The sequence below is a fragment of the Malania oleifera genome, chromosome 4 (assembly GCF_029873635.1).
Source record: "Malania oleifera isolate guangnan ecotype guangnan chromosome 4, ASM2987363v1, whole genome shotgun sequence".
Taxonomy (NCBI): Eukaryota; Viridiplantae; Streptophyta; class Magnoliopsida; order Santalales; family Ximeniaceae; genus Malania; species Malania oleifera.
In genome coordinates, this window is record NC_080420.1 from 30,692,534 (window position 1) to 30,836,712 (window position 144,179).

The 144,179-nt window shown below is 36.4% G+C and overlaps 1 protein-coding gene and 1 long non-coding RNA gene across 3 annotated transcripts; one reads left to right on the plus strand and one right to left on the minus strand.

The window, feature by feature from the left end:
• Positions 1-12,642: 12,642 nt before the first annotated feature.
• On the minus strand, positions 12,643-59,160 carry LOC131153590 (uncharacterized). 2 transcript variants are annotated; one of them, XM_058106003.1, is made up of 8 exons: positions 58,637-59,160; positions 48,939-49,063; positions 18,694-18,731; positions 16,216-16,326; positions 16,046-16,125; positions 15,675-15,711; positions 13,176-13,217; positions 12,643-13,048 (listed from the first exon to the last, which is right to left on the minus strand). In XM_058106003.1, exons 1-8 carry the CDS (start codon positions 58,985-58,987, stop codon positions 12,963-12,965), a joined length of 870 nt encoding a protein of 289 aa, XP_057961986.1. In that variant the 5' UTR covers positions 58,988-59,160; the 3' UTR covers positions 12,643-12,962. The 2 variants fall into 2 exon arrangements, 1 of the variants encoding a protein (XP_057961986.1); XR_009136267.1 differs by having other exon boundaries at positions 12,885-13,048; positions 15,646-15,711; positions 58,637-59,093.
• A 68,996-nt stretch (positions 59,161-128,156) lies between these two features.
• Positions 128,157-129,339, plus strand: LOC131154329 (uncharacterized). The gene is made up of 2 exons (XR_009136423.1): positions 128,157-128,654; positions 129,021-129,339. It is a non-coding gene; the product is annotated as an uncharacterized LOC131154329 (long non-coding RNA).
• The last annotated feature ends 14,840 nt before the right edge of the window (positions 129,340-144,179 follow it).

The window sequence follows — 144,179 nt, forward strand, 5'->3', positions numbered from 1 at the left end:
ACAGTTTGACCATACTTCGGGCGACCGAACACATTTTGACCATATCTTCCCCGAGCGACCGAATCCCTTACTTGACATCTTTCCACCAACCTGGGCGCCCAAACATTACGTTCAAATATGCCTCAGGCGGCCGAATTGGCAAGTTTGGGCTACCGAACTTAGCTTCGGGCACCCGAACCGTGGATAGAAACATTCTGTCTTTTGTTTAGCCAACCGATTCCAGACTCGGGCACCCGAACTTTGAAAAAGCACTTTTTTGGTTGAGTTTGTTCGAGCGATCGAACCTTGAGTCAGGCACCCGAATCACGCGGGTTAAATTAATTTTTATTGAAATTAAAAATCGTTAAACAAGATTAATTTTGCCAAATTTTTTTAACAAATTTAAGAATGCCCTATGTGTCCCCCAACAGTTATGATTTTGTCATTCTCTATATATTGGGGCTCACTTGCAAAATTAAGAGGTGATTAGCAAAAAATCATTAGTGAAATATCCTCTATTTTTCAAAAACTCATATTGCCCAAAATTCTCTTAAATACTTATTCCCTTAATACATTTTAGCATTGTGAGAGCTTATTAAGTGGGCTAGTGCTTATTAGAGGTTGTTTATACTCCCATTGTTTTTCTTGATTGATTGTCATTGTTTTTGGGGAGTCAAGTAAGAGTTTTCCCACTGATTTTTATTTGATGAATCTAGTGTTGGGAAAAACTCATTAGCTTAAGGATCTTTGCATTGTCATTGTGAAGATTCCTATAGCTTGATTTTGTAATGCAAAAATATTTTTTTACAAGTTATATTATTCTTTCAAACAACTCTTGAGCATATTACATTGAAGAAAATATTTGAGTTATTTTGAATATTTGCAGCATCTTTGAAACCCTGATTTATTATTGAGATTTGATATATAATGTTTCAAAGAAATAGCTTGATTAGAACACTCTTAATCATATTAGTGATAATACATTGTTGAGTGTTGCTTGCACAAAATCACATCACTAAAGCTTACATTTCCTATATTATTGATGTGTTGTTGATTGAGTATTGTGCGTATTGTAGAACATACCTGCTTAGTTGAGAAGCACATTTTCATGTAAAAAAATTTTATACCATTTGTTGTATTTCAGGCGTGGCCTGAAAAGGGAGACTAGTCCTATTGAATAGTCTTGAACTGGCTTAAACTTGATTAGGAAAGTTAGGTGCGCCATCTTGGTAAGGCGTGTTAGTTGAGGTCAGCCCCTTGAATTGACCTAGTTGTAACTGGTGCCGCTCCACCCGTTAAGTGAGTTTTAGTGGACTCCTTAGGCTTGCGAGCTAGAGGTAGGGACCTAGGCACAGTTGGCCGAACCTCGATAACATATCCGATATTGATTTTATTTTTTGCAATTTACCTTCTGCACCTATATGTTTATGTTTATCATTTAAATATTTGATTGGGGATTGTGAATGCATAGAAAGACCCTAGGTTTGTGAAATACTGCTTGCTAGATTAGTTAAACCTAAGGGATTAATTTTTAAATACCCAATTCATCCCTCCCCCCCTTAGGAATACACCAAAGCTAACAACATGGTTTCCCATTTCTCCTTCTCTAGCGAGAAAATCAATCACACTTTGTGCGGTTCAAGCTTTATTTTCCATCAACAATAGGTTTCTAACATGTCCTCTATCATCACCCAATGGGTTTAGACAAAGTAAAATTGAGTGGAGTGTTTCGTGCGCCCCCAAAGACCTTGTCTCATGGGAGCTAACAGTTTTACACCCCTATATCTAAAGGGTAAAGCCCGGGTAGGAGGCTTGTAAAAATGTGTGTGCTCATATAAATTTTTAAAGTCTATCCTCAAATCCCAACATATCATTAGACCCTGCACATGCTTATCCATTTATTCACAACATGCATATAAGAGTTATCTATACACTATTCACAAATATGCAACAATTATTCATATTTACAAATAACATATCATGGAATAATAAAAAAAGACCATTAAATTCACATCTGGGATAATTCATGATTAATTAATGGCTTGACTCTTTAGGTACCTAGAGGAGTCGCCAAGCTATTGCAATATCTTGAAGACGGATTCAGAATGACGAGAAATAATAATATTATAAGTTGGATGAAGTCGTCACTAACGTGTTATTTACCTCGGTGCGGTTATTTCACCTAATTACCACTTGTTAATTGGTCTCTAGAGTAATCCTAAGTCAAGAAACTAGTAGTCTCAGTCTACATAATCATAGTTGGGATCGAGAGTTCAGTTATGTAAGGGGAAGTTACTAACATCCCCTACACACCCGTTCTACGAACGGTGCCTAACTAATTGTGAATTATCCCTAAACTGAATCTAATAATCTTTAATTAACTCCTTTAAAAAGATAATTAAAATTAAAAAATATATAAAATAAGGTGCGATTTAAGAGTGTCAAATAAGACATCCAAAGGAATGGATCTTGTTAGATAAACCCACCTTAGAACTAATATATGTGAGGTCTAAAATATTTCTTTACCCTTTATTTAATCATTGGGATGCACAAAAAAAAAAAAAGAATATACATAGATAATAATAAAAAAATCATCAAATTTGAGCAAAATATTCTTTAAAATATTCCTAGACTTTTTCAAAATTTTATAGAAATTTTCTAAACATTTTCTAGCATTTTTCTAAAATTGTTTGGGATTTTTAAAGAATTTTCTTTAGTTTTTGGTATTTTATTTTTTTTATTATCTAAGTCAATATGACTCAATTATTTTTTTTATTTTCTCAAATTTTTTTCATATTTGTTTTGTTCTTTTCAAAAATTAAAAAGTAATTTTAAAAATAAAATAAATAAACATGTGGTTCAAAAGTCAGACTGAATCAACCGATCTAAATTGAGTTGACCTGGTTGGGATAGGTGGGCCACGTGTCTACCAGAAGTGGAGACGCATGACTCTAATTTATTTATTTTTTTTGAATTTACTATAGTAAGATGATGTCAGCATGATGTCACCTGCCACGTGACATTTTTTTTCTTATTTTTTTCCCCCAAATTTCATACGAGAGGGTGACATTAGTATAACTTAACCCGCCGCATAGCAATTTCTGGTTGACTCTAGGTATTTCACACAGATTGCTGATGTGGCAGTAAGGTCAGGTTGACCATTTAAGATACGGGTCGTGTTGACACAGGTCCAAATTTGGGTAATCAAATTTGGGTATGGATATGGAATAATCAGATATGGATCAAAATTTTAAATCTGGATAAATAATCAACTTGAACTCAAAACACAAAACTTTGAATTTCATTTTTCACAATTTAAACCAAAATTAAACGAAATTCAAAACAAAACCAATCTTTATCTTCAAACTCCTCCTATCTTAAGCTTGATGCCAATCCTTTAATGCTTCTCAGATTTTGGCTCTCTGTAGTCTCCAAGCCTCAAGTTCTACAACTTCTCTGACTCTTAACCTTGTAGCCTTTATCTAGAATTCTTTGAATTCTACCCTTTCTTCACAAATTCTCTTCCAGAATTACAATTCTCTCAAACTCTCACTCTTCTATCTCTATGCCTGTGCCTCTCACTCTCAGAAGTCCACTATTTATAGGCTTATGGAATCAATTCAATCAATTCTAATTTGATCAATTAGCACCTAATTTGATCCACCAAAATTGAATTGAATTGATTAATTTGTGCTCACATTAAACCATAATTTCACCACATGTTTCTTGTGTAAATTCCCATATGTTTAATTTATTTTCTCTTTTTGTGTTTCCAGGTTTAAAGATGAAGATGCTGATCCACATTATTTCATTTTATGTTTTTTTTTAATATATTCAATATATATATATCCCAGGTATTCAATTTTTTTTTTTTTGGTATTTTTTTCATTTTATTACATTAATAAATTCTACCCATTTGTGTTATATAAGTCCCAAACAAAATGGGGTGTCTATAACTGAAATAGAGACATTCAAAGGAGGTCCACCTAAAATCTAAAAATACAAAAAAAAGTTTTTCGCATGAAAAGTGAGAGGCTCGTTACGTGATATAATATGAGTTAGAATGAAAAAGTGTGCATACTAAGTTATATATATAGTGGAGATTTTGTTGATGCTCTTTATTAAAAATATATTTAGACCAAGTAAAATTATTGTGCTCACTATATTTTATTATATTTTTGTTATGCTATGCGTGCATAATCGTAAAAATTGGATTCACATCAGCTAGATATTTATTAGAATCAATTAATTTAAGTTTGAAAACAAATAAAAGAACATATGGGTCATGTATCCCATTTTCAAGATGAGGAATATTGCAGCCTATTAATTCAGCTTATCATGAATTTAAAAGTCAATTGCTGAATCCTATGCTGATTTTCAAATGAAGGATAAGATTCTGCAAGACCCTTGATAGAGTAAGACCACCCTAAATAGACTCTTCAACATTTTAATAAAGTCTCTTCTGATTTTATTTGGTAAAAGGTTTTTTCTTTTTACCTAAACCATTTGAACATAACAATAATCAAATAAATAAAGTGTGTTCAAAGTTAGACGCTAAATCTTGAAAAACTGAAAATATCATTTTTATAGTTTTTTTTTTTTTTAAATAAAATAAAATTCACAAATAAAAATTATTTTTCACAATTAAACTGCTTTTTCTTTTGATTTCTCATTTTTTTCTGCTTGCTTTTGCTTCTTTTTTTACTGCACCTTTTTATTTCTTTGAATTAATTAATTAACATGAAGAAATTTAGAGGTGGGATTGACTCAACCTTTGTTTTATTTGACTTATCTTTGTTCACTAAAATCAACAGGTCCAACTCAATTTGTTTTAGTCTAATGCGGCTTGGACCATACTTCCAACCATTTATGTTCTTTTGACTTTTCTAATTTTGTTAGCTTAACTTGATTAACCATATTTTTGACCAAACTTAATTGAGCATTTATTACGTTAATCCATCTTGTCTCAAATTAGTTCCATCACCAAGTTTACTATACAGTTTACCCTTTTTTTTTTTTCATAATTATAATTAATTTTAGTAAATTTAAAAGTAGAACTTTTTTTTTTTCCAATTATCTCATGTAGAGAACCGTAGTTATGGTTGACTATTTGGTCGGTATGATCAGTTCGGTATATTAATCAAATTAATCAAAAATTTTTTATTAACAAATTCTTCCATTAAACAAAAATAAAGTGATGCTAAAGCTAAAGTAGACCAGGTACCCCGGGGGTTGCTCAAGTAGTAAGGCAGTATGCTTTCTCCTGACAAGTTTGCTATGGATGGATGTGGCTCTCGTTGCGCAAGACATGGTGGACCCATATTAGATGGCTACTACTGAGTTATGCGGGATTAAACCCCGACTTTACCTAGCGAAGAGGACTAGGGGTTTCCTCTAGTTTCCAGAGTTGGTGCCACTAAAAAAGATCCAAAAGATCGGCTTGAGGCCGGAGTCTTTGAGTTATATAAATAAATAAATAAATAAAGTAGACCAGGTAGAGAGAGAGAGAGAGAGAGAGTAGCGAGTACGCACTTTGATGTAGGGGTGAGCATAATTCGGTGAAAACCGAATTAACCGAATTAATCGGCCGAAATTGGTCGGTTCGGTTCAGGTATAAAACTTGGTTTGGTTGGTTCAGTTGGGATTTTACAAAAATTCGATTAATCGGTTTCGGTTCGATTAACAATCAAAAATAATTCGGTTAACCGATTAACCGAATTATTAATTAATTAAATTTTAAGTATAAATAATGAATATAATTGTTTTTTATTATGAACATGGATATACCTTATGGAAATTAATGTTGTCGTCGAAGGGGATGACGACGCCGACAATAAATTTTTTCAGCGAAATTTTTTTCATTTTTTTTATTTTCAATGTTTCAATAATAACAAAAACATCGCTTTTTTTTTTTTTATTTCCACTTGATTTGCGAAGACCTAGAATAAATAAATAAATAAAATTTATTGCACCTCAAAATAAATAAGTCTATGTGATAGAGTAAATGCATTAACACAATTATTAAAATAAATTAGTTATGAAATTTTTATTTAATGTATAATTGAATGAATTCGGTTCAAATCGATTAACCGAATTACCCGAATTGGTAATTCAGTCGGGTTCGGTTCGGTGTGATTCAGTAATTCGGTCAGTTCAGTTAACAGCATTCTTTAATCAAATTTTTCGATTAATTCGGTTAATTACTCAAATTTGGTCAAACCGACCATTTGCTTACCCCTACTTTGATGGCGTTGATAAAGAAAGGCGATGATGATAGAAGACTTTGGCGTGAGAACGGAAAAGAAACAAATATTGAAGGGGTGGTGGGTGGACGTATTTAAGAGACGCGGAAGGAAGTGGAAGCATTTTTCATCGTCCAACGCAAGGCCCTTTGAATATGTCAATTCCCAAACCCCACGCTCCAATTCACAAAAATATGATATAAAGGGTTTTTTTTTTTTCTTTGAGGAAAGACAAAAGAGTTTTTTCCCATATTATTTTTATTTTATAATAAAATATTTAATAATACTCTGTTTGAGAAAATTTTTTTCAATTTAATACTTACGTAATCTCACAACTTTGTGCTGCGAGATTTACCACGCGCCAACAATCTAATAGCCTCGGTCAATCAAATTTTGTAACTTAGTCCTGCGAGTTTTACTATACGTCAAAAACCTAATAGTCCTGGTCAATCAAATCTTGCAGCTTGGTGTTGCGAGATTTGTCACGCGTAATTTTAAATTAAAAATGCATTTATTTAATTGTGAGCGAATTTTTTGTCCTTGAATTAATTAAAAATTGATAACTATGATTATAATTATGAGAATACAAATTGTCATAAATCAAAAGATGTTCTAGTAAAGAATAAAATTAATTCTAATTATTTTTTTGTTATTGTATTTTAAATTTTTAATTGTTTCTAAAACAGCCTATTAGTAATTTATTATGAATTATGAAGGTTGAAAATTGGGAAAAATTTTCTAAATTATTTTATTAATTTTTTCAAAATTTTGAAAATTTTAAGGGTATCTTAATTACAATAATAAAAAACGAAACATCTATTTGCTTTAAGTAGTTACTGAGAAAAAAATCTAAAAACTAGGAAAGTAAATAGATGTATTTTGCTTAATCACAGTATTATCTTCAATCTTCCACATTAATTAATATAGAAGGTAGTCTTATCTGTTTTAATTTTTCACATTAATTATTAATTGGCGTAGAAGTTAGCTTTGTGTACTTTGCTTCTTAATAAAATTAAGATAAAAAAGTTATTTTTTTTCCTTTTATGAAAGTGAAAAGTACTTATATTAGTTTATAAATAAACTATTGTTTACTTGAATCTTATCATATTTCGTTTAGCAAACCAAATATAAAACAAGTAATAGATATTTGATAAGTGCACAACTTTCATTCACATATACACGTTGAGGAAAATAAATAAATATTCCCAATTATACATAAATAATACAACAATGCTATATAAATGAAATGAAAATAATCAATGTTATACAAATGAAATGAAAGTAATCAATGCTATACAAATGAAATGAAAATAACGTTATACTACTCGGTGCCGCAGCGAGATCGTCTTCGGGGTCATGGTGGCTGCTGTCTGCGTCTGCCCTCTCCCTACTGGTCATCTGCATCAGTTGTCCTATCTCATTGTCGTCCTATCTACGGATCATCTCCGCCAAGAGGTACTGTGTAATCATCATCCATGCCAAGCGTACGGAGAGAGAACTGATATGATGTCTCTGGACGATAACGTGGCGGCATAGCAGGTGCATCGACCTCCTCCCCACCGAAAATATCGTCTAATAAAAATGACATCGATGGGGTGGCAGCAAAGTCAGAAGGGGTGTCAGCCTGTCTATTGGACGGTCCCGCAATATCAGCTGTTGACGAAGTTGCATACGGTGCTGATGGACCAAACACATGCTCCGCCTATACAACCGGTGGCGAGGAGATGGGACTCACTAGACGACTGGAGGAGGCATGTCGGGTACTCTGCCTATACAACCGGTGGCGAGGAGATGGGACTCACTGGACGACTGGAGGAGGCATGTTGTCCTCCTACTCGAGCTGCTCGACCTTCTCGTATTGGAGCTGGTCGACCTCCTCATGCAGGTGCATCAGGTTGAGCAGTTGGGACTCGTCTGCCGTCCCCGTGGATAAGGTCTAATGCAGCACTCATCAATCAGTGGATTGCAGGATCTGGCGAGATCTAATCTGCCTCATGTAGTATGTTAGTCTGCAGAGTACGAAAAAAATTGGTTAACATATGCAGATCGTAATGTACACATAACAAAATGAAGTGTGGGTTAAAGTCTTCTTACGAGACTTAGATATACAACAACAGTCCTGTTGACGAAGCGTCGCGTGATGGACCTATACCAGGTAAAGTATGGGTCATCCGGATGCATCAGACCGTCCTCTGCCACTCCTAGTACGATGTACTCTCGCCAATGCTCCCACGTAGTCACAAATATTGCATGCGTAGTCGCTCAACCCGTGACCCCTCGACCGCGTCCATCCATGCCATAGAGGTCATCCTCAACTATATCTACCCCTGACGTCAAGAAGCGGTTGGGAATGCCCTGTCAATAGCCGAACTGCAGCATGACTCGGTCGGGGAGATACCACTCGATAATATGAAAGCATATAAGTGGCACTCAAGCTACCCATAGGTCACTTTTGACTGCATAATTGGGAGGTAGGTCGGCTAGAATATCAACCGTATAAGGGCCTCCATAGGAACAACACTTAAACACAAGTAAAATGTAATCAAACTATACGTATTTGGAAGAAAAAGACTATTATGTGCTACACTTTAATCGGACTATACCTCATGCTCTTAGTGCATGTCCAACTCGAACCTGTACTAGGGTAATGTGTATTGTACAATTGACGACACCTTCAAGTCGTCCCTCCATCTGTATAAGATGAAACATAAGTTTACGAATGTAACAACTAGTAAGTACTACAAATTAGTATTCGTAGTACTTATAGAATGAATAAGGAGGGATAAATGATGTTAGTACTAACCGGTATGTGAGTGGGAGTGGGTCAACTGGACGACCGTCCTGGCCCCTCTGAATCTGCAAGAAACCTCGTTGTGTAGGAGCTAAAGATGGAAATCTCTCTCAGGTCCAAACATCTAGTAAGCGGAGTGGGCCAGCAATCTGCACCTTCGACAGGTGAGTGGCGCGGCACAAGGATAAAGTCACGCCAAAGTCATGGAACCCTAACTATATAAGGGAATCGCTCACAGGTCCGCAAGGAGTGAAAGGAACATCATATGTGCGTAACTCCCTAAAACGTCATAAAATAGCACCCCACATATCAAGCACAACAGGTGGGCTTGTGTGTGACATGCTATTGTTTGCGCATCTGCATCTGTCGGGAGCTGATGAAACATATCCCCCTCGAAGAACCACATACGAATGCGTGCACCAACCAACTCGTTGTCAGGCGGCAAGACTCCTAACAAACGCTCGCATAAAGTACGCAGGGCAAGTCATCTCTGACGGTATGTAGGTCCTTCTACTGGTCTAGAAGTATGACCAATGGTGGGGCTCTCATTAATAGGTAGCCCGAACAAAACGATGACGTTTTGGAGTGACGGTCGCCTCCCCGTGCGGTAGGTGGAACGTGTGCGTCTCGAGTGAAGAACAAGTCTTTCGTACGTCGACGACTCGAACGACGATCCTGGACATTCGTTGAAATCCACAATAGGCATCCCACTAACATGCGCACTAGTGTATAGTTCAATACCTTCTTCCGCAGTCATATCATAAGGACGTTTCTATTGGGTGTCTTCCCCCGCTTCAACCACATGCTTGGCAAACGACCCTGTCTGCCTATTCGCAATGACTCCCATGTGAGGAATGATTTCGACATATAACTGCACAGTTAAATATGTCGTACCTATGCAGTGTGCATCCAACACAATACGCAGACCGTAATCATTAGTTACGGGAACCGTCAATGCATATTGATTTGGATAAATATGTAAATATTAATATATTTTCGAGTACAATTTATTTAATTTACACACATGGTCAATTCGAATTGGTCGAACCGACGTAATACTATACCTAACACCCTCTACTCCTGTGATAATTTCTCCCTTATATACAACAATATTGTCACTGGAACAATGCTCAAACTTCCTACCATTTAGATCGACCTTAGGAAATAGTAAAAACATACAAAAAACAAAATTGTATAAGCGCATGATATGAGGGTCTTTTTGCGAAAAGAAAGGAATTGTTTTGGGGACAAAAATCTTAATAATACCACTGTTTTTTTACCCAAAAAAAAAAAAAAAAAGATTGAAGAACATAAATTGACATGTGATTACTTCTAATAAAAAATTTATAATCATTTAAATTTATTTACTGAAAAGAGATGGTATTTTAACAATTGGATAGTTAAGTGAATATTATAGAAATTATTTACACATGAATTAAATTACTAAAATGACTCATCTGTTCATTATTATATTGATGATTCATCGAACACCATTTTTTTTTTTTGTGCGTATATTAAGATTATTTTCTTATTTCTAAAATATCAGTTTTTTTTATTCATCATATATTACAAAAATATATTTATAAAAAAAATTACTGTTTGATTTTAGGGGTTGGAACAGAGGCCAGTATCAAAAGGCAGCAGCAAAATCAAAATTTCACTCCTCCTAGTTAGAATCTCATATCTAAAAACAAATAAATAAACAAATTGTGGAAAGAGATGAGACGCACTACGGTTTTATTAAAAATGCCTGGATTTCTTTTCCCCAAATTTCATTTTCACTATTACCGGCATCATATGGAAGAAACATCTTTCTTTTTTAAACATGTAGTGTATTATTAAATACCAAATTTAAAACACTATATTAGAGCATATCAATTACATTACGCATAACAAATGAAATGAAGTAAAATATTAATTGAAAAAAAACCCTAACCTCAAATTTGGGCTTTTCGAAATGATGCCTTCAATTGGTCCAACTAATTTATTAGCTACACTAACGATCTTATTAATCAAACAACTTCTTCAATCAAAAATAAAAATTTGAATTCAAGAACTAATTGACAAGTTTTAAAATAACGTTACCCCATCTGTTTCTTTTATATGTTTCTCCTCAACGTTCACAAGCAACGTTCACCTACCATTTGTTCGGTCCCTTCTTTGCTATGCAACCTCTTTGGTCTCTCTGTTCTGTGTGTAGAAAATTGAAGGAGAAAGGCCATTTGAAGGGCCGAAGCAAATCTCACAAGACTAAGTTGCGAGATTTACCAGGTGTCACCTCATGATTAATTTCCGCTGCAAATCTCGTAGCTTCGTTCTCCAAAATTAATTAACCAGCTTGCCACGCGTCAGCTGCCGGTTGATTTTCCCTTACAAATCTCGCAACTTGATCCTGCAAGATTTGTTTCTCAGCATGCCACGCGTCTCTATGAGAAGACCTAACCTTTTAAATCTCGCAGCACCAAGCTGCAAGATTACACAAACATTAAACTGAGAAAATTTTTCCTAAACAGAATATTATTTTATATTTTATTATAAAATAATAATAAAATCGGGAAAAAAATCTCAATGCTGATTGGCCCTCTAGCTGCACGTTCAAGCCAGCCCTTAGATCCAAGCATTTCCACTTTTCAAAGCTTCCCACTTTCCCTTTCCATTTTTTTTTTTTTTCAAAGGAAAGACTTTGCTACAGCATACAGGAATTCTTCCGCCCCAAAGCAGTCGTTGTTTAACCAAGATCCAAATGCCACCTTATCTAAGGTAGTGTTTGGTTGGTTCATGATCCCAAAATATTTGATACCCACAGTTTATATTCTCATATATGGTACCGTAGGTAGATCAAATAAAAATATTCTCCCCAAACAAACGTCTTATTCTCAATGATAAAATTCCTAAAATATACCATTTCAAAGAATATCTTCAATTTCACAAATCAAATGACATCTTACACTTGACAGCTGACAGTATATATTTTCAGTTATGTAAATTTAAGATATACTATTTCACTGTTATTTTCATTCTTCATGATTAGCGTGCATGAGCTTGCCCAACACACCTGAGCAAACATTAAGGCTCCATTTGGAATTTTTAGAGACATTAAAGATTTTAAAATTACTTTTTATATTTAATTATCAAGCAAATATATATATATATATATATATATATATATATGCATACATATCAAATCAATGAATGAAAACTTAATTTTACATATTAAATTTTCATTTTTCTTAATTCTTAAATCATATTATAACAAATTTCCATTTTAAAAAATATCTTGTGCAAAGAGAAAATATAATAAAAAATAAATTTCCTCCTAATTTTTCTTTCCTTTCCTTTTCCCAAACAAAATCCTTAATCCAAACAAATCCTAAAACAATGCTTAGTCATAGAAAACATTTTTATTATACATCATTAATATTCTTAGTAATTACCAAAAAAAAAAACCAACTTATTTTTTTTTAATTTTTAGCATTTGTATAGGAAATCTAAAAATAATAATAATAAGTAGAACCTAATGAGACATTCTTTTCTATTATTTGAAAATTTATAACTACAAAATGAAACTACTTTTCACAACCAAACACACCCTAAAATATTTCATCAGAAAATTATGTTATGAAAAAAAGATGAGTTCAAAATGGAAGTAATTTCCTACTTCCAATACTTAGGTACTCTGATTTGGCAGTACACTGCAAATTGCAAAATAAATTAGCCCTCTGGGCTGGAATCCGGCACTCTAAACAGCTTCCTGCGCTGAAAAAGCCCCCCCGGTAATTCACCAGGGAATTAAAATTTAGGTTCAGTTGCTTCAAAATACAAATACAACTACTTGCCCTTCCCTATTCCGCAGCAAAAATTGGTAAAGAGAATGTGGCTGGGTAAGGGCACCTTCCATTCATTATTTTGGACAACTGTGAAATATGTTAAATCCTAATTCAGCCAAACCGTCATTTAATCCTATTTGCCAATCTCAAATTTCTCCTAGAGGTGATCTCGGCGGCCCAACTCTTCCCGATATCAGTCTGAAATTTTCCTGCACGCTCAAGGGGAATATGCAAGCCATGAGCAATGAATTTAAGTCGCAAATAGCAGTAAATAGCCTTTCTATTTTCAAGAAAAAAGATTGTTCTGCTTGAAATCATAAAGTTAGTTTATTTTACCTGCTGTTGAGAGGAAAAATTCATCCAACACTTTTCCATGCTCTGCCGCATTGATTATCAAAAAGGAAAAGATCAGATAGCTCAGCGTGACAAGAAGATTAAACAAAGAAACGCACAATACTCTCACAATATAGAACAATTTGATAAGAAAAAGAATTATGACATGGTCAAAATATGAGATAATTCTTGCAAAGCAGGCTAAGTTTAATAGAAGATGTCATGAATAGGCACTAAAGAGTGTTGAGAACTAAAAATTCTCTAAAAAGGCAATATAAATGTCTCAAGAGGAAGAAACCATATGTCCTGAGTAAGGTGCCAATATCAAACCAAAGCACGTAGTATATAAATGTGTTTACGAACCTTCGTATAATAAAAAAACATGATGTCATCCTAAAAATGTTTGACAACAATTATAAATTATGTATCTTACAGGATGAACTCAACATAGGGAACTTTATTCGAGTCATTTCCTCTTTATAACATATGTCAGTTAAGAAATTGATAGAAAACTTCTGAAGTTGTACTGGCAAAATCAACGGAAAAGAGAGCAGCTGTGGGAGTTGGGAGATAGAAGGAATATTATAATAGTTCTAATGATAAAATTACAAAGAAAGAGAAGCTCATGTGGCAGTATATATTAGAGTTGGATACAGGTGTGATATTTTAAAAGCCTTCATGACCAAATAGGAAAAAGAAAAACAGAATCATCCTACTTTATGGTTGTCATAAAAAGTGTAGCTGAGTGGAGAAGAATTGAGAACCTGGAAAGGCAGTACTTATTTTGTGTCATGGGGCTTAAGACGAAATAATGCATAATAGAGCCATGGCAAAATCAGGTAAAAATAAAAACAAAGAATAAAAAAAAAAGGTGCATGGAAGTGGGAAACAAAAGCACTTGGAAAAAGGAATAAGGGCAAATATGAAAATGAAGGGAGAATCTGGAATTCAAATCGATGGCCATATTTCATATTTCATGTGCAAGGAACCAGGATCTGCACCATGAACTCTACCATATTTATATGAAATTATGAATCTAAAAAGTAGAATCATAATATTTGAGTAAATTAAATAGCTAGTCCATGAAGTTTTTCCTAATTGCACTTCAGTTCCTAATGTAATTTTTTAGTATTCCATTTGAACCTGCAACCAAATTGCAAATGCAATCCTTGACTTCCAAAATTGATTAGCACACTTGACAAACCCATGACCAGAATCTTGTAAGTTTACCTCTTTTTTTTTCTTTTTTATTGTTTTTCTTCATTTAATTTTTTTTAATAATTCCTCTAAGCTGCATAATGGCCCTAATTGAAGTCTAGCTCAAGCAACAAGACTTGCTCCGAGGTGGCTAAATTGAAGCTGGTGACAGTCACAGGTGGAGGGCAGCTCGATTTGGAGATGTGATTGTTCCGCAACTTAAAGAGGGGTAAAAATGTTATTTCAAAGGTCCTGGTCATCACTTTGAAAAGTAGGCAAACGTCTCCTAGCCAATTTTGACCATCAAAGAGGACACAGGAACTTGGCTGCAAGTTTTATGAGTTCAATGCAAAAAATTAGATCAGTGATTGTAGTGCAATCAAGAAAACTTTAAGGATTAACTGCGCAACTTACCCTTTCTAATTTGGAGCTTTCTCAACATTAAAAAGTTCTCGGGAAACATAAGTAGCACAAATCCCAGTAGAATACGATTAAGCATTGGATTGCAAACAATTATTTGGATATTTAATGACCATGATAACCAACGAAAAAATCATTTAGGCCATGCATTCCACACGCCATAGAAAAGGCATGGCTAATATACTAAATTCAGTGTGTGTGCAGGTGTGCATAACTGAACCAACATGTTAAAAGCCAACCTTGTAAAGGCATTGATGTAGGAATATGTTGGGGATGTGGCTCATACTTTGAGTGAAAGGCATGCACCGGTAAAGCATCATGCAGCGAGGAACAAAAGAGAAGGCTGCAGGAAGAGGGATAACCACCGACAGTTTGCATTGTAACTGTCGACGGTTTCAGGAAGAATACAAGGAGTTGTTCTCGGCTTCAAACCATCGACGGTTTGGCCTAAACCGTCGACGGTTTCATTCGGCACAAGATTATGATTTTTGAATTTGGAGATCAATAGATTGGGGGAATCAGAGGATTTTCCTCTGGGGATTGCTACAAGGATGGTTTAAATAGGATTGAAGGTTCATGTACACATAGGATTCATATATAATCATACTTTATAATCCTAATTGTAAGCTTGACATTGTTCATAGTGGAAAATTCAGTTGCTGCTCCCGTGGACGTAGGCACATTGCCGAACCATGTAAATCTTGTGTTTTTTATTTGTTGCTTTCTTTGATTCTCTTTGAGAGTGATTGCTTATTCCGTATAGTTCATCATTGAGTGACTGGGAATTTCTAAAATTACTTAAAATGCTTCTGCTACATAATTTCAAACATATTCATCACAAGGTGAAAATGCAAACCTCTAATTATTTTCATGACCAGAAGTTACCTATTTCATATTCCAATGCTTGCAAAATCATTTCAACCTGGTTCAATATGAGAACTGGTTAGAAGATGCTTGAAATGAACAGAGACATTCAGCAAATAAAATGAACACTCATCCAACAGAAGAATGAATTCTGAAAATATGAAAAAGAGTTCAATGATTTGCACAAGTAATAATTATAGCAGGTGAGATTTTTTTTTTCTTCCATTTATTTTATAAAAAAAAGGCATTTGTTATGAAGATAAAAACAAAAGAATACAAGACACAAAAGGGGGAAGAATTCTTCCTTTGGATTGAAATGGGAGAACACCCAAAAACTAAAGCTAACAAGATAGTAATTTGAATATTTCAGGGGAATGCTACAAGATGCATACTTTGTCAAAATCCTTCACAAGATTCGCCTCCAAGGAAGAATTGTTTTCATACTCTGCCCAAAGTTCTTTAATCTCTTCAGCTGCAGATAGCAGACAATTCATTCCCATGCGATTTGACAGTAAGAAAAAGAAAATACAGATAATCAAAGATAACAAGAACTAGTGACTACCCCTTGTCCCTCCACCAAGAACTTTGCACATTTCATTCAAAGCTGCCTGCTCTCGTCTGCTCTTTTCTTCTTTAGGAACACCATCAGATGGTGTTATATCTCCAACAATAGCTATCAAAATTCAAAATGTATATCAGACTCCAAAACCAAAGAAAAAGAAGAGTACGATGCTATATTATTGAAACAATGATCGAAAAACACACTAAAAAACACAAATAATCGATTAAAAAAGAATATATATATATATATATATATATATATATGTATGTATGTATGTATGTAACCTCACTGATCCATACTCCACTTAAAAAGTTTTATGATCAAAAACTAGAGGCTGGAAGCCAATCTTACATGCACACATCCATGCATGCAAGCACACAAACACCAACACACATACATGCACGCATAAATCTATTTGCTCCCACCATCCTCCTCAACCATTCTAGTGTAGCATCCATTTCCCAACAGCAGGAGAGCTATTCACTAATATTCATATTCTAATTTCCACTCTTACCTTCTGTTCTTATGAACAACATATTTCCCCATCTTCATTTCCTCAAAAACATTAAACCAGCACAACAGCACATTTAGTGTGAGCTTGTTTTGCAGGCTACGACTTTTTAGGGATGCACAGGCTGAATTGTGAGTGGACTGGACAGGACAATCCTATCTGGTTTGGTCTGCCATTTTTAAGGGAAAGGAAAGGAAATAGGTAGTTTTATTTTTAAAATTTTTAGGTTTCATGCTATTTTATCTACCTTAGCTTGAGCTGGGCAGGGAGCTAGTAAGCCTCCACCTAGCCAGTCTTATCCTGTAGCTGTGCTGCACCATACGTAGGCCAAGAGTGCTTAGGTCTAGTTATCCCCTGTGGCTGACAAAAAGTAACTATTATAAAGGAACTGAAAAAAAAGGAGCTGATTCAGGTTGTTGTAAATATTGTATGCCCCCCTGTGAAAAAGCTTTAAGAAAAAGTTAATCCTCGTTTTGAAAAAAAAAAAAAAAACTGTAAAAAAATGTCAGTTTAAGAAATATAATTAATGTGTAGACAAATTTGTAATATTTACAAAAAACTAAGGATATTATGGAATAAAAGATTTGCTTTTAGCTTTTGAAAGATCCAAATCTGCAATTTTAAGGTCCCACAAAAAGCTAAAAGTTAGCTTTTAGAAGCTGGAAAAACTATTTACCAAATGCATTATACCCAACTTTTACTTTTCAAAAGAAAATATTTCATCCAAGAATCCGTAACTTTTACTTTTCCTTGTACAGAGTACGTATCATTGTGGAGGTAATCATTAATGTACACAAAGTGCATGCTTGCATTTATATGTGCCTGAATGAAGGGCATCAAAGGTATCTAACACAAAGCATGAGTTGAGCACTATGTTATCTGAGTTCCTATATATGTGCTTTACTTTAATTGCTCAGAATCTGCTCCGCATCATTTCTTGCATTGTAATTTTGCAAGGAAGGTTTGGAACAAGGTATTCAATTATTTTGGAGAAAGTTGGGTTTGTCTAGCGACAATGGAGGAGTTGGTAATATCTTTTCTTGGTTTTGGTAGGAAGAAGGAAGCAAAAGTTCTACAAAATTGTGCTTTATTTGCAGTATTTAGGGTTTGTGGAAAGAACAAAACTCACGTATATTTTCAGGGAAGAAGTTATCATTCTTGCTGGTCTGGGAGAAGATTCATTTTCTGGCTTCTCTATGGTCTGTGGGTAATGGTAACTTCAAGGGGACATCCTTTTCAGATATTCAGCAATTGGCATTCTCTGTTGACTTGGGGGGCATGCTGGTTTCCTTGTGCTTTACACTTTTTTGTTTTCTTCTAGTGTTTTCTTTTGGGTTTCCCAGATTTGTTAAGGAGATGTCTCTTCTCCAGATTGTACATTATTACCCTATCTAATGAATTTCTATCGCTATCAAAGAATTACTGGGTGTTGGACAATAACAACATGCCAAATACACACCCTGCATGCAGCCAAGTCCCAAAGCAGCTGCATAAAAAGCAGCAGATACATTGTTTACGTATCACACTTAAATTTTCAAAAAAAAAAAAAAAAAACGCAAATGCCATCACACAATGCTTTGGAGACAGCATGATGTGCACAACCTAACCTCCACACTTGCAGAGGCTATTTCCTTAACTTGAACCTGTGAGGCTGTGACCTTCATGTTTGAGTCATTGGGTATAACACCCTTGCCATTGGATCAAGGCACACCTCACTCCTAAAAATTTTTATAATTGTAAATATTATCTTGACCATGAAAGAATTGTTTATATCAACAATGTTTTTTTTTTTTCATATAATCATAATTATGTAGCTAGCAAACCAAAGGAAAATTAAAATTTCCATATTAATGTTAAAGAACCATTCAGTGCATATAAAAAATTACAAATGTTTCCATCTCAAAAATTACAATCATAAAAATATGATGCAAAATGCATTAAATTTATTCAAAAAAAAAAAATGGTACCTTCTGCAATATCATGCACTATTGCAATCTTAATACACCTGGTTATTAAAAAAAGCAAAAGTTCAATGAGCATCTAAACTTGAAAAATCAGGTTAAATAAAGATAGTGCATAGCAGTTGCAAATATAATCAAGAAACGACACTGATTATTACAACAATTAAGCACAAGACAAATATATAAAAAGAATCAGTGATGTTAAAGTAACGTCGACTGAAGACTAACACGTACTCTGCTCTAGATCTCACTTAGAATTAGCAAGTTCCTAGATTGAGGCATTCCCTTATTATCAGAAATCACCCAGGATAATAATTTCCACATGCTAGCTTACATGAAAGATACAGTCTTTTCAAAAATTTAATAATCATCCAACACAGTACAACAATGAAAGTTGCACATTGAGTCTGACTTAACATTTACAACTTATCACATCCTTTGTAGTTCTCAATCCTCGTTATTTCATTTAAGTGTTCTGTTTTGCAGTGACATTTAAGTGTTCTTTATCACTTTGTGCACACGTGCGTGCAACTACTCTCTGCACTTACCAAGTTTCAATTGCACACCTTTTTTTCTGTACACTCCTGAATTTAGATCTATATATGTAACTATTAGTTATGGTACATTGTTTTAATGAAGAGAACAATAATAGATATATACATGCCCTTCATAAATTTTTGGAACAATCTTCAGCAACAACCTTGTTTTTATAAATTTTTTATTCATAAAAAACCAAAACAATATCCGTGCATTTCATAAATCTCTTTCTCACTAATCACTGCTGAATTCATAATCTCATGGGGTACAATGTAAGGGGATAGCAGGGGAGAGATACTAACCCCATATGTTGCTCCCCATGGATTTATGACCCTATTTGAAATTCTCCATGGATTTGTATTGTACACTCGAACTCTTCGAGTAAAAGCTTGTGTTATTGCCTTGTTCGTAATAATATAAATAGATCCTTAATACAAGTGAGTTGTGATGCTTTTTTATTGTTTGTGCTGCTGCTTGAAGAATACTAGTTATGTTGATGACTCTTACCGACATAAATTCATGGTTGCATATAATTTTACTCTCATTGTTACTGCTTTAGTTCAGGTGTCTTATGTGATGCTCATGCCTATATGCTTCTAAGAGTGAACGTTGGTTGGGGAGAGCTCTTGACAAGTGCCACACCACCTTTCCTAGTGTCAAGACACTCAGGTCCATGACACAGCCTCAAGTTGTTGCTCTACTGTAACCAATGCACATTATTCCACTCCTAATATAACAGCATATAAACCTGTTTTTCCATCCCCACCATGGAATAATTTAACCAGTGTTAAATACTGTAACACTAGAAATATTTTTTGTTTTCCTTTTCAAAAAGGCATTCTCAGCAACAAAGATGTTGTGGTTGAGGATTCACATTTTAGGGTTTCATGTTAAGCACAAAGGGAGAATACTTTAGCTTATTATGAAAAATATTCATGAAATTAATCTGCAATAAACATTCAACTATAGAATAATATATGATTAACAAAAATTGTTAGCATTTGAATAATAAAAATATTCATAAAATATCCCTTGCCATATTTTGTCCTATATTTTTCATGAACCACTAGATTGCCATATGCCAATTTCATATTAACCTGACTGAGGAAATTTAGTTGGTATAATCCACTAAATGCACATTTTACTTCCATCAGATTCAGTAAAATGTAAAGTCATGAACCACTGGATTGCCATATGCCAATTTCATATTAGCCTGACTGAGGAAATTTAGTTGGTATAATCCACTAAATGCACATTTTACTTCCATCAGATTCAGTAAAATGTAAAGGTCCATTTAGGTTCAATGTCAGTTCTGATATGCAGCTATGAGTATCCAAGAAATACCAGATGCACATTGAAAATTTGAAATTAGAAACATATCCAATGTATCAGATACAGATACAATATGAAGATATGATTGCTTCCAGAAGTATCGGTGGTTTATAGCTAACAGCTGAATGTTACTAATTTTGAATTATATATATATATATATATATATATATATATATATATCTGATATTCAATACAAATATAATATGGATGTGACCACCTGTAGAAGTATATCCGTGCTACAAACCTTAATTCCTGTCGCCACTAAGATCATGAGGACTAATGCCAAATGTTACCAACAGGTTTCTTCAAAACTAGGGAGATTAATGCCAAATAAACTTCTCAAAATTTCCAGAAATAACAATTGAGATAAGAATGACAACTAGTAAAGCAAGTTGCAAATGATTGGGCATTGGTGATCTGTGTATTCAAAGCACAGAGCGTTTTGAGTTGGTATTGCCTCCATTGTTGCTAGATGTTGTCATTTACTTAGGCACTCCTAGTGTTAAAAGGAATAAAAATAGAATAAAATAACCACTCACACACCCAGTGGTGTTGATTGTTCAATCCACAAACATGGCACACCAGCAAACATTTTTTTTTTTAATAAACATTATATGGTGTAAGCAGAAGCTATAAATCTTTTCTTTTTATTAATTTGTTCATATGTACATCCCAACATATAATACGATTACCTATTCTAAACAAGGAAACAATTCCCTTACTGAATAATATCAAATCCCTCATATTTACCCACTTTCCTAATTTGATACTTGGGATTGGGATTTTAACACTCCCCCTCAAGTTGGATCATAAATATTAATCATCTCCAACTTGCTAATAAGATCATCAAAGCTCTGTCGTCTCAACCTTTTAGAAAAAATATCTACAGTTTGTTCCTTGGTAGGTACATAAGTCATACAGATAATTCCTTCTTCAATTGTCTCTTTGATGAAGTGTCTTTCTACTTCACATGTTTAGTCCTGTCGTGTTGAACTGGATTGAGAGAGATGTTGATAGCTGCCTTATTGTCACTATAAAGTTTGATAGGAAAGTTCACCGGGACTTGTAATTCTTCCAAGAGTTTCCGTAACCATAATCATTCACATATCCCTTGAGCGACTGCCCTGAATTCAGCTTCAGCACTACTACGAGCCACCACATTCTGTTTTTGCTTCTCCAAGCTACCAGATTTCCCCAAACGAATGTACAATAACCTGTGGTGGACCTTCTATCTTCCACTGATCCTGCCCAATCTGCATCTGTAAAGATCTCTACTTCCTTGCTTTCACATTTCTTAAAGAAGAGTCCTCTTCCCGGAGATCCCTTGAGATATCTAAGGATCTTGTACACAGCATCTAAGTGGGCTTCTTTTGGTGAATGCATGTGTTGACTTACTACACTGCCTGCAAATGCAATATCTGGTCTAGTATGTGATAGGTAGATTAGCTTGCCAACCAATCTCTAATACCTCTCCTTTTCTACTGGTTTTCCACAATCTTCAACCTCTTTACTGCTTCCATCAAGGTTTCGCTGGGTTTGCATCCCAGCATGCCAGTTTCAATTAGGAGGTCAGTAACATACTTTCGCTGAGAAACACTAATTCACTTTTTTGTTCTCGCCACTTTCATGCCTAAAAAATACCGCATTTGTCCCAAGTCTTTTAACTTCAAATTCAGCAGCCAGAACTTTCTTCAATCTCTCCATCTCTATAGTATCATCACCAGTAAGGATTATATAATCAACATACACTATTAGAATTGTTCTCTTACCTCTTTCAGACAGTTGGAAGAACAGTGTATGGTCTGATTGCCCTTGTCGATAACCTTGATTTTTTAGTACTTTTGCGAATCTGTCAAACCATACTCTGGGAGATTGTTTGAGGCCATACAAAGATTTCTTGAGTTTACACACTCTGTTTTCTTCACCTGTTTCACTGAATCCTGGTGGTATAGTCATGTATTGTAACAACCCGGGATTCTTACACAGGGCTTCGTCGACAAACACAGGGGATTTGTCAACGAGCGCATAAGGGGACCTCATCGACGAAGACACGAGAAGATACCGAGAGAGGGTTTTAAGCAGACTGAAACTCGTCGACGAGGGTATAGGTTCGTCGATGAAATTTCTACAGGACGCATCGACAAGGTGACGTGTCTCGTCGATGAATCCAATCCTATAAATACCTGAAACTCGGATTTTTAACCAAAATTTTAGCACAGAACCCTCCTCTCTCTCTCTCCTACGACTCCCTCCCTTTCTCTCTTCGATCTTGGCCCCATTTCTCACTGGATTGAATATCCGAGGCCACCACGACACTCCTGGCGAAGTTCTCTGCAAGTCTTCCGGAGCAAATCGTGTTGACTTATTAATTTGTTCATATGTACATCCCAATATATAATACGATTACCTATTCTAAACAAGGAAACAATTCCCTTACTGAATAATATCAAATCCTCCATATTTACCCACTTTCCTAATTTGTGTATTATTTACAATGATACTTGGGATTGGGATTTTAACATATGGCTATGCAAGCATTTTGTGCTTGTATGAAATCTGATTATTCTACATTTGATGTCTCTATATTTAAGATTTCTTACATTATATTCTAACTATAGCCACAAAGTATTGTAAAGTAGCAAAAATAGGACTTTTTCATCAATAGCAACTAAAGAAACAAAGACAACATTCAATATTTTTTTCTATATTATAGGCATCCTTGGGTAAAATTAAGTGCTTTTGTGAACAAATGAACCAAAATCAGAATTACTTTGAAACCACTAACATTGAATGGTTTACATTTTTTGACAACAATCTTGTTCAAACATCTGAATATGAGTATTTTCCAACTTTATTACAAATTTAAATTAAAAATCACAATTTCCATTGCAATTGAAGAACATAAACTCAAGTTTTATTTTCCTATCTTAATTTTTCTTTTCTTTGATTCAAAATTCTTAGCAATCAAACACTTATCCAAATCAAAGAAAATTAATTAAAAAAATAAAACAGAAGAAGAAAGCCATTTTTCTTATCTCTTCTTCAAGTTTCTCGGCAATCAAATAACAACTCTGAATTGAAGAATTTTTTTGAAAGAGAGAAAAAAGAGGGGTTGTTTTCTTTTATTTTCTTCAAGTTTCTTGGCAATCAAAAAGTGATTTCCAATTGAAGGAAATTAAGAATTATAATAAAAAAATGACATTATATAGCGGACACATTGTTTCTCTACAAAACCCAACACGACCGCTTTCTCTGCCTGCATCTCGCACCTGCAACTGAACCCAGACTCAGCCCTAGCACCCTCGCACTATTTACCTGCAGCACACACATGCTTTCTCTTCTTCAACAAAGATCTGCAATGAAAATTATTGTAAACAAATACAGAACACGGTATAGATCTGCATCTTCTTTAAATCCCAAACAATCCAATTGCAAAAAAAATACAGATATGCTTTATGTAGTGCTTTAAGAGGCAGTTGGATGGAAAAATGTTTTCTAGTGGTGAAATAGGGAGGCTCCAAGAGGGTCCGATGGGGGAGAGGGGAGCATCCACCAACTGTGAATTTTGTTAAGAGAGAAATACACATCTTCCTATTTAGATGTTTTCCCAAGCAATCTGGAGTCTAACCAGTTCCAGTTCACTGAATTGATTCCTATTCAGAATTAACCTCTATTTAGAGGCAAATAAGTGAAAACAAAAAGCCCCGTAGATTGAATAACTTTTACTAGAAGTCTAGCTTTTACTAAAAGTCACTTAGAACATTGTACATAGGTTTCTAGGATCAAAACATGTGAATCTATATGTTTTTAACAAGTTTGTCAATGAAAACAATGCATCCACGGATGCAGTATCCATTATCCTTCCACAACATTTGCTACAGGAATTAGGTCCTCTTATTGCCTCCAACCTGGGAATCAGCACATATGCCAGTCTTGAGCATTATTATGGTTTATGGCACTGGACTCGAAGAATCAACAGCAGAATCTCTGAAATAAAAAACAAACCCTATTACCAGCTTAATCCTTGCGATCAAGACTCACTTATCTCGTCTCTCACCCCTTCCGGAACCTTCTCAATAGCTTCTGCTTGGTATTTTATCAGAGAAAATTTTCATGCTGCCACCAGGTGTCCCGCACTCTGGTTTAACTCCTACATTCCTTGCCATGTGTGTGCTTGTGGGTTGGCTGCCCTCAACAGATTGACAACCCTTACAGAATTCAAATTTGGAAAAGGATTGTTTCCTATACCTCTTTGTTATGCTCCAATTAATTTAAGACCAGAGACCACCTATTCTTAGACTGCCATGTCTACATCAATGTTACAGTGATGCTCAAAGTCTCTAGACTTCCTAAACAATGGCTGGGAGGAAATTGATTGAATCAGCCCCCTTGGGAAGAGCCCCTTCCATCTAATATCAGCAAGCTCTCCTGAAGCTACTTACCTCTGGAGAGCAAGAAACAAAACCATTTTCAAGAACTCTATTATCAACCCTGAAGAAATCCAAAAAAGTATTTCATTTGACATAAAAGGAAATGGTCTGATATTAGCAAATTTCATCCTTTTACTGGCTCAGTTTTCTGCTTACCCCTTCTACTCTTTTTTATTGTACTAATAAAGCCTTTCTTACATTGCCCCCCCCCCCCCCCCCCCAAAAAAAAAAAAATCAATCCACTATTGTCGCGTAATCAAAGAAAGTTATAGGCAGTTAATCTTGAGGCAAAAGAAGAGTGATCCAATTTGGGCCAAAAGAAGGTTAGAGTTGAATGGGCCTCATTTTCAGGCCCAAACTTCCAACCCATGGTCAAGGTAATCAGCCCAAGACAAGTTTCAGGATGGACTCAGGTAGGCAATTTTCCAGCCAACTATCACTTAGAGGAGGAACCAATGGCTTTTTCCTTATCACAGAACAGGGTACACACCACATCCATATTGCACAAAAGGGGAAACTAAACTTACACATTGCAGCACAGAGTGAATCATGTAGGACATTCCATCAAGGATCAGGAACAATTCAGTTAGTCTTAGGATTTCGGTTGATGCACTTGTGTGTTTGATATGAGAGGGCAGCTGTCAGGATGAGAGCTTGATCAGGAAGTTGCCGTTGGCAACAGTTGGAGTGGGTGGGGGGGGGGGGGTGTTCATAAAAGCCCATGAAGGGTGTATGGATGATATCCAAAGGAAAGTGGACGATGCAGGGGATAAACCTACCAATAAGTGCAGTAAATATGAGGTAATTTATGCACCCAGGGTCGAAGCAACGTAATTCTGCTTGGACAGTGAAAAAAGTTCATAGAAATAATGCCGGAAGTACCCCATGTCACAATCTTCGAATATTAAGAAAGGAGATACAGATGTGAGCATAGCAAGGATGAGGAGAAGGAAAAAAGGGGTGATATATTAAATAATGATAGTGATGACGTTAACGATTTTTCAAATGAGGGCTGTTTGCTTTTTGGATGAGATTCAGGAACAATGTGGCTATGTCTCTGAATCATCTGATTTATTTGGGATGTATACCATAATTGCCACCACCTCCGATGGAAGGTTTAGAGGGCATTTCAATATCTGAGGATGGGCTGGTAACGAGCAGAAGTGCCAGGATGGGATATTGCCCACCGCTTGTAGATAAGATTAATTGGAAGGGGTTAGAAGCTCAACATTGACGGACAAGATGGCCCTGCAGCTATGTGGTTCTGGAGGTAATTGGAAGGAGTTGGAAGCTCAACAACGTCGGATGAGATGGGTTTGCGGCTATGTGGTTCTATTTGCTTGAATGGGGTTAAAGGAAGTTGAAGAAGGGACAGCGTGAAATAGAAATTCTGAAGTGCTCGGTTAACTACTATTGAAAGGGTTTTAAAGAGGAGGTTTCTGAGTTGAATTGTTAGGTTTTATTGTTTATATATTCTTGTTATTTTCTTGTCATATTTTCTCTAAAGGATTGTTTGTCCTCTTTTAGGTTGCAGTTTCTTTTTACTCTCCTAATATACTGAATTACCAACAAAAAAAAACACATCCGCTATGGCCACAGTTGTTTTTTTTTTTCCTAGATAATATTAAGAGAAAAAAAATAATAATACAAGCAAGAGAGAACAATGTCACAACGTCCCGGAGGGCCAACCCCACAAAACTAGTGGGATCGAAATTCCAAATCGCCTCAACTGAGTGGCGAACTCGATATGATATGATATGAAGCCAAGTGTAATATATTCGACTGAGAAATGAGTTTCTTTATGTATATAAAAAAAAAATGGAGTCACTACTAATCTATTTATTCTAGGTGCGGTTAGAACACCTATTAACATACTACTAGTTCATTGGTTACCTAGGTCCAAGGAAGCCGGTAGTCAATGGTTTGCATCACCAGGTTTGGATTCAGAAGTACGAATATGCAAAGATGAGATGGGTCTGCAGCTATGTGGTTCTGGAGGTAATTGGAAGGAGTTGGAAGCTCAACATTGTCGGATGAGATGGGTTTGCGGTGGTTCTATTTGCTTGAATGGTGTTAAAGGAAATTGAAGAAGGGACAGCGTGAATTAGAAATTATGAAGTACTCGGTTAACTACTATTGAAATGGTTTAAAGAGGAGGTTTCTGAGTTGAATTGTTAGGTTTTGTTGTTTATATATTCTTGTTATTTTCTTGTCACATTTTCTCTAGAGGATTGTTTTTCCCCTTTTAGGTTGTAGTTTCTTTTTGCTCTCCTAATATACTGAATTACCAACAAATAAAAAAAACACATCCGCTATGGCCACAATTGCTTCTTTTTTTTTCCTAGATAATAAAATAATATATATTAAGAGAAAAAAAATAATACAAGCAAGAGAGAACAATGTCGCAAAGGGCCAACCCCACGAAACTAGTGGGATCGAAATTCCATATCGCCTCAACCGAGTGGCGAACTCGATATGATATGATATGAAGCCAAGTGTAATATATTCGACTGAGAAATGAGTTTCTTCATAAAAATAAAAATAAAAACAATGGAGTCGCCACTAATCTATTTATTCTAGGTGCGGTTAGAACACCTATTAACATACTACTAGTTCATTGGTCACCTAGGTCCAAGGAAGTCAGTAGTCAATGGTTTGCATCATCAGGTTTGGATTCGGAAGTACGAATATGCAAAGAGAAGGTATCAGCACCCCTTTGCACCCGTCCTGCAAACGGTATCTGATTAGCCTAAAGATTACTTTCAAAATTGACCAATCAAGACTTCAATTCTTTTGCTTATTTATTTACCTGACCTTTAAATATTGGTTAGCCCTACGAAGGAAAGAGATTATCCTCACCTTACGACTCCTATAAGTGTGCTAAGAACACAACTCTCGATTATCCTTTCAAAGATTATTACTTAAAATTTTCCTTTATTTTTATAGTGCTTATGACCTGACCTTTAGATGCCAAGAGGATTTGCATAAGACAAAAACCTCCTGCCTTCAAACAGGCATGCAGAGACATAGTCTTTGAGGTTTAAAGGGAAATTTTTTAAAGTTTTCATTCAATAGCACATCGTATATGCAAGGAAAATAATACAATTAAGCATATTCACCACATGCAACTAAAGTCACAACTCGTGCAAAAATCACCTACAAGGTGTGCACCATAATTCAAAGATTATAAAAGAACCACCAAAGACAAGGTGATTCGATTAGAATCTCTACTCTTTAGGAGATAATTTAGGATCAAAGAACCCTGCTTTTTTTTTAAATATTTCTCATAGGGGTGTTGCACACATGCACACAAGCATGCAGGCACATGCACGCATAAAAGGAAGAGACAAAGTATGCACTCTTGCATTAAACAGGGCACGCAATAAGAAAACACATAAGAGAAACTATTGGAAAACAATCAAAACAGAGACAAAAGGGTCCCAAAATTTTTGTAAGAATTTTTCCCTAATTTTTTAGAATTTATTTTGGCATTTTTCAAGATTTTAAAATATTTTTCTCCATTTTTCTTTATTTTTGGGATTGTCATTTTTTTTTTGTGACTAAAAGAATTTTTATTTATTTTTTATTTTTTATTTTTTATTTTGCTATTTTCCCCAACTTTTTTGAATAAATTAAAAATAAATTACTATTAATTTTTAAAAAAATGGGGCGGTCCAAGAAGCTAAACCAAGTCAAATCGGTTCAATCAACTTGAACCAAGTCAGCGGGTCAGGGCCAAGTTGACCTGAGTCAAATAGTTGACCCAGTTCAAGGGAAAAATAGGCAGTAAAACTCGAGGGCTACCACGTGCCAGCCGTCTGTGGTGACGTGGTAAAAGATGGTAGCTCCGATTTTTTTTTCTTTGAAAATCATAGGGGACACGTGGCAAGGTGTCACGAGCTAAGCTTGTTCAGGGCATTATGCTTGCCTGTGACCGCTTATCTCATGTGCTTGGGATGGGTTTCCATCATGTAAATACTAGTGTAGGGTTATTTTCTGCTAGTAGTGTCTTTGTATGCCAAATAAGGCAGTATGACTCCTCGGTCACTTTGATGTTTCCTAGTGCTAGAGTGGGAATGGCCTAGAAAGCTCTTTAGGGGAGGGTGAGTGTTCATCAGTCATTGTAAAACTCACTAACTATTGTCAACGTGTTTAGCCTACTTGCCTCCCTTACTAAACACTTGATGTCAACGGAGGTGTTGTTAATGAATTACGTTTGCTTCAATGTATACTGCTTGCTTGCCACGGCTTTCATGAATTGATTGTTGTTTCTGCCGCCATTTGATTGAATGCTAATGAAAGTGTTTCGTGGATGAATGTTGGTAAACGATAAGCTGGCTAGTTAAATAAAAGTGCTTAGTTAGCGCAGCACGACGCTTCATAAGGGTGTGAAAATAGTCGGACAGTGACACTTGGTATCAGAGCCCAAGGGTGAGTTACTACGTGAATTCGATTGCCTTCGTTGTGGGATTTGGAAAGCTTTGGCAAGTGACCATGGCACCAAACAATGCTGAGAGGATCAGCATGCTGGAAGCACAGGTTGAGACAACAACCAATACTATGGCTACGGAGGTGGCCCAGATGAGAGAACTTGTTGATGAAGTGATGGGATCACAAAAACATCAAGCAGGTTTGATAGGCGACATGTCAGAGGACTTTCGCCATACAGTTGAAACTTTGCAGTCGCGGATGGCTGATTTGGATGCAAAGGTGAATCTGATGGTTCTTGCTATAGGGAACTCCAACACTCCGAGAGTTAGCAAGACGAAGGTACTAGAACCCAGGACGTATGGGGGTGCCCGAGATGCCAAGGAGTTAGAGAACTTCTTGTTTGATGTGGAGCAGTACTTTCGAGCTGTGAGGATGACCTCAAAACAGGCAAAGGTGAATACTGCGACCATGTACTTGGTTGGTGATGCCAAACTATGGTGGCGTACCAAGTACCAAGAGATTGAAACTGGACGCTGTGTAATCGATAGTTGGGCAGACTTGAAAAGAGAGCTCAAGGCCCAATTCTTTCCTAAGAATGTTGAGTATAATGCAAGGAAAAAAACTGAGAGATCTCAAGCATACGGGGTCAATCAGGGAATATGTGAAACAATTTTTTGCTTTGATGTTGCATATTCGAGATATGTCGGAGAAGGACAAGTTGTTCTATTTTCTAAAAGGGATGAAACCGTAGGCAAAAACTGAACTTCATAAGCAAAGAGTTCAAGACTTATCAATTGCACAAGCTACTGCAGAACGCTTGACTGACTATGCTGGTGAGGATACCGCTTTGTCCAAACGGTTTGGTGGAGAGGGAAACAGTGGAAAGTCTTTCAAGAAAGGCAAACCCAAGAGTGGGGGAGCTAACTCTAAATCATCAACCTCAAAGGAAGCTTCGTCGTCTCAAGGGTTCAATACACCTAATGGAAAGGGGAAGAGTAAAATTTCGTGCTACTTGTGTGGTGGACCTCATAGAGTAAGTGAGTGTCAACACAAGGGATTACTCAATGCCTTACAAGCTTCCACATCGGGAAAAGAGTTGGAAAGCGAGGAGAAAGAGAATAATGCCCCAAGGGTGGGTTCAGTGCGGCTGGTGAGCACATTGGAAAAGCAGGCAAAAATACTAAAAGTTACACGAGCAAAAGGGTTAATGTTTGTGGACTTGAGGATCAATGGTAAGAGTACCCGCGCTATGGTGGATGCGGGGGCTACTCATAATTTTGTTTCGCAGTTGGAAGCATGGAGATTCAACTTATCCTTAGAGAAGGATATAGGACGCATGAAAGCGGTTAACTCTGTAGCCCAGCCTACTCTGGGAGTAGTCAAGCAAGTGACTGCGAAGCTTGGACAGTGGGAAAGTCATGCGAACTTCACAGCGATGCCATTGGATGACTTTCCAGACATTTTAGGAATGAAGTTCCTATGGGGGACGAGGGTAGTGCAGATGCCTTCGGCTGGTTCCTTGTGTCTGATGGAAGATCACTCGTGCATGGTGCAAGTCGTTGCAACGAAAGGAGACAACGGGAAGTCCCTTTCAGCCATACAACTCAATGAGGGATTGGGTCAGGGTGAGCAAACACATCTAGCCACAGTGGTGGTAGAAAAAGAAGTAGGCCAAGAGCTGGAGCCTACGACCATCCAAGCGGTGTTGGATGAGTACAAGGAGGTGTTGCCGGATAAGCTGCCTCACAATTTGCCTTCATGACGGACTGTGGAGCATGAGATCGAGTTGTTATCAGGAGTGAAACCACCTGCTAAAGGGCCATGTCAGATTGTGCCTCCAGAGATAGTAGAGTTGGGAAAACAGCTTGATGAATTGGAAGCGGAATGTGTTCGCCCTTCCAAAACACCATTGGGAGCATCGGTGTTGTTTCAGAGGAAACATGAAGGACATCTACGAAAGGTGTTCGACAGGCTGAGGGGAAACAATCTGGATGTGAAGAAAGAGAAGTGCTCTTTCGCTCAGTGGAGCAACAAATTCCTTGATCAAGTGGTTGAACAAGGTCGTATTCGGAGGGATATGGAGAAGGTAAGGATGATTCAAGAATGGAAGATCCCCACGAAAGTGAAGGAGTTACATTCCTTTCTTGGCCTTACTAGATATTGTCAGAAGTTCATTGAGGGGCATTCGCGGAGAATGACTCCAATGACAGGACAATTAGGGAGGTATTGTTGGCCGCACACGCGGGATGATGTGGTTGATTATACCAAAATTTGTCTCACTTTCCAACAAGACAAGGGGGAGCGGAAGAAGTATGGTACTTTCATGGCCGCACCAAGGTACTGTTCGGCAGAGGAGACGACACAATTGTTCCTTGTAACCATTGTGAAACATTAGGGTGTTCCCCAAGTTATTATTTGTGACCGAGACTTAATGTTCACTGACAACTTCTTGACAGAATTTTTCAGGATATTCAGGTCACATATTGACATCTCTTCAAGTTCTCACCGACAGACAAACGAACAGATGAAGAGATTTAGAGAGCTGTTAGATGAGTACTTGTGCCATTTTGTCAATGACAACCAGAAGAATGGCGTGCAACTACTTGATGTGGCTCCGTTCTGTGACAATGCCCAAAGGAGCTCAACAACCAACAAGAGCACTTTTGAACTTGTTACAGGCCAACTGCCGCTATTACCTCACACAGTGGGCGAGCCGTACAAACGAAAGAGTCCCAAGGCGTACATCTTCACCAGAGGATGGAGACAAAATGCAAAGTTTGCCCGAGCCTATCTGGAGAAAGCTTCTAAGAAGATGAAGAAGTGGGCAGATAAGGGGAGAAGATCGCAGTTTCATGTCAGCTACCTCAAGCTGTTCAACGCCAACACCAATGACTTGAGCAGAAGTCAATTCAACAGAACAAAGTTGAAGACAGTGCAACCTGACAGACGTGAAGTTGAAGAGATCCTTGCAGACATAAAGTTCATATCCTCAAGGAAAAAGCAACAGAAGTTCCTAGTGAAGTGGAAATGCCTTGATAGCAAAGAAATCAACTGGATTTCTGTGGAAGATAATCAACCGTTCGTGGACAAACTTGAATTGTACCTAATGCCAAAGTCTACGAGGACGTCAACCACATAAGTGGTGGAGAATGTCACGAGCTAAGCTTGTTCAGGGCATTATGCTTGCTTGTGACCGCTTATCTCGTGTGCTTGGGATGAGTTTCCATCATGTAAATACTAGTGTAGCGTTATTTTTTGCTAGTAGTGTTTTTGTATGCCAATGAAGGCAGTATGACTCCTCGGTCACTTTGATGTTTCCTAGTGCTAGAGTGGGAATGGCCTAAAAAAGCTCTTTAGGGGAGGGTAAGTGTTCATCAGTCATTATAAAACTCACTAGCTATTGTCAACGTGTTTAGCCTACTTGCCTCCCTCGTTGAACACTTGATGTCAACGGAGGCGTTGTTAATGAATTACGTTTGCTTCAATGTTTTGCTTGCTTGTCACGGCTTTCATGAATTGATTACTATTTCCGCTGCCATTTGATTGAATGTTAATGAAAGTGTTTCGTGCATGAATGTTGGTAAACGATAGGTTGGCTAGTTAAACAAGAGTGCTTTAGCTAGCGCCGCATGACCCTTCACAAGAGTGTGAAAATAGTCAGACTGTGACACAAGTTGATGCCATGATGACGTCACCTACCACGTGGCAGCACGACATTGGCTTGGATGAAAGGGGAGGATTTCTTAAGTGGCAACGATCCAGCCGTCTAGAGAAAACACAAAAAGGGCGGCTAGGATTGCGCTATCGCCTTCCAAACATGTAGTCTTGGTTATGCCATGTGTCACAATCCGAATGCCGCTGCCCAAGGCAGAGCTAGGGTAAGTCTCTCTCATCTTTGTCTCTCTTTCTTCTCTAACTCTCTCTCTTCTCATCTCTCTTCACTCACTCTGTCTCTTCTCTCCATCTCTCTTCTTTGATCCCTTCTCTCCAACTCTCTCTTTCTCTCTCATCTCTTTAACTCTCACTTTCTCTCTCATCTCTTTGCAGATCTAAAGAACTCGATGCTCTTTGCCCTTCTATCTATTCAAGCCTCACAAAGGTAAAACACCCTCCCCTCAAATTTGAATTTTTTTATTTTTTATATTTTTTTGTTCTTGTTTGATTTTTCTTGGGCTTTCTCGCGGTTTCCAACAAGACAAACAAGATTGGGGTTTGGTTGACTAACTTGAGGTCAAACTCAAGTTGGGTTAGGGCTAGGTCTAGGGTTTTTGTTTGGTTAGGTCAAGCCTTGGGTCAAAATTGGGTTTGGTTTAGGCATATGGGCCGAGGATTTAATTAGGTTAAGGCTTGGGCTTTGATTGGCTTTTGGGTTGGGGCCTAGGATAATTAGGCTAGGTAGTTGGAGTTAGGATTGGGCTAGGTTTGGTTTAAATGGGCCGAGGGACCTTGGATTTAGTGAGCTTTGGGTTTAAATTTAAATGGGATTGTGTTAGGGTCCAAGTTAGGTTAGGAAGGTCATTTGACCCAGATCAAAGTTGATCTAGGTCAGTGTTGTAATATGTGGCTCATATGATTGAGTAGAAGGCATGTACAAAGAGAAAACATGAAGAAAATAGGAATGCTTACTTGCAGGCGGAAACCGATGACGGTTTGGTCCAGTTTAGTGAAACAGTCGACGGTTCTGAACTTGTTGCTTTGATTGTTTGCTCTCGATATTTAACCATCGACGGTATCTCTGCAAACCATCGACAGTTTCGCTCAAGAACTCGGCGTTTGTTTTCAAATTTTGAATTTGGACATTGGAAAGGTTGGGTTTTGGAGGGAAAGCCTCCAAGAAACTTATATATACATGATTTATGTTATAACTATGTAATGTTCATGTCTTTTGGACACAAAATAGTGAAAATACATTGCCGATTGCTTCCGTGGAAGTAAGAATTGCCGAACTACGTAATTCTTTGTATCATTGACACATTGTTATTGCTTTCATTATAATTTGCTGTAAGAAAAATATGAGGAAATGCTGTAGAACAGAAATTTGCTTCAAGGCACGTTACAATGTCGTTTTCCATGAAACGTTATTTGCCCCCACTAGATTGGTGTGTATTGGGTCAGCAAATACGTTTCCAAGATACAATGAAGTCCAGAATATGATCTAATATCAGTTTGCATTATACACAAATGAAAACTAATCACAAACACCTTTAGAGTAATCTGAATAAATTTTCTGGAATTCTATCTTTGCAGAAAATAGAATCCAAATTTGAAAAAGATATAATTTGTGGAAGGTTTATGCAAGAAAGAGAATGAGAGAATGATGATTTTTCTTGTGTATTTCATGGAGTTAACCCTGTCTATTTATAGACAAAATTATGCCTTTTTCGAAAGGTTGTATCTGTTCAAATCAAGAAGCAGATTCTACCTGGTCGCACCCCTGGTCGAGACTCTCGGGATTTCAAGTTCAGTCAATGGTATCGTTGACCAGGTCACACCTGGTCTCCTGGTCGCACCATTTGGTCGCGCCACTTAATCTTTATAAATATGAGATTAATTTTTAACCATCTGATCATGATCAACGGTCACGATCTTACAACGATGCAAGCGTGCAAAGTGTCAAGTGCTTGTGCACTAACTAAATGCGCCACTAGCGCCCTACACCCCACGCCACGTGCACGCGCGTGTGCGGACGATGCGCGCACTAGAGTACACACTAGAACTTTCTCTTAACCAATTTTAAGAGATTATTCCACCTTGTCATTTATTAATGACCTTTCCTTTTCCACTTTTTCCAAAGTGGGACAAACACACATAACATTAAATGCTTTAGAAAATTCATCAAAGGAAGACTTTGAAAAACCCCATAAAATCGTATATTTTAGAAAATATTTCAACATTCCCCCACCATTTTCAAAATATAGATGAAAAACAATTTATTCAAATAAGAGATAATTTATGCATAAATGAAGGTATTTTAGAACTTGAACCTTCATTTAGTGAATACATATCAAAGTTAATCAGGATTACATAGTAGACGAACTTTGAACTAGCAATCCTCTTTTGATTAACCGAATACATATCACACAAATTATCAGATCTTTGGGTGTTACCAAAAGCCTACGCGTGGATTGGCCTCGTGTCTATATCCTAGTTTGATGAGTGCTTTAGAGATAAATCCATTCCTCATAGGAAGCGGCACCACTTCCGACACTCATATAGGTAGGTTTATCAAAGGTACCCCTGTAACTAAAGTACCTCACAGAACCTGTTATAAACCTAGTAAAAGCTTAAGCTCAACCTTCACCTTTTTAACATTACAGGTACAAAACACTATTTTCCTTGGGATGGATTATGTGACACACATACATTTTAGTGCTTTTAGTGACTACATATGATGTACCATGTCTCTTGTAAGTCCTTTTGTTAATGGGTCAGCCAAATTTTGGCTTGATCTCACAAAAACTATGGTAATTACCCCATCAGTAATTAATTGCCTCACATAGCTATGTCTTAGGCCAATATGTCTGGATTTACCATTATATATATTACTATATGCCCGTGACAAAGTTGCCTCACTGTCACAATGCAAAGATATAGGAGGCATAGGCTTTGGCCAAATTGGAATTTCTAATAGCAAATTCCTAAGCCAGTCTGCCTCTTTGCTACAAGAAGCTCAAACCGCAAATTTTGATACCATAATGGAGTTTGTTATAAGCCTTCGCTTCTTAGCTCCTCCACCAAGGGTGAATATCCACCCACTGGTTGATGTATGATCATTATGATCAATGATCCAACTGGCATCTGTGAATCCTTCCAAAACAGTAGGATATCATTCATAATGTATGTCATAATCCATAGTATTCTTCAAATACCTTAACACTCTATATATAGCAGGCCAATGAATATCACTAGGATTACTAGTATATCTACTAAGTTCACCTATAGCAAATGCAATATGAGGTCTAGTAGAAGTCATAGCATACATCAAGCAACCAATAACTCTAGCATATTCTAACTGATTTATTGTTCTACCGGTGTTAGGATATAATTTCAAATTTGCATCAAAAGGTGTGCTAACAGGTTTGCAGACATAATGATTAAACTTTTTCAGTTTCTTTTCAATATAGTGTGATTGGGTGAGAATCAATTTATCATTGTTTCTAATAATTCTAATACCCAGAATCATATCTGCATTACCCATATCTTTCATATCAAAATTAGATGACAACAATTTCTTAGCACTTTCAATACTTTCAATATCAGCACCAAAAATTAACATTTCATCAACATATAAGTAAATAATTACACCTTTATTTCTATTGAACTTACTATATACACATATATTAGATTCATGTATTCTAAAGCCATTAGAAAGAATAACTTGGTCAAATTTTTCATGCCACTGTTTTGGGACTTGTTTAAGTCCATAAAGAGACTTAACCAATTTACATACTTTAGATTCATTTCCTGGCATAATAAAGCCTTCAAGTTGCTCCATGTAGATTTCTTCATCCAATTTTCCATTCAAGAATGCAGTTTTTACACCCATTAGATGGATTCCGTACTTGTAGATGGAAGCTAAGGCAAGCAAGACTCTTATAGTTGCAATCCTAGCAACTGGAGCATAAGTATCAAAGTATTCTATGCCTTCCTTTTGTGTAAAGCCTTTAGCTACTAACCTTGCTTTGAATTTGTCAATTGTTCCATCTACCTTCATTTTCTTTTTGAAGATCCATTTACAACCTATTGGTTTTGAACCAAGAGGTAAATCGGCCAATTTCCAAGTTTTATTACCCATGATAGAATCCATTTCATCATTTATAGCTTTTTTCCAAAATGTAGAATCTGGAGACTTCATTGCCTCTTCATAAGTAAGAGGATCTGATTCCACACTTGGTGAAATTATAGTTTTTCTAGAGTGTGATTCTCCAGTACCTTCTACTAGGTAGATTATGAAGTCTGATCCAAAAGACTTTGTTGTTCTCCTCCTCTTGCTCCTCCTAGGTTCAAAAGGTTCACCACTAGTACAAAGTGGTTTCAAAGTCTCCACTGATTTAATTTGATCACTAACCTTTTGTATGGAAGTGAACTTATTTTCAAAGAATTATGCATCTCTGGATTCTATTACTGAATCAACTCCTATAGAATCATTTGGTTAAATTACCAAAAATCTATAAGCTTTGCTATGTTCAGCATAGCCAAGGAATACACATTCTATTCCTCGCTCACCTAATTTCCTTATCTTAGGTTCAGGAAGCCTTACAATTGCTCTACAACCCTAAATCTTACGATATTTTAAATTAGACTTTCTTTTCTTCCATAACTCAAATGGAGAAGTCTTAGTCCTTTTAAAAGGAACTCAGTTTAATATATGATAGGCAGTTAGTAAGACTTCACCCCAAATCCCCAATAACCATGACTTAGTCTTGAAGTTGACATCATAACATTGACCATTTCAACTAATGTTCGGTTTTTCCTTTCTACCACTCCATTTTGTTGTGGAGTATATGCTGCAAAAGTTTCATGTATCACACCTATTGATTCACAATAGGCGGGGAAGTGATATTCACCTCCTCTATCTGATCTAAGACACTTTATCTTAGTGTCACATTGGTTTTCAACTTCTGCCTTATAAACCTTAAATTTATCAATTACTTCATCTTTAGTATGCAGAAGATAAACATAACAAAATCTAGAAAAATCATCTACAAATGTTACAAAATATTTTTTGCCTCCTAAGGTAGGTGTACCATGCAAGTCGCATACATCATTATGCACTAATTAAGTAAAGAAGAAATTCTAGTAGTTTTGTTAGGAAACGGTTTTCTAGTTATTTTGGTTTTAATACATACACTGCACTTATCATCCATGTCATTTACATATCTAGGAATTAATTCCATATTAGCCATATCATGCAATTTTGAAATATTGATGTCCTAACCGATTATGCCATAAAGAAAGTGAATCAACAATATAAACAGAAATATTCACTTTATTGATATTAAGCTTAAACATACCCTCATACATATAGCCTTTTCCCACAAAGACTCCACCCTTGGAGAGTACAAATTTGTCAGATTTAAACACTAACTTAAAGCCAAACTTATTAAGTAGGCTTCCAGAAACTAGATTCTTCCTAATTTCTGGTACATGGTATACATTAGTGAGAGTCAAACTTTTTCCAGAAGTAATTCAAAAGTGACATCTCGTTTGCCTTTGACTACAACAGTGGACAAATTTCACATGTAGAGAACATTGCCATCTTCCACCGGTTCATACATTGAGAATGAACTCTTGTCTTTGCAAACATGTCTTGTTGCACAAGAGTCAATCCACCATGCACAGTCATCTCCAACTGCATTGATTTCAGAAATCATTGCCACAAACTTGTTAGAGTTTGTTTCATCTTGCGTTTTTTTGAGAAGACGACATTCACTTTTGCAGTGTCTAGGTTTGCCACAATGGAAGCATAAACCTTTCTTTTTCTTATTTTGATTCTTGACAGAATTGTACTTCCTCTTCAAATTCCCTTTCTTGGGATGTTGGGGTTGTTTAGAACTGCCTCCTTCTTCCATCATATGCACTTTGGAAGTATGCTCTTCTGCACCTTTTTGGTTCTACCTGAACACTTCCTCAACTTGGAAATGTTGGCCCAATTGTTCAAAAGACATATCATCCTTCCTGTGCTTCAAAGATTTTCTAACATCTTTCCAAGATGGAGGTAACTTATTAATAATAAATGAAACAGAAATGCATTCATCCATTTTCATATTATGCTGATTAAACTGGTTAAGGATATGCATAATTTCATGAAACTGCTCTACAATAGACCTATTATCAACCATGGTATATTTGAAAATTTTTCCAATCAGAAATTTCTTACTAGTTGCATCATTTTTTAGATACTTAGCTTCAAGCGCATCCCACAACTCTTTTGCAATAGCCATATTCTAATAGAGATCGAACAGATTGTCTGATATTGAATTGCAAATGTGGCCTTTGCAAATATAATCATCTTGTTTCCATTTTAGTCTTGCACGTCCTTCGGCCAAAGTCTCATTCTCGTTCACAGCAGGTTTGGGAGTGGTTAGAAGATACATCACTTTGAGACCAACAAGAAGAAAGTTCATCTTTTTCTGCCAGTGCCTGAAATTACTTCCATCAAATCGTTCAAGTTTGACAAAATCCGCATCGAATTCCCTCAAGGTTGAAGAACCAGCCATTTCGCAAAATAACGTTTTAAGATTGTAAGAAAAATATGAGGAAATGCTACAGAACAAAATTTTTTTTCAAGGCACATTACAATGTCGTTTTCCTTAAAACGTTATTTGCCCCCACCAAATTGGTGCGTGTTGGGTCAGCAAATACGTTTCCAAGATACAATGAAGCCCAAAATATGATCTAGTATCAGTTGGCGTTATACACATACGAAAACTGATCACAACACCCTTAAAGTAATCTAAATAAATTTTCTGGAATTCTATCTCTGCAGAAAATAAAATCCATATTTGAAATAGATACAATTTGTGGAAGGTTTATGTAAGAAAGAGAAGGAGAGAATGATGAAATTTCTTGTGTATTTCATGAAGTTAACTCTGTCTATTTATAGACAAAATTATGTCTTTTCTGAAAGGTTGCATCTGTTCAAATCGTGAAGCAGATTCGACCTGGTCGCGCCAAAGGTCGACCTAGTCGCACTAGGCATTGACCTGGTCGTGCCCCTGGTCAAGACTCTCAAGATTTTAGGTTCAGTTGATGGTATCGTCGACCAGGTCGCACCTGGTCTCCTAATTGCACCACTTTGTCGCGCCACATAATCTTAAAAAATATAAGATTAATTTTTAATCATCCGATAATGATAACTGGTCACGATCTCGCAACGATGCAAGCGTACAAAGTGCTAAGTGCTTGTGCACTAACTAAATGTGCCACTAACGCCTTACAACCCACGCCGCGCGCACGCGAGCACGTGTGCGTGTGCAGATGGTACGATACTAGAGTACACACTAGCACTTTCTCTTAACCAATTTTAAGAGATTTTTCCACTTTATCATTTATTTATGACCTTTCCCTTTCCACTTTTTCTAATGTGGGACAAACACACATAACATTAAATGCTTTAGAAAATTCATCAAAGGAAGACTTTGAAAAACCCCATAAAATCGTATATTTTAGAAAATATTTCAACATCTACGTGATTGTGTTTTCTATATATTTCACCATTAAGTGCTGCGTTGTATGATCATTTATTTCCACTGTGCATTCAATTTTCACAACAAATTGGTATCAAAGCATTGTTGTAATGGCATCCGGAACTTCTTCTACAAATTTCGATGTTGTCAAGTTCAATGGAACGGGAAACTTCAGTTCATGGTAGAGAAGGGTTAAAGATCTATTAGTGCAGCAAGGTATGGTGAAGGCTTTATACGTAGTTCAACCAGAAAGCATGGATGAAACAAGTTGGAATGAATTGGAAGCAAAGGTTGTGTCGACTATCCGACTTTATTTGGCCGATGACATGCTGTATCACATCGTGGATGAGGATTCTCCGGCAACAGCTTGATAGAAACTGAAAAGCCGATATATTTCTAAGTCTTTATTGAACAAGTTATTTGTAAGCAAAGATTGTATTGGCTTAAGATGGTGGAGGGTTTAAATTTGAACCAACATATCAACGCATTCAATCAAATTGTAAGTGATTTGATGCGGGTTTATGTGAACTTCGAGGAGGAAGACAAGGCGCTGATGCTATTGAATTCCCTACCTACATCTCACATGTAAGAGAATTTGGTTACTACTCTAACATGGGGTGAAGAAACTCTGAATTTGGAAGAGGTAACAAGCACATTGCTAGATTTTCATCAAAGAAAGATGGTCAGTGATGAGATTTCACAAGGTGAAGAGCTTTTGGTAAAAAGTAACTAGGAACGTGGGAGAAGCAAGTTCCGGAGTGGATTGAGGGGTAATAAATCTTGGTTGCAGTCCGGGAAGAAGGGCATAAGGTGTTTTAAGTGTGGAAAAATTGGGCACATAAAACCAGAGTGTCCGAAGTGGAAGAAGGGGAATGCTGAAAATTAAGAGGGTTCGTAAAAATCAGCGAATGTAGTTGAAGAAGGAGACTCAGGGAGCAGTGATGGTGATATGCTTTTTGTTTCATCAGGTTCAGAATGCCTCACGGATTCTTGGATCCTAGATTCGGGATGTTCTCATCACATGGCACCAAATAGAAATTGGTTCAGCACCTACAGGTTAGTTACTTCTAGTTCTGTTCTAATGGGAAATGATGTTTCATGCAAAATTATTAGAATAGCAAATGTTAGAATTAAAAATGTATGATGGTGTTGTGAGAACTTTATGTGATGTAAGGCATGTACTGGATCTACGGAAGAAAGTGATTTCATTGGACACTTTAGATTGTAAAGAGAATAGTTACAAGTTTGAAAGTGGGATAATGAAGGTGTGTGAAGGCGATTTGATGGTGACAAAGGGACAGAAGTTAACAGAAAATATCTATGCACTGCAGGGTACCACAGTTGTAGGTGGAGCTACAACTGTAGATTCTGAGTCAGGTAATACTATTTTGTGTAAAACAACCACACACAAGACGGAGGGTATTCATAACTACATTTATTCAAATGTTTGGGGACCAATGAGGATAGCATCACGGGGTGGATATATGTACTTCATGAGTTTATCAAGAAAGGTCTTGGTGTACTTCATGCAGTACAAGTCAGAGATATTTGTCATGTTTAACTTGTGGCTGAGGTGGAAAACCAGACCAGGAGAGAGATCCTTGGGTCAAACATTGGAACTGAGTACGCTGGTTCTATTCAAGGAGTTTTGTGAGTAGCATCGTGGGTTGTATGCAGGGCTTGCAAGGAACTTCTTGGTAGAGTTAGTGAGTATGACGTGTTTCTTGATTAACCGATCGCCAAGGGTATCACTAGATGGAAAAGTTGCAGGAAAGGCTTGGACAGGTTATGCGGTAGACTACTCTAAGTTGAGAGAGATTGGAAGTCCAACCATGCACGTTTCTAGTAAGGTGAGATCTAAGCTTGGTGAAATGTGTAGGCGGTACACCTTTCTGGAGCATAAGAAAGTGGGTTCGAGTTGTGTGATCCAATAGCAAACAAGGTGGTAACCAATGGAGACATGGTTTTTGGTGAGAAAACCATGGTGCAGCATATTCAAGTAAATGAAGAGAAACAGGTGTCAGAAAACTGTAGCAGCAATGAGCATGCGATGCAAGTAGAGTTACAGACTCAGGGCAAAGATGACATTGCTCGTAATGCAAGGAGTTTTAACTCAAAAGACCAGCAAGTTCACAGTGGGCCCAGATGCACTATCAGGCCACCACTCAGGTATGAATTTGATGATCTAGTGTCTTATGCATTCATTACTACCAACAAAGTTCCTATTACTTTTCAAGATGCGGTGCACAGTAAAGGTAAAAATATATAGATAGGTGCTATAGTGGAGGAGATGGAGTCATTGTATATGAACCAGGTGTGGAAGTTGGTGGATCTTCTAGAAGGAAGAGGGTGATAGGATGCAAGTGGGTGATGAATCTGTTTTTTTATGTGAATAACATGTTATTTGTTGGGAAGGCTTTGACTGAGGCTAATCAGTTGGGAACTATGTTGAGAAAAGGTTTTGACATGAAGGTTTTGGGTACAACCAAGAAGAGTCTTGGTTTGGAGATTCACAAGGACGGAGCTGCAGGGAGATTGGGGTTTATCTTAGGGTGGCTTTGTGGACAGAACTGTAGGGAGATCGTGGTTGTATTAGGGTGATTTTGTGGAGAGTCAATGTAAATTTTCTACCGCACGGTACCCAAGGACGGACGGTGATGTTCAGGACATGTCAAAGGTCCCCTATTCCAGCACAGTGGGGTGTTTCAGCAGACAACAGAGTGATTCATTAGTTGTGAGATTTGTGAATGCAGACTATACAGGGGACTTTGATGACAGAAGATCTACAACAGGGTATATGTTTATTGTTGTGGGAAGGCCCATTTCTTGGGAGTCCAAGGTACAATCTCTGGTTGTTATATCTACAACTGAGTCAGGGTTTTTGGCAGAAGCCAAAGCTACCACGGACAAGTTCAAGCTTTGCTAGGACTTGATTTTTGTCTCCAGTTGTTAGAAGGGAGGCGGTCCCAACTTAATGTCCCAAGGTCAAGGTAGAGCAGTGGGTTTATGTTTTCAGTTTTCTCTTAAAGGGCGTATATTCGCCAACGTGGAGATTGTTGTAATCTGTGGCTCATATGATTGAGTGGAAGGCATGTACAAAGAGAAAATATGAAGAAAACAGGAATGCTGACTTGCATGAGGAAACCATCGACGGTTTGGTCCAGTTCAGTGAAACAATTGATGGTTTTGAACTTGTTGCTTCGACTGTTTGCTCTTGGTATTTAACCATCGACAATATCTCCACAAACCGTTGGCACTTTGGCTCGGGAATTAGGCGTTTGTTTTCAAGTTTTGAATTGGGACGTTGGAAAGGTTGAGTTTTCAAGGGAAAGCCTCCAAGAAACTTATATATACATGGTTTATGTTGTAGCTATGTAATGTTCAAGTCTTTTGGACACAAGATAGTGAAAATACATTGCCGATCGCTCCCGTGGATGTAGGCATTGCCGAACCACGTAATTCTTTGTGTCATTGTTATTGTTTTCATTATAATCTGTATGATTGTGTTTTCTGTATATTTCACCGTTAAGTGCTGCGTTTTATGATCGTTTATTTCCGTTGTGCATTCAATTTTCACAACAATCAAATTGCTGGGTCAGGCCCGGCTCCAAGGTTCTTGGACCCAGGTTGGGTTGACTTGAATCCAAGTCAAGTTGACACAGGTCCTCGGGTTGGGTCTAGGTCCTCGGATTCGGGTACTTGGGCCTGTTTTTTTGGATCCAGGTCAAAAACCCGTGTTTGTTTTGGGGATTTGTGAACTTTTACAAGGTTTTTTATTTCAAAATTTGGGGCATTTGTCTTGGGGTTAGTAGGTTCTGTTTTTTAGGGTTATTAGTGTTGTGATTGGGCTCTGCCTGGGTCTTTAAATTCTGAATTTTGGAGCTTTATTGGTTCTGTTTCGCGGATTTCTTGGAACTAATTTCAAACTTGTGTAATCAGCCCAATAATTCAGAAACTTAACAAAAAGGTTCAGTGGGGGGGGAGGGGGTACTAACCTCTTGGTTTCTGCCAATTAGCTCCTTCAAAGCTTTCTTAAGCTGGTCTTAGAACTTCTGCTCTACTCCTCTTTCTTCAGCTTGTTTTTCCTGCTCTTTCTTCTTCTTTCTGAATTTTCTCTTCTTCAGCCTCCTCTCTCTGTCAATCTCCAGCCCCTATACTCTGAAATCCCTCCTTTTCTGTTTCAACTCTCTGCCATTTCTCTGTTTATCCTCCGCCTTCCAAAATCTCCCATCCCTTTCTATCTTAATTCCCCAGCTACTTCTCTTGTTCCCCCTAAATTTTGAATCTCTTCCCCTATTTATAGGTAAGCTGGTCATGGGAACCAACTCATAGGAAATGGGAGATGGTGGTTGGCCATGGGAACCAGCCACTTTGAAAAATGCTTTACGGGAAAGGGGAGAGACATGCATGCCTTTGCCCTGGGAAACAGCTGTGTGAGGCTGCTGGGTTGGGCTTCAAATTGGGCCCCCTTGCTGTCCGCAGCCCATAATTGGGCTGACATTTCAATAATCAGGCCCAGATTGGCCTTTTAAACAAATAAAACAAACCCAAGGGCTGCCAATTTCAAAAACGGGCCCAAGGTGGCCCACATTATCATTTAATTACAAAATGGGCTCAATTGGCTTATCTTGTGAACTAACATTGAAATTTTCTGCATGCAGGTGATGAAGAAGGCCCAACAGCAGCAGCCCAAGGGTGAAGAACAATTTTTTTTGTCATTTTTGTATTTTCTTTGCACTTGACACACAAGAATGAATGACAATTTGTACCACAAATCCTATGAATGAAATTATAAATCAAGGGGGTGAGGCTGAGAAAATCAAAATGAGAGAACTGCTAGGCAAAGACCTTAGATGGCAACTAATGGCTAAAAAGAGCTAAAATTAAAGAAAAACCCCAACGTTTTGCTATATAATAGCTGGACAAAATGGGGTGTCTACAAACAAGATAGACTCAAAATAGAAAATAAAACAAAGAAAGAGAAGATGAAAAAGACTTACCCCACCATAACTGCCCTCCAGACAGAACTTAAACAAACCCACGCCATAACTGCCCGCAACCCAAACAAAATGCTGCCTAAGAAAACCTCAATTCAAACCCTTCCCATCGTAGTTGATAGAGCACTACAAATTAGCTATTTCCCATCGTCCCTTCCTATCCTTGATTTTTCTGTCATCCAAACAGAGTCCCTTTCCCTCCAAATCAACAAACTGCATACCCTTCTTATCCATCACATGTTGAAAATGAGACATAAAAGTAAGAGAAACCAATCTCATCCTGCTCATTCTTATCTTCCCCTTCCTTTTCTTTTATCATTCCCCGAACCAAGATCTCCCTCTAAGTCATCCTCCAGCGATGGAGACGGCAAAATAAGGCACACCCAATAAAGTCGGACTAAACTGATAAGCCTCCATGTTTGCGAACCTCATCTATCATAATCAAATAATCAAAATCACTATCCAAATCACCCTCCTCGCCTGACTCACACTTCAATTGTTTCCTTCCCCCATCTCTCAGCCCTCTGGAAAAAGGTTAATGTAGTTCTTTCATGTTGACCACCCCAGTAGGATAAGAGGTCCCACAATGCTGTTTTTCTACCCCCTGCTCATTTTGAGCAAGGCTGATTCTGCGGCGTTCAATTGTTTCAACACCCACTGCCACTCAATTCTCTCCCATGTTTCTAGTCTTCTAAAGGAAGAATTGAGTTTGAGGAGGGTTCATTTGTATGCCCTCTTCAAAAGTACTGTGGAGCCCTGACGTTGGATGGGCATGGGCCTGGGAAGAAGAGGCTGTCGCATTCAGCCCAAAAAATCCCCTAGTGTATTAGAAAGCCCACAGGCCCATAAGACTTCCCTAGAAAGCCCATCGACAACTCGACCTCTATTGCTAAAATCATTTTACAAGTGGGCCGCTCTCCCCTGGCAAGCCCATGACTTGTTTTCCAGCAGCTGGGCCAAATTAATAGTGGCATTAATTATCCCCAGCCCAATCCATTTGAGGCCCATTCCTCTTTATGCCTTATGGAAGTTCATCCTCTTCCTAGAGCCTCGTGAACCGCCAGTAGGGGTGCACAAAAATTACCGAAAAACCAAAAACCGGACCGAAACCGGACTGAAATCATAAACGGTTCGGTTTTCGGTTTTCGGTTTCGGTTTCGGTTTACAAAAATAAAAAAATTCGGTTTCGGTGTCGGTTTCGGTTTTTATGTAGAACCGAACCGAAAAACCGAATAATATAAGATATATATATATATATATAGGGTTTTAACTTTTAAGTTTTAACTTTTTTATTATTTATTTTCACTTTTCACAATTTAACTTTTCAATGAATTTTACGCCGCCTTCGGGCTTCACCCTTCCCAGTTCCCAATTCCTAGTTCCCAAAGGCCAAATCCCAATTCCCAAGTTTCCCCTCCTGCCTCCTCCTCTTCCTTCTTCCACAAGCCTCGGTTCCTCTACTCTGTTCGGCCGTTCCTCACGAGTCATCTCTCTACACTCTACACTCTGTTTGGCCATGCGTGCGCAGCGGCCAGCGACCAGCGTGCCTCCCGCCTCTGCCTCCTCCTCCTCCTCCTCCTTCCTCATTTTTCTTCCTCTCTTCTCAGCTCTCTGTGACTCAGTTCTGTCGTGCATCTGTCGTCACTCCGGCCAAGTCTCACTCGTCCGGCTCTGCCTCCCTCTTGGCTCCCGTGGTCCCGTCCGGCTGTCCCTAGTCTTCACTCCCGGCCGTCCCTCGTCCGGCTCTGCCTCACTTTCAGAGTTCAGAGCTGAGAAATAAAGGTTATTTTTTTTTGTAAAAACAATCGGTTTAAAACCGAAAAACCACAACCGAACCGCCACATTTTCGGTTTTCAATTGGAGCATATTTTCGGTTCGGTTTCGGTTTCGGTTCGAAAATCCCAAAACCGACAAATTCGGTTCGGTTTTCGGTTTTGGCCAAAACCAAACCGTGTACAGCCCTAACCGCCGGCCACCACCGCTCCAAAACTTGCTGATTGGTAACTTCCAAAACTCGCACAATGCAATCTAAAGCCCTTCACTGACTATGAGGCACTGGAAAGAACTTCCCTCCAACTCTGGTGACATTGATTCCCCAAAGGTTGAGACTCAATTTTGCTAGTCTCCTCCAACCCTAAAAGCTCCTGCAAATCTTGCAGCGTCATCCTTCCCCTTCCATGCCACCAGGAATGATGACCTATTGATCCTAGTCTTTCGATCATAGACCCAGTTCCAGGAAAGAACCATAATTATTTTGATTTAATTGCCACACAACATTGAATTTTTCTGAACTTCCTGGAGCACATAACCTTATCCAACTTCAAAACAATTGTTGGCAAACATTCACCAACCCATCTTGCAGAAGATAAGGTAATCCTTATCCACTGACTGCATAACTGAAATTTCTCCTACAATCGAACAAAACCTCCAACCCCCACCTTTTCCAAGCACAGACTAACAGTTTTCCTTTCAATCTGCACTAACTTGAAGTATTTGTCTCCCACCAATTTGTGGAAGTTTTCTTCCATACCCAACTTTGAGTGAATCCATCAAGATCTAGAATAAAGAGCAAGAATGAGAATCATGTTCGTACACACCAAGTACCATGGCCACAATACACTGCGAGTCTGAAACCATTATATTTTTTAAAATCATGACTGCAACATGGATAATTAAGTGCTGAGCATGTTTTGGCCAGGCCATTTATAATCAGGCAGGCTCCAAAGCCAGGTGGAGTGCCCAAACTTATAACTGGACTCCCTATATTTGCTTACTTTTCACTGCTTTGTCAAACATAAATGGAATCTAAAGTAAAAAATCTGAAAAACAGGAAACATAAGATCCAGAATGTTCAAATTTCGTACAAACATGAAATGCATTATGCATAGCCATAGTCAAGATTGCAAATTTCTTATGATTTTCATGAAGGCATGAGTAACATGACCAAGATCGATTAATCAGCCAATAAGGTTAATTATATTGAAAGATAACATGACAGACATGAACACACCAAATTTAAAATAGATCAACCAGATCAACAGCTAGCTCTATTACTCGTTAAATATTATTTAAAAGTTGCACAGGTGCTTGGAAGGTTACATTATTATAGCACATCATAATTAAATAGTTGCATATTTGTGTTCACCCATCTCCTAAAAATAAAGAATGCTACCCCTCCTCATCTGTCTCCATTTATTCACTAGTCATAATCATGAAACAAGAAAATATCTGATCGATGACCCATACTTTGTTAGTTAACATAAAAAAACACACATAGTGAGCAGCTTGAGAATCCAGTAAGGAACAAATCTTTATATGATTGGCCTAAGTCTAACCTTTCCCTGTTCACACCAGGAAGGCCACCAGCAATCAAAGACATCAATGCCATGCGGTACATATGGTCAGCAATAGACTCAGGACCATTTATTCCATGATTGATCCATCCCTTTCTTTTTGTTGTCTGTAAGAAAGATTGTGTAAGCATCTAAATAATGCCAATAAACCATCCAACAGAATACCGTGTTTCTGAAGGAACAACAGATGCTTAATTCCATACAATAACATTATGATCTCAGAAAGTGAAAGAAAACAACAGGACCCCAAAAGAGCCTATAGACCTCAATAACTGAACTGGCAAAATAACAGTACTAACCACACAATGCATCTAAATTGATTAAAGAAACTGTCTGGTCACAATATTTCATATACACAATGGGAGAAAAAAAAGGCAGTGATTCACTTCAAAAAATCAATTAGAGCTGGTGATTCACTTCAAATAAAAACACGAACATAAGTTCAAGTCCCATTTATGCTTCAATGAAAGGTGTGGATTTTAGGAGGATAAGTGCTCAATAGATGTCAAAAGCAGAAGTCCAATTCCCATTTCTGTTTCAATGAAAGGTGAAAATTTTAAAAACCAAGTGCTCAATAGATAGTAAATTGAATAAAAGAATTAAAAAGGAAAACTCACATGAAATGCATCAATTATAATGACTCAAAATTTTCCCTTCATAGTTAGACTACAGAAGAAACAACACACCCTATCATCTGTGAGAAACCAGTTCAATACCATACCTTTTAAGGAAACCTTGGAATCCCTATAGTACCAAGGGAATATACAAAGTTAATTAATGGTTATGCGAACTTGATTCACAATAGTCAAAAAGCAAATGCTTAGCATCAGCAACCACAAATTTACATACTTCATTGACAATCAAAATCAAGAACTTGAAAGTCAAGACAAGTTGATCGCTATAACTTTCTTTGATTGATCATCATTTGTACTCCCACTTTTGCTCATTCCTCTAAAGTGTGACTCAAAATATCAAAGTTAGACATTTTGCCCAAAATTCCCTATGACAATTACAATTCTAGACCCTTTCTACACAGTTCAAGTACATGATGCTATATTATATGCCCATGCAGCATATTTAAACCATTAGGATTGCGATAATGTGCATTTTGTAAATTTCTTATAAATAAAGAAATGTAAAAAGGGCATCCCCAGGCCATAAGGCTCCCTGCTTTGTGGGGATAGGGGGAGGGTCATCACAGTGTATGCAGCCTTGCCCCTGCTTTTAGCATGTACTTAATAAAAATATGCTTTGATCCTAGTATTGAGTATATTCGCCATCTTAGTGCATTTCCTTCCAAAAACACAAAAAAAAAAAAACTGTGATATCACAACTGAACAAAATAAATGCACATATTTAGAAACAGAAGTTACTAGGATAATCTTACAAATAATGCTGAGATATCCATTTGGAATCCTATAAATGATTTTACAACCATAAAAAAGTTTAGTTTGGATGGCCTCCATACTTGATTGAACCATACTGCTTAGGTACTTAAAATGCATGACATGCCCCATGCTAGGCCAGGAAATCAAATAGATGCCAATGCTTAAAATATCCTTCAAGTGTACTCTTCTGTTCAGAGCAGCACATTTAAATATGAGAGTGAGAACACATAATATCAAGCAAACAGTTCCATGTAAGGCAAAAGTTAATGACCCTTAAAGCACAAAAACCCCTTCATCTTTAAGATTAAAAAAGATGTATTGTGTGTGTGTGTGTGTGTGTGTGTGAGAGAGAGAGAGAAGAGGGAGGGCAAAGGATCCTTCAGAAACAAAAATTACACGAGAGCAGCCCCCCAATCTCACTGCAAATCACTCCAAGAAATATTCACAAAAACATCCAAAGAAAAATCCCAAAGAGAAGCCAAAGAAAAAACTTTGTCTGAAAGTGACACTAGAGGAATAAACCAATCTAGAATATTCTATTATTTCTTTCCACCCATAGCACCCAAAAAATTAGCAAAACATGCACATTGCCACAAAGCATTTTCCTTCTTTTTGCCACTGAACACCCTAAACTTTATCATAAGAATGGAGCTCGTCTGCAAGTAATCAGGAACATTTTGTTACTACAAGGAGAAAAACAGAAAGAAAAAAACATGAACACCCAAACATTCTCTATAAGAGAAGCACTAAACCCCAGGCAATAACATGTGCAGAGAAACTGTTAAATGAAGGGAGAAAAACATAATATTCAATATTGTCGCTGACCCATCTTTCTCCAGTAATGGATTCCAGCAAAATTACATTTAGTTTTCAGCACTGTTTTGAATTTTTCAGACTCCCCTTTTCAATATATATATTACAAGGTTTGTATGAGGAATTTCAGCATCTAAATCAACACAGAAAAAAAAAAAATTTTTTTTTTTTGAGGGAAAAGGTAGATCACTCAACATCATCAAGATTGAGACGCAGCCATTACTCCATTATCCTCACATTAGAGGAGCGCAATGGCTTGCAAAGGAGGATTTTTTATTCACCAAAAGTCCATCTGCATGGGTGAAATTTCTCAAGGAACCGTTCCATTTCTTATTGGTTCAGTTAAGAGCAAACAGACTTGGTTACTTTATTTCTCCGGAGAAGATTTTGAATAAGGGACCATCCAAATGATTTGTGTGCCAGATGGTAAAGAAGCCTCAGAGTGAAAGAACATGTTTGAAATGTTGGAGGGGTGCGTAAAGGCAAGCAAAACTAGCAAAACAGAGGCAGGAGCTTGTCCAGAAAGTGGAAAGCAAGGAAGACAACATCTCAATTTTGGCAGGTTTAGTCACAGCAAAAATCAACAGATAGTGCCAGCAGATCATGGTAATAAAGGGGGAAATATTTCAGAAGTGCCAGAGGTACCACAGCAGAATATGACAGGAGCCCAGACCAGTGATGGAAAATCCTTCATGGGGCTTTGGCCCAGTTATCAAGGTAGAGCCTATAGTTTATATAATAAGAATCGGATCATGCTGAACTTAAGTAACGGCCCTAATTCTTTTAGCTTAGCAGAAGCTTCAACAAACTAAGGCCCACTTGAGAAGATCTCAGCCTAATGGGGCTTTTGGGGGTGAGCCAAAGATAATCCTTCGGATACAAATCCCCACAAGCCCGTAGAAAAAAAAAATAGACTTCTTTCCTCGCATGGAACTAATGAGCAGCAGACAGAAATTGCAGTGTTGTTTTACTTGGGGAGCTGAGGAATCAGAGACAAGAATGTGCAGCAAGAGAGAGTGATGAAGATGGTAAAAATGGAGAAGCTTAGTTGGATAAAACTACTGTGTTTCATTACCTTTTGGGCTTCATGTGAAGACAAAGGAAACAATGAGGATGAGGAATGAAAAGACGAATAAGAAAGGTAAGGATGTCCTAATTTGTAATCAATTGGAACCTCTATGCCTTGAAGAAACAGGTGAGGAAACAGAATCGTCAGAAACTTAGGATTATGAGGAGAGGCAGTTATAGGATCAGCAATGTACAGATATTCCAACTTTGTAGATGACGAGTTTGTGCAACAGGTTGGTCAAGTGGATTGCAAGGAGGTGGAGAAAGGTGGGTCAGGACTGAACCTTGAATCCTCAGAGCAGCAAAGTCTTAGTTTTAAAGCTCTAAAGGCAGTTCAGAGTCTGGATGAGGCCCAGATTTTAAAGGAACCTAGCTAGTCTCAAGAAGGGTTTAACTCCAGCACATCACTTTCAGGTCCCAAATTCGATATTCGAACCTTATCCGAAAGAAGTTCACAATATGGATAATGGATCTCTTGGGGCCTGCTTGATAAATATAGCCAATTCTGAAGGCATACTCCTCACTCCTGAGCATTTTATTACTTAATTTATTTCACATATGTGCCATAGGAAGTCTATCAAAAGGGGAAATTCCATACTGAGGATCTTCTGGTGATGTGAGGGGCAACTCAGAGGCTTAAAACCTTCTTGATGAGTTTCTCAACCTAGTGAACATAATGGGGAAGTTGTTAAGATTGGTGATGGGTATAGGGAAAAGAAAATATTCTAGAATCTAGATTGAGTAGGGAACTGGGCAGATTGGCTTCTTTGATTAATTATGGGAAGGGAGAGAGGCATTTGGTAATAGTAGAAAAAATCAATGAAGCTCCTCTCTTGGGATGTTCAGGGGTTAGTAGGAAGTGTGGAGTGGTTAGGTTAATAGAATTTTTCTCTTGATATCTTGTTCAACAGGAATCTATGGTAGAGGTGATGGATAGTTTTTTTGGTCATTTTGGAATAGAGGCTTAAATATTGTGTGTTCAATCCTTCCTCTAAAGTGCCTAGCGGGGCAAATTATCATGTGCGACACTAGTTTAGCAACTTTCAAGGATTATGTGGTGGCACCTTTTTTTTATTTTTGTGTTGTTAGAAGTGACAGGTTCAAGGATTGGTGGCTCACTTTGGTATATGGACCCACAACATCTGCCATTCAGGCCTCCTTCAATGATGAGTTGACCAATATGTTTGACCTATGTAACCCACGTGGATTGGGGTAGAAATGAAATGGAATGATTCGATCCCATTCCATTCTTATGCACCAAACATGCAATTAATGTCATTTGCCTCATAAGTGAAAGGTTAGAGGGTACAAATAGCAAGATGTTTGACTCTTTCATTAGTGATTGTGAGCTTAGGGAGAATTACCTGGGTTGATTCATAGGGTAAAGTGTCTTCTTCCCACATTGATCATTTTTTGTTTACTACTAAATGGGAAGACTTTATTACGAGGTTCTTGTTACCCTAGTCTTGGATCATTTTCCAATCTTGTTGGATGCTAATCCCATGAGTGGGGCCCTACCCTGTTCAAATTTTAAAAAAATGTGGATGACAAAACCTTCTTTCGAGGATTCATTATAACTTGGTGGAGAGAGGGCAATGTTCAAGGGTGGACGGAGTTCAAATTTATGAATGAGTTGAAGTTTGTGAAAAACAAATTGAAATTATTAAATAAAGATCTTTTTGGTGCCTTACAAGCACAAAAGAATGTGATTTTTAATGAGATTGAATGATTGGATAGGTGGGAGGAGTGTAATCTAGCCAGTGAGGAGGATTGGATTAGGAGGGATCATGGTAGAAATGATTTGGATTTGATCTTGTTTCACAAGGGCATTAGTGGGAGGAAGAAGTTCATAGTCAAGTGATGGAGAGAGGAATTGTAATACCAAATTAGTCCATGTGGTGGCCAATGGGAGGAGGTAAAGTTCTTCTATCAAAGAACCGAAGTTACTCAAAAGACATGGTGCATCACTCCAAACCAACTAGGGAGAAGATTATGAACTTCTATAGGAATTTTTTTACTAAGAGTTCTAAGCATAGGCTGAAGCTAGAGGGCTTCAATTTGTGTCCTACTAATAAGGGCCTTGCTACTTGGTTGGAGACCTTTTGAGATATTGAAGAGGTGAGGGGGGCTGTCTTGGAGATGGAGAGAGATAAGGAAATAGGCCCAAATGGCTTTACCTTACCTTTCTTTCAAGAGGGTTGGGAGTTGGGAGGTGATTTGGGAGGATATTAAAGAGTTCTTTCATGAATTCATCGAAATGGGGTGGTTGTGAAGTGTGTTAACTCTACTTTTATCAACCTAACCTTTCTACTAGTGGTGATGCGATAGGAGGTGATTTTGAATCTTCTTCTGGTTGTGCTGCATTGGTAGATAACCGTTATCGTACAATTAGCCTTCTTTTGGGGAGTATTGCATTAGGGTTGTTCATAACAAGTGCCAATTTTCATGCAAATCACCTTTTAGGAGAATAACTTTCCTTTTTTCTTAAAAAAGACCTAAGAAGAATTGGTCCAAGAAAGTGAAAAACTTTCGGCTAGTTGGATTGGTTACTAGTCCTAATAAAATTTTGGTTTAAGTTTTGTCAAAAAGGTTGCGAGAGGAGTTAGGGGATACATTTACTCTGGAGCAGTCTGCTTTCATTAAGGATACATAGTTTCAAATGTTGTTTTGATCGTTAATGACGTGATGGAGAACGTGAGGAGGTGAGAGGGAGCAAAGTCTTATTTAAGTTGGATTGTGAAAAAAGACTACGACATGGTGAGTTGGATCTTTCTTGACCATATTATGGCTAAAAAGTGTTTGGAGGAGTTGGATTAAAGGATGCTTATCCTTGGTAACTATGTGTGCCATGGTGAATGATCAACCTAGGGAATAGTATAAGGCTTCACAAAAGTTGAGATAAGGAGATCCTTTTCTCTTCACCCTTGACGTTGATATGTTGAGTCGTATGTTGAGACATGCCCAAGGCCTTGATGCGATTTAGGGGCTTAAGGTTGATAGGGAGGATATTTTTTCTCACATTCTATTTGTTGATGATACCCTTCTTTTCTTTGAGGACAATGTTGTGAAGTTTTGAAAGGTTTTAACTTAAAATTTTTGATAAAATTTCGTGATTGAAGATCAACATGTCTAAGAATGGGTTTGCAGGCATAAATATAGGCGAAGGTGATTAGAGGCTTTTGCCACCTTAGCTGATTGTACTGTTTTAGAGTAGCCTCTTACTTATTTAGGTATCCCTCTTGGTGGAAATCCTAGTTCTTCTACTTTTTGGGAGCCAATGGTGGATAGAGTGGGTAGTAGATTGGCAGGTTGGAAGAGGGCTTATTTATCTTTTGGGGGCTGCATTACTCTTATTCCAATATTCCCATTTATTAGCTTTCCCTTTTTAGAGTTCCAGCGAGGGTGGTTGTTGCCATAGAGAACATTATGAGAGATTTTTTGTGTTCAAGTATTAGGGAAGACAAGATCATCTAGTTAGCTGGGAGAAAGTTAGGAGACCTAAGTCTAAGGAGGTTTGGGCTTTGGGAACTTTATGTCTAAAACATCTTGCTAGTTGGTAAATGGTTATGGAGATTCCCCTAGGAGGTTGATTTCTTATGGCACACGGTCATTAAAAGCGAGTATGGATTGCAAAGGATGATTGGGATACAACAGGTAGTGGTAATGTTTCTTATGCTAGCCATTGGAAATTTACTTCTCAGATTGCTCATTCTTCTATCCTCTTACATGTTATCATGTTGGGAATGGGAATATTCGGTTTTGGGAAGATGTTTGGGAGGGTGAGGTTTTTATGAAATCTTTGTTCCCTCATCTTTTCAAACTGTCTCTTGCATAATGCTTTGATAAATTCTTTAATTCTTTTGAGGGGGATCACTTCCTTGGAAGTTTTTTTTTTTTAGAAATCTCAATGAAAAAGAGGTTGAAGATATGATTATGTTGTTGCAAGTGTTGGATTCTTTTTTTTCTTTGAATAGGCAGTGATTTAAGGATTTGGATTCTTCTAGTTCCTTTTCCACAAAATCTTTTCTTTCCTAATTATTGAGATATACCCTTCTTCTTTTCCCTCGAACCATTTTATTAGGAATGCTAAGGTTCCTTTAAAGATCAGGGCTTTATGCAGACTCTGGCTTTTAATAGGCTTAACACAAGACCTTACAAGGTGAAATTTCCAGAAATTTGAATCATTTGTCTGGAGGCGAGTGAGACCAGCAACCATTTGTCTCTCTTGTAGTTACTAGAAAATGCTAACATCCTAGCGAACTACTAATTGGTACAAATGTTCCAAAATGTGGTAAATTTTCATTTCAGAATGCTAAATCTAACGATCCAAAGTTTGAATTCAATATTTTTTTCCCACAACATTTTTTTTATTAGTTGGAGCAGAAACCATCACATAGTAATTATATTTTTGGTCATTATTAACATATTTCACAAAAGAAAAACTCTTTTATATTTAGAAATATCTCAACATCCTCTCCAAAATATGCAACTTCCATTACGCGTTTTTCACCAATATACCTATAGAAGTATATTGTACCATATTTTGGAGTATGTGCCATACCGTGATCTCATTCCCATTCCATGAACTGGAATGTTCCATGTTTTGAGTAACATTGGTTTCTCCATTGTCGGATGGCCATGCAGCTTTGGGTTTTCCTTTTCTCGGTTTTTAAGGAGACTTTGGTGCTGCCCAAGGCTGTTGACATTTTCCTTGCTGTACAGACGCTTTGGGAGGAGTTAGAGGGCAATAGTTTTATGGAGAAGTGCAATTTTTTGAATTTTTTGGACCTTGTGGATTGAATGGAATGCAACAATTTTTAATGGCAAAACAACTTCTTCGCATTTTCTTAAAAATAGAGTTACTTTTCAGGCTTCTATTGGCTTACTTTTTCGGTTTCTTTCGAGGAATTTTGTTGTAATTTCTTTGTTTGTGTATTTGTTTCTTTGCTTTTGTTTGTTTTTAAGAGGATATCTTATCCTCCTTTCTATGTAATTTCTCCCATCTATATTAATGAATCTCTTTTTCTATTAAAAAAAGAAGGAACGAAAAAAGAAAACACATACTAGGAGTTCATGAGAAGAATCAAGGAATTTACATTAACAATGAATGCACAACACAAGTCTTCTTTGACTCCTTATATTTTTCCTTCAGTCATGGATGACCTCACTAGACATATCTAAAATAAGGTTTTGTAATGTATGTTTTTTCGCAGATTATATTGTCCTGATATATAAAACTAGATGTGGAATAGAATCCAAGTAGGAAGGAATTTCAGTACTAAGAGGTAAGTAAAAGTAAGAATACATAATATGTTTTAACATCTCAAGGAGGAACAATGGAGAAATTATTCAAACAAAAATAGTCACGCTGCATTTGGGAGCATCAATTTCAAACCTTGGATTTGGATTTGGACAAATTTCGATACCATTTTATATTGGATCTTGTCCAAATCCAATACAAATCCAAATTCAAGGCCTATCCAAACATAGGGCCATAGTATGCAAGTTGTAGGACAAATTGAAGATGTAATACATAGTAATGCAAGTTGGTAAAAAAATGGAGATGTTCTCTGGGTGTATGATGGGATTGCATAAGCCTTTAAAAGTTAAAAGGAAAATTCCATATGATGGCCATCAGGTTTTATGGATAAGAATGTTGGGCAATTAAAAAATAACATAACAAAAAGTAAATGTGTCAGAAATGAAAATGTTAAAATACTAGATGGATGCATTGCACCTTTAGAAGATAAGAGGATTGGAGTAAAAGTAGTTTAGGCAGTTGGAACGCAGACTAAATAATGTTACAGTGAAAAAGAGGGGTTTAGTTGATGTTGGAGGTTGTAGGGGAGGGAGAAATAAACCTAAAATAACTAGGTTCCAAGTAATAAAAAAGAATTTAGCATCACTTCAACTTTTGGGTGATAATGCCCTAGATCATACAAAATGATGGTAAAGGATTCATATACAAGATCCTACCTATTGAGACTGACCGCACGGTCATGGTCGTGGTGGTGGTTGCTGTTGTTGCGTTTAATTTTTCATCTTAAAAACATTCCATTAGTTTCTTATCCAACCAAATTAAACTCCACCTAACTGAACCTATTGCAACCAGTATTAATAGGTTCCGCCAGTATTCCTGGCTGGCTTAAACTTTCCATTTCAATTCCAAATAAAAACAACAAAAGACTAGAGGAAGAGAATTTTATTTTTATTTCATTCATCAAATTTTCTTGGCAGCCAAACAACGGGCAATTATATAAAGCGTGAGTGAGACCCTGCATCCTATTTCAACAGTAAAAGATACTAGACAACATCTGAGCGAATATACATGAAATGAGAAAAAACAAACAAGGTAATGCATGAAATTAAATCACCATAGAAATTAATGCAGCTCCTTATTTTCATACATACCTTAAGCCGATGGCACAACGTAAGAAAATCAATGGCCGAAGAAGTAGTAGACGAAGAGGAGGAAGATACGGAAGATCCAAACGGAGCTCCGTCGTCAGCCGAATCCATAATTCTATTGGATCCGACCCCGTCTCCGAAAGAAAAGTCTGATGAATCGGAATTGCGGGTCCGAGAGCGAACGCAAACGAGCCGCGGGGCTTCGCTGAGGGATGCAGCAAGCTTCGGCGAGGTTGGGTTGAAGAAAGCGAAAGAAGGGCGGGGAGGGACAGCACGATTCAAGGGAGGGGAGCAGTGGGAGCAAGACGACGACGATGAGGAGGAGGAGGAGAGAGGCGATGGATTTACCGCCATTGTTGTACAGATTGAGCAAAAGCTTCAATAAAAATAAAAAAATAAAAAAAATAAAAGAGTGATTGTAAATTTTGTAAGCTACTAATTTGTGTTTGTCCTCTCAACAAGACAACAAGTGGTTCAAATCGCTCTCCCTCCTTGTTTCCAATGATTAAAGGCGACACATCTCATACCATGATTGCTCAGTACGGACAAATTATCATATATATCTAATAGATCTTATAAAAATAAGTTTCTTTTCAAAATAAATATATAAAGAAGTTCATAATTACCTTCGAATAAAAATTACTTATAGACAAAAAAAACATCATTAATTTTTCTTTTAATCATTTTTGTCCGTGCAATTTCATATTAAAAAAATAAAATATGTTATTATTTAATTATTATTTAACTAAATGTATTATTATTATTATTTAGAATGAACTGTGTTTTTTTTGCATGAAAAGTATAGCAATATTATTTATCTATATTTTATAAAATTTTATGGGTAGGCCAGCGAAAACTTTAAAAATGGTTAAAATAATCATATGATTAAATAATTTAATAGATATATAAAAAATAAATAAATTCATTAATTTGTCTTTAAAAAATTAGCTTAGTAACTTCATAACATTTTTTTGTTAAATAAAATATAAATGTTTCGACGAACAACCAATGAATCTGTTAAAACTACTAATTAAATTAACACTTAAAATTTCAATTCTTTTTGTAAAATAATTATATTAAATATAAGTTTTTAAAAATTTTAAACCATGAATTAAATATGAAACTCACTATAATTTGTTTTGGAAAGAAAAAATTAACTATGAATTTGTCATGAGAGCACATACAATACACATAAGTAAAACATATTTAACTTTCTTTCCAAACAAATAAAAAGATGTCAATGATTAATTTTCCTTCAAATAAAATTAACATCTTTTTATTTATTTGGAAAGTATTGTATGCGCTGTCATGACTTTATTGTATAAGTCTATAGATGACGTGGTAGACTCGGTTCACCTAATAATTTCTCCTCTATGTGACCCAATAGTCATCTCTCTCTCTCTCTCTCTCTCTCTCTCTCTCTCTCTCTCTTTGTGTATTTTTGAGCTTTTACAAAAATATTTATTATTTAATTAAAAAGCACAACTACGATCATTACTGAATGATTTACAGAATTGTGTTAAAGTGAAATCAACTTATGGTAAGTCGGTAGGCTTATCAACTTTCCATAGAGTTTATTTCAATATAGAATACATGAATTTTGAAACGTGGAACAATACCGACTTTTTGGTAGTCTATTTATAAAGACAAAATCAACTATCCAAAGGTCAGTTTATGTGTAGCATGGATGGTTCATGCAAAGTTTACGTAAATTTATTACCGACTTTTGGCTAGTTAGTTCATGAAGACTAAATCGACTATCTAAAATTCGATTTCTTTAGAATACATGTCTTTACATACCCTCCATGCAAAATTATGCAAAATTTATGTAGACTTATCGATTTTTTAGGAAGTCAATTCATGAAGACAAAACCTACTATCCAAAAGTCAATTTTCTGTAGAATGTATAACTTTACATAGCTCCCATGCAAAATTTGCATAGGCTTACCGACTTTTGGAAAGTTAGTTTATGAAGACTAACCGAATATCCAGAATTTCATGCAACTAAAAACCAAGTTCTGTTGAAATATGTTCTAAAATATACGATTTTATGGGTTTTCAAAGTTTTCCATTTATGAATTTTCTAAAGCATTCATAAGGAGTATTTAAGTTATGTGAGTTTGTCCCACATTGGAAAAAGTGGAAAAGGAAAGGTCATTAATAAATGATAAGGTGGAATAATTTCTTAAAATTTGTTAAGAGAAAGTGTTAGGGTGTACTATATTGCACCCTATGATAGTGCTTCGCACATGATAAAATAATTGATTTTCCAGAGAGTCTCGACCAAGGCGTGACCAAGTCGACGTAAGGTGAGACTAGGTCAAATCTGCTTCACGATTTGAACAGATGCAACCTTTCGAAAAAGACATAAATCTGTCTATTTAAAGACAAAATTAACTCCACGAAAAATAGAGAAAACTCATCATTCTCTTCTTCTCTTTCTTACATAAAGCTTCTACAAATTATATCTTTTTTAAATCTAAATTCTATTTTTTGAAAAAATAAAATTTCAGAAAATTTGTTCAGATTATTCTAAGGGTGTTGTGATCAGTTTTCCTTTGTGTATAATGAAATTTGATATCAGATTAAATTTTGGGATTCATTGTATCCTGAAAACATATTTGCTGACTCAATACACACCGATCTGATGGGGGCAAATAATGTTTTAACGAAAACGACATTATAACGTGCCTTAAAACATTTTGTAATTTACAGTATTTTCCTATCTTTATTTCTACAAGTTCATCCAACTTTAATATAGACCTCACAGACATTTGAAAAGTTGATTTATGTTCAACTAACCAACTTTTCAAAAGTCACTTATTCTTTTTCATGGCCTCACATGCAACCGTATGTTGCCAAAAGTTGGTTTTTCCATTTATCCAAAATTTCCAAAAGTTGGTTTAAATTTGTATGGATAATTGTGAGAACCTTTGCATACAAATTTTGCATAACCCCTTCCTTTTCAAAATTCTGCGTGTTAAAAAATGTCACTCCCCTTGATTCTATTGAAAATTGGCACTCTAATACAATTGTTGATGAGAATGCGCAGCAGAAACACACGCAAACTTGAATCAAATCGAAATAAGTAATGCAAGAACTCAATGATGAATATATGGAAACAAGCAATCACTTACAAAGAGAATAAATGAAAGCAATAATCAAAGACACAAGATTTGTGTGGTTCGACAATTTGCCTACATCCACGGGAGCATCGACTGTTTTTCACTATCATCATATGAAGCTTACAAAGCTTATCAAACTAGGGTTACATAGTATTGATTAAATACTAACCCTATGCATATAGAAGACTTATACTATAACTAAAAAACTTTTGTAGCAATCTTCCAGAGGAGAATCCTCCGAAATCTCCCAATACACTAATCTCCGATCCAAATTTTGTGACTTGCATTGAACGAAACCGTCGACGGTTTGATGCCGAGAGTTGTTCTTGCAAACTGAAACCATCGACAGTTTGATACCAAGAGCAAACCGTATCTCATACCATCGACCAATCCTTCGATGGTTTGATCCTACAACTAGCCTCCTTATTCTTTGCATCACTATGCTTTCCCCAATGCATGTGTTCCACTCAAGTATGAGCCACATTTCCAATAATCTCCAACTTGGCGAATATTCACCACTTAGGAGAAATCTGTGTTGACCTTATAGATCACACCCGATTTTGATAATGACAAATGCTTGTTGTATTTGATGGCTGTCTGAGGATATGTGCAGGTATACAATTGGCAAATCAAAATGATGCACAATAAGTAGAAGTTGAAGGCCCTGAAGACTTTAGTTGCATTGTATTTAAATTCATTATTTATTATAGGTCTGTAATAGTAAATAGGATCTAGGTTGTAATAATCAAATGCATCACATACATGATATGATAGGTAAGCTCAAACGAAAAAGACCTAGAATGACCTTAGGACACTTATACATGCATAAATATAACGTGCTTATAAGGATAGGGTGATTGCATAAGGAAATAGAACCGAAATGCATTAAAAATGCATGTTCAGTCGACTGTACCTTCACAATGAAAATCTGTTGGTCGACTGAACTGGTCACCGGGTCAACAGTTTAACCACTGCACGGTTGACCGAACCCTGCCCAATTCAAGTTACCTGATCGACCGAACTCTTTCCTGGTCAATAGTTTGACTATACAGTCGATTGCACCTTAAGCTTAAGCCAACCACCTAGTCGACTGAGTTCTCATGCTCGGTCGACCTAGCGACTTAGTTCAAATCCACACGGTCGACCGAACCGTGCGGAAATGACAAATCGCCTTTGGGAACCCTAGTTTAGTCAACCGAACTTTCAGTTCAAATTTTGCCCGATCGACCGAACTTCGTCACTAGGTCAACCGAACCTCACGTTCGATCGACCGGTGCTCTTGGGTTGCCATATTATTTTTACAGCGGTTAAAGTTTTTAAATGGGGTTAATTGGGTTAAAATGGTTTAAAACAATACAAATAATCCCCTATGTGTCCTAGACGGTTTTAATCATGGGGTAGTCTATATATACCCCCTCATTTGAAAAGATTAGGAACAGATTAGCAAACTTGATTAGTGAAATTTCTCTAAAATCTAAAATCTCTCATATTCACTTCCAAGCATCCTATACTCATACTTACCTTGCCATATTGCCAAAAACCTTTAAGGTAAGTGTGAATTGAGTATTCTTACCTTAAAGGTTTGCTCTTTCTAATTTGTGATTAATTGATATTATTTTGTTTGAGAGCAAGACCTTAATGTTTTCTTAGGAGACTTTATCAATAAGTATTCTCTAAGAAAAACTTCACTAAAGCTTCTGAGTGTTGCATCATTATTGCAATACCTTAAGGAGTTTGCATTCGATTTTGGTTGCTAAAAATATTTTCAAATCATTTTCAAATATCTCGTGTGATTCATTTTGAGAAAAATTCTTGGAGAGATATTTGCTTATGTTCTAAAGATCTGTGTTGCAATATTCTTTTATTTGTATTATCTTTTGAACACAAAGATCAAACCATTTTTGCAAACAAAATCTAAATATCTCTTGAGGCTTATACTTTGAGAAAAATATTTTTTGAGATATTTAAATTGTGCTAAGGATCTTTGTTTATGTATTGTGATTGAAATCATTATTTTGACACAAAGATCATATTATTTGCACTCTCACGCACTGATTGCAATGCTTGCATAAATATTTGAGAGTAGACATTTTAGACCACATTGAGCTTACTTCATTATATCATTTGATGGTGTATGTGATTGTTTATATTGGGTACATATCTGCTTTACATGAAAGCATAATCACTGTACTAGTTTCATTATTGTGAACATACTGTTGTATTCTAGGCGTGGCCTGAGGGGGCGGTAATCTAGCCCAGTAAGGATTGTATGTAAAGGTTGAGGTCAGTCCTGTGCTAATTGACCTGGCTGTTTAGGTGCCGCTCCACCCGTTTAAGTGAGCATTATAGTGGTAATACTTGTGCTTGTTAGCCAAGGTGGGGATGTAGGCAATTTGCCGAACCTCGATAATACTTCTTGGTGTCACTTATTTTTTACTGCTTTCTAGTGCATGTTTAGTTGATTAGATTGTACTATTTAATTTATGGTACATATGACAATTGATTTAATTTACATGCACTAGATTGAATTTAAGGTCGTGAAAATATTGCTGTTAGGATATTAACCTAGGGCATCAATTTTAAAATACCAATTCACCCCCTTCTTGGGATCATGGTAAAGCTAACATGAATGCATAACCCCATTGCTCCACCCGGGCCAGTAGATTGAGACCGCCTCCCGTCTAGCACCTGGAGACGTAAACCAAGTCCAAGAAATGCTTGAACTTGTCCGTGGTAATAGGAACTCCACCTATTTGAACACCCAGCTCCTTGAACGATCATTTAAACCACAATGCTACCCTGACAACCTTAGTTAATGCCAAGTACTCCAACTTAGTTGTTGAAAGTGCAACTTGATACTACACCCTAGACTTCCAACAAATAAGCCCTCCCTCAACATACCTTGTTGTAGGCCTCATGTCGTTCAAGTCCCTTGTGTAGTCTGCATACGCGAATCTCACAACTGATAGATCACTTTGTTGTATGTCGAAACATCCTACTGCACTAGCATAGGGGACCCTTGACATAACCCGAACATTACCGTCCATCCTTGGGTACTTAGTGGTAGACAGTTTACATTGATTCGCCACCGGTGTACCACCTTAAGATAACCACCATCTCCCTGTGGTTATGACCACAAAGTCACCCTGAGATAACCTCAATCTCCCTGTAGCTTTATACTTGCAAATCTCCAACCCAAGAATCCTTTTGGCCGTACTCAAAACCTTCATGTCAAATTCCTTTCCCAACAGAGTTTTCGAATGATTAACCCTAGTTGAAATCTTCCTAGCAATTGGCATGCCATTCACATAAAACAATAGAATAATTACCCAATACTTTCATCCTATCACCAATTTCCTCTCTGTAAGCTCCACCAACTCTCACACCTGATTCTTATGTAGTAACTCCATATCACTTACCATAGCACTCGTCTATCTATTTTTCCCTTTGTTGTGCACCATATCTTAAAAAATAGTAGGAACCTCACTGGTAGTGATGAATGCATAAGACATCAAGTCATTAGACTCATACTTGAGCGATGGCCTAATAGTGCACCTAGGCCTATTGTGATCCTGCTGGTCTCTTAAGCTAGAACTCCCTGCAATATGAACGATGTCACCTTTGCCCTAAGTATGTAACTTCACTTGCATTACAATCTCCTTTCTACTCCATTTTATATAGTGATACTGCTGGTCTCCTAAGTTAGAGCTCCATGCACTTCTGCCCTGAGTCTCCATCTCCACCAACACAACATAATCGTTGTTGCTACAACTTTCTGGCACTCGTTTCTCTTCATCAACCTGAGTATATTGCACCATAGCTTTAACATAAAAAATCATGTCTCCATTGATCACCACCCTATTTGCCATTGGATCACATAGCTTGAACTCATCTTTTTTTTACCCCACAAAGATGTATTGTCCGAACATTGCACCAAGCTTAGATCTTATCTCACTAGAAACGTGCATGGCTGGACCTCCAACCTCTCTCAAACTAGAGAAGCCTACCGCATAACATGTCCAAACCTCTCTTGCAACTCTTCCATCTAGTGATACCCTTAGCGATCGGTTAATCGAGAAACATGCTATACTTATTAACTTTACCAAGAAGTTCCTCGCAAGCCCTACATACAACCTGCCATGCTCACAAAACTCCTTGTACACTAGCGTACTCAACTCCAATGTCTGACTTGAGGAACTCTCTCCTGGTCTGATATTCCACCTCAGCCAAAAGTTAAACCTAAAAAACATCTCCTTCCATTTTGTGTGTGGTTGTTTTACACAAAACGGTATTATCTGACTTAGAACTTTTAGTTACAGCTCCACCTACAACTGTGTTACCTAGCAATGAATAGAGATTCCCTGCTAACTTGTATCCCTTTATCATCATCAAAATGCCTTTACACACCTTCATTATCCCACTTTTAGACTTACAACTATACCCGTTACAATCTAAAGTGGCTAATGATACCACATTCTTTCGTAGATTAGGTACATGCCTTACACCACATAACTTCCTTACCACATTATCATACATCTTGATTCTGATATCCCCCATTCCAATAACTTCGCAGATGGAATCGTTTCCTATCATAACGGAACCAGAACTGACCAATATTTAAGTGGTGAACCAAACTTTGTTGGGCATCATGTGAAAATAACATCCTGAGTATAGGATCCAAGAATCCGTGAGGCATTCTGAACTTGATGAAATAGAAAGCATATCACAATCACTACTCCCCGAGTCTCCTTCTTTCACTACATTCGCAGATTTTGATGAACCCTATTGAGTTTCTTCATTTCCCTTCCTCTACTCTGAACACTCCGGTTTTATGTGCCCAATTTTCCTGCACTTAAAACACTGAATGTCCATCCTCCTTTTGGATTGCGATTGAGTTTTATTACCACTTGATCCACTCCAGGACTTGCTTGTCCTACAATCATGATTACCCTTCACCACGAGCCCTTCACCTTTTGAACTCTCATTGCTAGCTTTCCTCCTCTAATGGAACCCCAATAATGCACTCATGATATCCTCCAACTCTAGGGTTTCTTTCCCCCATTTCAGAGTCGTAACTAGATTCTCGTACGTAGGAGACGTAGGTAGGGAATTAACCAGCATCAATGCTTTGTCTTCTTCCTAAAACTTCACATCAACTCGCTTCAGATCACTAATAATCTGATTGAATTTGTTGATGTGCTGAGTCAGGTTTGAACCCTCTATCATCTTAAGCCAATATAATTTTTGCTTAAGATATAACTTGTTCGTCAATGACTTAGACATGTACTGGCTCTCCAATTTAAGCCAAATTGATACCATCGATTCCTTATCCATGACACAATACATCATGTCATTGACTAGATAATGCTTGATAATAGACACAACTTTCGCTTCCAACTCCTTCCAACTTTTGTCGTCAATGCCTTTCAGCTTCTTTTCGTATAGTGCCTTCACCATACCTTGTTGTACCAACAAGTCCTTAACCCTCCTCTACCAAAGTCCAAAATTTCCCATTCTATCAAATTTATTAGCATCAAACTTCATCGAAGAGATCCCAGCCATTGCAACCAATAGCTCTGATGCCAATTGTTGAAAATTGGTGCTTTAATACCAATTGTTGATGCAAATGTGAAGCGGAACATTTGCAAAGAGAATAAATGAAAGCAATAATCAAAGACACAAGATTTACGTGGTATGAAAATTTGCCTACATCCACGGAAGCATCGACTATTTTTCATTATCACAATGTGAAGCATACAAAGCTTATCAAACTAGGGTTACGTAATATTGATTAAATACTAACCCTATGCGTACAAAAGACTTCTACTATAACTAAAATACTTATGTAGCAATCTCTTGGAGGAAAATCCTCCAAAATCTCCCAAACTATTGATCTTTGATTCAAATTTTGTGACTTGCACCAAACAAAACTGTCGACAGTTTCAGAAAATTGTCAACAGTTTGATGCCGAGAGCTGTTCTTGCAACCTAAAATCATCGATGGCTTGATACTGAAAGTAAACCATCTCTTATACCATTGACCAATCCATCGACGATTTGATCCTGCAACTAGCCTCCTTATTCTTTGCATCACTATGCTTTTCCTAGTGCATGTGTTCCACTCAAATATGAGCCACATCTCCAAGAGATTACTTGAATAACTTTGACTTACATTCAAAGAATTTGACAATTACATATAAAACATATATAATGAATAAAAGTGGTCATCTCTTGCATGCAAAGGTCTGCGCCAACTAACTGATTTTCCAAATGTTGTGAATGAACTATGAATTTGCACAACGGAATTTAAACGCAGCAAACAATGAAGATCCAAAATGGAGCACACACACTTAGTATATCTAAAAGCAATAACAATCCACACAAAGATTTATATGGTTCAGCAAAGCCTACATCCACGGGAGCAATTGGCAAAGGTTTTTACTATAAAAATCACAAAGTACAAAATACAATCAATACAATGATATTTCACTTCTAGAATATACCCAGAATGGTATATTTATAAATAACATGGAGGCTTCCCTCCAAATACCTGACCATATTAACATTCAAATTCAAAATTTGAAATCATCCTCGTTGCCCAGAACAAATTAGTCAATGAATTGGGTCAATCAATCGATGAATTCAGACATAATGTAATTGTTTCGAACTCGGTATCTTTTAGTCGATGAATTAGGCCAATTCGTCGACTGATTGCTGCTACTAGCTCCATCAACACAAGTGATTTCAACTATGTTTTTTTCCCTTGTTTATGCACTCCTTTAAGTATATGAGCCACAAAAACATAACAATCTCTACCTTGACAAATATATGCCCCTTAGGAGAACCTGAAAACATATCTCATTGCTCCACCATGACCTTGGAACATTAGGTTGGTTTCGTCTCCCTTCTAGCACTTTGAGACATGAAGTTAGTCCAAGCAATGCTTAAACTTTTCAGTATTAATCGACTTTGTCTAAATTTCCGCTGTGTTTTCAGATGTGTGAACCTTCTCCAATACAAGTTCACTTGAAGTAATCAATTCCTAAACTCTGTGGAACCTTACATCAATATGCTTGGTTCTAGCAAGGTACACTTGATTTTTCGCTAAGTAAATAGCACTTTAATTGTCACAACGTAGTATAACCCCATTTTGTTGTATACCCAACTCTTTGACTAAACCGATAAGCCAAAAGACTTCCCTTCTAATTCGACAACTATCATATATTCAGATTCAGTTATAGACAATGCCACTAGGGATTGTACCACAAACCTCCAATATATAGGTCCTTCTACAAAGGTAAAGACATAACCTGTTGTAGACCTTCTGTCATCCATATCTCCTACATAACTTAATAGTTTGTCAAATGAATCATAAACTCAAATATATTTTTAAAGGGACAAATTTTAACATCCTAGTTTTAAGAACATTTTTATACTTAGTCTCGATTGTGTTAAAACAAGTTTTATGTTCTAAAAGTTCAAAGAAAGTCAAGTATATTTATAAAGGGATATACTAAGCATATAAGATATCAAACAAGCTTCAAATATGTTTTCATTAATCAAGATAACTTATATTTAAGTAAGAAACTTATTTGGAGAAGTATATTTCATATAATTTTGCCCAAGAATGTTTTAAGTCATTGAAAAGGTTTTTTTTACAAGGAAAAACAAAGCAATCGTCACTAACGTAGTGTAGCCTTGAGTCCTGAACACCTTTCGGTATTTGAGTTATAACTTTTGCTAGAAAAGTCCAAAAAAGACGATCTTGGTGTCCTTGGTGAAGACAAAATTCCACAACTTTTATGTTGATGACTTTTTTTTATTCAAGGCACTCATCGACGAACACAGGGAATTCGTGAACGAGTGGCAGTGTGTGACTAGTCAACGAGTGTAGGGACTAGTCGATGAGTCCAACAGGTGGAATGACACTAACGGGTAGAAAACGATTAGTTTACCAAATAAAATATCTTTTTCCCCCCCAACGACTAGTTAACGGCTTCTTTGGCTCTTGGGCTATAAATACAAGCTATTAGATTTGTATTAACATGGTTATGAAGGCTTTTGATCATTCTTAGTGAAAAACATCTTTTTATACCAAAACCTAAGCACCTGGAACTTTGCATTGTTGTTCTTCATTCACAAGTGCTCATTCTCTCTTACTCTTTAATTGTGTTTGATTCATTACTTGAGAGATAGTGTGAGGTTTGTTTTGTATTTAATATTTGCTCATTTGAGGAGCATCATATTGTATTTCCATCATCTTCTTATAAAGGTTCTTTGTGAACCATTTGGTGAAGGTTCTTTGTGAACCGAGAAGGCTCTTTATGAGCGAGTAGGGATTTGTTTCCGAGTGAAGGCTCTTTGTGAGCATGGTAGGGATTTGTTCTTGGGTTATAAGGCTTCTCTGCCAGTGAAGGAGTTCCTTAGTGGATTGTGGAATCCTTGGGTAGTTGGTCCCAAGGCGTGGACGTAGGCTTGGTGCCGAACTGCGTAAAAATAGTGGTGTTGATTTTCTCTACCATTTTCTTTATTTTATTTGTCTTGTGCATGAGTTACATTTACTTATATTGTGATATAATTTCTTATATCTTGCCAAGAGTTTTTATTTTGTAGAGAAATACGCATTCAACGAAAAGAGTCTATTCACCCCCTCTAGACTATATACTCCCGGAGCTGGGACGTCTAACATAATATAATTGTAATATTTTTGTATTTTAGAAAGAGGAGAATACTAAGAAAAATCAAATTTTCTAAATGGAAAAATAATATTTTTTAGCATAATGTAAAAATTTATTATAAAATACCTTTTGAAATCTAAGTCGAAAGGGGGAAATTTTTTTGTCAAATGGAAGAATTTAAATAACAATTAAGCTTACATGAATAATTTTTCATTGTTTATTTTATGTTAATGCTTATTGTGAGGGGGGATCCTTATCAAGGCTACCTCATATTTCTCCTTGTTTGTCATCATAGAAAATGAGGAGATTGTTGACCTAATAAGGCTTAACCTCGTTTTGATAATAACAAATTAAGACATCTAATTATGCTATCAAGTGTATTTTACAGGTATTATAGCTTACAAGCACACTTTTAGGATCAAGCGCTGCCGGTTCTTCTAAAACCAATTGGTGCTAGAAGGGGCGCAACTTATTCCCTTAAACGATAGTGCAGAGCCCCACACTAAGCGTTAGGTGGACATGAGGGGTGCTGCAAGCTTGGCTCACCAAGCCAATGCGATCCTTGGGCTCATACCAGAATGTGACAGGGTTGACTGTTTGCCCCTATAAAGCCAACAATCTCCCCCCAGCAGCTACCCTAGGGCACTCGAACTCGCGACCTCGCTGTGATACCACTTTCAGGATCAAGCGCTATCGATTCTTCTAAAACCAATTGGTGCTACAAGGGGTGCAACTTATTCCCTTAAACAGCAGCGCAGAACCCCGCACTAAGCATCGGGTGGACATGAGGGGCTGCACCAAACCATGAGGGGTGTCACGGGCTTGGCCCACCAAGCCAATGCGATCCTTGGGCCCCTACTAGAATGCAACAGGGTTGACTGCTGGCCCCTATAAAGCCAACAATGTACAATGTTTAAATGTAAAGCCATGAAGAACACAAGTAAATGAAGAATAACTACTTACGAAAAAGCTTGGATGAAGATCAAGCTTGAAGACATGAGGACTTAGATAGCATTTCATGTGTATTGTAAAATAAATCTCATGTAAGTACTTCTCAAATTAGGTTTTCTTTATGAACCTTTTAGGATTAATTATTGGACCTAAAGACCTTTTTTAATGACTAGCTTGGAAAATATTTTTACAAAGTCTGAATATCATTTCAAAAGGATACAAATAAGTTTTGGAATCAAAATAATAAAGAACATTGAATTTCAGGGTGTTCGGGTGCCTAGGGCTTATGCTCAGTTGACTGAATGTTGGAATCTAAACAAACTGGTATGGTACCAAAGAGTTCGAGCGACCGAACCTATGGTTCGGTTGACTAAATGGCTATTGCCATTGTTAAAGTCCAGATAGTGTTGGTTCGGGTGACCGAACGGGTTCAGGCGACCAAACCGAAAGTTCTGTCGACCGAAAGACTACTGCTTTTTTTGAAATTCATAATTTTAATTGGTTCGGGCAACCAAACTCCTAGTTCAGTTGACTAAAGTGCATGATATGTTTTGCAAACAGCACGATATCTTTCTAATGTTGAAATATTTTGTTACCAAAGCTTGCAAAAATAGTCAGAATTCAAACCTAGCCATAAAAGGCTAACCCTAATCGTATTAGGGAAAGCAAACACATTGATTTTACGTTTGAAAAAATGTTGCGCCGTTTCCTTCCTCTGAAAATATTTTTATGGTTTTATATTTCAAAGTTCAAAGCTTTCAATCCAGAAAACCCAGCAAATCTCTTGAACTTCATAGCAAATATTATTTTGAGAGTATTAATGTGTTTATACATGTAGAAATCCACTCTTTGAGAGAGTGTTTTCATTGTACACAATCAGCTTTTGGTTTTTCTATAAACTGATGGTTTTGGTTGTGAATCGTTGACAAACAAGAGAGGTGTTCTTGCATGAGAGGTTTCTCCACCCACTGAAGGAGAGAAGTGTCTCTGCCTACTGAAGGAGAGAGGTGCTCCACCTACTGAACGGAGGGATAAGTAAAATCCTCATAGCGGTTTGCTTGAGGCAAAGACGCTGGCACGATTGCCGAACCTTGTAAAAACTTTCGGTGTCACACTTTCCCTTATCTCATTTACTTTTCCAGCATATTTATATTGAAGTATATCTGTTGTGTATGTTGTGAATGGTTTGTTTCAATTTGTGAATGTTGTGAATAGTTTGAATACTCTTGTTAATCAAAATCTGTTGTACCTAAAAATTTGAATATTGTGATTTAGCTAGTGGAAATAGTATTGTGTTTGTTCATCATTTAGTCAAGATATTATATAAATTATTTGGTGACCAAACAAACTCTTGTTGATATTGATTTGCTGTAAGCATGGTTGATAGAGTGTAGTTGATTACATATTAATATATAAGTTTAAGTTCTCTCATATTTAGGAATATTGTTATTGGTGTAGTTGTCTGTTGAAAATATTTTCGTGGTGATTAAAATATCTAGAGCACATGTTAAATAAGTTTTAAAATTGAAAAAGTTTCTACACATAAAATTTTAAAATACCCAATTCATCCCTATTATTACACCTTAACTTTCAAATTCCATTCGATATATTCTTGCATACCGATCAAATTACAATTGGTCATCATGCAATTGCAATAAAGCTAGGAATTTTATTTCACTTGTAGATATTGTATAGAGGTACTAAGAAATTTATGAGTACTCTAATGAAATGTTTGGCACATATGAATGGAGTGTAATAAATTACAAAGAAGTCAAATTTATTACTTGATTTTATAATGCTTACCATTCAAATTTTCATTCCTACTCCATTCCATTCCACAAATCTAATATGATGTTAAATACAATTTTCAAAAGACTAACGGCACGTTTAGTTCATAGAGTAGTTATTCTTATTGGAATAAGGTGGAATATAAAGAAAATTTTTAGCATGTAGGTAATAACTATTACTTATATGTTTTTGATTATTTCATTCAACATGTATTTAGAAAGGAATAGACATTTATATGATGTTTTTTCATGAGATCTATCTGGGGAGCTAAACCCTAGAGAATTCCCATTATTTTTTTCCTCATATTTTTAAATTTTTTTAAAAAATAATCATTATTTAAAATTTTGAAATCAAAATATTTTAAACCACTAAGGCATCATTTGACCCACCTATGTAGAAGTCATTTTCAAAAAAAAAAAAAAAAATTGAATTTAATAAGGGCTAATAATAAATGTTGAACTGAAAAAGTTTGAAAGTTTATTTAGTTGTATTTAAAATAAGTGGTATTTGGGGACTTACTTTTATTATAGGGGCTTGATTATTTTTAAATATATTTTATCTTAAAAAATTTTATTATTTCATAATTAAAGATTTCATTGATAATTATTTTAATTAAAATTAAAATATTTTTTATTAAATAAATAATATAAGATTATTATTTTTAGTTAATAATAATCTTGCTGTAATATATATATTTACAACATGTAACTGTCATACTAATTTATGATAAAAATAACATTATTAATCAAATTAGAAAATTTTAATTTATTTCATGTTAATTTAAATTAATAGATGATTCTTTTTTGTTCAAAAAATTGAATTAATTTCATTAATGACTTACATGTCATAATACATAGTAAAATAATATAGGACCATTTTAAATATATATTAAATAAACATATGAATATTTATAATTAAAATTATTGATCAACTAATTTTATTGCTTTTGATTTCCAAGCGCAAAAGCTGTCAAAGTAATGTACAAGGGTGAGCCACATGATCGAATTCATGGGGACAATGGGAAATATGTAAGTATTAACGTTTCAATTATAACCCAAGAAATCAGTTTATCATTTATGGTGAGAAAGATTCTTAAAATGAATAATTAACTAATCGGGTTAAAACAAAAATCAGGAAAACAAAATATAAAAATAATGAGATTCACACAAAAATATGATTTGAAGATGGTGATGAATCAAAGAATTTAAAATTACCAATAGCTAAATAACTAAAAGGGAACGTGCAAAAATTAAATTTCAATTAAAAGAAACAATTAATTAAATACTTGAGACACAAGTTTTGCCCGTTTCTAATATGGTAATGGATATTCCTTTAAGTTTCTATTCTCTCAATCATTTGCCCATTCCTGGAGATCATGACCGGATAATATAATATTCAAGCCCGCAATTTCGGTATAATTAAAATTACTTAACAGATTGTATAATAAATTTAACAATACTAGTTCAAGCATCAGTTGTACCTTCACGTTTACAACTAATCAAAACTCAAAACAGAGAATTTACAGGGAACTATTAAAATCATGTTATTAGTTCAAGCATCAATTGTGTTTTCACGTCTACAATTAATCAAAACCCAAAATAGAGTATTTTAATATTTTCTAAATATAAAGTGTAATACAATCCATTAAATTAAACATTAAAGTTCTAGTGAACAGGAGAAAATCCAACCCAAAACATTCACAGGTTATTCCATGAATCTCAAGATAAATCTAACTTAACATGTTTGCATTTCGAAATTTTTGCAAACAATAAAAATAACTGACAATAAAAGTAAAGGAATAAAGACAAAAGAAGGGAGGAGGAGAAGAAGAAGAAAGGAAAAAAGAAGAAAAATGGGAGAAATCCCATGTGGACGAATGGAGGGTCTTCTTCCTTGTTGTAGTTAGGCGCATGGCCTTCTTCTCTTCCTTGTTGTGCACGGCGGATTAACATATGCATATTCCTTATTAGTTTTAATTCATGTATCTTAGTTAGCACAAGCTCCGGCCATTACATTACATTATATTACATTAGCCTTAATTTCTTTCTTTCTGCTGCATATTGCACATGATCATGCATTAATAATCTTATATCGATCAACCAGCTTCGCTTCTTTTTTGTTATTGTTTTTTTCTTTTGGGTAATTTGAACCAATGGGAAAAGCTGAAAAGGAAAGGTCACAGAGAGGGGACAGAATCTGAAAAAGGAAGAATGAAGAAAATGCATGGCCACAAGTCTTCTCCAGTTTACGTTTTGTATGAACTAGCTAATATGTACTACAGTTGCGACCAGGTTCATTTCTTGTAGCTTTATCCCTCTCTTGACAGTATGCGCTGTTACAATCGAACCAACCCCAGAGACCACATTTGCAGCTAAGTTCAAAATTAAGAGAGCACAGCAGCTGCCTCATCCTCTCCAAAACCATATATATAAATAAGCAAGGCATTGCAAAGCTACCCAATATGATTAACCAACACTTGGATAGCAGGAGAAGGAGAGGCTTCATCGACTGTTTCCTTGAGTTCCCCCGAGCACTTCATTGTGGTGGCTGTTCTTTCTATGCTCTTCACTCACTGAAGTGTTTGGGGGAACTCTGGGGAGCATTTGATATTAATGCATTTATAAGCAAGCGAGCTACGTTTGCTCTTCTTTTCTGCATTTATTTATTAACCATCTGTGAGAAGATGGGCATTGATGAATGGGCCGCTGTCAGACCTTCTATAGCACCTAATTTGGTGTATGTAAATTCTTAAAATAAAATTTTCTTGTGTTTGGTAGCTTGTAGTTTGAATCTTGAGTTTGGTTTTATGTGGATTTTAATAAAATATAGTACAAAAGTATATTGAGTTTTATTGAAATTAATGTAAATTTAAATTGAAGACCTAAAATTACGGTTTCCAAACATGATTTCATCTTCTTCTTTTTTTTTTCTTTACTTTCTTTGGTATGTGGAACTATATGTGCATCGTTGGGTCTATCACTAACATGCCTTTATAACAACCCAATGTGGTACATGTAAGTCATCAAAAGGTATATGTGTTTGGGAGGTTACATTCATACGTTGAGTTAGGATTTGTGTGAATTTGAATGTAATGTAATACAAAATCGTATTGAGTTCTGTACCAAACCCAAATCTAGGAACCAAAATTCATGATTCCAAACATAGTCTCAGTCCATTTCATTATTATTATTATTATTATTTGCTTTGAACTAAGGTAAATGTATTAATAACATAATTGACAAGCAAGAGCTTGAATTTCTGAGAAATAATACTTAAAGAAACAAATAATTAGTATGAAGCCACGCTGCATTCTAACTATATATTTTGACACTGGACAAGCAGGATGGCTCCAATAAATAAAAATAAAGTTAGCCCCCCAAATGTGAAATTATAGTAAAAAAGGCTCTTCCTAGTTCAAAGATTTGAGGTTAATATTAGTCCGACTCCATTGACGCAAAATTAATAACCATTTATATGAAATTAGAGTGACATTGAAATACTTATCTTAGAAGATTCTCCCATTCCTCTTCTTCCATATTTCTCAACAAATGGTTGCGGAGATTGCAAGTTTGAAGCATCTAAGGAACCCATTTTTCCTGGAATAGTTCCAAGCACAAAATAATGAAGACAATTGTTTTGGCATGACTCAATTGAGGTTTAACCTCTTCCAAACTATATTCTATATTTGTCTGCTAAAGGAGCAATGTAGGAAAAGATGGTCCACTTCCTTGATTTCCTTCTTGCATAGAAAACACATAAGGGTCTCCATCCATCCTCTTTTCTACAATTTACCAGCTACAAGAATTTTATTGTTAACCGCCAACCAGCAAAATATACTAATCTTGGATGGAACAAATGAATTCCACAATGTTTTAAAATGCACAACTAGCTTAGTTTGAGAGTTCTTTTGATAGAGGTAATTATTTAGGCTCACCACTGAAAAGATCTGAGAATTGGAAAGGTCCCAAAAACATGTGTCTAAATCCTCCCTGTTTATGTGAGTATTGTATAAAAATGTGAAGAAATCTAACATTTGGTTGACTTCCTTGCCTCTGACTTGTCTCACAAAGGATACATCCCAAAAAATATTTCTCCATCAATAATTTATTCATAAGCTTTAACCTTTATGCCTAGCCTATCCTGATTTTTCAGTTGTGAGACAAAGTTCTAATTCGCAAGAGGGTATTTAAAATTCTTTGCTGAGCCTTTCCATAAGAATTTTCTCTGCATCTTCTCTAACACATATTTGACTTTCTTTGGCATAGGCAATATAGGCATAAAATAGATGGGTTGATTTGAAAGAACTGAATTAATAAGAGTCAATCTACCTCCCATTGTAAGAAATTTTGCTGTCCAATTTTTCTCTTCTATTCCTCACTCTCTTTACTCTCTCTCTCTCTCTCTCTCTCTCTCTCTCTCTCTCTCTCTCTCTCTCTCTCCCTCTCTCTCTCTCCTTCTCTGCATATTTCATTCTCTTTCTCTCACTCTTTGTTTTTTTCTTTCTTCTTCGCACAAATCCTCTCCATCTCTTTCTTTATTTTCTTCCTTTTGATTCTAACTCCTTTTTTATTTTTTATTTTTTTTTATTTTTGTAGGTTCAATTCATAGATGAAAGCAAATGACAATACGATCATCCCTAAACCCTAAGATAAGTTCCCTTTATTCATTTTTTCCCCATTATTATGTATGAAATCCTTGAGCTTCCTTGCATTTTCTAAGGATCCAAACAGGATTTAGGGTATTGTTTAGGCCTAGTTGGGTCATAGAATTGAATTTGAAAATGGGCTACACCTTTTAGAGATTTTGGGTTGGTTTAAGTAATTAACTAGTTGGGCCTAAATTTTTGTTGGCTGGGTCAAAGGTTAATGGATTTGGGTCTTGGGTCTTTGGGTCAATGGGTTGGATTTAGGTCAAGTTGATCCGGATATGGATATGGGCATGAGTTTTGGTCAAATTGACCCGACTCTTGGTTCGGGTCTTAGATATGGGCTATTGAACTTGAATGTGGATAATCAAATCTGGATGACATTCAAATCTCAATTTTTTTTTTTTTTTTTTGCAATTATAATCATTCAAAAAATAGAATATAAAAAAAAAATAAAAAAAAATAGACTTTTGTCTTCAAACTCCTCCAATCCTTAAACTTGATGCATGCCATTGTTCTTTTAATTCTAGCCCTCTATTTATAAATCTTCAAATCTCATATTCTTTAACTCCTCTTATTCTAAATTTTGATCTCGAAGCATTTATCCTTACTCCTTTGGACTCTACATTTTCTTAATCTTCACAAATTCTCCTCTAGCCTCGTAAATCTCTCAAACTCTCAAGTCTCTGTATCCCACTCTTAATTGTCTATACGACTGTCTCTGTTGATATCTCACCTTTAGAAGCCTAATATTTATAGGCTTGGGGATCAATTTGGATAAAATTTGATTGATCAATCAATTTTAAATTGATTAATCAAACTTAAAATAAATTGGTTAATCAAATTGATTATCCAATTTAAGGTGATCAATCATATCAAATAGCTGTTTGTTACTTTTTTTGTGCGTGTGTGCAGGTGCCAACATGGAATTGGAGTATCTGGCTTTCCTATTTTTTATTTTTTATTTTTTTTCTATGTAAAGAAAAATTTATTTTTCTTGTAAGATTTTTTTTTCTTTTCTTGTATTTTCTCATAAAAAAAAAAATATTACTCAATTTTCGTTATATAAGTTGTTGGGACAAAATGGGGCGCCTACGGTCAGTTTACAATCAATTGTGACATGATAAATTTTTATTTGATATGCAAGTCCATATAAATTTCCATGTAAACAAAATAAAATTATGCATACAAAACTTCTTCTCATTATCATATTTTAAATTAGAAGTTATTACAATGTAGATTGAACACCATAATAATTAATATTTATTTATTGAATTAAGTTAATCATCATATGACATAAGACCTTACCTTGTAGGAAAGAAATTTTAATTTTTAAAGTTGATAAAATTTAGATTTCCGAAATAACATAGAATCTAAATGTACTTACCTTATTATTTTACTTTTTTGAAAATTAATAAGTAGCAGCTAGATATAAATATGGGTTAACTAAGTAATATTTAATAATTAGTGGAATTTTTTTAAACAAAAAAAATTAGTGGAGTGAGTTGAAACATGTAAAAAAATAGTGATTTTTTTAAATGAGTCAAAATTAGTGGACTAACTTGATTTTTTTAGAAAACTTAGCGAATTGTTGTAATTTTGACCTTTTTTTTTATTTGATTTCTTGATAATAAAGACATTTTTTTTATTATAGACAAAAGACATTTTTATTTTATTTGCATAATGTTGTTATATATTTACATTAGGAATATAATGATCATATATAACATAGGTATTTGATAATTTATGAAGAGAAAAATTTTAAATTCTACATGTGAAGTAGAAAAAGGAACAATCATTCCTAATTTTTTTACTATGAGAAATGGTTATTTTTTGCCCCATTTTTGTGTGAATCTTACTATTGCAATTGTCAAATAAGATAAGAAAAATGAAGAAAAAAAATCATATAAGTTATTCTCATAGAGATATGGATGCATGGACAGATAGAAAGAAAAGATTACAAAAAAAAATGTGCCTAGCCACTTAAATTATCACCAACATTTCAGCCTTACAAATCCCAAGAAGCCTACCCTAATTTGATACATTGGAAATTGTAGTGGAATAGAAGGGAATGAGGGTGACGTGAAATAAGAAATTATAATATTAGTATTTTAAACAGTAAAATCAATTATGTTAGCCTAATAGGGTTTAATTTTGTTTTGATAATGACAAATTAAGGCATTTAATTGTGCCATCAAACGTACTTTACAAGTATTATAGTTTACAAGCGCAATGAACGATGTTTAAATGTAAAGCCATAAGGAACACAAGTAAATGAAGAATGATTACTTACGAAAAGTTTGGCTGAAGATCAAACTTGAAGACATGAGAATTTAGATAGCATTTCATGGGTATTGTAAAATAAGTCTCATGTAAGTACTTCTCAAATTATTGTTTGTTTATGATGCTATTAGGATTAATAATTGGACCTCTAAACCTTTTTTAATGACTTGGAAAATATTCCTACAAAGTCTAAATATCATTCAAAAGGATACAAATAAATTTTGGAATCAAAAGAATAAAGAACATTGAATTTCAGGGTGTTTGGGCACCTGAGACTTATGCTCAATTGACCGAATGACTATTGCCATTGTTAAAGTCCAGACAGTGTTGGTGTTGGGCAATTGAACTAAGAGTTCAGTTGACCGAACAGGTTCTGGCGAACAAACCTAAAGTTCAGTTGTCCAAAAGGCTAGTACCTATTTCGAAATTCATAATTTTAATTGTTTCGGGCGATCGAACTCCCAGTAATAGGCACTAGATGGTAGCACAAGGTTACAATCAAGAGGAAGGAATTGATTTTGAGTAAACCTATTGTTGGCTTTCTGATTTCGATCCTTGTTTTGATGCTAATAAAGTACTAGTATCTTATGTGTGTACTTAACATGTGAACAAGTTTATATTTCAACATGCACATAAGGGGGATTGAAAATGGAAGCCATTGAAGAACTTAAATCGAATACTTTTGGAATATTCCATGGAAGATATAAGGGCAAAGAAGAAAGAAGACATATGTTATTTACTTGTAATGCATTTAGTTTAGATTTTAATTTGTAATAATGCATTTATGCATGAGGGATTGACAGCTCAACAAAAGACCATAGACTGACCTTAGGTCCCAAAACCTTTCATGAAAAATCCCCTAACTAAAATGTCATACTCATACACATAGGATTTGAAAATTTAAGGATAAGATTAGGGCAAAAACTTAGACTTTCAAGGACCTCGGTTGACTGACCATTAAGTGTTATAAACGCCTCAGTCGACCGACCTGTCATATTTGGCCCATTTAGAAGGCCTCGGCTAACCGACCATGTTTTATCTTGAAATGGTCAGCCGACTAGCCATTATACTCGGCCATTTTTACATGCCCAGCCGACCGACTAAAATGAACTAAAAAAAGCCATAGTCGACCGAACCTATGAAGGTTTGGAAATTGCCTTTAGCTCAGCTGACCGAGCCTTGCAGAAAATTTGAATTATACACAAAGGCCAGTCGACCGGTATTTTGCCCAGTCGACTGACTCTCTCGAGAAGGCTAAATCTTTGCTGGGTCAATCGACCGACGCAGTTGTCAATCAACCGACCTTCTCAGGTTGCCTGAATTTTAAGCACTAAAATGCCCTTAATTTTTAATTAAACAATTTTAATTATTCCCTCCATATCCCTAACAGTATGATTTCTTGGGAATTCTATAAATAGCTCATTCTAAAGCATAATTAGCATGAGATTAGCTTAGAAATTCTCTCAAATATTTTTGGGCAATTATTTTCTCGACTCCCACAAATACAAGCATATCTTTCATTCTCTTTCTTATATTTCTTTGCAAAATCATCTTAGAGAGAGAGCTTTAAATTCATCCTCTTCTTTTGCATATTTATTGCAACTTGAAGAGTGATTGAATACTCATTATTGTGTGGGTATTATACATTCATTTGAAAGTTTATACTTTCATTCATTCATTCTTTTTTTAAAATCACTTTTGAAAGAGTAAGCTTGAGTTCTTCCTAGATTATTTGATTGATAAATACTTTTTGGGAAAACTCTTTTACAACTTGTGAATTTTTGCACATTCTATTGTAAGATTCAAAAGCTTATCTTGTGCTTTATTGCAAAAATATTTTTTTGTGAAGCTAATCTCCAACATCTCCTATACTCACATTTGAAAAATACTAGTGGAGATATTTTTTTGGGGCTTTAGATCTTTGAACTACGCTTAGTGAATATTATATACTCCCATCATACTAGAGTGCATTTTAGAGTTTCAATTTGTACATCCCTGCGTGCTTTGAGAAGTATTTACTTGTGCAAAAATATTATTTTCTTTGTATTCTAGGTGTCTCCTGAAGAGGGAGACTCACCCTGTAAGGAGTCTTGGTTTGGCTTGAACTGGGTTAGGTGAGCTAGGATTTGCATCATCCTATAAAGTGTGCATAGTTTGGTTCAGCCTGGTAATTAAGCTGAGCTATCTCTACCTTGTAAGAAGAATTGGTTGTGGCTCAGCCCTATAATTGAGTTGGGGAGTCTCCACCTTGTAAGGAGAGTGTAAGTGGCGTTGCTATACCCGGTTAAATTGAGTACTTAGTGGATCCTTGAGTTAGTGGCTTAAGGCGGGGACGTAGGTAGGATTGGCCGAACCCCGATAACAAATTTTGTGTTGCGCTTTTTCTTTCCCTGCACTATTTAATTTCCATACTTGTATGCTAATATTTAACTTGTTGTGGATGTCATATTTGTTCTTAAATATTTGCATATTTATTTATTCGAGGAAATTGGTAACTACTTAGTAAAACCCTAGGTTGCAAAATACTATATGTAATTTGAATTTAACCTAGAAATATTTTTAATACTCAGTTCACCCCCCTCTTGGGAATACACCATTATTATCACCTATGCTCCAGTAGCTAGAATGGAAGCCATTCGTATGTTACTTTCCTATGCATCCCATAAAACTTCAAACTTTATCAAATGGATGTAAAGAGCATTCCTAAATGGTTTCATAAATGAAGAAGTATATGTAGAACAACCCCTAGGTTTTGAAGATTTCCATTTTTTGAACCATGTGTTTAGATTGATGAAAGCCTTATATGGGTTAAAATAAGCTCCTAAAGTTTGGTATGAACTGACTGAGTGGTTTTTTGTTTGTTAGAAAATGGATTCTTGAGAGGAAAGATAGATAGTACTCTCTTTATCAAAACCAAGGCCAATGATATGCTTATCGTTCACATTTATGTTGATGATATCATATTTGGTGCTACAAACGAGAATCTATGTAAAGAGTTTGCTACATTCATGTAAGATGAATTTGAGATAAGCATGATGGGTGAACTTCCATATTTTCTAGGACTTCAAATCAAGCAAGCCAAGAATGACACTTTCATAAACCAACCTAAGTACATAAAAGACCTACTCAGAAAAGTTGATATAGAAGGTGGCAAGGCATTGGGAACACCAATGAGCACTTCCACTAATCTTGATAAGGATGAGTAAGGTAAATCGGTAGATATCAAGTACTACAGTGGTACGATTGGGAGTCTGCTCTACTTAACGGCCAGTAGACCAGATATAATGTGCAGCATTTGTATGTGTGCTAGATTTCACTCTTCACCTAAGAAATCACATCAAATAGCTGTTAAAAGGATTTTACAGTATTTGATTGGTACTATGGACTTAGGTTTATGGTATCCAAAGGACACATCCTTTGAAATGATCAGCAATTCAGATGCGGACTATGCCAGGTGCAAGATTGACCGTAAGAGTACAAGTGGTCTATTTCATTTCTTATGACGTTCTCTAGTATCTTGGTTCTCTAAGAAATAGAATTTTGTGGCTTTATTTACTGCTAAGGCTGAATATGTTGCCATAGGCAATTATTGTGCTCAAATATCGTACATAACGCAACAACTTAAAGACTATAAATTGTATTATGAGTCTCTGCCAATAAAGTGTGATAATACCAACGCCATTAATATATCTAAAATTCCAATATCTTACTTAAGTACAAAGCACGTCGATATAAGACATCATTTTCTTTGTGATCATGTGCAAAAGGAGGACATTAGTCTTGAATTTGTGAGCACGAATAAACAATGGGCTGACATATTCATGAAACCCCTTCAAAAAGATTGTTTCATATTAATAAGATGTGAATTAGGCTTATTACATGCTAGGGAAGTAGTTTAAGGAGAATGAGATTGTTGACCCTATGGGTCATACCCTGTTTTGATTATGACAAATACTCAGGTATTTAATGATTGCCAAGTTGATGTGCAGGTTTATCTTGGTAGTATCCTATGATGGCACTCGGAGACTCGGAGGAAAACGAAGACTCTGAAGACCCTTGATATAATTGATTTGTTGTAATTTATATTCGGGTCTGTAATATTTAAGTAGGAAAGGTCTGTAATAGTAAATAGGTCTTTGGTTTGTAATAAGCTCACACACATCACATGCATGATAATACGTAAGCTCAAACCGAACCATGAATGAGAAAGGACCTTAGAAAGACCCTAGGGTGTACCCTTCGGTCGACCAACACCGGACTTTTTCGGTGTCTTCAAATTAGACCCCAAGTGACCTTAGGATACACACATATACACATATGTTTGTTAGACACTTGAATAGGACTTGTTTGGGTCAATACGGGACCGAAATGCACACTTGGTGCACTTTCGATCGACCGGCCAACTCAGTTCACTTTGGCCTAGTCGACCGAACCGGCTTTGGGTCAACAGTTTGACCAAGGCCCGGTCGACCGAACTTCATAGTTCATTTCTTGCCGGTCGACCGAACCACATAAAAGTCAACATTTTTGACCTCCCGGTCGATCGACCACTTTTGTACTCCAACTACCTGGTCGACCGGAGGGTCCTCGGGAGAATTCCCAGCGATTTGGTCGACCAAACCATTCAGTTCAAAAAGGCCCGGTCGACCGAACCTCGGAAATTTGAAAAATCGCCTTGCCCCGATCGACCGACCATTCAGTTCAAAAGTCCCCTGGTCGACCGAGGCATTTTAGTCTTGGTCGACCGAACCATTTCTGGTCGACCGGATTTCTCGGGTTGCTCCTATTTTTTTACCGCGATTAAATGGTTTAAACAGGGTTAAAATGCCTTAAACGTTATTAAACTTTTCTAATAATACCCAATAGGTCCCCAACGGTCACATTTTCTCCCTTGCCTATATACATAAGTTCATTTGAGAAAATTAGAGACAGATTAGCCACTTTGATTAGGGAAAATTCTTTGAAAAACCAAAACCCTATAATACTCATTTCCAAGCTCCACACACTCAATCTTACCTTCCCATATTGCCTACATCATTTGTAAGTTGATTTTTGAGTATTTATATTGATTGGTTTGCTCTCCTATCTTTGGATTGTTTGACTTATTTTTGAGAGCTAAACCTTAAGTATTCTTAGGGGACTTTATTAATAAGTCTCTCCTAAGAAGACTTATATAGAACTTCTGAGTATTGCATATTCATTGCAATGTCTTAAGAAGTTTGTATTTGTATTTTGGTTGCAAAAACATTCTCAAATATTTACTGTGTTTTTATCTTGAAAATATTTGATGAGATATTTGCTTATGTGATAAAGTCTTTGTTGCAATACTCGTTAACTCATATATCCTTTGCTGAATACAAAGATTGAATATCTTTTTGCAAACCAAACTTATACATTGCTAGAGCTTCATATACATATATATATATATTGAGAAAACTTGTTGATTGAAATATATGAAGTTTGGATAATATCTTTGTTTGAGCACTTAGATTGAATATCCTGTGATACAAAGATCATTTAGGTTTGCACTCTCACGCACTCATTACAATGATAGTAAATCTATTTTGAGAGTTGACATCTTAGACCACATTGAGCTTACATATTATATCATATTGTGGTGTATGTGATATTGCGCGTATCTGGGTACAGATCTGCTTTGCTTGAAAGCTTATTCATTGTACCATTTGATTGTATTTCAAATACTATTGTATTTCCAGGCACGGGCCTGAAGAGGGAGACTAGCCCTGGAATAGTCCCGGATTGACTTAGATCCGGTTAGGAAAGCTAGGTGCGTCGTCCTGTTAAGGCGTGTAGGTTGAGGTCAGCCCCGCTAATTGACCTGGTTAAGGTTGAGGTCAGCCCTGTGTTAATTTGACCTAATTGTAAATGGTGACGCTCCACCCTTAAGTGAGCTATTAGTGGAATCCTTTAGCTTGCGAGCTTGAGGCGGGGACGTAGGCACAGTTGACCGAACCTCGATAACATATCGTCTGTTTATTTACATTTCTGCACTTTACATTTACCGCACGCGTATGTTATTATGTGAATGATGCGCTTAATTTAAATTTTCACATATCTTTTATATCCGCGCATTTGGAATTATATAGACCAACCCTAGGTTGTTTTATACAAGTATTTTATTTAACCTAGGTGATAAATTTGAAAATTCCAATTCACCCCCCCTCTTGGGAATACACCAATTCTAACAGAGATCATTCACTTAAGGATTCGAGGTGATTTAAAGTAAATTTGAAAATTCAGGACATTCGGGCAACCAAAGGGTGAATATCAGTCGACCAAACACCTATTGAACTTGATCGCTGAGAGATGTAAGCGTTTCAGGTGACTGAAAGACTAAAGTCAGTAAACTGAATGCTTCGGTCAACCAAACGCCTACTATGTTAGTGGTTTTTAGAATTCCAGCATGTTCAGGCGACCGAATTGTTCGTTTAGTCAATCAAATCACACAGATATAAAATATTAACTAGTGAAAAAACCCTAACTTTTTTCTATTCAGTTCCCTGAACCCTATTCTTCCCTCACCCGAACGTGTGTCTCATCTTCTCCGAACCTCCTACACCTCAATTTCTACTCCTAAACTAAGATCTAAGTTCAAACTATGCATCTTGACCTCAAATTTCTTAGACTTCTTTGCACTAAAACTCAAAAGTGCCAAGATCTAAGAGAGTAGCATGAAAGAATCCATCCTTAGGTCACGACGACACTGAGAACATTCACCTTTGGCTCTTATCTCCAAGAGCTAAGAAGATCTACAATGAGCATCTATGCTCTGCAAAACCCATCTTAGGTAAGATTCTAGATGTTAGCCTTGGTGGCTACATAATAATGTTGAATTAATTTCGATGATATTAACCTATTTTTTGTTCCAAGTGTATCCTATCTTTCCATATCATGTTAAGCACAGGTACAAGTGACAAATACATGAAAGTATTGGATTAAAGGCAAAGATTATATCGAGTAGACGTTCGAGTAGGAGAGATAAAAATGACACTCACTTAGAAGAATTAAAGCACATCCTAGGAAGCTAATGTAGAATCATATGTAATGTGGAGTATTTGAAGTAGTATTTGTTGTAACTCCTACAATTTTGTTTCATGCATGTTTATTGAGCAAGAGTTGAGCAAATTGCATGTGCATACTAGGACATAAGAGTATATGGGATATCACTTAAATGAAAAATAAGTTTTTCATTGTTTTATACTTAATATTTTTCAAAGGCAAAATCAGGACTCATATGAAAATATCCTATACTCAACTTTGATTAAAATGGGACAAGTGTTGAGTGGTCTTAATATTTTGAACCTTAATATACTTGGTTCCGGTTGACTCAAAACTATTTTTATGTACCTAAAGATTCAAGAAAATCAAGCATATTTTCATAAGGACAAGTTTTAAATCATATTAGTGTTATAATCTTTTACAAACTTGGTTTTGGTTGGGTTTAAAACCTCAGTTATGCACTTATAAAATTTCCTGAATGCCATTTGGTATTTTGGGCGTAACTTTTGCTAGAAAAGTTCAAAAAGGACGATCTTGGTATCTATGGAAAATTAAGTGAAAATCCCACAACTTTCATGTTGATGACTTTTTCTGATTTGGGTGACTTGTCGACGAATTGGAGCATGTGTTCAATGAATTAATCTAGTAGCCAAATGAGTTTTGTGCCCAGGTGTCTCATTGACGAATTGGGGTAACTTGTCAAAGAATTGGAGCAACTCGTCGATGAATTGAGGCACATAGTCGATAATTTGCATCGAGCACCTGAACCAACGGGCAGAAAAATGATTAGTTCTCGAGCTATTCAAATGGGATTCACTCCCAACGTTCACATAATGGCTAGCCTGGCCTTTTTCTTAGAAATACAAGTTCATAGACTTGTTTAGCATTGGGTTTTATGATTTTACAAGTTCTTAGTGAATAACATCTCAAAAATCAATCCTAAGCACTTTGTATTTAGTATATCATATTAAGTGCTCAATTTCTGTCTCGCTCTCTAATCATGTTTGAGTCATTACTTGAGAGAATAGTGTGAGATTGTAATGTATTTGATATTATCTCAATCAAGGAACATTACTTTGTATTCACATTCTTGTTGCAAAGGGTTCTTTATGAACCAAATAGTGAAGGTTCTTGGTGAACTAATTTGCAAGGCTTCTTAGTGAACCTTGCAGCTCCTAGTGAGCATTAAGGGAATTTTTTCCGCGTGAAGGCTCTTGGTGAGCATTAAAGGATTTTGTTCCCTTGTTGTGTAAGGCTTCTCTGTGTGGACGTAGGCTTGGTGCTGAACCACGTTAAAACATCGGTGTTAAGCTTTTCTTCTCAATACTGTTTATTTTATGTCTTGTGCATGATTTACATTTTATATTGTGATATAGTTGCTCGTATCTTACCAAGAATTATTATTTTGTAGAGAAAAACGTAAATATGCGAAAGAGTCCATTCTCCCCCGCTCTAGACTTTACTCTTGGGTCGACATTGGACATATACCTTTTATGCAAGAACACTTTCCCCATATTCTTCGTAGGTTTGATGACCGGTGGAAAACATCTTTTCTTTTCTTTTCCTTTTTTACTAAAGTAGGGCAGCACCTCCATTTATTTATTGATATACCCTTACTTTTGGCAAAAAAATACCATGGTTACAAGACAAGCATTGGGAGATTACACATAAAAAAAAAAAAAATTAAAGGCCTCCCAAAAACAACACCAACAACCAACCAAAAATAGGACTACAAATCCAAACAAAGCTAAATAAGAAGCAAATCTAAACAGACCTAACAAAAACAAAAATAATAAAATAAACTAAAATCAAAAAATCAAAAAATCAAAAAATCAAAAAATCTAAACCAATCAAACAAAAATTAAGAGGTTGAACAATGACGAAAGGAAGTGAGATCCAACCTATCCATCCAAAGGATACCTTTTAGAGAACGTGGTAAAAGATGTTGTTTTTCGTAGATGACATTGTTTCTCATTTCTCCTTCTCTAGCGAGAAAATCAACCGCACTATTGCTTTCCCTATATTGATGAATCACCATGAAGTTCATTCCTTATTAATATTTATGTATATATGTCGTATTTGTAACAATTCTATGTTCTATGTTAGATATGATGACTAGGTATGCATGTTATCTGCTGAATGATAATTGTGACTTTCTGCTGATGGTCATATTTTTATGAATTGCATGGTGGTTGCTCGGCAAACAGTTGTTTGCTTTTGTTGTTCTTTTGATTGGTTGTGCTATGCTGCTTAATCTTTGTTAAATTCTTTTTGCTGATGTCCAAAGGGGGAGAATAAGTAAAATGAATATGTTAGCCTTGGTGGCTACACTATCATGGTTTATGTGTTTTGATGATATTAACCTATATGTGGTTTCTAGTGTTTTTCATCTTTGTAGATCATGTTTAGTACAGGTTCAATGGAAATTACATGAAGTACTAAGATCAGAGGCAAAGATCGGACCGAGTTGACATTGAGTAGGAAGATCAAATGGACACATACTCAGAAAGGACCCAAGCACAACTAAAGAAAGATTATTGTTGAATTATTTGTAATAAGAGTTGTGTGTGTGGTAAGAACTTATTATAACTCTTGTGTTTTGTTTCTTGCATGATTTATGAGAAAGAGTGAGCAATGTAGATGCATACTAGGATACATGAGTTTATAAGATTGCACTAAAATCACAAACTCAACTTTCATAGTTTTCAAAGTTAAACTTAAGAATTTGTCAAATGAATCATAAACTCAAATATGTTTTCAAAGGGACAAATTTGAACATCCTCGTTTTAAGAACATTTTTATACTTAGTCCCGATTGTATTAAAACAAGTTTATGTTCTAAAGGTTCAAAGAAAGTAAAGTATATTTATAAAATAACATACTAAGCATATAAGATATCAAACAAGCTTCAAATATATTTTCATTAAGCAAGATATCAAATATTTAAGTAAGAAACTTATTTGGACAAGTATTAAACTTTATTAAACTTAATATATTTCATATAATTTTGTCCAAGAATGTTTCAAGTCATTAAAAGGCTTTTTTTTACAAGAAAAAATAAAGCAATCGTCACTAACATAGTGCAAACTTGAGTCATAAACACATTTTGGTATTTGTGTCATAACTTTTGTTAGAAAAGTCCAAAAAGAACGATATTGGTGTCCCTAGAAAGCTAAGACAAAATTCCACAACTTTTATGTTGATGATGTTTCCAGATTTAGGGCACTCATTGGCAAACACAAGAGATTCGTCGATGAGTGGCAGTCTGTGACTAGTCGACGATCGTAGGGGACTAGTCGACAAGTCCAATGGGCAGAATGACGCTAACGGGTGGAAAATTGCTAGTTTACCAAATAAAATATCTTTTCTTCCCTCCAACAGCTAGTTAACGGCTCCTTTGGCTCTTGGGCTATAAATACAAGCTATTAGACTTGTATTAACATGGTTTTGAAGGCTTGATCATTATTAATGAAAAACATCTTTTTATACCAAAAACTAAGCACCTAACACTTTGCATTGTTATTCTTCATTCACAAGTGCTCATTCTCTTTTGCTCTTTAATTGTGCTTGATTCATTACTTGAGAGATAGTGTGAGATTTGCTGTATATTTAATATTTGCTCATTTGAGGAGCATCATATTGTACTTCCATCATCTTCTTGTAAAAGTTCTTTGTGAACCATTTGGTGAAAGTTTTTTGTGAACTGAGGAAGCTCTTTGTGAGCGGGTAGGGATTTGTTCCCAAGTGAAGACTCTTGGTGAACGTGGTAGGGATTTGTTCTCGAGTTGTAAGGCTTCTCCGCTAGTGAAAGAGTTCCTTAGTGGATTGTGGAATCCTTGGGTTGTTCCCAAGGCGTGGACATAGGTTTGGTGCCGAACTGCGTTAAAATAATGGTGTTTATTGTCTCTACCCTTCTCTTTATTTTATTTATTTTGTGCATGATTTACATTTACTTATATTGTGATATAATTTCTTGTATCTTGCCAAGAGTTTTAATTTTGTACAGAAATACGCATTCCGCGAAAAGAGTCTATTCAACCCCCCTCTAGACTATATACTCTCGGAGCTAGGACGTCTAACAAGTGGTATTAAAGCAAGGCTCTTGCATTTTTCAGAGTAAAATCTAGAGCGTAAAAGATCAATGGAGTATTCGGTGAGCACCTCTTCACATGAATGATCTATTTATCAACCACCGTTGTTCAACGGTTCCAACTACCCAGCATGAAAAAATAAAATGATCGCATTCATTCAAGCTTACAGCTTGGATTTGTGGGAGATCATCTCTAAAGGAGACTTCTCAATCACAAAGAAAAATGATAAGAATGAGGATATTTCAAAGGCTTTATCAAGCGAAAAAAAGGTTAGTTGAACTCAATTTTAAACCAGTACATATTATTTATTGTGGTTTAAATGATGTTATACATAATCTTATTTGCGAATGTAAAACCACAAAAGAAATTTGGGATGTACTTCAAAGGTACAATCTCTTAACACATGATTTGCTTTGAGAACATTCAAATAAATTTGGCTGGATAATCGAGGTGGAGTAGCATATGCATATTCCTAATTAGTTTTAATTCATGTATCTTAGTTAGCACAACCTCCTGCCATTACATTACATTATATTACACTAGCCTTAATTTCTTTCTTTCTGCTGCATATTGCACATGATCATGCATTAATAATCTTATATCGATCAACCAGCTTCGCTTCTTTTTTGTTATTGTTTTTTTTCTTTTGGGTAATTTGAACCAATGGGAAAAGCTGAAAAGGAAAGGTCACAGAGAGGGGACAGAATCTGAAAAAGGAAGAATGAAGAAAATGCATGGCCACTAGTCTTCTCCAGTTTACGTTTTGTATGACCTAGCTAATATGTACTACAGTTGCGACCAGGTTCATTTCTTGTAGCTTTATCCCTCTCTTGACAGTATGCGCTGTTATAATCGAACCAACCCCAGAGGCCACATTTGCAGCTATGTTCAAAATTAAGAGAGCACAGCAGCTACCTCATCCTCTCCAAAACCATATATATAAATAAGCAAGGCATTGCAAAGCTACCCAATATGATTAACCAACGCTTGGATAGCAGGAGAAGGAGAGGCTTCATCGACTGTTTCCTTGAGTTCCCCCGAGCACTTCATTGTGGTGGCTGTTCTTTCTCTGCTCTTCACTCACTGAAGTGTTTGGGGGAACTCTGGGGAGCATTTGATATTAATGCATTCACTCTCCAATGTGGTACATGTATGTCATCAAAACGTATCTGTGTTTGGGAGGTTATGAGTTATTATTATTATTATTATTATTATTAAATCTTACTTTTTTTCAGCCAAGCATCTTTTTCTTTTCCTTTTGTTAGATTTGGAGGAATATTTTGTGACAGTTAAAAATATTTTCGCCTCCTTTTTTCACTAATTTCACTAAGGCTAATTTTGATTGAGGAATCATAGTAAAGGCGCGGTTCAGTTCGGTACATAGAATTGAAATAAAACTAAAAGAAATATAATCAAATAGGTCACTTGAATTTCTCTTATGCTCTGTTTAAAATTTTATGTTAATTTTTCCCATCTCATTCCATCATGATATAAATGTTATTTAATCATCGCAAAGCCTTTACTTCAGACGAGTACAAATGAATTGAGCCGAACTGAAATGCTTCCGTGATCTCTTCTCAATAAGAGGAAGATGAAAGGCTTTGATCTCTCCCCTCTTCTCTATAAGCCCCTTTCCCCTAATGTAGTTGATAAACTAATAGAACTAGTTATTTGGGAGTTTGCCTTGTGTGAATCAATAATTAAATTAACTTAAATTAAACAAATAAAACATTCCAAGTATTAAATTTGAAAGAGAACCCATTATGGAGCCTAGCCAAACTGCTCATAAGTCCAGTCTATCTATGTTCATGCTCAGATAATTTACAAACCAAGCCAAATCGCTCATTAAGATAATAAACCAACTTGAACGAGCTCTTATCAAGTTGAGTTCCCAAGCTATTCATGAGCAGCTTGGTTTGTTTGCAACCGTACCTTCAAGTCCTTATAACATAAGAACTATTACATTGAGTTTAATTCTCTATTTAGGTTGCATTCTTTGGTTGCTTGATATGCAATTAGTTAAAATGTTTTAGGACAAAAACCAAATTTGTGAATAATTTTAGAGCATAAGTCAAAATTTGTGATTAATGCTGGGCTAGATCTTTATTTTTGATATTTTATATATGAAATATAAAATGATCAATAAATTGGGTTTTCTTATTTTAATGCACCAAGCACATCATTACACACACATTAAGACTATTTACCATTTTGTATCTCCTAATGTGAAACACAACAACAAAATATTACAACTTGGAACAAGTAATATAAACTTGAAATAAATAGAATAAACAAGAATAGTGGACTCTAACTCATGTCATAAATTGAAACAAGATAAACTTGTTGAATGAAAAATAATATGAATTATGAACAGGAAACATGATAGATCATTTGTAATTGTCCTAATTTAAACCCATGCCACTCTGAAAAAAGAAGAAAAGAAAACACTCAACTAGTCCCTCTTGGAAATCATGTCTTATTTTGCACTTGTCTTAATTTAAACCCATCTTATTAGATTAGCCCAGGTTCTTCGCGTAAACCACCCAATCTAATTAAATTCCCAGTAAATATATGTAGTGCATTATATTGCAACCATAAACCCTGCACCAATGGGAAAAAAATGCACATCTCCACACAACCATTGCATCCTTGCATCTACCAAAACTAGAAAAAAAAGATTACCAACAAATTCTCTACCATGGGTAAAAATAATGGAGTTCATGTGTAAAAATCGCACCACATCAACATCTTCAACAGTAATAGAAGAAGAAGAAGAAGAAGAAGAAGAAGAGGACAAGGGGGAGGGGGAGGATGCACACCTTCTTGCAGGCGGCGGTGGGCAGCGGCGGTGTTGCGTATGATAGTGGGTAGTGCGGCGGTGCGTACGGTGGTGGGTAGCGACGACGATGTGCTTCGATTGTGTAGGGAGAATAGAGAGGAGGGAGGAGGGCTTCGATCGTGTAGGGAACTGGGAGGGTTCTGAAATTGGGGGATTTGGATTTGAGTTCGAAGGGGAAGATTAGTGTTTTGTGTAAGGCTTTTAGTGACAGTTTTGAAAACCTTCACAAAAACCCAACTGTTAGTAACATTTTTTTAAAGCCATTATTAAAACATAATTACTAGTGTCAACTCACAACCGTCACTAGTAGTGGACTATTATTCACTAATACCCAAAAAATTGTTAATATTTTCCCACAATAGTGACAATTTTTGCTTCATCACTAATAATTTTGTCACTATAAATACCTGTTTTTTGTAGTGTGGGGTTTAAACAGAGAAGGCAAAGGAGAAAGGAGAAGAAAAATAGGAAAAAGAAAAAATAATAATTACATTTAAATAAAAAAATAAAAATTTTTTTAATATAGACTATCAGATAGATGCCACGCGTCACTAACTTGAGGTGATACATGGCAAAATCCTAGCCATCAAATGTATTTTTCCTTTTAGCACATGGATCATGGCCATGTGTCATGATTCGAGTTAGTTGCAATAGGCAATGGAAGTGTGCCATATGGCGCTTGATTTGATGATCAGGGTGATGTCACGTTGCATCACATAATGAACTGTGTTAGTTAATGTTGTTAAATAAGTTAATACGGTTGGACCTAAGTCAACTCAGGTTAACCGATTGTATTAGGTTGACCTATTTGACCTAATTCAATCAAACCACCTCCCCTTTTTATTTTTATTAAAAATGATAAAAAATAATAATTTTAAATTAATAAAATTTATAAAAATTACAAAAAAAATCATACAAATGTTAAAATAATTAGGGAATATGTTTTCAAAGTTTTGACCACAAAAAATGCAAAACATTATAAATCTAAAATCACAAAAATAAGGAAAGTTTGGGGAAAAATATTTAAAAATCTTTAAATTTTTTTAAACAATGCACAAATCGGAAAAATTCATTGAAGGTTCTAGGACCTCTCTTGCTTGTTTTTGGTCATTTTATAACATGACTTAACTTTTGGATGACTTTCCATTGCATGATTTTACATGATGATTTATTATGTGATTGTTTCTTCTATGTATGTGTGAGTTTGTGTGATTGTGCGCGCGCGCGCGTTTGTGTGTGTACAACCCTCATAAGGAGTAGCTAACAAATCAAGGTATATAGTCCTCAGTCACCTCCTAAGGAGTGGATAGTCTAGTAGAATCTTCACTTAATGGTGATTCTATTAGACATTTTGATCTTTGTGCATGCATTTCATATTTCTTTAGCAAGTATATTTAGCTTGCATGTTTAGTATATATGTTTGTTTGCATGTATGGTAGCTGCATGTTTGTTTGCATGTCTTTACTGTCTTTGCATATGCATGTGAGCTTTTTTGACACAAATAAATCAACTTTCAAAATAAACTTTCCTTTCGTCTTGGAGTTTATGTCTTTGCATGCTTTTGAGAATCTAGAGGTGAAGGGGTTTTTGTCTTATGCAAGGCTCCCAATATCTAAAGGCGAGATAAATAAAATAGTGAAAAGAAAACCAAGGAAACTCAACAAGGAAAGAATCCTATTAGGGGATCATTGGGAGGTTGTGCCATCACGCGCCTTTAGGTATATAAGCCATAATATATAAAATTCCCGATTAGAAATGTGTCATACACATTTCTATTATCACACATCATGAAAGCACAAGATTGAGGAACTTGATGATACTGTGAGGATGATGGACCGAACAAATCATTCCTCCACGAGAGGTTCGAGTGATTTCTCCATCTAGGATTATAAGTGTTCGAGAATGACTGATTTTGAGATTTGTTGACCCAATACACTAATTGCATTTGATCAGATCCATTCTCCTGCAATACTGGTAAAAGCGGATACTCCTCCACCGATTTCACAGCTTTCACTTTCTTTAACTCCATAACCTCTATTTTTTTAGACAAAGCAGCAACCAGAGCCCGTAAATTAGTTTCCTCTTTGACCTCGTATCTACCTTCACCACTGATCGCTTTGAGAGGTTGTGCTACCATTGGTGCCTGATCATATCGTGTGTTCCTTTTTTAGGCACTTTTAGCTAAATAATAAAAAATGATAGAGCCTCATACGGTTCCTTGTTGAAGAACTCCTCGTTGCACATTGTCTGGACAAACTGTTTACATTTAGGGGTAAGTGTAGTATAAATATAATTCACTAGCCTCCAAGATTCGAATCCGTGGTGTGGACATATGTTCATCAAGGTCTTTGAATCTCTCCCAGCAAGTTTGGAACGTCTCGTCACCTCTTTGCATGAACTGACTGATCTTCTCCTGCAAGTACTGAGTTCTCTGAAAAGGAAAGAACTTATGTAAGAACTCACATTGTATTTTAGCCCAGCTAGTAATAGAGTTAGGTCGCAAAGAATTAAACCAGATTTTAGCTTCATCTTTCAAAGAAAAAGGAAACAAACAAAGTTTGACATACTCATTGGTTCCGACCCTATTAATGAAAGTGGTGCAAACCAACTCAAAATCTGTCAAGTGTTGGTATGGACTCTCAGAATCCATCCCGTGAAACTAGGGTATCACAGATAACATGTCATGCTTAATTGTGAAGTTCGGTGCATCGTGTGGTAACACAATGTAGGAAGGTGTAGATGTGCGTGTAGGTTGTAGAAAATCCTGTAGTGTACATGGTGCAAGTGCAGCCATAACTTTCTCAAAAATTTCTTCAAACAGATTGCTCAAATCAAATTCAAAATCATTCCTAAAAGTAACAGGAGAACAATCAGATTCTGTATTCTATGTATCACTATTGGTGTTAAGTGAAATTTTGGACAGTCTATTCGAAATATCTCGTACCCAAAGCATCAAACATCAATGTAAACAACAGGAATTCACTAACACTGCAGCAAACAAGTATGATCAATTTTTTTCAAAATTTTCAATTTTTTAATTATTTTTCTATTTTTTTAATTAAAAAAATAATTGAAAAAACACAAATTTTTAAATTAAAATGGCACTCCACAGCAACGGTGCCAAAAACTTGACTCACTCAAAAAAATGAGCAGCTTAGAAGCTATCCTAAGTATAGGAGTTCAGTCGTGTAATACTTAATCCAAAGGCCAGGTCGTCTCCTCACGGAATGCAGTTTAATTCCAAATTTTACGTAATTCCAATAAAAAATAAGAAACAAAAAGGTCACTGAATACAGTTCAGATTCGGGTTTTCTAATTTGTTGAGATTTCTTTAACGAATTAAAATAACATGCAATTTAAATTCTAAATCCTAACACGAACTAATTTTAACAATGAGAAACATAAATCGTACATTTAATAGCCACACAAGAATTGAAACACACGTTGAAATTTTGAAAAAAAATTAAAGACGATAACTTTAATACGTAATTAAAACATGCAATTCTAAAAAACTCAATCAATCAGAAAGTTAAACAAAAACCAATTTTAATGCAATTAATAACTTAAACATAAATTCAAAACTTTAACAACTAAATAGTAACCAGAAACACAATAAAAAATTGGAATTTAATAAAATTAAACTTAAACTAAATCGAACTCAACAAAATTTAAATTTTATAGAAGACAACTAATCTAAATCCTAAAGAAGGTATATTTTTCTTCTGTTTATAGTTTATTCTTTTTTTTTTTTTAAGAAACCAAATCAAACTTTAATCAATAAAAAAAATAGCTCAAACAAAAAAGTCATAGAGCACTCCCTTAGATTTCCCCAGCATTTTGAATTGTCTTGATTAGAGCTCAAACGAGAAATTTAGGCCCAAAATATGAAGTAGTGTCGATTTCTGCTTCCAATAATTTCCTTACGATAAAAAATATAAAAAAAATCATAAATTACTTAATAACACCCAAATATTATAAATAGAACACAATGTTAAAATATTAATAGTAATTAGGCATTTAATTAAAAATATAATTATTAATGCACGATTTAAAATCCTAATTACGCAATTTAAGCGCGTAATCAATAAGTTCTGGATAATGTATTGCCGACTCAATATAGCCGATAAATTGTAAATTTGCCCATGTACACCTAGAAGATATAACCTGGATTGTTGAACTAGTGTTGTCACACTTTCACATACTCATACGATATGCTTCCCCCCATGACAGGTTGTGGCGCCCGAAGGCTAGACTCAGCATATGGTCGATTGACCATAGTTAAGTCAGAAAAGGTAGTAAGTACAATTGTGCCTACCCTTAACCTGGAATTACATTGAGAATGGTCACCTAGAACTACTTCGGATGGGGCCCCCGAAATTGCCTCGGGGTAGTACTGTACTCAGGTCTCCAATCGACTATCTCATATCACACTTCCATCCCCGTGTGATTGCACTCACTGCCAACTCATAGCTATGGTATCGTACCCATAATATAACATCTTATGTCCACAGGGTTTTAAAATCATATATGGAAATTTAAGCAATAAAAACTGTATAAACATAAGCTGTTCATAATCCTGTAAAATATCTGTCATATTCCGTCTTGGTATAAAATTGGCATATCAAATCTCGGCTTATAGTCATCACATCACATCTCGAATTATAGCCGTCACATCATACTGTGTAGTATCAGTTAAAACATTCTGTTCAAATATGCCATTTAATAACTATTCTCATGCCACACAATTTTTATCTGATAAATCATAAATAAAGTAAATTGACTAGGAAATATACAAGTTGCTGAAACAGGGGTATGGGCATCTCTAGGGTTTTATTTAACTCAAACTATATATTTTATTGAAAATAGGAGATGTTCAAACGATTCACGTTAGTAACAGGTAAGGGGATTATTTTATTGAAAATAGGAGATGTTCAAACCATTCACGTTAGTTTTCCCAAAAAATGTATAAAAGTCAAAACAACCGTTTCCATATACTTGATTTGTTCCGAAAATCATATATACTGTTTCTGTAAACATAAATTGCAATTTAATTGATCTATATTTCAAAAATAACTGACATAATATAATCCCCTTTCCTGTTCTTAAAGAAACAGTATAAAACCTTCAAAACCACAAAAATCCTAACCGCTTGAACTTGCCAAATATTGTCGGCCTACATGCTGGGAGAAGGGAGAGAGAGTCGAAGAGCACTTGTGGAGAGTTTCGCACTTGTGGAGAGTTCCCAAGGCTAGAGAGAGAGAGAGAGAGAGAGAGTTGTGAGAATTATGAAAAATAAAACATAACTTGCCCTTAAGTAAGCAAGCCCGCAGGAAAACCATCGACGGTTTGACCTTTAAACAACTCTTGGTAGTTTACCTGTAGGAAAACTTTCGATGATTTTTGTGATCCTTATGAAACCGTCGACGATTTGGTCCTGACCAAACCCTTTTTCCTCATTTCTTTTCCTTTCTCTTTTCTTTTATTTGTTTCTCTATTTTCTTAGTATGGGTTACTACATGTATCCTCTCAAATTCTCGGCTAGACTCTCCATTGAATGGGGAGTTGGCCATATCGCAAGAAAAGGGGATTGCGATAGGATTGCTGCTTAGAAGGGAAGAAGGAAGAAAGGAAAGATCAAACCTTGCCTAAGTTGACCTAGGACTGAACCTATAAATAGAGGAGTCTCGCACTGACTAGGACATAACACAATAGAGAGACACATACTGAGAGAAAGGAGCAGGCAGGTAGAAGAAGAGAAGAAATTGCAAAGTAGCAGCAATCCTAAAGACTCCAAAAGTTTGGAGTCCTCTCCTCAGAAGGCACACCTATTGGTGCTTGACTACTAACACTCAAAAGAATACATACAACAAAGTATCTATAGAGAACCGAAAAATAATAGTAATTTCATAATAAATAGAAAAAGGGGATTAATGGGAGGAAATGGAAAATCTAAAAGGGATAAAAGCAGGGTTCATCGACGAACCACCTAAGTTCATTAACGAATGTCCTCATGCGGTTCGTGAATGAGTTTCAGTGTATCATCGATGAAGAGATATCGAGAGGGGGTAATTTAGACCCTTTGGCTCGTCGACGAACTCATCACCCTCGTCGACGAACTCCCTTCATAAGTTCGTCGATGAGTCTATGTGTCTCGTTGACAAAGCCACGTGGACAACTGCCTATATATAGCCGAAAATCACGTTTTCAGCAAGAAATTTCATTCCTTTTCAGTTTCTCTCTCTAAATTTTGGTTTATCCACCTTCTCTATACGAATCTGGCCCTGATTTTCCTTATTTTGATGATCAAAAGTTGCTACGATGATCTTGGGGAGATTCTCTACAACTCAGCCGGAGCAGAATGTTGATTTGAGTATCTTCGGCACCATCCCAAAATCAGGGTAAGTAAGTAATTTTAGGGTTTATGTGCTTATTTGGAATTTCGGAACCCAGAAAATGTGTTAGATGTTAATATACTGGGGTTTGAGTTGAGTAAACTAGGGTGAATGCAATTTTAGGGTTTGGAGTTTGGAAAGCCGTAGGCGTGATTTAGGACTTTTAACAGGCTTTGCAGGAATCAGGTAAGGGAATAGATTTGGTCAGGTATTTTTAGAAATTTATTTATGAATTACTATATTTTTTGGAATACTGATGATTAATGTATTTTTTTGGAATACTGATGTTGAATAGAGAAAATAGATTTTATAGTACATTATAGTATTATACAGAGTAGAACTCACTCGTGTGGCATGAGTATAAATTTAATGTAATATCAGTATGTTAGAAAAGTTATTATTTTAAAGAATATGTACGGTTTTTCAGTAATTTTTAGAAGATCATATACAGTACAGACATTAAAGATATTTCCATTATATTATGATATGATAGCCGACATAGATGTCGAGATATGATAGTCGGTGCAGATGCCAAGATATGATAGCTAGCGTAGATGTCGTGATCAGTTTTATTATGATGATTTATTCAGAAATTATGAAATGACAATTTTTATTTAGAAAATATGTAAAAGCTAGATTTTATTATAGAAATATGAAAGTGTTATTTATGAACAGAGATATATTATGTGAAATGTATTATATAGTAACGGAACCTGGATGGTTACATATGTTAAGAGCACGGTACTGTAGCTAGTTAATTAGATCAGTGTAGTAGGATACCCACTGAGTACCAACCCCCAGAGGTTGTCGGTGAGTAGGCTGGGCGGATCAGTTTGGGTATAGCTGATAGTGCAACCACACTGTTCAAAAAGTGTGGGTCGGTGGCCGATTAGCCCGGAAGTGTAAGTGGTGTAGTAGGATACCCACTGTGTTATAGACCCCTAGAGGTTGTCGGTGTAGTAGGTTGGGCAAGGCAGGTTGGGTGGGCAATCGTGCATAGTTATGTTATGTTTGACTTAACTTGGCAAGCCAGCCAGCGTTAAGTCCAACCTATAGGCCACACAACTCGGATCATGAAGGGTGGAGTCATGATACACAGATTTACATCCAAGGTATAATTTCAATAAAATACAGATTTAACAGATGATTTTTGAGATATGAAAATTCATTATGATATAGTATGTTTAAAAGTAGATATTTTCATATAATATCAGTTACAGCTTAAGATATGTATATATTACAGTTACATTATTTGCAGTATATGCTTATAGTATGAGAGTACTCACCTTACCACACACTGATATTAGTCTATTCCCCTTAGTGAGAGGTGTCTCACCCCAGCATACAAATATTTTAGGAAATCCCGACAGACAGGTGGAGCAAGCTTCATGATAGAGGAGTTCGTAGGTACTACCCAGTTGCTGGGTAAGTAGCCGGGTCAGACTCATGCTGGATTTTTGGGATATATATATATATATATATATAAATCTGTGTGTGTGTGTGTGTGTGTAGAAACAGTGAACTCTAGTATTGTATATATGTAAAGTGTGTTTTGGTTCCGCTGCTTAGGTAATATGTATGTATAAACAGGTAAATCCCATGTACTTATGGTTCAAGTTGACTTTGACTGTGTAATGTGGTATTAGAGTAATATTAGAATAATAATATGTTTAGAAAAAAAATGGTTATAAAATCAAGGCGTTATAGTATCCATACCATATACAAAAACAGGTAGACACACACTAAATAGACTCAAAAGCAAGAAAAGAAGTTTGGAGGAGATAGAGACTACAGGTAAATTTGGCTTCCCTTCCCTATTCTAATACGCCTAAATAAACTATTAGTGCATATTTTGAAAGTAGGGATTTGAACCTAAATCTGAACTTAAACCTAAACGCCAAACCAAGAAAGACTCCACCAAAAAACCTAAACCTAAACCTGCACTTGTAACCAAACCCCCGCGAGAACTTGAACCTATAACCAAAACCCCCAACCAGAACCTGAACCTGCACCTACAACCAATCTCTCATAAACCAGGCCTAAATAGAACCAGACAGAACCAAGCCCAAGAACCCAAGCCCACCTTCATTTTAGAACAACCTAAGCCCACAAAGAAACAAACCCGAGAACCCAAGCCCACCTTCATTTTAAAACAACCCAGCCCCAACTTCATTTTAACCCAAGCCCACAAAGAAAAAAACTCGAGAACCGAAGCCCAACCTTCATTTTAAAATAGCCCAAGTTCACAAAGATCTAAGCCCAATTAGTTTTAAAATAGAACCCAAGCCTTACCTTATTTTTAAAATAGAACTTAGGCCCAATCCATTTTTAAAACAACCCAGACCTAATCCATTTTTAAAACAATCTCGGCCCAATCCATTTTTAAAATAAACCCGGCCCAACTTATTTCTAAAACAACTAGGTCCAATCCATTTTTAAAATAGAGCAAAACCCAAGAAACAAGTCCAACCTAGAACACATCTTAGCCCACAAGGGTCCAAAGGTTAAATCGTTCGAGTGGTTCGAATAAGTTAACTTGTCCCAGAACGCTGTGATCACTCAACCGAGTTCAAGAGAACACCAAAACCCTAGAATCAACAACATTTGAATCACAAAAAAATAGAACTCGAATCACAAAACAACAAGCAAATTGAATAAAAAACACCAGAACAACGACACTCGAACCACACACACAATCACATAAGCAAAATAGAAAGAAAGAAAAAGGGAAGGGGATACTTATCTGTAAGCTGAAGTTTGCTTGAAGCATCATCCCGTCATGAAACCTTGGTTAGACCCTCTTTGGGTCTTCAAATGGAACCATTCTGAGATCAGAAGCCCTTATAGGTCGTCATAAAGGGGAGAACTGAGGTGTCCTGAGAAAATTTGAGGAAAGAAAGTGAGTGAGAGCTTAGGGTGTTCAGGGATCTGTATCTGTAGACAGAGAGTGAGAGCTTAAGGTTCTCAAAGGGGTTCATAAAAGTAGAGAGAGAAGGAGAGTTAGGGTTTTATAGGTCTTTGCAGGTTAGGAGGTAGAATAGAGAGCTTAGGGTTTCAAAAGCCTTTGCAGGTTAGGAGATAGAACTGAAAGGAGGAGAGTTAGGGTTTCAAAAGCTTTTGCAAGTTAGAAGAGAAGACAGAGAGGAAGAGAGTTAGGGTTTCAGAGGTGTTTCGTAGGTTAGGAGAGAGAATAGAGAGTATTAAGAGAGAAGAGGAGTGTGAAAAATGGACAAAAAAGGAAAAAAAGAAGAAGAAGCATTTATATGATCTACCCCCAAAGCCATGTTTCACCACCGATGGGTGACACGCGGTAGAACATTAACTACACATGTTGATGAGGCATGGCCAACTCCCAGCCATCTAATTTGTGTTTCCTTGGTACAGTTTGGATCATGCCACGTCATTGATCCTCGTACACACACTCCCCTCCACCCATGTGCCAACATGTGGCTGAGTGACGTCACTATGATGTCACAATTCCTCTCCTTGTAATAATGAATTAAATAATCAGAACTGGCCACGTGTCTTCACCCGGTAATGACTTGTGACCCATGTGTTGACCTAGCCCCTTTCCCCTTGAACCGGTTGACCGGTGCGAATCGGTCTAAATTGATTTTCTCATTTCTAAATTTTTTTGATTATTAAATTATTTATTTGATTTTTAAATGGGTAAAAATATTAGAAAAATCACCAAAAATTAGGAAAAATCAGAAAAAAAAATTTGGAAAAAAGTTTTGAAGGTTAGGAAAATATTTTAATTTAGTTTTCACTTGGGAAAAGTGGGAAAAAGATTCACAACCTCCCAAAAATTTTGAAAATATTAGAAAATACTTGGAAAAATCCCCATAAAATTTTGAAATAAATTTGGGAGTTATTTTCTTAAAATATTTTCTCGATTTTTAAAAGGGGTGTGTCCCTATGATTTCAAAAAGTGCAATGGGTTTTTCAAGTCTCACATGTGTTAGCTTTGAGGGGGTTTTTCTAATGAGATCCCCTCTTCTAGGGTTCTTATTAGACAATTCTCAAAACACAACCTATTTAAAATATATTCAATAAAGATGTGCATATTTGTTTGCTTATTTAATTGTATATACTTAGGCAATTTATTTATTTAAATGGAGTAAAACAAAAAGGTTATTGAAATTTAATTTGGGATAATTCTTAGTTAATTAGGTACCGTTCGTAAAACGACTGTGTAGGGGGTGCTAGTACCTTCCCCTCACATAACCAAATTCCTGATCCCAATCATGGTATACGTAGGTCGATACTATTCTTAATTTAGTAGTAATCAGATGTTCTAACAACACCAAGAACAAGGTTAGTGGCGACTCCAAACTTCCAATTTTTTTTTTTCAAAAATAAACATATCATTTTTATTCACTTCCCTAAGGCACCCTCGCTCTCGGGACATCGCAACAGCTGATGTAGCATAAAATAATAATAATAAGATTAAGTACACTAACAAGAGGTAGAAATAAAGGCATCACAATTATATTCCAATAAATATCCTTAAATCAAAATATAACCCCCACTACCAAAATAATTGACCTATAAATATCTAATTCAATAGAGGCATGCCACTTATGGCTACAAAAAGGGCACTCTAGTAAGAGGTAAGACATCTCACTCTTATCCATTCTTACTATTGTAATTAGTCAATTCTTCCACATTGTCTTTCTTACGCATTGGAGTGATCCCCCAAAGTACACCTCAGGTCCTCCAAGCCTTTATTATTTTATTCTTTATAGATAGTCAAGGTCAAGATTTATCCATATTTTGTTGGCAAATTTATACACACATACACACACTAGCTCATTATACATCACTGACACAATAAATGTGCATTTATTAACTAAAAATAAATAGAAAAAGAGTAAGAGGATTTACTTAAGATGGATTTTTAGGTTAGGAAGTACCAGCAAGGAGCATAGAGGGAGAGTCATAGAGAGAGAAAGAGAGAAGGAAGAGAGTGGATAAGAGGAAGAAAGGATTTGAGAGAGAGAGAGAGAGAGAGAGAGAGAGAGAGTGATAGAGTGTGTGATACCTCGTGGAAGAAAGACTTAAAAGGATTAGATATTACTACCCATATCAATAAGGTGTACCTTTATTTTCGGGAGCCTTTCCATAAAAATTCCACGGTTAAGCGTGCTTGGCTTGGAGTAATCTTAGGATGGGTGACCTTCTGAGAAGTTTTCTTAGGAAGTGTGTGAGTGAGGATAAAACACACTAAAAAGGACACGTGTTGGTCTAAGTCATTAGTCCGATAAGGCCCACCCCACTGTTGTTTGGTCCAAGTGGAGAAGAAGAGACATAGTGCTCCCTGACAAACCTAGGTTGGGGCATTACATAGTGAGAGAGAGGAGTTATATTGCATTGGAGAGGGATTTTTGGATGATTTGGAGGCTGGGAGCGGTGTGGAGGTGTGGTTGGGGGTTGTAGGGGAGTTAAAATGATATGGGGAGGTGATTTGGGAGGAGTTAGCTAAAAATGGTGTTTATGTGTATAAGCTGACTCACTCTAAAAATGAGCAATGCAAAGGCTATCCTAAGTATAGGAGTTCAGTTGTGTAATATTTAGACCAAGGGCCAGATCATTTTCTCAAGGAATGCAGTTCAGTTCCAAACTTTGTGTAATTCCAAAAGAAAATAAGAACAGAAAAATTTATTGAACACGGTTCAGATTTAGTTCCTAGGATGTTTGAGATTTTGTGATGTAATTGAAAAGACACAAAAACTAAACTACAAACCGAACACGCATAAAATTAACGATAAGAAATGGGAAGTAGACACAATGAAATAAATGATAACAAAATTAACTGCGGAGAATAATCCTACATTTAACCATTCAGACAGGGAATTACGTAACTGAAACATGCAATCCTAAAATCATCAATCAAACATGAACTCAAACAAAACTAAACTTTAAACATTCAAGAACTTAACAAAATGCAAACTAGAAGCTAAACTTTAATAATAACCAAATATAAATAGTGTATGACTCGTTACACCCAGGGTACCAATGGACACCTATAGAATAGTCGTTTTGACTTAGTCTAATTGGTATAGCCTCAAAAACACTCAAAAAGGATGGGTTCACTCATCATATGTGAGGAGGAGTGTCATGATCAAACATCCCACATATTGCAAGGAACAAACGCTAAACGTATGGAGCGGACTAGTTTGAAAAGGATCTAGCCTATATGTGAGGTGTTGAGTCCTTCACCCTAGCATCTTCTCACCTACTCTCCATATCCAACTAAGACCATCCTAGATCAACTTATTCACAAATTTGGGCACTAATACATCTGAGGTATTAGGCAGTTGAACTGTCTTCATATGTGGAGAACATGTGTCGTGTCCCTCACTTTTTGTGGTACTTGTGTGGAGAAGGTATTAATCTTTCACTTCATTCATGTACATTTATATTTCTTTTTTTTTTTTTCTTGTTCTTTTGCTCATTTTTCAATTTCTTTCTTTTCATGGTCAATTAGGACAATTATCGCACTTCTGTTTTTTGTCTTCATACAACACATGTCAATTAAGCTCGAATAGTAGTTTATGAACTAAGTCTATTTCTAGGGATGGCTCAGCCTTCACATCTTGAGTAGGCTGCAAGACTTAGGTTTCTATCTTCCAAGTGGATGTCACCTCTAGGCTAGCAAGTCAAAAACAGAGACTAGTGTACAAAGAGTATCTAAAAAAAGGGGGGGGGGGGGGGAAGTTGAGTTTTATGAACTCTAAGCTAACGTAAAAAACTCAAAAGAATGATAAATGGCTCAATAGTACCTCACGAGGTGTCATAGTCGCCATGAGCGCTCTCTCGGTGCCCACAAGGAACCTTAAGTGCTACAAATCACGTGAATGTGTATTTTTGACCTCATGAGATACCATGTAAATACAAGAGTTAATATATCTAGATTAACACAAATGAACTACTAGTCAACCTACATAGAGTTACAATTCTTAGATTAGCCATATAAAGAGAAACTACACATAAATAACCCACTATACAACTTAAGAGTGTAACTCCTAAGTTATATGCAAGTATGTAAAAGGTATAAGTCAGTGTTAATCATGGCTTGATTATCCATATTCAATTTTTTTTCTCAATGTATTTTCTCACCCCCCCTCCCCCAACTAAAGTGAAACATTGTCCTTAATGTAAAAGCATAAGGGAGATGGGAGAGATTATAAGGAGGGTAGTAGAGACATACCTGGGTGGAGAAGTAAGGGAAAAGAGAAACTCAAATTAAGGAAAAATATACCAAGGAGGGAAGTAGAGACATACCTGGGTGGAGAAGTAAGGGAAAAGAAAAATTCAAACTAAGGAAAAATGTACTTTAAAATTAACCAAAATAAAACAAGGTAAAACAAAATAAAAAGAAAGGAAAGAAAAACATCACAGTCTTTCTTGCGAAGGCTCTAAAGGAATTTCATCTCATGGGTGCAGTTTTATAAATTGAACTGGCGAGTCTCCAAATTTGAGCCACCACAATGAATCAATCTTATCACTTGCAAAAAAAGTTACCCTTAAATAAATCAATACGTTCTAAGGTACTAGACAAAACATGTGCAGGCTGCCTTCCTTGTTCTAACAAGAAAAGTTCTTTATTCAGTATATTTTCTAGGAAATTCACTTCTTTAAGAACTGGTCTATTGGAATTGGTGTATTCCCAAGAGGGGAGTGAATTGGGTATTTAAAACTTTCTTCCTAGGTATAACTAATCCAACAGCAGTACACCACAACCTAGGGTCTATTTATAACAAATACCAATTACCCAACAAGAATTTAACTGAGTAGATAATCAAGGCAATCATAGCAGGCACAGTTAATCTCAATCATTCAAACTATTTAAATCATGCACACATTCAAAATAAATTAAATATAAGCAAACATGTGCAGGAAATTAAAGTGCAGAATTTAAGAGCAGACAGAAGATATGTTATTGGGGTTCGACCAATACTGCCTATGTCCCCGCTTCAGCTCGCAAGTTCGATGATTCCACTAATGCTTACTTAACGGGTGGAGTGGCACCAGCTACAATCAGGTCAAATTATCAGGGCTGACCTCCACCTTTACAACCTCTTCTTAACGGGGCAGAGAATACCCACCTTAGGCCATGCCAGAATTACAACAATGAATATAAAATTGCATACAAATAAAGATACTTCTAACACAAGCAGATTTGTACTAATACACACAAGAAATAACTAATGCACTCACAGATAATAGTATTTATGCTCAAGTGAGATCCTAAAAATTTAATTCAAGATGATATATTCAACGAGTGAATATTCAAGGTTACCTCAAAACCCTAATCAAGTATCACACAAATATTTTATCAATTATAATCACAATATAACTTAGGGTTTAAGCTTACAAAAGATTTATCAAATAAAGTACGCAAGCTCTCAAATCTTGTAATTTGAATGCAAAGACTAGGAAGCTAAAAAAAGGTTATTCCCAATCAAATATTTATATATGAAATATTATGGGAATTAGCAATCAAGCAAAACTCTCAAAAAGATTTTTCAAATATGTATGAATATTAGAGAGTAATGCCAATGAAATGATTTGAAATATGCACACAATAAAACAATCAAATCTTCCTATACCTTACAATTGATTTACAGGTGAGGAGAACTAGAAAAACAAACTCTCTATTTCAAAATGATATTTTCTAATAAGTATGTAAGAGAGTATGAAAAATATGCTTAGAATATTGAGTATATAGCAAAAGAGGTATAAAAAATTTTGAGAGAACTTTTCCTAATTACTTTTACTAATCTAGTTACTAATTAAGGCAAATGAGAAGGTATATATAGATATCCCTCAAATTTTGACCCTTGAGGACCTATTGGGAATTTTGAGAAAGTTTAATTAAAAATTAACTCAAATTACTGTAGTTAAAAATGTGACAACCCGAGAGTTTTGGTCGACCATAATCAAGGTTAGGTCGACCGCATTGCTGAGTTCGATCGATCATGGCCATTTTGAACTAGAGATATGATCCACTGTATTAAGGGGATTTTGAACCGTTCGAGGTTCGGTCAACCAACAGAGAGGATGGTCAGCTTTTCATACTGTTCGGTCGACTGTGGACAAAGAGAACTAAAAATTTGGTCGATCGAGTGTACGGGGTGTTAGGCACGTGGCGGTTCAGTCGACTAAGGACACTGTGTTCAAAACTGGATGGTCGACCATACAAAGTCAAAATGTTGAATTTTGTATGGTTCGGTCGACTGTTTCATTTATACTGCACAAGTTCAGTCAACCAAGGCATAATCTCCTCAGCCAACAGTGGTTTGATCGACCAACATAGTATAACTAGACTGGTTCGGTCGACCGAGGCCCTTTCCATGGTCATTTTAGGTCTTGATTTTTATTTGAAGTCACCCCTATTCACATAAGTATAACTTCTGAATTATAGGGGACTTTTCATGTGATATTTAGGGAAGCTTTTTAATTAAGCCTCAAAACCTGGCATCAGTCGACTGAAGTCTTTTCTATGGTCATTGATTTCCCTATGGTCAGACTACGACCTTTGAGCATAAACCTATTATGCATGTAGATGCATTATTACGAACCATAATAATTATTACATACCCAAGAATAATAAATGCATTAACAACTAAAGATGAACACTTTTCTTCTTTGCTCTTCATATTTCCATGGAATATGTCAGGAGTATGTGCTTGTTTAAGGTCTTTCTGGCTTCCACTTTACTTTCATGTGTGTCATCTAAATGATTAACATGTTCATGTACTTAGGAACACACATTAGTAACTTGCGATTTGTTATTATCGAAACTAAGGATCAGACTCAAAAAGTCAACAATGTTTTTGAGGCAAAGTTGTCAGAGCAGTTACCTTTGGTTCTTCAGAAGCATCAACATTAAAATTTTTACCTGGTTCCTTGAAATTTAAACTCTCACCATTTTGCTCAACTTTTTTATCAAGTGTATTAATCACCTTACCACTGTGGGGATTTGCTTTAGCATTGCACTCCTTGACATTTACTCCAATAGGGAGTGATGGTTCCACGACTGCCAATCTCTAAGGATAAGGTACCATAGGTTGGTACTCCTTATTAGTTTCGACCTCCTCATTAACTGACTTCTTCACTTTTGGGCTCATTTCCTTTGATTTTTCTTTGGCTTCATCTGTCTCAGTTGTAACTTCAGGTATCGGGACAACTGTTTGTTTGTAGATGAGTATCTCAGGTTGGTAAAGTTCTTTTCCACTTCTCGAAGTAATAATGACCTCCGTTGTCTCAAGAGAATCCTTTGAGACATTATGTACTTGTTATTGTTGTTGCCAGTATTCTTGAGGATTAGGCCGAGTTTGTGCCGAAAATTCCCCTTTTTCTAGGATATTCAATTGAGTGCTCATCTCATTAATGGTGCCCTGAAATTCATTTACAGTCTGCATGTATTGCTGAAGTGTATCCTCAAGAGACTTCTTCGGTGGAACAGGTGCTACATTAGATTGAAGTCCTGGAGGTGCCTAGTTCTGAGAGATCTGTTGTGGCTAATACTAATGCTAAGGAACAACGAGATGATATATCGGCTGATAAGGGGATGGATAGGACTGGGAAGGTTGATTCCAAAATTTCTTTGTACTATTCTCCTTTTTATCATAGCATCCAAACTTCTGGTGAGTTCAACTAGACGTGCCTCAACATCAAAATCATCTTTTAGTTCATACCAGTCTCCACCATGTATTGCTCCCAATGGTTAAGCTACAATTAGTTTTCTATCAATTCTAGTGTTCCACTGCCGATCATAGTCAACTAAATGATCCAGAAAACCAAATGCCTCATCAGGCTCCTTGTCGAAGAAATTTTCAGAACACACAGTGTGCACGAACTATTTCAAGTCAGGAGTCAACGTAGTGTAGAAGTAGTTGACCAGGCGCCATGATTCAAATCCATGGTAGGGACACATATTAACTAGATCTTTAAATCACTCCTAGCTTTCATGAAATTTCTCGCCAGCTCCTTGCTTGAATTGACTGATTTGTTCCTATAAAAATTGAGTTCTTTGTGAGGGAGAAAATTTATGCAGATCTTCACATTCCATATCAGTCCAATTAGAGATAGAATGAGGCACCAAAGAATTAAACCACGTCTTCGCTCTATCCTTCAAAGAGGGAGTAAATAAACAAAGTCTAGTAAATTCATCAGTTCTAGCACTAGGAAAAAAATATTGCAAGTCAACTCAAACTCCGTCAGGTGCCAATAAGGACACTCAAATTCCATCCTGTAGAACTGAGGTATCAATGACGTCCTCCCACACTGAATTATGAAATTAAGTTTATTAGGAAAACTAATGTACGATGGTGCAGTGGTGCATATAGGCTACAAAAAATTCATAAGATTTTGTGGTGCAGGTGCAGCCGTATTTTCTTCAAAACTCCTTTATTTATTTATTTATTTAATTTTTTTTCTTTTTCATGAGAAAAATTAAAATAATGGGAAAAACACTAGTTGGAAACTAAAACTAACATTCCCCAGTAACGGCGCTAAAAACTTGACTCACTCTAAAAATAAGTAGTGCAAAGGTTATCCCAAGTATAGGAGTTCATTCGTACAATAATTAGCCCAAGGGTCAGATCGTCTTTTCAGGGAATGCAGTTTAGTTCCAAATTTTGTGTAAATCAAAAAGAAAATAAGAAAAGAAAGGTTTACTGAACACAGTTCAGATTCAGTTTCTCGAATGTTTAAGATTTTGTGATGCAATTGAAATGTCACAAAAACAAAACTATAAACCTAACATGCATAAAATTAACGCGAGAAACAGGAAACAGGCAGAATAAAATAAATGAAAACAAAATTAACTGTGGAGAATAATTCTACGTTTAACCACTTAAATAGGGAATAAAACCTACGTTTGAAATTTCGGGCAAATGCCTAAAATAAAAACTTTATTACGTAATTGAAACACGCAATTCTAAAATCATCAATCAAACATGAACTCAAACAAAACTAAACTTTAAACATTCAAGAACTTAACAAAATGTAAACTCGAAACTGAACTTTAATAATAACCAAATATAAATTAAAAATTTTAAACTTTAATTAAAACATAATTCTAGTAAACACTAGTAACTTGAGCAACCATTAAAAAGAAAAGAGAGAATAAAAGAGAGAGATAAATTAAACTAATAAAATTTAAAGATTTTAAAAGAAAAGTAAACTAAAATTTAATAAAATTAATCTAATAACTAATTAAAATTCAACAATGATAAAAAGATGGAGAGAGAGAGAGAGAGAGAGAGAGAGAGAGTTGCAAGCCGTGGGAGAAGGTCTGAGAAGCTGCTGTTCCTCCTTTGCACACGACGCTGGTTACCAAGAAGACTACAAAAGAAAACCCTAAAATAATCCTCACCCCCACCTAACAAACACCAAAACCCTACTCTTATATATATAACCCTCAAAAGCAAAAATAATATAATATAAAACCTTAAAGCCATCCTTTTACTTCACATTAAATGCTCCCCTGGTAGTCTACAAAAAAAAAAAAAAAACATTTTAAAACCTCCCAAGAAAAGCCTAGCCTACAATTGTTGACTCTTCCTTTTTTCTTCTTAAATGCCTTTCTGCCCCCTTGAATTTCGGCCTTGGAGAGAGAGCGAGAGGCCCAGTGCATGGTAGCTGACGCATAGGCTCTTCTTGTGGTCACATCAAGCCCCAAATTCGGCCCTCTCTTCCTCTTTTGAAGCCGAGTGTTTTTCTTCATGTGCATGTTTTAACCCACAAAGCTCACAACCCAGTAGCCTTCTCATGACCACGTTCTTGCAAGGCCCAGCTACTTCACGTTCTTTCTCATTTTATCTCAAGCCACGTTTAATTAGAGTCCGACTAGCTACTCATGCTTTGTTCTTTAAAGCTCACGCTTGCATGATTCAATTTCCTTTGCATGGTTTGAGACCTTTTCTTTCACGTGCATGGCTTTCACGTGAACTTTAAATTTAAATTTAATTTTAAAAAATTATCCTATAATACTAAAACATAAGTATCCATAAATTTATGACAAAATAGAATAATTATCTCATTTGAGCTCAATGTTGAAATACTAAACATAATTAAACATTTAATTAAAATTATAATCTTTAATGCATGATTTAAATACCTAATTATGCAACTTTGACACGTAATTATAGGTTTTGGGCTGAAACACAACCCTTATTTACTTGTACTACACTCTTATTATTTATACTACACTTGTACTGCACTCCTATTTACTTGTACAGCACTTCGTGCCTCCTATATAAATAGGCACTCACGTATACTCTTTGATATGAGAAATACAATAATACTTGTTCAGTTTTTCTAACATGGTATGAGAGCCACTACTTTCACCTTTTCTTAACAGTCTTGTTTTCTTGGTGTTGCTCCTTTCCTATCACACTTTCGCCGTCGTCAAGGAACCACAAAACAAACCACTGCATCCTCTGTCATTGTCGTGTTCATCACTCCGATCAAGCTTATGTAGGTACCATTAAGATCGTCATTCATCGATCTACTCATCAGTGGAAACCATGAGATCATCGGAGCTCGCACGCATCCACACGTGTTGCCGTCGTGTTTTGCTTCAGAGTCCATGTGCGTCACGCCCCTCACACGCCAATCGCCTACTGCCTACACGCGCTCCATGCGCTTGTTTCATCCTACCACATTAGCCCTAGTTTACGTCATCATGCCATGTCAACTTGCCACGTCAACACACTACATCAGCATTGTTGACCGTTGATCCCAAACGCTGACCATTGTCTTTTGCTGTTGACTTTTTTAGGGTTGACTTTTTCACGCCAGGTTCTCCTTACCCATTTTTCGCATAAATTTCATTTTTGCAGTTTTTTTTTTTTTTTTGCATATTGTGTCTTTAAATGGATAAACTCACGTCATCAATACTACATTGGAGGGGACTATAAATTATTTATCTTGGTCTCAAGCTATGCGCAGTTTTTTTACGAGTCGCATGCTTTAGAAATATTGTGCTAGTGCAATCACTATTCCTCTCAAGGAAACAACTGAAGAAGTTACTGTCTTCGTTGCTCGCCTAGTTGAATGGGATTGTCATAACCATATGATCCTTACTTGGCTCTAGAACACTTACATTCCTTCCATCTCCAATCTATTGGGTAGCTTTGATGACGCAAAATCTGCATGGGATATGTTGGCCAAACGATATTCCACTTCTCATGGATCCATGGAATATTAGTTAGTTGTTGATTTGCATCAGCTTTGGCAAGAACCAGGGCAATCTATCAATGACTACTATGATTAGCTTTGCTTCTTTTAGGACCAAATTGACCTTTTTGATCCAACTTGGGCATACTCAAAAGATGCTCAACAATAGGTTGCTATTCGAGATGAATTCCATCTCTATGAGTTACTTGTGTCACTTTACAAAGCCTATGAGCCCATTTAAGGTTAGCTTCTTAATCGCAATCCTCCCTCCTCTCTTGATACTGCTGTAAATGAGTTGGCTAGAGAAGAAGCTTGTCTTGTAACCTTTCAAGCCCAAAATAAGCTGAATGTTCTAGCTATTGCTCCCTTGCTCCCATAGAGGAACCTTCACAATTAGGATTTTGATGCCTCTAGCTCTAGCAATTGTTGCAAGCAATCCAAAAAAAAGTTTTGCAACTATTGCACGCGTCTTAGCCACACTATTGAGACTTGTTACCATCACAACAAATCTACTGCAACTGTTGCCAATTCTGAGTCTACTCCGCCAATGCCTTTCGTATCAGCTGAGTCTAAGTCTTTTGGATCCACTATCCACCTCTCCTCAACTAAACTATAGGACATAATAGCTCAGGCTATTCGCATGTCTTGTAATGCATCTCTTTCCAATGCTCTCTCAGTCTTTCCTGGTAAGTCTCAATCATGGCTCTTTGATTCTGCCTGTTGCAACCACATGACACCTCACTCGCCCTTATTTTCTAAACTTGAACCTACACCACACCCTCCAAATATTCATATAGTTGATGGTTCTACTTTACATTGAAATAGTTTAGGGTCTGTTTTGACCTCCAACGTTTTAGTTCCTGGGGTCTTCCATGTACCTAACCTATCCTATAATTTATTCTTTATGGGATAATTAGTTGAACTAGCTAGGTTATTGCCTTACCTTTGACTATTCTAGGTGTATTGTGTAGGATCCAAGGACGAGGAAGGAGCTTGGGACTGATCCTAGAGTTAGGTGTATGTTTCTTGTGGACAACCTTCATGTTCCACATGTTGCTCCTATTTTTGTTGCTGCTACAGCTGCTGCGATTTCTTCTTTACCTTCTCTCGCACTTTGGCATTCTTATCTTGGTCATGCACCCTTTTCTTAGTTACAACAATTAGATTCTAGGGGTCTATTAGGTTCTGTGTCCAAAGATAATTTTGATTGTACTTCATGCCAGTTAGGAAAACAACTAGCTTTGCCTTTCAATAATAATGAATATGTCACTAATAACACTTTTGATTAATTCATTTTGATGCTTGGGGACCTTCTTCTATTACTAGTATTGGTGGATCTTGATATTTTGTTATCTTTATTGATGATTATTCTTATTATAGTTGTATTTTTCCCATTAAATCTCATTCTTAATTACTACCAATCTATAGTAACTTTGCAAAAGTGGTTGAAACATAATTTTCCAAATGTATCAACATTTTTCAATTTGATAATGCTGTTGAATATACTTAATATGCTTTTCAAGCCTTTTTGCATTCCTATGACACTGTACATCACCTAACTTGTCCAGGTACATCTCAGCAAAATGGTAGAGTCGAACGAAAACTTCATCATATTCTAGACACTGTTCGTGCTCTCCTTCTCTCTGCCAAAGCTCCTCCTCCTTTTTTGGGATGAAGCTACTCTTCATGTTGTTTATACTATCAATCATATTCCTAGTCTTGTCATTCAAAATCAAACTCCATATGAGCGATTTTTTTGGGTCACCTCCAGACTATCATCACCTTCGCTCCTTCGGTTCTACTTGTTTCATTCTTATTTAACCATATAAGCACAACAAACTTGAGCCTCGATCAAGACTTTGTTGTTTCCTTGGCTATGGCGAATCAAGTATTGGTGTTATGATCCCATCTCTCATCATCTTCGTGTCTTCCGTAATGTTGTTTTTTGGGAACACCGATCCTTTGTTGAGCTCTCTCACTTTTGTTCTTCCCTGTCTACCTCCTTTGTGTCAGAAATATTTCTAGATGAGTCACTTATTTCCTTTATATATACTCATGATCCTTCCATAGACTTCTTTGTCTAACCGCCAAATACTTTTGATCCCTTTCCCAGTTCACCCTTTAATGAACAGGTGGAAGATGAATAGGTCGATGATAGGCTGCCCAACCTTGAGCTTTGGTCCCCTGCTCCTGCTCTACCTGAAGATATTGTAGAAGAAATTCCACCTCATCACTCAACTTGGGTAAGATCCATTCCTGCTCACTTACTTGACTATCATTGTTACACTGCCCTTGCTACACTGCACGAGCCTCACACCTATCGTGCGGCCTCCACTGACCCTTTATGGCAAATTACAATGAAGGAGGAACTTGATGCATTATCTAAGAACCATACTTGGGATTTGGTTACTCTCCCTCCTAGATAGTTTGTTGTTGGTTGTAAGTGGATTCACAAGATCAAGACTTGCTTCGATGAGTCTGTTGAGTTCTATAAGGCTTATCTTGTTGCAAAAGGTTTTACATAGGAATACGAGATTGATTATGAGGAGACCTTTGCTCTAGTTGTTCGTATCTCATTTATTTGTGCCCTCTTAGCTATTGCTACTACTAGTAAGTGGGTCCTTTTAAATGGATGTCAAAAATGCCTTCCTTAATGGGGATTTAAGTGAAGAAGTTTATATGCAACCTCCACCTCGTCTCTCTATTGAACCAAACAAGGTTTGTCACCTTCGACGTGCACTTTACGGTCTTAAACAAGCTCCATGAGCTTGGTTTGCCTAGTTCAGCTCCACAATTTTTTGCTTGGGTTACAATGTTAATCTTTCTGATTTTGCCTTATTTCTTCGTCGCACTGACAAAGGCACCATTTTGCTTATCCTATATGTGGACGATATGATCATAACTAGTGATGAACTTAGTGGCATTCAAGAACTCAAGGATTTTCTTAGTCAGTAGTTTGAGATAAAAGATCTTGGTCATCTCAGCTACATCTTGGGTCTTGAAATCACTCATTCCACGAATGGTCTTTACATTTCTCAAGCCAAGTATGCATCTAAACTTTTGTCTCAAGATGGACTCACTGATAGCAAGACTATTGACACTCCAGTTGAACTTAATGCGCATTTGATTCCCTTAAGGAGTGAAACAGTGTCTAATCCCTCTATTTACAGACACTTGTTTGGCTACCTAGTTTATCTCATTGTTACTCATCCAGACAACTCGTATGTTGTTCACTAAGTGAGCTAGTATTTGTCTGCTTCACGATCAACGCTGTGACGGCCCGAAAATTTTACTACTTTTTTTTTTTATATGCATGCATAAAACTCTGATACCATAAATAAACCACTCGACCCCTAAGTGGGTTATTGGGTACAACTGTCTATAAGCTATATTACAACATAGCGGAAGCATAATATACATACATCCCATAAACAATACATTCAGAGTACTGTTACCATCATAATACAAAAGTATCCCTCCCCTAAAACCACCTATATAACCCAAGGTACATAAACATATCTATACATAGATAAAATAATAGTGTCTCATCGGCACTAACTTCAATCCCCCAAACCACTAATCCTGCCTAGGGCTCTCTAAGCTTATCTCTCTAGATTTCCTGAAATGTTAAAAATATTAAGGAGTGAGACACCTCCCAGTAAGTTGGAATAAATTATTGTAAATGTGTGGCAACAAAAGTTTAAATGAATCAAAACACGTTCATTTAATAAATAATTTAACTGAGTAATCATGAATAATGTACTCATATCCATATACATATATATACATTTGCAACCATATATATTTCTCAAAAAATATGTATGTGCTCAATACGTTTTCCTCAGTTTAAAACCCAACATGTCTGTAAACGCAATTTCATCATGTCTATAATGAGGAACCAACCTGAGTGGACATCCATATATCACCGTCATGTAATCACCCCACATGACGAGGTTGTGTGGCCCGAAGGCGATACTTAGTCATGATTGGCCCACTAGGCTAAGTTAAAACAATTCTCGTCTACTGTACGATTGACCCACCGCGGCCTGGTCTGTATCTAGGGACAATCAAGATCTCTCCGTATGCCCAATTGACTTCCAATACCAACACTCTCCTCGAGACGTGTGGTTGCACTAACTCATTTCCTAACAACGGTACCATGTTTTCAATTACATCACTGGTCCAATCAGGGTTCTCATTTCCATAATTTCCATAGCAATCTCAATATAAAAAATATCTTGTCTATATTAATCACATTTCTCAGTATCAAAATATTGTGTCTATATTTTCAATAATTCCCATAAGCCAATATAAATCACATTCTGTCATAAAATATTCCCACATGTTAAATATAAAATCATATTCTATCATTTCACAATATTTTCCAGTTTAAATCACATTTCATCACAAAATATTCTCACATGTTAAATATACGGTAACAAAACCAATACTTATGCCACACAAATTTTATGTAATATTTCATAAATTAGTAATTGCTTAGATAAAACCAAGATTTTAACTACTTCAGTTCCCGATATGATATTATGGAGTTGGGCTTTGATTGTTTATTGACACCTTAAAATACAAAGTGTTGAAATCCCGAGTATCCTTGACAATGTTGAGTAAATTAGGAAAGTGAGTAAATGTGGAAAAAATTGTATTATTCTATAGGGAGATTGTTTCTGTGTTTAGAGTCTTTGTTGGTATTATATATTGTAAGATTGGGATGTACATATTTTAAGAATTGAAGAAATATTGCAATTGATTTCTGCTCACATGGTATTAGAGCTAGGGTTTCTCAACCTTAGCTAACGATGGCCAGCAGCACCAGTAAAGAGTCAACTTCTTCTAGAAAACCTGATGGGGATTCAGAGGTTACATCCGCTGGGGGTTTGAATAGGCTGGACAATACAGCCTTTCCACTCTCAGTGGAGAAATTGAACAGAAAAAACTTCCGTGAATGGGCTCAATCTATAAAATTGGTGATTGAAGGAAAAGGGAAATTGGGTTACCTTACCAATGAATGGAGGAGAGCAAACCCTACCGATGCTGACGCCTTACCAAAATGGAGGTCCAAAAACTCCATGGTCATGACTTGGCTCGTCAACTCGATGAAGTTGGAGATCAGAGAAATCTACCTATTCTTGCCTACGACAAAGGATGTCTAGGACGCCGTTCGTGAAACCTACTCTGATGTCAAGAGTTATTCGCAAATCTTCGAAATCAAAACCCTGTTGTGGCAGATGAGGCAAGGCAATAGAGATGTCATGGAGTATTTCATGGAGATGACCCATATCTAGTAGGAGCTCAATATAAGCATCGAATAGGAATGGGAGTGCTCCGACGATAGTATGATATACAAGAGGAGGCTAAAAAATGAACGGGTCTTCAAGTTCTTGGCTGGCCTCAACCAATATCTAGGCAACGTGCAGGGACGAATTCTCAGCCCACGACCTCTACCTTCAACTCGAGAAGAATTTATAAAGGTAAGGAGGAAAGAGAGCAAGAGACGAGTGATTCTAAGGCCCTAAGGAGATCGTATCGGGCTGGACCTGTCCGTCCAAATATCGAGTACAAATGGGAATGGGCCGAATCCCAATGGGCCTGACCTCTTGGCCCTTATATAAAAAGGCCCTGTGGGATCGGGCAAAGATCATAAAAAGGTAAACTATGTGCGAGAACTGTTGAAAGCCAGGTCATTCAAAAGATACCTGCTGGGAGATTCATGGAAAGCCTACAGATTGGAAGCCGAGACAATATCCAAAAAATCATGGGTATCAGGCTATTACTGGCAGTTCAACTGAAAAATCACAAGGTGAAAAACCAATAATACCACTCCAAGTGGTGTATTCAGTCCTGAGCAGTTGGATCAGCTATATAAAATGTTTTCCTAAATTCAAACATTGGGTCAGTCTTCCACTGGTTCTCTGGCTCACCGAGGTAATATTTTGTCAGTCCTAAATACTTTATCCCATTACAAATCACCATGGATAATTGACTCGGGTGCATCTAATCATATGACTGACTCTTATCAATTTTTCTCATCCTATTCACCATATACTGGAAATCTAAAAGTAAATATTGCAGATGGATCTCTATCACCTATTACTGGCAAAGGAAGCATTCGCATATCTAATTCTATAACTTAAAAATTTTTCCTACATGTTCCTAAGCTATTTTGCAACTTGTTATCCATTAGCCAGTTGACAAAAGATTCCAATTGCCCCGCTAAATTTGTTTCATCTCATTGTGTTTTCCAAGACCTATCATCGGGGAAGATGATTGGCAGTGCTAAGGCCTATGAAGGACTCTACTACTTCGAGGAGGCAAATACAAGTGAACAATGTAATACTACAATTTGTGATTCTGCATCTATTTCTAGAGATAAGGAACTTTTGTTATGGCATTCTGGGATGGGTCACCCAAATTTTCAATATTTAAGACGTTTATTTCTTTCTATTTATTTAAATAAAACATCTTTTGATTTTCAATGTGAAGTTTGCGAGCTTGCAAAACACCAGCATAATTCTTTCCCAAAATCCACATACAAACCATCCTGCCCATTTACTATGATTCACAGTGATTTGTGGAGACCCTTACACTCTCCTAATTGCACTCATACAAAATGGTTTGTTACCTTTATTGATGATCATACTCGTATTTTTTGGATTTACTTGTTGGAAGATAAAACTAAATTCCGGTCTATTTTTGTTAGTTTTCACTCCATGAATCAAACACAATTTCAAACTCACATTCAAATTCTATATACTGATAATGGTACAGAATATTTTAATGATATTCTGGGAAATTATCTTAAAGAAAGTGGAATTGTACATCAGAGTTCTTATGTGGATATCCCTTAATAGAATGAGGTCCCTGAACAAAAAAATAGACATATACTTGTAGTAGCTCGAGCATTGATGTTCACTACAAATATGAAGAACTATTTTTTGGGCAATGCTATCTTAACAGCTACACATCTCATTAATCGAATGCTGAGTCGAGTTCTTTCCTTTACAATTCCTCTCCAAAAATTCTAGGAATATTTTCCTACCTCTCGATTCCACTCCAGTCTTCCTATGAAAATTTTAGGATGTACTGCAATTGTTAATGTTCATGCTTACAACCAAGATAAACTGGAACCTCATGCCGTTAAATGTGTCTTTATTAGTTACTCTCCTACCCAGAAAGGCTACAAATGTTATGACCAGTCTCCAAAAAAATGTTTGTTAGCCTTGATGTCACTTGTTTTGAAACCACTCCTTATTTCCAGAAGCCCTCTCTTCAGGGGGAGAAGTGGAGTGAAGACTGGTTTTTTTATTTCTTTACTATGGAATCTGTGCCAGCTAATGAGTCTCCCATTGCTTCATTCCCTGACCCATCTATTACCTTACCCATTGCATGTCCTAGCCTACCATATACAAATGATCACTTAAACTCAAGGGGAGATGCAGAAAAACAAAAGGAAATACTTGTTTACTCCAGAAAGCCAAAAACAAAGCACAGGGAGAATCTCATACCTGAGGCACCAAAAGAGTTAGAACCGGTGATAGCTCCAAGCAACCATAAGTCGACACCTAGTCCTAATAAGGTAATCAATGATCATGAGCTTTCTTCTGATAAGTCTAAACCCAATGACATAAATTTACCTATTGCAGTTAGAAAACAAACTAGATCATGCACTCTATATCCCTAGTCAAAATACATGTCCTATAAAACTCTGTCTAGAGGGTATCATACTTTTACCTCTAACCTTGATAGGAAAAAAATTCCAAAAGATATTCAGGAAGCTCTAGAAAGTCTTGAATGGAGGGAAGCCGTTATAGAAGAAATGTGGGGTCTCGAATAAAATGAATCATGGAATGTTATGAACCTGCCGAGTGGAAAGAAACCAGTTGGTTGCAAATGGATTTGCACAGTGAAATATAGAGTTGATGGGATAGTTGAACAATATAATGCCAGACTCATTGCAAAAGGATTTACACAGACTTATGGCATTGACTACATAGAGACATTTGCACCAGTGGCAAAACTAAATACAGTTTGGGTACTCATGTCATTAGCAGCTAACTTAGAGCAACTAGACATTAAGAATGCATTTCTAAATGGTGAGCTAGAAGATGAAGTCTACATGACTATACCACTAGGATTCGGTAAGAAAGATGAAGAAAAGAGAGTATGCAAACTCAAGAAGTCCTTGTATGGACTCAAGCAATCCCCAGAGCATAGTTTGACATGCAAAGGTAATTAAAAATCAAGGATATCGACAAGGGCAATCAGATCACACTATGTTCTTCGAATAGTTTGAAAATGGTAAGAAAACAATTCTAAGAGTATATGTTGATGATATAATTCTAAATGGAGATAACACAATGGAGATGGAAAGATTAAAGAAAGTCCTAGCTGTTGAATTTGATGTTAAAGACCTGGGACAAATGCGATACTTCTTGGGAATGGAAATTGCTAGATCAAAGAAAGGTATCAGTGTCTCTCAAAGAAAGTATATCCTTGATCTTCTAACCGAAATTGGCATGCTTGGATGCAAATCTAGTGAAAGCCCGATTGAAGCACTAAAGAGGGTCGAAGAATGTGGAATACTAGTTCACATAGAAAGGTATCAGAGATTGGTCGGTAAACTAATTTATCTATCCCACACGAGACCCAACATTGCATTTGCGGTAAGTGTTGTAAGTTAACATATGCATTCACCGAAAAAGACTCATCTAGATGTTGTGTATAAGATCCTCAGGTACCTCAAGGGTTCTCTAGGCAAGGGATTCTTCTTTAAAAAAATGTGAAAGTAAGGAAGTGGAAATCTTCATAGATGTAGATTGGGTAGGATCAGTCAAAGACAGAATGTCAACAACTGGATATTGCACCTTTGTATGGGGAAATTTGGTAACTTGGAGGAGTAAAAAATAGAATGTGGTGGCTCGAAGTAGCGCTGAAGCTGAATTCAGAGCAGTTGCATAGGGGATATGTGAAGGACTATGGTTACGGGAACTCTTGGAAGAGCTACAGGTCTCGGTGAAATTTCCTATCGAACTCTATTGTGACAACAAAACAACCATCAATATCTCTCTCAATCCAGTTCAATATGACGGGACTAAACATATGGAAGTGGACTGACATTTTATCAAAGAGAAGGTTGAAGAAGGAATAATTTGTATGACTTATGTACCTACTAAGGAACAAACTACAGATATCTTTACTAAAGGGTTAGCACGATAGAACTTTGATGATTTCATTAGCAAGTTGGATATGATTAATATCTATGATCCAACTTGAGGGGGAGTATTGAAATCCCGAGTATCCTTGACAATTTTGAGTAAATTAGGAAAGTGAGTAAATGTAGAAAATTGTATTATTCTGTAGGGAGATTGTTTCCTTGTTTAGAGTCTTTGTTTGTATTATATATTGTAAGATTGGGATGTAAATATTTTAAGAATTCAAGAATTATTGAAATTGAATTCCACTCACACAAAGAAACATATACTTCCAAGTTTACGAAACTATACATTAGACTGATTGAGTTTAAAAAATGTTGAAAATTAAAGTTGACAGTGGGACGGTGGCAGCAAAACTTGACCATGGCAGCTCCACCAACCCAGCCATTTATGTTGAAATTATTAAGCTACAGGCAACCTACTCTACCTACTAGCCCAACTCCCTTGAAGTTAATTCCCACCTACTATTCTAGTAATTGCTATAATTAGATGTGTGCGTGTGTGTCTGTGTGTAATGTAATATCTAGTGTAGAGAGGGTGAATAACTAGTGAGCGAGAGAAATTGTATTTTTGAGAATTTCTATATATTTTGTTTCAAATTATTTATTGAAATCAATTGAGTGTATTTGTGTGCAATCATCACTGAGTTTCAATCACAACCAGTGATTGAGTGAGTCCCCTCCACCCATTAATGGTATCAAAGTGCCCAGCTTCGCTTAAATTCACCAAACAAAGGTGAAAAGAGGAAATTCGAAATTTTTATGTCAGATTCAAAGTTGCTTGAAATCCCAAATTGAGTATAGCATTCTGACGAAACAACGTCTTCCACATGTGCCACACATGCCTCACACACCCGCATGCGTCATCTTCGACCAACTGACGTGATTTGACCTGTAAACGTGATCCCCAACTCGGCCAGCAACTTGTAGCCCAGCTCCAAACTCGCGGTCATGACCCAACCTAGTTGACCAACCCGCGTCCAGTCGCCGACACATGGCACGCCCAGATTCCTCCACGTGGAGTAACGGTAATCAGTGATGTCGTTAATCTCCGTTAAGTCAGACTGGCCCAGCTAAACCGGTCAAGAATTTTTTTTAACTAGTTAAGTGACTTTTAAACTGATTCTTTGCAACCCAACCCAAAGTTTTTCGACCTTCTGAACACAATGGTGGTATCCGATTTGGAAAAATCTATCCTTATCACTCTATTTTTTGATATATTAAATCTGATGGCTAATAGTACTACACAAGCGGTTATTCCAAAGTTGACAAAGGAGAATTACAACAACTGATCTATTCAAATGAGGGCTCTATTAGGTGCTTAGGATGTCATGGACATTGTTGAAGATGGGTACAAATAAGCCCCATCAAAAGAAGCCGAAGCATCTATGTTCGATGCTCAAAGAACGATCTTGCGAGTCGATCGAAAGAAGGATTGCAAGGCAAAGTCCATAATTTACTAAGGCCTTGATGAGGCCACGTTCAAAATCATTACCTCTGCCAAGACGTCTAAAGAAGTTTTGGACTCTCTCCATTGAACACACAAAGGTGCAAACAAAGTGAAAAAAATTCTTCTTCAAATATTGCAAGGTGATTTGGAATCTTTAAGAATGAAATCTACTAAATCTATTGCTAATTATTATACACGAGTTATGGTAATATCAAATCAATTGAGAAGAAATGGAGAGACTCTCAAAGATGAGAGAATTTGTGAGAAAATTTTGCGATCTTTGGATCCAAAATTTGATTATATAGTCGTGATCATGGAAGAAACAAAAGATCTAGAAACCATGTCTGTAGAAGAACTTGTGGGCTCACTCCAAGCCCATAAGAAAAAACTCAACAGAAGGAGTGAAGATAAAGCACTAGAGCAAGCCCTCCAAACGAAATTGTCCCTCACTACAGATAGATACGACAAAGGGGGGACGTCATAGTGAGGAAGAGGATGAGGCTGAGGATCTTATAGAAAAATTTTTGGAAATTTTGAATCCAGAGAAGGCGATAGAGGTGAAAGAGGTCCTACTAGAGGAAGACACAATCAACAGAACTATGTCTCACGAAGCAGAGGACAAAGAAGAAGAGGGGGATGCAATAACCGATCGAACGTAGATAAGAGAAATATTCAGTGCTACAACTACCACAAGTACGAACACTACAATAATGAGTGCAGAGGTAATCCCCAAAATCACGAAGTAAATGAAAATTCTAACTTTGCAAAAAAATAGAAAGTCGAAGGAGAATTGTTGATGCTGATGGCACACAATTCAACCCACAAGGACCAAAATGTTTGGCACCTTGATTCTGGAGCCATCAATCACATGACTCATAAAAAGAACCTATTTAATGAACTTGATGAGAAAGTTGAGGGAGAGATATCATTTGACGATCTCTCTAAAGTCCCAGTTTGAGGAAGGGGAAATGTCCTAATCAAGAGAAAGGATGGAGACCATGCTTTTATCTCCAACACGTACTATGTGCCAGCCATGAAGACTAATATATTTAGTCTCGGACAGCTTGTGGAGAAAAGCTATTGAATTAGCCTTAGAGATAAGCGGATGGTGATAACAAACGCTTGAGGTAAGCTTGTTACTTGAGTACAAATGGAAAAAAATCGAATGTTTCAGTTCGCCATTCAACATGATACGCTAAGGTGTTTGAGCACTATCATCAAATACAAAGACTGGCTATGGTATCTCAGGTTTGAACATCTAAACTTTGAAAGTTTGAAATAGTTGGGAAGCAAGAAGATGGTGAAAGGCTTATCCAACATCCACCACCCAAATGTGATATTTGAAAGTTGTGTTCTGAACAAGCAACACAGAAAGAGCTTTGGAAAACAAGCCGACTAGAGATCTACCATGTCACTCCAGCTAGTACACACAGATGTGTGTGGTCCATTAAGACCGTTTTCAAATGGCAGAACCGATACTTCCTAATCTTCATTGACGATTATAGTAGGAAGACTTGGGTTTACTTCCTGAAAAGGAATTCAGAGGTGTTCGACAAGTTCAAAGCGTTCAAAGCTCTTGTGGAGAAATAGAGTGACTATCGCATCAAGTCACTTCGATCATACCAAGGAGGAGAGTACAAGGATGAAACTTTCCTGGAATTCCTTAGGCAACAAGGGATTCAAAAACAGTTCACACCGACCTACACTCTCCAGTTGAACAGTGTAGCTGAGAGGAAGAACCATACCATCCTTAATATGGCCAAGAGCATGTTAAAGGATAATAATATGTCAAAAAGCTTTTGGGCAGAAGCAGTGTCATGTGCAGTCTATCTACTCAATAGGTGTCCTAGGAACCCAGCCATTTATGTTGAAATTATTAAGCTGCAGTCAACCTATTCCACCTACTAGCCCACCTCCCTTGAAGTTAATTCCCACCTACCGTTCTAGCAATTGGTATACATAGATGTGTGTGTGTGTGTGTGTGTGTGTGTGTGTGTGTGTAATGTAATATGTGGTATAGAGAGGGTGAATAACCAGTGAGTGAGAGAAATTGTGTTTTTGAGAATTCCTCTGTAGTTTGTTTCAAATTATTTTATTGAAATCAATAAAATGTATTTGTGTGCAATCATCACTGAGTTTCAATCACAACCAGTGATTGAGTGAGTTCTCTCCACCCATTAAAAAAAAAGATTATAATTTTTTATTGGAGTGAGATATTTAATGTGTGAAAAATATATAATAAGAAAAGCAATTCCAAATAGAAAAGTTGTAGAAAGGATGAATGACTAAAGTGGGTGGTGGATCCCAAATACGTGCCCCCAGACTTTCTATGGCAAGTCCTAGCTATCGAAGAGTGTTGAATTCTTTTGCTATAAAGTTTTTGCGTCTTATCCATTTTGCACAACTAGAAAATGTGGAAGAGGAGAAAGGGATCACAGCATGTGGTCTGAAGAAAAAAAAGAAAACCATTTCATGTTGGAATATTTAAAAAAATTCAAAAATTTCAATCGAACTAGTTAATATTTCATAAATTCATTTATTATTTCATATTTATTACTTAATTTACAAATTCAGTTGTTTATCAGCAGCTGTTACAAAATTATTGATATAACAATATTAATTATCATTATTCATCATTAAAAGGTTATAAACATTAGGCAAAAACTTTATGAGACCATTTCAAAAATGACACTTATCTGTAATTTAGCAAAATAAAATCAATATAAAAGAAAGGCTCACCCTCCATTATAAAAGAATGCATGACCCAAAAAAAATAGAGGCTTGTTTTTGTAAATACAGATGAGGGCATCCTGAGCACTTAAAATGAAAATATGCTGTCTTAATTTGTACTGCTCCGTGCTTCATCTCCACATGCTTTCTCAGCGAAACCTAGCCAGCCATTTCCACAGAAACCACATCTTCGATCCAATACCGCTGCTGAATTCATAATCTGGCCAGCCATAGTTCATCGATCGATCAAAGTTAGATTACGTATAAAATATGCAGAGGGTAGGTGTTAATTAGTGTTTGTGTTCGGCGAAGTTTTAAGGTGGGAATTATTAAGTATAAGTAGTGGGATATGATGGGGGGGATGATGGATATGGATAAGCTTTTTGTGAGTGTGAAGAGCAAATTGAAGGCGCTGAAGATGGGGAGAAAAGTGTATGCCAAAATAGAGAAGAGTGAGAGCATGAGACTGGAGATTAGGAGCAAGAAAGCCCAGAAGCTGATTGCTGAGAATCTGAAGAAGGCTGATCCACCCAAGGGCAAGAACTGTTCCCATGCCCATGCCTTTACCTGCTATGCCTCTGCCTCTAACTACTAGCAGCTTCTTGCTTTTCGGTACAGTTTTTTCTTTCTTTCTTTCTTTCTTTCTTTCTTGGTCTTTACAGTTTACTGCTGCCCCATCAATTATTATTAATTAATATTATTCGATAGCCGTGGTGTCGATCGAGCCCCTTGAGGACATGACTTGTCCATCAGATGAGCGGTTCCTTCTTTAATTTTTATTTTTGTTGGGTAAATAGATGAGATTGAAGTAATGTCTGATTAAAAAAATTTGCATCCTTAGTTTTTATCTTTATCTCGTTTGTCAAAAGATGAGTTTCTATTGTTGTTGTTATGTTTGACAGGATATTTTTTGTCAAAAAAATCATCCGCCTGCATCTCCTGAATTAGTTTTTTTTTTTTTTGGCACATATTTAGCAGATGTATTGATGATCAAGCCCGTGCATTATTGATTAATTTGGAAAATGATTTAATGGGAAATGACGTTGGTATTAATGACTTTGGCTGATCAACCTCCAAATAAAAGGTTGTGCATTTTAGATGCACTTCACATTTAGTCAAAAAGTGAAGGTCACTATACAAGATTACTGTGAAATTTCTTGTCGTTGGTAAGGTATCTTCAGCCCATATAGAAGTTCCTTAGTAGTGCACATACAAATTTCAAACTGAGATGTTAGCCTTGTACATGTACTAGTATTGCACAAGTCCAATGCAAGTTAAGGAACGGATTGCTATGAAATCCTTCACAATGTTCCATTATCGCACTCGTAAAAATGAAAAATCATCCAGAAGAAAACAAAGGAGAAATATCATTCACAATCTAACATGATAATGTTCTTTTCGGGCGTAATCGATTCACTATTGTGTTCTATTTGGTTCATAAAGTAAAAAGAAAAAAATAAGAATGAAACTTGTATAAAAATGTATTAATTTGCAAAAGAAAAAAAAAAGTTATTTTAACACAAAAAACTTGCAAAAGTTATTTTTATGAATAATATAAGAACAGATAATTCCATAATAAGAAATGATTATGCATAGCCCTCGGGCAATGGCTCAACTGGTAAGGGCGGGTTTGGGATGGGCCACTTGCTAGTTTAAAGCCTAGGTTCCATTTCTGCCCCAACGAGCAAATCCTGTATTTACCCCTACGCAGTGAGAGGGGCCTTGTTGTATGGGCGTGGGAATAGTTTGAGTACCTTGTGTCACCACCAGAGTGTGCCAGAGTGTGCTCGGTCAACGGGAGTGTCAACTGGATGAGCTGGGAAAGTCAAGACACCCGATGTAATTAAAAAAAAAAATGATTATACATGTTCTATTCTGTTTTCCTTGGAATAATCCCAACTTTTGCATAAAAAACTACCTTTAAATTATGCCCTCATAAAATCGCTATTCTACTTTCTCTTATTGTCAATTAATGGTTTAAAAACATGGCAATGCACAATTTTTAACATATAATTGTCTTAGGTGTATTTAGGTAAAATCAAATAGTAACTTCTACTTAATTTATTTTTTAATTCATTGGAAGGCTATTAGGCTTGGCTACACAGTAAATGTTGCTTATCACACATTTCATAAGCAATGTTATCACTTTCCGAAGATAGAATGTGAGAGATTTTTAAAAATGAAGTTCTCGTGTTCTCATTGTTAGTTTAGTTGATTAACCAAATTCACAATGATCTAGTTAGGACCATGGGATAGGATATACATTAATGCCTTTTATAATCAGTTGATTTTAAAATCTAAATATGAAAATTTTCGAATCATCTAATCCTTAATTTTAGTGTGTTAAAACTTGATATACATTGTTGGCTCACAACCTAACAACTTAAACTTTTAGATAAAATGTTAATCTAACATGGTATTAGAGTTAGTTACCAAGAGGTTCTGAGTTCTAGTCCTATCGCCGCATTTATTCTGTGGTATTTTAAAAAAATTATTATTTGTTTCTCTCTCCATGTGCGGGGAGTGTTAGCTTAAACTTTTAGGTAAACTGGTAATCTAACAGCGTGCTCATTTATATCTTAGATGACCCGACAAATATGAAAGAAATACATAAAAGAGTATGAGTATATTCATATTCAATAAATTGTAAAAAGTGAACCACACATTTTTTTTTTTTTTTTGTCATAGAGCTAATTTTTCATTTCACAAATTTGTATGAAATAAATGAATAACAAAAAATAGTTTTCCCATTATTTGTTTGTCAAATTAGTTTTTTTTTTTAAATTTCAAATATTTACAAAAAATGACTCCCTATTTCTTAATTTTTCAAATTTGTATAGTAATTTGAGAAATATATTTTTTATTATTTTTTTAAATTTTTAACTCTTTACATGCTAGTATGAAATTTAAATCTTAAGCTTTAATTTATATGGATTATGTATGAAACTTTTCTACATCCAGTCGAATCCAAAAATCCCAAAATGCATGATCCCAAATATGAGTTTATATAATTTTGGCAATTATTTTGAAATCTAGAGATTAAAAATAAAATTTTTATACTCTTTATTTTTATCTTTTTACTACAAATTTTTAAAAACTAAAAATTAAATTAAAATTTTCATAATTCTTTAAAAAATAAAAAAATTAAAAAAAGACAACATTTTTCACAATTAAATGGATCCTAAGATTTTACAATAATCTAGTTCCTTTTGAAGTTTTCAAAATCATAAATTTTGTTAAAGAGGAGATATGTGCCAAGATTTTTCCCAAAAAATGTTTACAGCAAAATTTTCATGCCTTTGCTTGCAGCTATGCCCATGCCTTTGCCTGCTACGCCTCTGCTTCTGCGTCTGCCTCTACCTAGTTTACTAACTTCTTGCATTTCGGTATTTTATTTTTTCATTCTAAATAAATAAATTTTTTACATTTTATTGCATGTCCATCATTGTGAATTATTATTATTATTATTGTTGTTGTTGTTGTTGTTGTTGTTGTTGTTATTGTTATTGTTATAGTTATTGTTGTTTTTGTTGTTGTTGCTATTGTCGTCATCATCATCATTGTTGTGTTAGATAATATATATATATATATATAATATTTTTGTTAAGGAGCACTTTGGTATTTGTGTCATTATTAGGGTTAGGGTTATTAGTTCCAATTGTATTCAATTAATTAAGACCTCGACCTCTTGTGTGGCAACTCTCTCTTAGCAATTGAATCTCTTCCTCTCTCTCTCTCTCTCTCTCTCTCTCTCTCTCTCTCTCTGCATACGATCCTAATCTCCTTCTCCTTTAAGCCTTAGCCGCTGCACCACCTCCCAACGCCGCACACAACGTTGCACCGACCACACACAATTGCATGCACAAACCTCCCATGCACAGTCGCATGCACCGTCGACTTCTTCCTGCACCATCGAACACACCAAGAAGCTCTGGTCTGTGCAAAGTCGCACCGTCCTTAATCAACCAAAAATTGCAGACTATAAATTTAAAGGAAACTCTGGTACCGTCGCATTATACCATCCAGTATCATTGCATCGTCGCACCATCCTTAATCAACCAGAAATTGCAAACCGAAAATTTTAAAGAAACTCTTGTGGAAAGTTCAAGGAAATTGTAGGCCGAAAATTGCAAGCCAAAAATTGCAGACCGTTGCATCGTCGCATCGTTTGTTTGTAGTGGTTGTAGTTTTTGCAATGTTTTCTAAATCAATAAGTGTTTGCATTGTTTGTAGTTTTGCTTGCAGTGTTATTTTGTTTTGCTTTTGCCTTCACCGTAGCTCATGTCGGCTTCCGAGCAACATTCTTCTTCATAGGCACAACCTTCTTGGTGCCAGCAAAAGTAGACTCACCCGTCGCAGGGAGCTTTTGCATTTGAAGATGATTGTTGAATCAGTTGTTAGTGAACTAATGGCAGAGGAAGTGTGTCTCAAGTCTCATATGAGTAAAGGTCTTCTCCCAGTTCCTACTCTGATTGTTTTGGCTATCTCATCTAAGCAATCTTCCAATGGTCAAAATCGACGTCAGAAAGTTAACATTAATGAGTGTAGTTTTTGCAAGCAGAAAGGTCATTGGAAAGCTCAATGTCCGTTATTATTAAGGGACAACAATAGGCTTCAATGCTTAGGCATTATCACACTGCAGCCACTGCATCATTAGAAAAGTTGTCTCCCACTGTGCCTACATTATCTATTATTGTAAAGCAGTTGCAGAAGCTTCTTTCTACATCAAAGCCTAATGTCTTATCTATTTCTCCTTCTATAGGTTTTTCCTCCTCATCCACTTCAAGTATATTTTCGTCCACTTGGGTATTTGATTTAGGTGCTACTCATCATACGTCAAATAACATCTCTCTATTTATATCAATATCTTCTACCTTGACACCTTCATTTGTTTTGGCTACCAATGGTACGCCAATGCCATTGGTAGGTACTGGTTCCATCATTTCATCTTGTTTGTGTCTTTCTGATGTTTATTGTATTCCTCAACTTTCATTGAATTTGATTTATCTTAGTCAACTCTGTGATTCTGGATACTATATTTCTTTTACTCCAACCTCATGTTTTGTGCAGGATCCACATTCCAAGAAGTTGATTGGGATAGGCCATAGGAAAGGGGGATTGTATGTGTTAGAAGAGCTTCAAGTCAAATAATTTGCTGGTTTTAGTGATGATTTGTCTTCATTTAGTTTGAGTTCAAATTATTCTAATTTTTATTTATGACATTCACACCTTGGACATGTTTCTAGTTCTCGACTGAGATTTGGCTTCCACAAGTGTATTAGGAAATTTATCTTCTCATGACATTTTTTGATTATAATGGTTGTAAGCTTGCAAAATTCTTTGCTTTCCCCTTTAATAAAAGTACTTCAGTGTCTCTTGTACCATTTGATCAAATTCATTCTAATGTTTGGAGACCAAATCCTACTTCCTCAAAGAGAGGGTCTCGATATTATGTTTTTTTCATTGATGATTATACTCATTTTTCTTAGATATGTCTTATGAAGAAACATTATGATTTCATTAGCTTTTATAAAATGTTTTGTGCTTTGATTTAAACACAACATTCACCTTTCATTAAGTGTTTTAGGTGCAATTTAGGGGGGAAGTATAATTCTACTAAGTTTTCCGCCCTACTCACCTTTGATGGCATCATATATCAATCATCTTGCATAGACACTCCTGAGCAAAATGACGTGGTTAAAAGAAAACATAGGCACGCCATTGAGATAGCTCAATCTCTCCTCCTTTATTGTAATATTCCCAAAGTTTTCTAGGGAGAAACAGTTCTTATGGCCACATATTTGATTAATAGAATTCCTACTTATCTTAATTTGGGAGTTTCTCCTTATGAGAATTTGTACGACAAGACTCCAGAGCATTTTCATTTGAGAGTATTTGGTTGCACATGCTTAGTCCTTCTTCTTATATTGAGCGTTCTAAGTTATCTACTCGATCCTCTGTATGTGTGTTTCTTGGTTATGGTGATGGACAAAAAGAATATCGTTGTTATGATCCAGAAATACAAAAACTTTATGTTTTTCGTCACGTTGCCTTTCTTGAACACATTCCTTTCTTCTCTATTCCAGCAAGTTCTAGCATCTTAAATGAGTCTGACCTTGTAAGTATTGATCCATTTCCTCTTTTTGTCTTTCATTTTCTTCTGTAGGTACAAATCCCCCATTCTCCTTGGCGGACTCCTCTTCATCTTCTGATCATGTGGACCCTACATCTTCTCGTTATCCAACGCGACCCCTTCTCATAGTAATTCATATGTTCTTAAGTTTCATTCTTGTTATTCTTCTAGTTTTTCTACTTTCTTAGTTTCTCTTCATTCCCATTGTGAGCTTGGTTTTTATAGGGAGGCAACTATTAACCCTCTTTGGCAACAGGCTATAAATGAAGAACTTGCTGCTTTGTATAAAACCAACACGTGAGAGTTAGTACCTCTTCCTCTTGGTAAAACGATAGTGGGGCATCGCTGGGTCTACAAGATCAAAACTAAGTTTGATGGTTCTGTTGAAAGATATAAGACCCGTTTGGTTGCAAAAGGGTTTACTCAAAAAGTTGGTTTTGATTATGAGGAGACATTTGCACTAGTTGCTAAGATTACATCCGTACATACTTTAATTGCATTAGCTTTTATTAACCAATGAAAACTCTCACAGTTAGATGTAAAGAAGGCCTTCCTAAATAGGGATCTGATCTAGGATGGGATTGCTCGACCTATTTCCTACGGTTCAAAGCACATACAAGCACATATACTAAAAACACTTTAACTTAAGAATTAAATCATCAACTGAACAAAAACATCATAAATTATGTTATTGTTCAAGGGTTTTTTGATTTTTGAAAAGGTGTATGATGTTGTCTAGAAATAAGTCCCAAGGATTCTTTATCAAGGAATCAAGATTTATGCATATATACATTAACTTCAAAGCCAAGATACAAGTTCTAACTTGACAAACTAATATTTATACAATTGATTTGAGAATATTGCAATCTATGGATTTAATAGGTTGTTCAAAATGTGCTTTATTCTAACAGCAATGGCTCACAAAATATAGAAAGCATTTAAACACAAGTACTAAAATTACTATGAAAATTTTTTGGATGGCTTTGACGTTGTTCCATACATAGTTAGATCACACCATAGGTCGTCTGAACAAGTGTTGAAGCACCAAGACAAACGCAGCAGTGGGGTGTGTGAGAGATGGTCGTGGATTGTATGGTATGGTGGCTGTGTGGATGTGTTGGGCTAGTGAGGGGAGGTGAAGATGGAGTCACTGGATAGAATAGTGGTCTCTCACCACTTTTTCTTCGGAGAGAACGCGTAGCCTCACACTACACAGTCAAATGATTAGACAAAGCTTACAAGCTTTAGCAAAGGAAATTCCTTTCAATATTCAATATCAAAATCCTAGCTTATTTTTTTGAGTTCATACAATGAGAGATATAAAGATAACACTGGGGGACAAGGTATTAACTAGCTTACACTTCCTATGCAAGCATGGGAGACAAAGATAATAAACACTCTCACTAAAAACTAAACACTAAATACTCTCACATTAAACACTCTCTAACTTACTAAGCACACATGCAAGCTTGGTTGTCTTGCATTATTACAAATTAAATGTAAAGACATAAGCTAAAAGGCAATCAAATATGTATGGGGCCCATAGAGCCATGTGGGGCCCACATGGGTATTGGGCTCGAACTTGCTTCAGTATGTGGACTAGGGTCTTCACGCATCGAAATTCTTCAAGTAGTCTTCAAATAACTTCATGCGTAACTACAAAATAATTTGTATGATTGTAGACATTGGGAGGTCGTCCATGTGTCACCATATCGGGAAAGGAGTAGACATTGGGAGGTCATCCATAGGTCACCATATCTACACAAGAAATGGGTAAGACATGCTGATCCCCATCATCTCTCTCGGGCCTAAAAGATTTTTTCTCTGAAGAATGAAAAGTGATGTACTGGGAATACAACTCGAAGTTGAGACGAAGGAGGTCTTCTTTAAGTATCCAGCTTTTCTCAGTTCTAATGCCAAGATGATGTAGGATGTGATTGATCGACCTATGTCCTATGGTTCAACCCTAACAAAAGCACATACACTTAAAACACTTTAACTTAAGAATTAAATCAACCGAACATAAACATCATAAATCATGTTATTGTTCACATGTTGTTTGAATTTTGAAATGGTATATCATGTTGTCCAGAAATAAGTCCCAAGGATTCTTTAGCAAGGAATCAAGCTTTATGCATATAAATGTTAATTTCAAAAACAAGATTACAAGTTCTAACTTTATAAACTAATATTCATACAATTGATTTGAGTAAGCACGTGTTAATATTGCAATCTATGGATTCAATGGGTTGTTCAAAGATGTGCTTTATTCTAACAGCAATGGCTCACAAAATATAGCAAGGATTTAAACACAAGTATTGAAATTACCAAGAAAGTTGTTTGGATGACTTTGATGTTGTTCCACACGTAGTTATATCACATCATAGGTCCTTTGAACAAGCATTGAAGCACCAAGACAAACGCAGCAGTGGGGTGTATGAGACATGGCCATGGAGTGTATGGTATGGTGGTCGTGTGGATGTGTTGGAGGGGAAGCCGTGTGGGTTAGTGAGGGGAGGTGGAGATGGAGTCGCTGGATAGAATAGTGGTCTCACACCACTTGATCTCCGGAGAGAATGCGTAGCCTCATAGTACACAAGCAAATGATTGGACAAAGCTTAAAAGCTTTAGCAAAGGGAATTCCTTTCAATATTCAATGTAAAAATCTTAGCTTATTTCTTTGAGTTCTTACAATGAGAGATATAGAGATTGTGATGCCCTGATTTTCATACCATTTTTTTTATAAATAATAAATATTCAAATACTCAAGCAGCGGCCACATTAAATTCTGATACCATATCAGCATAACCCGACCCGAAACAGGATACTAGGTAAATTGTAAATCTCATATTCACAAACCTAATAGAGGAAGTCAATATATACAAATCATCTAGAATGCAAATAACCAGAGTACTAAACATTCATATTCACATATACGTACATATCTAACACATCACCAAAAATCAATCAAAACTTTAGGGGAAAACACACATCCCTAGGTCAAAACACTCACTCTGGCTATCAGGGTACCATCTCCCCTCTATCTTGGAGCTCTATCACCCGGTCTTTCTCAGTTTCCTAAAAAATTTAAATATTTGGGCGAGACACATCTTGATTTCATTTCATCATCTGGCACATGAGCGTCCTCGGTAACCAATACATCCATGTTTGTAACTCATGGTTGCCTTAAGGATATTCTCTACACCATGCTTCCACCCATGGCCGAGGTTGTGCGGCCTGAAGGCTGGATCTAACTACTGTTGGCCTACCTAGTTAGATCAAAATAGGAAATCCATCCATGCATCTGTAGTAGGATTGGCCTACCATATCCCTAGTCCAAAATTAGAGAGCAAAGCAACCCTTTTCACTAGCTCAGTCAACTATCTACACCACACTCACCAAAAGACGATGTGGTTGCACTAACACCGCACTAGCAACGGTACCATGTTCAATATCAACAATCGTCCTTTAGGGTTCTCATTTCCACATTTCATCATTCACATTTCAGTATTCATATTACAGCATTCACATTGCAATATTCACATGTTTATGTTGTCATTTCAGTATTCACATTGCAGAATTCTCATTGCAATTTTCACATTTCAGTATTCACATTGCAGAATTCTCATTGCAATTGTCACGTTTCAGTATTTAAATTTCAACATTCACATTCCAATATTCACATTTTCAGTATTCATATCTCATCTCATAATGGTATATGTGAGAACCCGAATAAAAATGATATTTAAAATAATAAAGAGAAAGGAGAATTATCAAAGGCCTCATCGACGAAGACAGGGGATTCGTCAACGAGGGCATAAGAGGGCCTCATCGACGAAGCCCAAATTTGTTGACGAGGAAATACCGAGAGAGGTTTTTGAGCAGACTAAATTTCGTTGATGAGGAGTGGGTTTTGTTGACGAAATTATTGAAGGACTTGTCGACAAGATGACATGGCTCGTTGACGAAACCAATCCTATAAATACTAAAAATTTGGATTTTAACTTCCAAACTAAGAAACCTCTCATGCTCTCTCTCTCTCTCTCTCTCTCTCTCTCTCTCTCTCTCTCTCTCTCTCTCTCTCTCTCTCTCTCTCTTCGATTTTGGGCCAGATTTATGCCGGTTCGACAATCTGAAGCCACCACGATGCTCTTGGGGAAGTTCTCTCCAAATCTGCCAGAGCGGATCATTGGTGAAAGCAAGTTGGAAATCATCCCTAAGTTGAGGTAAGGTTTTTTAAGCCAAATTTGGTCTTTCGATAGTTATAGGAAATGATATACACGTGGAAATACTGAAGTTTAATACTGAGAGTTTTCATTTTCAGGGTATTGATTAGGAAATCCTACGGGTGTGAGACCAGAGTTTATAGGGGGGGCTTTTCTCAATAGCCAGTTAAGGGAATAAACTAAAGCAGTTATTTTCATGTATATTATTATTATTTATGAGAAAAGTTATTTTTTGGAAAGCATGTATTATGGTCTTTTCTAGGGATGGAGCTGAAGTCCTCTGACTATTCGATGATCATGCTAGGATGAAATTTAATATATTCAGTTTTCACTCATCATTTCAAAAAGATTTTAACATTTATTCTATCATAATCATCTTTGTACAAGGTTTTACTTCAGGAAAAATCATGTTGAAATTTTGGCAGCATGCCATCCATCTATAAATCGGACATTTTTCCATAAAACTTATACCTGATAGGTTCAAATAAGTAATATATGATTCAATTCAAGGCACACGAGAACCTATATCCACTACTAGCATGCAATTCACATCAACTGCATTCGCCATGTAGAAGGCATTCTAAACTAAGCATGCATTCCAGTAGTATAGTTAACAGTCCATATAAAATGTAAACCATCCAACTAGATACCATGAACAATAAATAACCATGGACAGTTACGAATTCAGTGCAGTACTCATGTGGACAATTTAGGCATGAAATAAAAATATGAGGGCATTTTAATTTATATAACCATGAAAAAATATATGCTCCCCCTGAGTTATGTGCTCAACTCATTTTATCCCATTTTCTGATTATTCAAGTTCTTTAGCCAAGTGTTTTAAGTTTCTATGATTATATCTTGGCTTTAAATGCATTCATCTTAGAGGACCAAAAATTCATAATAGAGTATATCTTTGAGAGTTCTAAGCCTATATTTGCCTATTTTCTTATGATTTACAATATGTGAGAGGCCTAAGTTCAAATGACTTGTCTTTCTTATCATTCATGCATAGGTTTCTTAGTTATTGCATTTTCATATATGTTGAAACCTATAGCAATCATATTAGCCCGAACTTGTTAATTTGGTCGCCTGAGGGTAAAATGACCTATAGGTTTGAGCCCCGAGAATGATGGAAAAGTACATAGTACCGGTTCGGTTGACCGAGGATGCTACGGTCCTTTCGAGTTTTGTCGCCCAAACCCAGGTCAACATTTTGACTGGTCAGCTGTTCAATCGACCGAGGCAAAATATACTACCAAGTTTGGTCACCTGAAATCATATGATTTTGCATTTGAAGTCCAATTTCAAAACATAATATTCCCAAGATAATATATGTGATAATGGGGACTTTCCTAAGTGTTATGCAAGGAGCTAGGGTCTTTCTAAGGTCTTTTGAGGACACCGAAAAAATCCGGCATGAAGGTGATCCCTAAGGTCTTTCTATGGTCTTTGTATGATCGTTTGCTGAGCTTACTTCCTACATGCATGACATGCAGGGATTATTACAAACCCATTCAAACTAAAATTATTACAGATCCAATGATAAAAAATACAACAATAAATATGTTCGGTCTTCATTTCTCTTCAAGTTACTGCATGCCATCATATGAACTTGTCAATAAGAACCTGCACACAAACTTGGCAACCATTAAATACCAGAGTATTTGTCATGATCAAAACAAGGGTGTGACCCATAGGGTCAACAGTCTAGCACACAAACTCGAAGCATATCCTCTAATATCTGTATTGTCCTCTCCGTCTAACCATCTTTCTGAGGATGAAATGCTGTGCTGAATGATAATTGAGAACATATGGCCTTTTGCAAACTCCTTCAAAACTGAATGTACAACTCTGCCAATCTGCTCAAGGAGTAGTTAACTCTGATAGGTAGGAAATGGGTAGTCTTCATCAGTCAATCTATGACTACCCAAATGGCATCCTGTCCATGTAGTGCCAGCGGTAATTCTATAACAAAATCCATCGCTATATGTTTCCATTTCCACTCAGGGGTGTAGAGTGGCTGCAATGACCCCGCCAGTCTCTGATGCTCAACTTTCACCTTCTAGTATGTCAAATACTGTGCCACAAACTCGATGATCTCTCTTTGCATATTGCTCCACCAAAAAGACTCCTGAAGATCGGTATACATTTTAGTTCTACCAGGATGTACCGTATACAAGAATCGGTGTGCTTCCTTCAGAATAATTTTCTTAATCTTAGGGTTAGCAGGTACACACAGCCTAGTATGGAACCTCAAAGATCCATCATCTGAGATACTAAAATCTTCCTCCTAACCATCCTTTCATTTTCCCCTAAGCTCTACTAACTCTGCATCACTCCTCTGAGTCACTTTAATTCTTTCCTTTAGAGTCTGCTGTAATACCAAATTAACAATAAAATCCTGATGATCACCCTCTACAAGTTTCACACTGAGCCTTTCTAAGTTTGTCCAGATTAGATGCTACATCATCTCTGCAGATACTGATGCTCCCACTGATTTCCGGATCAAAGCATCAGCTACCACATTAGCTTTTCTTGAGTGGTAACTGAAGGTGCAGTCATAATCTTTTATTAGCTTTAGCCATCTCCTCTGCCTCATGTTTAGTTCCTTCTGTGTGAAGAAGCATTTCAAATTCTTATGATTTGTAAAAGTCTCACATCCACACCCATACAAATAGTGTCTCCAAATTTTCAGCGCATAGACCACCGCTGCTAACTCCAGATCATGGGTAGTGTAATTCTTCTTATATTCTTTCAATTGTTGGGAGGCATATGCTACCACTCTCCCCTACTACATCAAAACACATCCGAGCCCTTTATGTGACACATCTCTATAAATTACAAAACCCTCTTCACTTGAAGGAATCATCCACACCGGTGCAGTGATGAGTCGCTACTTCAACTCTTGAAAGCTCCGATCACATTCATTTGTCCACTCGAATTTCACACCTTTCCTAGTCAATTTAGTCGACGAACCTGAAAATTTAGAAAAGCCCTCAACAAACCTATAACAGTACCCAACCAATCTCAGGAAACTTCTTATCTCTTGCACATTCTTCAGTTGCACCCAATCAACTATTTCCTTAATCTTGTTCGGATCTACTAAGATACCACTCCTAGATACCACGTGTCCAAGGAAGGTAACTTACTCCAACAAGAATTTGCACTTCTTGAGTTTCACGTATAGTTTTCTTTCTTTCAGCACCTGAAGCACTATCCTCAGATGTTCCTTGTGCTCCTCTAGGATCTTTGAATACGCCAGTATGTCGTCAATGATTACTATAAAGAATTGATCTAAATAATGGTGGAAGACCCTGTTCATCAAATCCATAAACACTACAGGAGCATTGGTTAGTCAGAACGACATAACTAAAAATTTGTTGTGGCCATACCAAGTCCTGAATGCTATCTTTAGAACATCCTCTGCTCTGACTTTTGCCTGGTGATACCTAGACCGTAGATCTATCTTCAAGAAAATATGTGTCCTCTATAGCTGGTTAAAGAAGTCATCGATGCGGGGAAGTAGATATTTATTCTTGATAGTCTTTTTATTTATTTCCATGTAGTCAATGCACATTCTCATCAACCCATCCTTCTTTCTCACAAACAATACCGGTGCTCCCCAGGGCTACACGTTGGGCGGAAAAAATCCCTTGTCTAACAGTTCCTGCAACTGTTCCTTCAATTATTTTAATTCCATCGGTGCCATTTTGTATGGCTCTTTCGAAATCGGTGATGTCCCTAGAATTAGATCAATAACAAACTCTAACTCTCGATCAGGAGGTAATCCCGGAAAATCCTAAAAAAAAAACATCAGGAAAATCCTTTACAATCAGGATATCTTCTAACTTCAACTCCCCTCCCAACACTTCTTTCACACTGGCCAAATATCTCTGACAGCCTTCTAGCAACAATCTCCTCACTTGAATGGTGGATAACAACTGTGGTGGGGTGTGCACATATGACCCCACAAATTTGTACTCCTATTCTCGTCGAGGTCTGAACACTACCTCTCTCTGATGGCATTCAATGTTGGCATAGTGCGCAGCTAGCCAATCCATCCCTAGACTAACCTCGAACCCATGCATCTCTAAAAAAACCAAATTAGATGATAAAGACCTCCCTTTAATATAGACTGGACAGTTCCTGAGTACCTTCTTACATATCCTTACAACCTCTGTCGATGTAGCCACTAACAAACTAATATCCAACAACTGAGTTTCTAACTCACACAACTTAACAAATTCCCGAGCGATAAAAGAATGAGTTGCCCACGAATCAAATAAAGCAGTAGCTTTATATGACAGTATTGAAATAGTACCTGTCACGACATCTCCTGTCGCCTTAGCATCCCCCAGTGTCAGTGCATAGACTCGTGCTAGGGCAGTATTCCTTTGTTGTCTGCCTCAGGGTGCCTAGTGACCTCCTCGGTATGGTCGAAGAATAGGCGCAACATCTAAAGGTTCTCGGTAGTCTCTCACTATATGCCCAGGTTGATGGCATCGGTAACAAACAATATCCCTAACCCAACAATCCCTTGGGTGTCTCTTGTAGCATATGAGACAAAGAGGGGGCATCTGTCTTCCTTATACTGCCCGATCTCCCACTCTCTGTCTTCATTCTCCTTTACTATCTTGCCTCCTACAAGGCCCTCGGTTGGACCCTGCCTGAAAATTTAGAGGCACGAGCCTTTTTCCTTGGCTCTATGCTGCTGCACCTCTCTGCAGGTCATTCTCAATCATTGCAACTCTATTCACTACCTATGCAAAATTCTGAGCCTAGAAGCTTGTAACCTACTCAAAAAAATTCTATCACAGGCCCTCCTCGAACTTCCTCACCTTCTTTTCCTTATCCGGTACTAAATGTGGGGCAAACCAGGACAGCTCGACAAATTTGGCTGCATACTGTTGTACCGTCATCTACCCCTATGTCAAGTGCAAGAACTCTGCTACCTTCACACTTCTAACAATAGCATGAAAGTATCTCTAGAAAAAAATCTCCCTGAAGTTGCTCCACGTCACCGCTACTGGGTTAGGTCTCTGTTACTCTAATAGTCTCTCTGATCTCGACCAACGTTTAGCTTCCCCAATCAATTTAAATGTTGCAAACAACACCTTATGCTCATTTGTACATGGGAGAATTGCCAACATATCCTCTATATCGTTGACCCAATTCTCAGCTTCTAGTGGGTCATCTTCTCCAAAGAACGACAGGGGTTTCATACGTGTGAACTGCTCAATCATGTAGCTCCGCTCCCCTGAACCTCTAGCCATCTCCGCCATCACCTGCTGGGTGATGCTACGTAGTACTGCATTGGGGTCTCCACCGCCCATAATGGAAGGCCCTACATCCTCACCTCCATTGTGCACCGCTACTCCTTGGATCCATCCTAGAAATGGTATAAAATAATCTTAGAACTCTATCATCTCAACATCACTTAATATACACAACAAACTAAACTCCTAAAATATTCCTCTATAATCATCCACCTCCAATATCCTTAATCCTAATTTAAGATTCAGTCCTACCACTTAGAAACAAGAACCGATGATAGTAGCCATGGTTTTATTGAAATCGTCACCCTAGGAAAATCACAGAAACAACCACAAAACTCCTGCCTCTGAAAGATATAACCCTAAATTCCCATCTCATCCTCTAACAACCACTAACTCATATCTCAATCTACCCATCCACTATTCTCATCAAAATCTATTCCTATACTCTTGTATTGTATTCCGCTATTTATTAAAGTCTACAAACTTAGATGAGGATTAG

Excerpts from the sequence above, each read along its gene's own strand:
- LOC131153590 (XM_058106003.1), bottom strand. The coding sequence starts at position 58,987 with ATGGCGGTAAATCCATCGCCTCTCTCCTCCTCCTCCTCATCGTCGTCG. Across the intron at positions 13,218-15,674 it reads AGCATTGGAATATGAAATAG|AGCATGGAAAAGTGTTGGAT; the intron begins GTAACTTCTGGT and ends TCAATGCGGCAG. Across the intron at positions 13,049-13,175 it reads ATTTTTCCTCTCAACAGCAG|GAAAATTTCAGACTGATATC; the intron begins GTAAAATAAACT and ends TTGAGCGTGCAG.